This window comes from Dipteris shenzhenensis, chromosome 22 (assembly GCF_047967505.1).
Source record: "Dipteris shenzhenensis isolate YYH24624 ecotype China chromosome 22, Dip_SZ_1.0, whole genome shotgun sequence".
Lineage (NCBI taxonomy): Eukaryota > Viridiplantae > Streptophyta > Polypodiopsida > Gleicheniales > Dipteridaceae > Dipteris > Dipteris shenzhenensis.
The window spans coordinates 38,807,124-38,951,302 of NC_141617.1; the positions used below are offsets into that span (position 1 = coordinate 38,807,124).

The following is a 144,179-nucleotide window of genomic DNA, read 5'->3' on the forward strand; positions in this document are numbered from 1 at the left end:
AGAAGAGCTAGTGAACTCCAAAGGTTGAGGCTAAAAATGCCACCTCAAACATGTAATGGCCTCTGAGGAAAGGAGAGCCACTCTCCTCCATCAAAAAGATAATCCTCCTAGCAGAGGCTGCTGAGAAAGACCTATAATATGTCTATTCAAGTACTAGCCAAAATGTGAGAAGGGTGGATGTTGTTTCTTTCCTACTGCTTTTGTAGGAAGAGCTGGGTTTTCTTAGTATGCAGGGTTCCAAAACTTTTTGTCACCTACAGATATAGTGGGGTTGTCAGTTGTAGTATATGTGTAGCTTAGGACCTCGAGTCGTGTTCCACTGAGAGACATAGGCTTAAGTGTGGTAAGTAAACAAAGTGCATGCATGTGTAAAAGGAACGTGTATCATCATGATTGAGGTAATGAAGGCTTTCACCTTCATTGGGGGTTGCAGGGTTTAGGAGGAGTTTAAGGGTTAGAAGGAGGTTCTAGGGTTAGAAGGAGGTTCCAGGGTTCAGAAAGAGGTTCCAGGGTTAGAAGGAGGTTTCAGGGTTTAGAAGGAGTTCCAGGGTTTAGAAGGAGGTTCTAGGGTTTAGAAGGAGTTCAGGGTTAGAAGGAGGATCCAAGGTTCAGGGTAGAGTACATGGTGGAGAACTCGTCTCCCTCATAGATCATGGAGTTTAAAGGTTGAGGAACAAAGGGTTTAGGGGGAGCATAGGAGTGGGAGAGGAAGAAGGTGTAAGAGCATGGGGGAAAGAAGAGAGAGGAGGGAGGAGGAGGAGGGAGGAGGAGGAGAGAGGAGGAGGAGGAGGAGGAGGAGGAGGAGGAGGAGGAGGAGGAGGGAGGAGGAGAGGGAGAGGATGGGTTGCAAGGTTGGAGGTGAGGGGAGGAGGAGTTGCAAGGCTAGGGGGAGGTGAGGGGAGGAGAAGTTGCAAGGTTAGGATATGCTTTTGGACGTGGAGTGCAAGGAAGCATGGACACTTGAGACAAATGCTTGGAATACCAATGTAGATTCAACACAATGCCCCAAAGAGTGTGGGCTTCATTCCATTATGGGGTATTTATACAAGTTGGAGAGCTTCTCTCTATGCATGTAGGAATTGTAACACATTCTCTCTCTACATGTAGAAGCTGTATGTAGAAGTTGTAACACATTCTCTTTCTACATAAGTCCATGTTGGCACAGAGTCAACATTCTCCTGGATCCATTATATTACCCATCCTTGGGTTATGGCTTATTTTGATTTTAGAGTTGGGATGCCATGTGTGTAATCTAGTCGTTCCAGCTGTAATGCTTTTGCACCATACAATTTCTGGTTTGTAGTCAAGAAGATTATCTCCTCTTAAGGAGGGGTAGATAGCTGTGAATTTCAGAGGGGATCTCATTGCTGAGGTTGCGGACTCTGCCATCGAATCTTCTTGGGAAGAGGTTTGGCATTTCTTGCTATCTTGCATACATGTTGGATGCAATTGCACCCGTATCATTGAGCTTTCTACATAAGTCCATGTTGGCATAGAGTCAACATTCTCTCGGATCCATTATATTACCCGTCCTTGGGTTATGGCTTATTTTGATTTGAGAGTTGGGATGCCATGTGCGTAATCCAGTCGTTCCAGCTGTAATGCTTTTGCACCATACAATTTTTGGTTTGTAGTCAAGAAGCTTATCTCCTCTTAAGGAGGGGTAGATAGCTGTGAATTTCAGAGGGGATCTCGTTGCTGAGGTTGTGGACTCTGCCATCGAATCTTCTTGGGAAGAGGTTTGGCATTTCTTGCTATCTTGCATACATGTTGGATGCAATTGCACCCGTATCATTGAGCTTGTAGATAATTAGTATGCAAGTCTGATATTTTTGCATATAGGAGATGGCTGTGATGTTTGGCGGGGGTCTCGTTGCGGAGGCTGCAGTCTCTTTTGCCAATTCATCTTGAGTTTTGGCATAGCTTCTTGTCTTGCTTGTGAATTCATTGCATGCTTTGAGAGTATGGAATGAAAGTGTGTGATACTATTTTTGATGCAATCTATTATGTGCCTATGCAAAATCATGTGTGTGCATGTGATGTGTCTAACTATATGCTTATTTGTGGGATTTAATAGGGAAACTAAGACTCAAACATCCCTAATACGAAATTGATTAGGTCTTCCTAAATGTGCAAAAACGTGCATATGCCAGTGAGTGTGCGTGTAACAATCTAGTGCAAACTATATGTGCAAAAACGTGCATATGCGAGTGAGTGCTTGTGATACAATCTAATCCTAACTAAGGAAGACTTGGTTTCCCAAATCGTCGTTTTTGTCGGGGATGGCTTGTGTGTTGAAGTAGCAGTGCTTTAGTTGGCTCCCGGTTATTGTTGTGTTGAATTGGACTCCGTCCAAGGTTCTAGCAGCACAGCCTGAACTTCAGATGCTTTTTGTGGTCTTGGCATTACTGTGGGGACACTGCCACTTGTGTAATTCTTGAAGTACTCCAGCACTTCTTGAAGATCAGCCTTTGATGTGTTGAACTAGCCTGACATGTGCCATGTGTATGGGGTGGCATAGTATTATAATTTGTTTGGCTCTTAGAGACCCTTTTTTTTTTTTTTGGGTGGGGTGAATTCTCTTGATCGATCTTCATATGCACATGTGGCTTATACTTTCGAAACTTCTTACGTTGGGAACTGTGGCATAACTTTTCCACTGGTAAGATGTTTCCAAGTAAGGGTTCATTTGCTATGCATACTTCTTCCAGTGCCTCAGGTGACCATTCAAGAGGCGGTGATTCTGATTTTGAGGGAGCTGACTTTGCAAGGTATAATTTGATGACGTTCGAATTCATTGAAGTGCTCGGCCTTGGCTTTTTTGCGATTTTCTCCTTCAGCTTTCTTGCGGGATCTTTTGCTGTTATTCAACTTTGGAGGTTTAACTTTTGGGAGCTCAATTGCCATTAGGGCATGCAGAATGGCTAAGTCATTATCAAAGATTTGATCTTCAATTTTAGCATTCGCAGCCTCTATTTCAAGGTCCCAAGGAAAATCTGAGTCATCATTGGTATGGGTACCTTCTTCAGGTTCATTATCCCACTCGAGGTCAACCATAAAGAATGGCATCTCTAGATCAATTGGTTCTTCATGTTGGAGTGGAGGATCTACCTATAGCGCCTTAGCATCGATCTGTGAGAAGATGGGGTCTAATGAATGGCAGTTGTCGATGGTTGCCAATGTTTATATCCAGTTATTGACATTTCTTTGTGAGTCACCTGCTATGGCATGTTGTTGCAAGGGAGATGATTTGCTTGAGATTGGTTTAATAGCTCTTGTCCCCACATTCACCCTGGCTGCAGTGTTGTCAGTCTATTAGTTCCCCAGTCATGGAGGACTGATTCTTCCTGTAACCAAGGACGTCCCAGTAAGATTTGATAGGATTTTTTGGGGAGATCCAAGATTGTGAATTGAAGGGAAAAGCGAACTCCTGCGATCTTTGTGGACACGCCATTCGCTATCCCCAAGGGTTTAGCTCATGAATCATCGACAAGGCGTATGTTGAAATTAGCCTTTTGCATCGATGGAGACCCCATTCTTCGTAGAGCTCCTTTGATAGGACATTTACACCTGCTCCACCATCCACTATGGCTTGGACTTCATTATATTCCTTGTGGATCAAAGGCACAGTAATGTTGCATATGTCATCTCTCTCACCCATCCGCACAGGGATATCTTCAATGTCGTTCATAGGTGGAGAGGGATTTGCGAGTTCAATCCATCCTTTGAAACTCTCCCAGAGATTGGGACAATTCCATAAGAGGATTTCGATGCGAATTGACACAAGGCAACTCAGGATGCTAGAGAGTGTGGCTCCTTGAAGTTGACGTGGCGATACATTATGCTCTGGAGTCTGTTGTTGGAATAAAGGCTCGAGTACAGTATCAATATTTTGTGGGGCCAAGTCATGGATTGGGTCTTGAGCTTGTTTTTCAGCCTCAAATTGAGCTTGTTCATTTTGTACCCATTGTTGAAGTGCCTAAAAACGAGCCTTCTCCACCTCTGCATTTGGATATGGAGCTTCTTTTATTTGAGGCTCGGGAGTTGATGTGGATGAGCTCGGCTGCTCATTGCTTGGCAGAGGTGGAGGCACTTGTGCTTTCTTTTTAAGAAGCCTCTTTGGTTGGATTGGAATGTAAGGGTCCTTGGTGGTCTCTTTCTGTTGGCGTGTAATTACATTTACAGGTTGTGATTTTACACTTGCTGGTGGACCCAGGTCCACCCCAATGATGCCAATTGGGACGTCAAGCTTAACCTCTGTTTGTTCTGGGACCTTATTTTTCATGGGACAATCCATACAGGCATGTCTTATGCCACAATCTCTATAGAGTGGTTGGAAAGTAGCGGGGCTACCCCGATGAGGGCACTCTGCGATCCGGTGATTTTTGCCACAATCGTAGCACTTGGTTGGTGCTCGAAATGTGTTGGGTCATACTTGATTTGCATAAACTGGTATTAGACCCTCTGCACCTTCTACATAGTACATTGGGTACTCTACTTCATACTCAAATGGCGAGTCTACTTCCTCCGCTTGTAATTGATGTATTGGAACTGCCTGAGGAGCTAGATTTGGTGCTCTTGGGTATGGTCGTGGATTTGGATTCCTAAGTAGTTGTGGGACTTGTGTCCGAACGAGTATAGGATTTAGCTTTGGAGCTAGGGGCACTTGTGCAAGTGCTGGTTTCCTGTACACTGGTATGGGTGCCACTTGGTATTGTTGAGGTCGAGGCGGGTTGTTGCGCATGTTGAAGATGCAACTGTTCTCATCATGGCCACCGACGATGCAAATATGGCACCACAACCTTGGTGGTGGATTTGCTTGTGCAGTGATCCTGGCTCTTAGGACCAGATACTCATTTGCTATAGGATTGGCCATACAGTGTGGACACCAGACATTTTCTCGCTGTGGATATGTCTGAGTTGGCGGCTGAGACAAGTGAAGTTTTTGTTCCATGGCCTGCATCATGTCTTCTTTCAGCTGCATGGTCATGGCCTCTAGGCAATCTTCATTTGATGTTTCGGCTTCATTTGATGTTTCGGCAGTGTCCTTTGATTTATCCTTTATCGAGCGCTTATCTCGTGTATTAGATCTACCGTCATCATTGCTAGTGTCTGAGTCGGTCATGCCATCCTCGATGTCAATGGCTGCCACATGAGCAGCACTGAATGTTTCATAGTTGCTTATCTTTTTCATATCCTTTTGGATTTTCTTTCTTAGACCTGCTATGAACCATGCCGTGAGGTACTTTGCATCTGGGCGTGGGTCACATTTGGCAATTAATCTCTTCATCTTACCCAGGTACGTACGTACATCTTCTCGTCGGCCTTGTTCGAGCTTGTTAAGTTGGAGAGCGGGATCATCTTGTAGCCTCTCCGTTTGAAAGCGTCTTTTAAATTCCGTCTGAAGTAGGTCCCATGTGGTGCGCTCTTCCACTAGAAGGTCTAGGTACCATTCCGACGCTTCATCAATTAAGGCCCCCAAGCCACCTTGGTTTCATGGGATTGATCGCCACTTGCTCGGCATGCGACATCAAAATGCTGGAGGAAGCAGGTTGGATCTCCCCTATCATTATATTTGGGAAGTTCCAGTTTTCCCAAGGGGCGTCTGCCGTGATTGTTATTATTTTGTCGATTAAAGAAATTGTCAGCCTCTGCATCGAGGTTGATATCCCCATCATTGTCATGATGGCGTCTAGCCATGTTGGGTCGTGGAGGAGTTAAAGGGAGTGGTTAAATCTCAGGGGGGGAGTCGAGCTAGAGGATTGGCGGGGGCGGTTGTTGCAACGGAGTTATATGCAGATGTGGCGAGCGTTGGAGTCGAAGGCATTGGCCGGAACGTAGTTGCATGCAGATTGGGCGAGATTTGCCAAGGGTGTCCCTGAGATGACAGGGGGGATGGATAAGAAATGCAATATGAGTGGTTGTGATGAGGAATATATGTAAGAAAACAATACAACGTCTGTGCTCAACAGATAACAGGATCTCGTACACAAGAGAGAAAAGCAGATAGTATGGAGAATCAAAATTTTGATTAATGTAGAACTGATACAACAGATGGTGCTGCCTCCCAGCCGTGCGCTCCTGTAAGAGAAGCTTCGATGGCGTGCTGGAAACAGTAAAGGACGGAGGCTGGATGCTAAGGAATCAGGGTTGCTCTAGCCAGTGATGAAATGGGTTTCACGGGCTTGCTCTTATATAGCCACTAGTCGTAGTCAGTTAGACCCAATTGGGTGACCGACCCAGTCCGCCCAAAACGGTCGACTGGGGGTCGGTCCTGAAATATAGGCCACCGACCACACGATAGAATCGTGGCATAAAATAGAGCAACTCACCTATGGTGTCCGTTCGGTGGCCCAGAGCCAGATTGGTACATGGATTATTACTGAGTCCTCGGAGTATAAGTCATGAAACTGTATACATTTACATGAATGCCATTTGCTTGTGACTTTGGCTAAATCACATTCATGAAAATGCTCATTAATCATAACAACTAAGATCCTTCTAGCAAATAGAAGGGGTGGATTGACGAGTTATGAGGATACAATTTTCAAAGGTTGATTAGTTGTTAGAACCTCCTTTCCTTAATTTGTCTCAACACAAATCAAATATACTTTCTAAGAAGTACAACAAAATTAGTTGGGAATCCTTGGGGTTGTTTCATGAGTTTGTAACCAATTCAAATTAAATGAATTTGGAAGTTCATGGATATGATGGATTTAAACACTATGCAATATCAATATTGGGTTTGACGTTGACATTGAAAATATGACAGGGTGAATAACTAACGTTTCTTTACTAAGAGAGCTTATTGGATTATGAAATTCATAATGAATGAGCCACATGTTATAGCATGGAATTCTATGGACCTATGGTGGGGAATTCTTGTGTTTATATGTTGGTATAGTTATGACATGCTTATTGCTCATATTTGTTTTGGCTCATGGGGCCTAATTAACCTATGTCTGTGCATAGGGCAATTTATTCTAAGCATAGGTTAATCTTTTAAGCCTATGTCTAAGAGGCTTTTATTTTTGGTTTTGAAATTCATATTACATGTGAGGGGGGAGGGGAGAAGGCTACCCATCTCTTCCCCAAAGGTTCAAGAAACCATTATCTTTTATTTCCCAAAAGCGAGCCCTACAAAGTTTCAAGAAACCATTATCTTTTATTTCCCACAAGCGAGCCCTACAAATAAGCAATAGAATAGAGTACTATAGTATACCTATTGGGAACCATATTACTATAAATGGTCCATCTTCCCTCCTCAGATTATAAGCCCCTCTTCTCCCCCCCCTCCCCCCACGCCCCCCCATCTCACGCTCCCTCTTTAATGCCCCCATTATTAATGTCCCTTCCATTATTCCCTCTTCCCCTTAATTGGCATACATCCCCTCCTCCCTTAATCCCTTAGTTTAAACATGCACTTGCCCTCTTCTTTTCTCAACAACTAATAGTCTTCTAATTAACATGAATTTTGATTTTTCATTAGAAGGGGGGAATATCTTTACCACTTTCATAAATTTGAGCAATTTCAATTACATATGGTATGGCTTGTGTTCTAACTTGCATGATATATTATGTGTCCTCTCTAAATCACCCATTTTGAAGTTATTCTCATTTCAAGTTAAGGCTGGTTAACCTAGATTTCTCAATTTCAGCCGAAAAAAATACATTACAAACTGGTTTTTGTGAGAAGATCTCCCGAGAATGATGTGGGTCAAAGGTCATTCCCTACCATGTTTGAGAAAAGAGAGCCTTAACTCTTACTAGTTTGATTACTACCCAATAGGAAATCAGGCTGCAAGGGAAATTTTTTTGGGAGTAAACACGCTGAATTTTATTGCTCAAAGGAAAATATGTACACAAAAGGTAACTCGGGCAGATTGCCCATGGCTTGTGCTAGAGTGGCTCACAAAAAACCCCATGAGAAAGCAACACCCTACAAAACTGAAGCCTCTGGAATTGCTAGTTTGATTGCCCTTTTTCGGGGGGGGGGGGGGGATAAGTGCCAAGAGTGCCCCCATACAGGATGACCAAGATGGAGCGCTGAGGTGCCCATAGGGCTTAAACTCAGGCGAGGCATACGCCCCCCCCCAAGGATCAAACTCAAGTAGCCTCCATGGACATCCATATAGAGTCCTCACGCATGGTAATAGCTCAAAGTCTCAAGCTCAAGTATGAGCCTCGAGGCTATATGTTCCCTAAGTTGGAAAGGTCCCCGGTTCAGTGGAGGATGAATCTCCACCATTTGATCGAGCACCTTTCATAGAGGGAATTTAACCTCCTTATGAATAAGACAAAATCAGCGCACCATTTTGAATAAGACAAAATCAGCCCCCATTTCCACACAGACCAATAAAAACCTTCCAAGTGTCATTTTCCAGCCCCTGTTGTGGGCCCTTCACATGGGGGAAAGGGCCAGGCGAGGACTTTCCCGAGAGAAAAGTCCTAGGAAAATGGTGAGCGGCCGGAGGGGGAAAGGGCCGGGCGAGGACTTTTCTCCCGGGAAAGTCCCCGGAAAACGGCGAGGCACAGTTCTCCAAGGAGGAAAGTCCTCGGAAAATGGCGAGCGCCAGGCCGGGAAAGTCCTTCCCGGGCCCTTTCCTTAAACATCTCCAGGTCTTAAAGTTTGACAACACTGAGGAACAATTCTTTGCCAATCTCCAAAACTAGCAAAGGAAATGGGTACTAGCGTTCAGCTCACTCCTCTCAGTGGAGTTTACTCGGAGGCCCCCCTCTGCTACCTCTTGGACGTGGACGGATTCCGTTTCCTCCTTGACTGCGGATGGGACGATCGTTTCGATGTAGACGTCTTGCAACCCCTTGCCGGGTCTGTTACTCTCTAAGTCTCGCTTGACTTTTGTAAAAGATGATGCATTGTGCGTATCACCATCATGGATTAGGGATTTGAAACTTATGTTCAATCGTGGACCCACACTGCCATCATGGATTGAAAGTGTTATTTTCAATTGATTTTGGAGATTCTCCTTCAGTCCCTACCATGTCCATACCATGTTGCAATTGCTATTCAAAGAAACTCTTATGTACCTGTAGCGTTTTAATCGCCAAGGATAAAGAAACTCTTATGTAGCTCTAGAAACCGTGCTATGCTTGTAATACTTCTGGATGAACAATGTGAGAACTTTGTTTTGCTAACTTATTTTCACCGATTGCATTGCCTGTTTCCCACTTCTACATCTTGCTGCATGTCATTCTATATAAATGAGGGGGTCCTTGAGTTATTATATCTTCATGCTGTTATTTGCGTCTAGTTTTAAGTGCATGTGAACAACTTTACGGCACTCAAGCATTTGTAAGCAGGGAGATTATAGTGTCAGATTTTGCCGTATGTGCAAGCTCCTACAGGAGGAGAACCATGGGGGTTCATCTTAATGAGGGTTTTGAAGGTAGATGCACACGCTCTCACGGGGTGGTGTAGATCTGCCCTTACATGGTTTGACATGGGGACTGTTAAGAAGCTCTGGAAGGGCTGATATATGAGGCACAGAGGGGCTTGACATGCCAGCCTCTGTGGAGGACCAGATTCAGTCACATATCGTGGATGTTTTGAGCCAACAGAGGGCTGGAAGGAGCCGCCCATTGTATGGACTTATACAGGCTGCTATGGGGTCTGATCTGGGTTAAGAGTGACCCAACAGAATTCAGTCATCAGGGCTGACCTGTTCGGCTGTTGGATGCAGTGGTCCGCCCTTGTTTGGGTTGGCCAATTCATAGCCTGGCCGGCCAGTCTGTAATTTAGTGGCAAGGAGGATGGGAAGGTTAGTACTGGTGTGAAAGGTTAAGCCAAAGGACATCGTCATTGGCAAGAATGAGTACTTGTAGATATAGATGAGGTCGAGGAGTAGGAAGTTGAGGCATTTTCCTTGATGATCGACAAAATAGATTCAAAGACCTGAGTAGATCGAGTTCTTTTTGATGATTTGTTCTAGGTCATTGGGAAGGTTCCTAGGTGCATGTGTCACGATCTGTGACGTATTCCTTTCTCTATATCTTAGAGTTATGGATGGTTTGATGAATGGACACTTGTGGAAGGGTATGCCCTTTCGACGGGACACTTCCTATGAGGCACAACCCTTCACAAGAGACATTCTATTGAAGAGACACTCCCATTGTAATGTACCCTCTCATCAAGGGTCACACCCTTCACAAGGGGTACACACCTTTTCATTTCGCCATCACGAGTTGATGTGAATGGACACGACAAAAATCGTGTCTTTTGATGTGCTTGGGCTGTCCCAAAACCAAGGGACGCACCTTTTCCACCATTGGACATACCTTTTGATGAAGAGTTTTGACTCCTCACCCAAGGGACACACCCCATCATGGAAAAAAAAGGACATCTTTTCATGTGGGGACACCCCTTTTTAAAAACAGGGTCACACCCCTTCATAAAAAGGTACACCTATTCCAAGGGTCACACCCCTTAGAATAGGCACACCCTTTGGCACCGAGCGCCAACTTACAAAAGGGTACCTAGAGGACCTAAAAAGGGCAACCAGCCCTACATCCAAGGCCAAACCCTAGACTACCCAAGGCCAAACCCTAGACTACCCAAGGGTTCATTAAATCCACGTTTTAATTTTTTGGCAACTACCAACCAGCAAGGAAAAAGTGCGAAATTCAATCGCGATTTCACGTCAGCCTATTCCGCTCCAAAACAGCTGTACGTGATTTCCACCTTCTCCTTTTCAAGCAGGCTGCACTTTCGTTCAGGCTTCCATCTGGCATACGCTAGATCGTTCTGCAGCAGCCAGTTCTTGTTGGTTCATCGCCATGATTATCTGTGACCAGCAGCCCTTGCTGCCCTTTTGATCTCGAATCAAACTAGCCTGGCCCCTGCTGCTCATCACACCACTTTTAGCCTGTGAACAGCGGCTCTTTGCTGCCCTCTATTTCCGTCTAGCCAGGCCTGGTCCTGCTTCTATTACCCCACAGGTTTCAAGACAGGCCACTTTAATCAGGCCACGGATTTCAACGCAGGAGAAGTGCGCCAGATCTCACGCAATCTGAAAAACGCCTTTGCCAACGTCCATCTGGCTCGAAAGTCTCGCCAAGTACCTATTTCTTGTTCACACATCCACGTGGACTTGCAAGGACAGCAACATGGACCTCCGGACAGTGATCTACAAGCCTTTTCTACGCAACTAATTGGCAGATCTAATCTATGCTAGGTGGATTCTTTCCATTCTATTTCTAAGGATTCTCTTTCATATTGTTATTTGACGCTCATTATCAAATTACAGCAAATGAAAGCCTCCTCCTTAAAGCATGGAAACCCCTGGTAATTCCCGAGTCCCTTCAAGGACACCTCAGGCATCATCTACCACACAATATCACGTTCAGATTGTACAACCAGCCCATTTCAGAGCTTTTGCATCGTGGGTCTTCTGTGTCACATGCCCTTCCAGTGACTTGGACCACATCCTATACCTTCTGCGTGAGGCACCTCAATTACATTACTTCCTTAGCACAGCCCTTAGGCCATTGTTCTAAGTGATCAAATTTTAAACATGAGTGCTACAATTTTTGACTCTCATGAGGGATATGCTATTGACTCTTCCACCCATTGTTATGCTTCTAGAGATGTGAGAAAGTCTTATCGAGATAGATGTGGTTTCTTAGCTAAACATTCTGATAGAGGTTGGCAAAGAGAAGGCGTGTTTGTCCTGGGAAGATGAATTCTAGATGTGAAATTTCCTTGAACACGAGCGATGGGAGCTGAATTCTGATGAGTAGGATGCTGCGAATTGATTGACAAGGACTTGGTCAGGGTAGAAGACTTGCATGGGATGTCGCATTAGGTAGAAGAGCCAAGGTGTGGCACAATTGGCTGGCCATGTTTTTAGGGTTTTGCTTTTTTGGAAATTGCTTTGGGAGCTTTAATTGCCAAAAGCAGTAGCCTTTGCTTTAGTTTTGGATGGCTGAAGGAGAGAGAGCTTTTTTGGAAAGCTATGCTTTCCAAAACAGCAGAAGCTTTTATGGAAAGCTATGCTTTCCAAAACAGCAGAAGCTTTTATAAAAGAAAGCTATTTCGTTTTTAAGCTTTTGGAAGCTTTTTTGGAGCTAAAAGCTTCGGCCAGCAACTTTAAAACCCTCCGTTGTCTAGAGCCCTGCATAGCCTATCTTCATTGCGATTTAGCAGGAAGGGATTCCAGTACAAGTTCTGCAGCGCACAGGCTACTCCATCGCAGCACCACTCCGACTCTTCACGCTTCTCGCACCAGGCATCCTTCTCTCATATTTTGCCATCATTGCTAGCTCCTCTGGCTGAGATTCTCTTGCGATTTGCCATCTCTACCTGTCTCTTCTCAGGACAAGCTCTGTAGCTGTTTCTTCTTCCCAACTAGATCCTTCGTCCCCTGTGCTATCCGTCTCCTCCCCTTCCGTTCCTCTCAGCCATCATCTTCTAGTAGATGATTTCCCTTCCTTGCACACGTGGTGGGCAGAATTGAAGCAGCTTGCAGTTTTAATTTTCGCAAGTATTTGGCAACGGAGAGCCACCATAGCAACAAGACTCCTTTCTTGGATTACTGTTTTGTGGAATTGGAGGACGAAATTACCTTAAAAGTCATTCCACGAAGACCGGAAGCAGTCATTTAGGAGATGGAGAATTTGCAAGAGGAGATTTGGGAGTCTTTTAGATATTATATGACTCCACAGAATCAAAAGTATGTGATTGAAGGCTCACACTCTGATAAGTGTCGAGAATGTGTCTTAAAAGCATTGTGTCAACACCATGTTCTTTATAAGCATAAGAGATCTCGCACTTGATCTCTTGGCATTTCGGACTTTCTTTGTACGCACTCGATTTTGGGCTGAATTCAATATATTGTTTCTTATGCTTGCCATAAGGTTAACTCTTAAGATTTTTGACCCACTTACGTGTGGATGTGATTCTTAGTTTTTTGTTGTTTCTTGCTTATAGACTTGAGAACCTTTTGATTGCCAATTTGGGGGTGTCTTAGATGTCTATGGCTAATTGTTTAATGAGAATCCTTTCATAGGGATCTCAAATCGTAAGGATTTCGACAAGTCCAAAGTTTTGAGAAACATGCTTAGTTTCAAAGATTTGATGGGTATAGACAGATGCTTCGACTAGGATGCTAGTCAGTGAACTTTCTAAGTGCACAGAAGTTGTCTATTCCCGGGACAAAGAGTTGGTCCCTAGTCTCGAATTGTGTTATACTTTTCAAGGGCTTTTTTTAGTTTGTGGTTTTTGGTTGGCCTTTTGCATTTACTATTTATGATAGTCAAGATCCACAAACTAGTGTTGTAGCAATCATAGCACGTGGGTGTGTGGTGTAATATGGTGGTATGGGACGCCATGACCCATCATATGCTGCGGGTTATGCCAGAGTCTTTAGATTTATTTAGGACTCTGCGCCTACAAACACACGACTATCTCTCCCTTTTTTGGAAGATAGGGTACTCATATAGACAGTTATGAGATGCTAGCTTGAATCATAATAATGTCTGTTGAAATATTGGTTCTTGATACTCAAAGCTTCTTTGAGATTGACTGGTCAGATTCGTTTTGAGTTAGAACTCTAGACTACGCTTTTCGAGGTTGAAAAGCAGACATTTGGCTGTTTGGGTCTAGGAGCTCAGATTTGAGTTCACTTTCGATTCAAGGAAGTGTAGATTGGATTAGTTTTGGAAGTGCATATTTATTGAACTTTCCCAATTTGGAAATAAGATTTGATATTTCTCCATTTGGGAAGAGACTACTGTTGTGTCTATACTTCAGTAGAAGATTCTGGGTTTTTTTCCGAGTATATGGTTTCCCAATGGAAAGGATATCAGGATTAAAGCAAGCAAGTTAAATGACAGATATTTTGGGCACAACTCTTTAGGACAAGTGTTGCTTACCTTGGTAATGGTAGCATGTGCCTACCTTAGGTATTGGTAGCATTGTCAGAGTAAAGTTGCCAGTTGTTTCATTTGACAGAGATGTTGCTTTTTGACGAGGACTTCATGCTCATCTAATGTTTCTAAGCAGGTAGATCTCTTGGTAGGATTGTCCTTGAGCCTATTGGTTTCAACTGATAGTGAGCTGTTTCTAGCAAGTTGACTTCTTCTTCTAAGTTTTTATGAGCTCAGGATTGACTCTTTGAGGAAGGGGAGTATGTCATGTGCACGCTAGGGATAGGCAGACAGGTGACGTGTTAGAGTGCTATCCGTGGGAACATGGGTCAGCAAGATAGCTTTTTCGTTTTTCTTGGCGCTTGTGTGCTTCATTCTTCTTTGAGGTTATACAGGACCATAGTTACGCACATCGGCCAGTGAAGGAGCAGAGCTAGGAGCTACTAGTGCAGCTGTTCATGAGGCGGCTTGGGATGCCAAGGGTGAGGTTTGGCTTGCAGGCTGGCAGTCTCTCTAGCTTGGACTTAGTTGGGCTGTCGAGTCTTGATTTAGGAGTAGATGCTCACAGTAGTAGACATTTGACGATGGTGCGATCTCCTCCTAGGGAGAGGCCCTGAGGTGCGGTTCCTTGTAGTGGGTAGGAGAAGATTTGCATTTCGGTATCCCAGACACTGGTTCTGTGGGTGTTTGACCAGGGAGAGCTTATTGCAGAGCAGTGGTGTGGATGGGTAGGAGTGGATTTGCATTTTAGTATCCTAGACACTGGCCACGGAGGTGTTTGACCAATGGAGAGCTTGGGTTGTGTGGATTGGCTATGGATGTCAGACTCCAGGATTGACATCCTGAACGTTTACGCCCCCACCATCACGGCTGGCTTTTTGGCTTATCCTCACCTTCAAACAACTCCATTTGCAATTTTATGCAGGAATTTTGCCTTCATGGAGGACATCCTTACCTCCTGTATCACTTTTGTAATGGCAAGATTTTTTGGAATTGGACGAGGTCCGCTTGTAGGATGTTGTAGTCACCATGATTTGAATTTGCCTTGAGCTCTCAACATTTGAATTTGCCTTTGACTTCTTAACATTTGAATTTTCTTATTGGAGAAAATCAGGAGGTGTTCATCTCTCCTCTGCGTGCACGAGTGCGCTCTCTGTATTCTGCCTTGGTTCGCTCCACTACCTTTGTGCTTCAGTCGGGATACATTTTGATACAACCATGCAAGTTGCTTGAAGGATTGATTGCAGAAGCAAAGCATTGCGTGTTGGGGATGCTCGTGTCGATTTTGTGAATTCTAAGCATGATTCCTAAGTGGTGGCTGATTTCATCCTATGTCATTGCAACCTTAAATGTTCACTGGGGAAATCAATTTTACGATCATAGAAGGTGAAGTCCGAGAAGCGTTAGCCCAATGTGGTTTTTTAAAGCCTAGGTGATTGATAGATGTATCCGGATTTGGTGCGAGATTGCTCGTCCTTATGGATTCTGGACATGCTCTTCTTTTATCCATCATAGCTTGAGGTTTTTGACGTGCTACTTATCATCCACCATGGAGTTGTCATTGGTATGATTAGCTCAACCTAGAATGACTACACCTCTCTCAACTTTTGGCCCTTTGCACTTTTTGATTTTGCTTTTGAGCATCGCTTATGAAGTGTTAACGCCTCTTGTGCCTAATCCTATGTACTCTTCCAAGCAAATGTCACATCTCCACTTTTGATGTCCATCAACGTAACATAATCTCATGCCTTTGCAAGATTTTGACCTCGTTTCTCTGGAGCCATGATTGTTGTCAAGGTAGGAAGAGAATCACACACAATGGTTTAACGATTCTCTAGCATCCATGTTAGAATTTGATGGGGAGAAACAAAGAAAGAAAGAAAGAAAGTTTATTAAAGTCTTCGGAAGACCGATGGGTCTATGAGACTGTGAAAATCCTGATAGAACGAGCTGTGGTAGTGGAGCTACTAAACGAGCGTCCATACCAATGCAAAATGCAAAATGCAAAAAATGCAAAAATGCAGAATGGCAGTACTAAGTCCTAAGTACAACATAGTCATGTCGATGGTCGACTATATATCAATCTCAGCATCATCATCAATATCATCATCATCCCCAGCAATAGCAAGATATCAGGATGGATGAGGCAGTGGAGGCATGAAGTCGGCAATAGAGTGCTGTCGGCTACTCAGAGGTGCGGTCCTGGCACGTCTCCCGGTCGTAGCTCTGCGTCTAACCAGGGCTACTGTGACCCCCGTCGGTCGGGCTCCAACTCTAAACAAGGAGGGGATGTCTCCAAGTGTGATCTGTGTGTCGACCCTCTATCTGAGCTGTCGGGTCACGGGCTCCGGGTCACGGTCATGTCGAGGCCTCGTCTCGTTGGGGTCCATGTGATCTAGCTGAAAGAACTCCGTGATAGAGCTCTGAGAGGGATCAACCGAGGAAGAAGTCTGCTCTTGTCTCCGTGCTCGGAGTATCCTCTCGCAGTGTCTAAGTGCCTCATGAATGAAACCTGCCAAACACCGCTGGTCTGGGTAGGAGAGGAAATGGGCTAAAATCCCATAACTATCTCTGAAGAGGCAGTGGAAACGTCCTCGGATCTCATAGTACACAGGATACCTGAAGATGAAATGCTCCTTTGTCTCAACCTCCTGTATGTCACATAGTGTGCATATGCGCCGCTCCCTGGGTAGTCACTCTGCTCTGCTGCTCTCGATGCGAAGTCTGTGTGAAGAGACCCGAAACTGCCCAAGAGAGATCCTCATCAAGTGGGGTAGGTGAATCTGTGTGTATCCTGGTGGGTCAATGAAACCCTCCGCTGTGATATGTAAGAAGTGATCTCTATAGAAGCTAAGCTTCATTGGGAGTTCACTCGGTTCCAACCAGGTCCGAAAAGTGTGTAGCTGTAGTAGATCCTCACGGATAACCTGGTTGACCTCGTATGATAAGAGGGGAGAGAACGGAGCATCCATGCTATACTGGAAGGGAGGTAGTCTATCCATGTGGAGGTTCAGTCGCTCAAACCATCCCTCTGTACGTGCATACCAGCACCTCTGATCTCCTCCTGCTGCAAGTGCGATAGAAGAGGATAAAGCTATCCATGGTAGCCTGCTACGCCCCGAGGTATAATCCCCATATTCCCTAACTCGGTACAGATATGTGATGACTTGAAATGCATCATCTAGCTGTAAAGGGGGTGACCCAAACTCAATCTGAATGATCTGGTGAGGAACGGATGACTTACCACGAATCATCCGTGATAGCATGAGAACCTGTAGCCGCTCCACACGGGCCCAGTCTGTATCCGACAAGTCTGGACCCCAGCAAGGACTGCCGTACATCCCCGCTGGGCGAGTTAAGGAATCAAAAAGCAACCCCTTGGTGCGTGGATCCTGAAAGTGTGAGCGGAAGCACTGCCTTTCTAGCCTGGCCAATGAGGCATATCCTCTACTCAAGCGTGCCTGCATCGCGGGTCTCATAGTGAAGCTCGGTCCGGATCAAATAACCCCAAGATAAGTGTATGATGAAACTATCTCAACAGATGACCCGGCAAATGTGAACTGCTCCTGACGCATAATGGCTCGAGATGTATTGAAGATCATGACCTTGGTTTTACCCAGGTTGACCTTCAAATCATGAGACTCACAATAGGACTGTAGTGCGTCTAGGTGTCTCTGAAGCCCCTCTGCTGAGGAAGACAAGAGAGCCACGTCATCTGCATAAGCAAAATCTGGATCAGCGTGCCCGCAAGAGAGCCCTGTGTCTGCATCACTGTCTCAAGCTCGTCAATGTAGAGGCCAAACAAGGTAGGCGACAAAGGACACTCTTGTTTGACCCCGATGGTACTCATGATCTCGTCTGTCCACTCGGATCCTACCCGCCCAAATGATCTCCTGGTCATAACCCAAGTCTTGTAGGCGTCGTATGAGACGGGCTCTCGGGACCGTGTCAAATGCCTTGCGAAAATCCACAAAGCAACAATGAACCCTCTGCTTCCGTGACCTCGCCTCCTCGATGATACATGTGAGCGTCAGAATGTGGTCCATGGTTCCATGATCACGCCGGAATCCGGCGTGTCCTGCTGCTCTGATTCTTCGATACTTTGCAAGTCTGCTAACCTCAGAGTCAAGTACTGATGCATAAATCTTGGACATGACATGTCCAATCATAATGATCCTGTAGTTCTCCGGGCTCATGGGATCCCCTGCCTTGTGGATGGGTGAGATAGTGTTAATGGTCCAAGTGTGTGGAAATCCCAAACAAACCGCTTCATTAAAAAGCTTTGCTAAGATCGGGGCTAGGAGGTTAATCCCATATGCAATGAACTCAGTGCATAGTCCCTCATGATCCTTCGCTCGGCCATTATGAAGTTTCATTACAGCATCCTTTACCCCTCCTCTAGTCAAGAGGGTGCAGGATGTGGGACGAGGCATGTGTGAGAGGCTAGGGACTGGCTGATTTGGGATGTCATAAAGTGTGCGTGCATAATCAAACCAGATCTGGGTGTCAGTGAGTGGCGGAGGGGACCGTCTTGGAATCCTATACAGGCCACGACATAGTCTTCTATACAGAGACACATCAAAGTCCAGAGCGCCCTCTCCCAATAGTCAGTAGATATACATGAGAGTATGCCTACAGAGATGAGACGAGGGGTACAGGAGGAGTTCGAGGTTCAGGTGGAGTTGCAGTCCTTTTCAGATCCACACTTCGGGGGATCATTTCACTAGAGCAGAGAGATACACATTCCAGATTTCTTTGGATCCGGATACGACACATGGACAGCCAGGATCTGTTTGTCGCAGTTTGCTACTTCTCCCCGCAGACCTCCCACTTTGCCAAAGTATGAGGTGATGATGAGACATCCCCATTTGCTGCCCTTTATCAGTCCATCGTTGACTTTTCTAGCCGCGGAGAAGTCCTTCTAGTGGGGGACTTCAACGCGAGGACAAGGACCCATCAGGTACCACTTCTTGATTTCAGAGATGATTCCACTCTACTGGCAGATGTTGACCTTGAGGAGGCAGGTATGCTACGGGTTTCGGCTGACAGGCAAGGTCCACTGTCATCCTATGGGCAGGCCCTATTAGACCTAGGCACAATACATGATCTCATTATCTATAATGGTCTTGACAGATGGCCCGCTTCGGGTGGTTTCACATGCTTTCCACATGGGGGAGGCTCCAGTGTTGTTGATTACATCATGGGATCCCCTGTCTTCACATCTCGCATTACTGACTTCACTGTAGCACCTCTCCCCCCAGGGGCTGATCACACATACCTTTTCTTTCGCATCTCCACCTCCCTTTGCACAGCACCTCCCACCCCACTCAGTGCTTACTCCACCTATCACGATATACACTTTGATCGGGATCACTCACCTTCTTACTCTGGCCGTCTGTACATACTTATATTGACTTCATACCCCTTTTAGAGGATCATGCTGCCCTTGTCACCCGCTCACTACACGAGGCTGCCATTCACGCTTTTCCCCACACCACCCGCTCCACCCGCCCACCACCCCCTGGAACCGTACCCTGTAATAGTTGGTACGATGATGAGTGTAAGCCCTTACGCTGTCAACTCAGATTCGAAACCAAAACCAGTCTTCCGAGCGCACCAAAATACGCTACGTGAATACCGTAGACTGGTACGGAGAAAGAAATTAGACTTCGTTCGTCGAAACGAGGAGGAGCTACTGAACATTTTATTTAGTAACAACTCTAAGGACTTTTGGCGGAGATTTCTAGAAGTTCCCTGGTTCTGACCATAAGGTACCATTATAGTTCCAAATGGTGTAGGACAGGGTCTCGGATATCTGAGTCTCATAGGCCCTGCTTCCCTATGTAGGGGAGGGGACAGGTGTCCTACGGGGGCCTGTAAGAAGTCGTCCCTCTCGTACCACTGCCCACTTCCCCTCCTTTCGGGCTTGATCCCGTTGCTGCAGCAAAGAGCGCCTCTCCTCAACCTGTAGAGGTGTGAGGTCCTCATCCATAGAGATCGCTGGCTGATCTCGAAGGACTGACCTGCGTCGTAGAGCTGAAAGTTGTGCCTGAGTGTCATGAAATCGTATGATCAGGGGTTGCTCTCGATTGGGATCTCTCCCCACCCGCCATGCCCTCTCTATCCTGTGCTCAGCCACACCCAGGGTAGTGGTCACGAACGCAGTCGCATCTACCATCGGTGTAGCCTCAGTGCGTGGGATCCCGCGTACTCTGAGGTTGAGAGCCTTACTGGCTCTCTGCTGTTGCTCCATGAGGGTAGCCGAAACGGTGACCCTTGCGGGTTCTCGTTTGGCCACGTCAACCCATCTGGAAGTCTCCTCAATAGCAGATTGCATGCTCGCAATCTGTGCCTCGATCATCGGGTACTCCCTGGGCAGTGTGTATGGCTGTGACCTCCTGCCGGAGCTGCATGATATCCTGTCTGAGTCCCTGAATAAGACCCGCCTGCTCCCGAATGGCCCTAGCCTGCTCCTGTATGATGCGGCTCTGCTCCTGGTTGAAGCGGACCTGCTTCCGTGCGAAGCGAGCCACCTCCATCTCATGCTCACGAAAACTATGTATCTCCGTGAGTAGGGTCTCACAGGCCTCTGGTGTGTCAGTCCACCCATTTCCCTGCTGAAACTGTGGTGACTGTGGCATGAAAGAGTGGGACTGAGTCCGAAAACTGGATGGTGGCTGAGTGAGGAACGGAGATGACAGTGGAATGGATGAGGCAGTCCCAACGGGGTGTGGGAGGGTGGGTTGACTGAGAGGGAGAGGGGAGAGTGAAGTGTAATGCGGCACAGTGTATGACACCTCCGAAGTAGGTGTCATAAGCTGTGCGAGAGCTGTAACAAGAGAAGAGGGAAAGGGAACAACAACCGGCACCATGGGCATGAGTATGTCACTGATCGTAGATGTAGATGGAGCTGAGACTGAAACTAGAGCTGGGCCTGAAGTGGGGACTGAAGTCGAAGTAGAGATAGAGATAGAGGGAGCTGAGGTTGGAGCTGAAAACGAAACTGACACTGTAGCAGGAGTTGAGGTTGAGGTTGAGGTTGAGGTAGAGATAGATGCTGAAGAAGATGAGGCGGGTCCTACCTTTGCCTTGCTGTTTACCCCGAGTCCACTTCGGTTGTAACGTGTGTTCACATCCTCCAAATTCAGTTGTGTCGTTTGCTTTTTTTTGTTGTTGTTGTTATTTTCGTCTTTCTTGGCTTTGTCCCCCATTCTCTTGGGGTGCGGGTGCAGATCTTAGTGTTAATGTTCAGCCGGGAGCGAGAGCACCGGTTCCCCCCCCATAATGGGAGGCACGTTCAGTGCGAGGTGGTGGAGAGGTAGTGCGGAAGCCTGAAGTGGAGAGGCAGCCAAGAGGTGGAGAAGGAGGAGAGGCTAAGATGGCAAGGATTTATTAAAAAAAAAAAAAGGTGGTTGTGGTTCCCTTTTTTTTTTCCCCAAAAAAAAAAGGGAAAAAAAAAAGAAAAAGTGGCGAGGGGAGCAGAGAAGGGGGGGAGGGGGCGGTGGATGAGCGGAAAAGGAGGGAGGGAGGTGGGTGGTGGCTGAGTGAGGGGGTAGCGGGGAGCGAGGGGTGGCTGAGGGGAGCGGTGCGGGTAGCGAGAAGGGGGGCTGAGCGGGAGCGAGGGGCGGGGGGCTGAGCGGGCTGAGGGGAGCGAGGGGTGGCTGAGGGGAGCGAGGGGCTGAGCGGGAGCAAGGAGCGAGAAGGGGGGTGCGGGTAGCTGCAGCAGTGCCCAGGGAGGGCTGAGCGGGGGGGGGGGGTAGCGGAGGGTGGTGGAGGGCTGAGTGGGGGGATAGCAGAGGGTAGCGGGGGGGCTGAGCGAGGGTGGCGGAGGGGTAGTGGGGGGGGGGGGTTAGCGAGGGTAGCGGAGGGCTGAGCGGGGGGCTGAGCGAGGGGTAGCGGGGGGGCTGAGCGAGGGTAGCGGGGGGGGGGTGGTTTAGTAGAGGGTAGCGGAGGGCTGAGCGGGGGGGGTTAGCGAGGGTAGCGGAGGGCTGAGAAAGAGCGAGAGGAGAGGGCTGAGTCTAGGGAGCGGGGTAGAAGCGAAGGGGGAAGGGAGAGATTATTACAGGTCTTTGAAAGACCGAAGGGTCTATGAGACTGATAGAACTTGATACAACAAGCTAAAGGGATGGAGCCACTAAGCGAGCATCAACACCCATGACGAGAAGTTGAGGTTGTAACTTGTAACTGTAATTGTCTCAGCTTCACCTTTTGTTTTTTTTAGGGAGGGGGGATAAAATTGTCACATTGGCGGGAAGGCCACTACCTAACTAACCTTGCTCCACTGAGAGAACAAAACAATTCGATGGGGAGAACTTGATGTTGTAACTTGTAAGTATCATTGTTTCAGCTGTGCGGCGGGGAAATGAAAGGGTCACATTTCCATGGTCCACTAGCCAACTAACATGGCTCTGCGAAGAGAACAAAATAACAAGAAATTAATCATTCAAGCACTCTATTAGAATTATTGATAAATTCTAGGTAGTGACCAATGTAAAGTCAATAAGTGGGTTAGGGACACTTTTCCCTCATTTAGAGGTTTTTTCCCCTAACCATAGTTAGTTCACTAACTATGGTTAGTGAAGGATAAGGTTTGTCACTTAGACAAAACCTTATCCCCCCTTTGTATTGCTTTACTTCATTCTATTGCATATTTCGACGTTCTGCTTTCTGTCTCTTGCTTCCTGCTCTCTCTCCCATTTCTATCATTTGGTATTAGAGCAGCCCATCCTCCTGGCCCAGCTGTCCGTACATCTAGCGGCAGAGTCAAGGTGCAAGTACCTCTATTTTGGAAGCAGATAATCTTTATTAGGCACATTGCATTTTTTGGAACAAAAATTTGGAGCTTCTGTGCATTCTTGGACAAGTATTGTAGGCAGATTGCAGATTTGTCTAGAATTTGGGGCTTTTGGACTTGCATTGCAATTTTTGCAACATTTGGGGCTTTCAGTCAAATTGCCCTTTTCTGGTTGCAATTTCTGCTAAGAAATTGGGGCTTTTGCAATTGGATTGCAATTTTGCAGTGAAAAGTGCATTTTGAGCCATTGTTTGGCTGTGGATTCAAGCAGGTGCATTTTGAGATTGTGGGTGTGCTCACTTGCACACATTGGCAGTAGAATTTGGTTCTTTTGCAAATAAATTGCAAATTGGGGCTTTGAGACAATGTGCCCCTTTTTGAGTTGCAATTTCTTGCAAAAATTTGGGGCTTTTTGCTTTACACCGCAATTTCTTGCATCTTTGGGGCTTCCAAGCAATTTGCCCTCTTTTGGATGCAATTTCCCTGAAGAAATTGGGGCTTTTGGCATTCTGATGCAATTTGGCAGTGTACAAGCATTTTGGGACTGTTGCAGGCAATTTTGAGTGACATTGGAGAGCATTTGCAGGATAATTGAAGTGCATTTTGAGCCTTTGATAGGCTGTGACAGTATTTGTCACTGTGGACAGATTTTTCTTTGCAGATTTCACTTGTGCATTTTACATCCCAGGAAGGGATTTTACTTGGTCAGTTTGCTGTATTTTTTAAGATTATCTGGTGAAATGGCTCAGAACAACCCCAATGAGGTGTTCGAAGTTCTCACACAGGAGGATAAGTTGGATGGCACCAACTACTCCTTGTGGAGTTTCATGGTTCGCAATATCCTACAGCCACTAATGATGATGACCCATATGCTTTCTTGACTTGCAGTTATGATCCTTCAAAGGATGCATGCTCTCTTAGTGTCGATGAGACACTTCATACTTGGTATTTTGACAGTGGTGCTTCAAAGCACATCACTTCCAAGAAGAGTCTGTTTTGTATCTCTGCATCCTCCAACCACCAAAAAGAAGGTGACTTGTGCGAATAATTCTTCTTATTCAGTGTGTGAAGTGGGAGACATTATTCTCATATCCACTGATGGCACATATTTCAGAATTTCAGATGTTCTCTATGTGCTAGGGATAAAGAATAATTTGCTTTCAGTGTCCTCACTCAATAGAGGAGGATTTCAAGTTGTTTTTGATGATGACAAGTGTGCAGTGAGAGACAAAGAGAATGACTATGCTTTGATGTTGTGTGGCACGTTGTATCGGGGTCTTTTTCAGCTTAATCTATATGAAAAAAGATCCAATCTTGCATTATCAGTTAGCACTCCCACTGCTGCGATGCAGAATGCAAAGTTATGGCATGCCAGGTATGGGCACATCAGCTATGGCAGCTTAATGACACTTCAGAGGCATGATATGGTTGATGTATTGCCTCCTTTGGAGTCGCCTCCTCCTCATGCATGTGAAGGTTGCATCCTTGGTAAGATGCATAGACTTCCCTTCAAGAAGGATGGTGCAGTGAAAGCTACATGGAAATTACAGCTTATTCACAGTGATGTCTGCGGTCCCATGAGGACACCTGCTTTTGGGGGTTATCTCTATTTTGTTACATTCATAGATGACTTCACCAACTACACTTGGGTCTATGGTCTCAAGGCAAAATCAGAAGTGTTTATGCATTTCAAACACTTTGTGGCTATGGTTGAGAATGAGACAGGACTCAAGGTGCAGACACTTTGCATAGATCGAGGGGGGGAGTATATGTCTCATGAATTTGAGACATTTTTGAAGGAGAAAGGCATCATGCATCAGCTTACAGTGAGGCTTATACCTCAACAGAATGGCAAAGCTGAGCGAAAGAATCGAACTACCATGGAGATGGATCGATGCATGCTCACAAGTAAGAAGTTGCCTCACAGGTTTTGGCTTGAAGGCCTCATGTGTGCCAACTATATTTTGAATCGGGCTCCTACAAAGGCTTTGAAGACAATCACTCCCTATGAGGCATGGCATGGGAGAAAGCCTTTAGTGGACCATTTTAGAGTTTTTGGTTGTGTTGCATATGCCCACGTGCCTGTGGAGTTTAGACACAAGTTGTTAGATAAGGCACTCAAATGCATTTTTGTGGGATATAGTTCACAAAGCAAAGGCTGTCGTCTCTACAATCCTGCTACACGCAAGATTTTTGTTAGTAGAGATGTTATATTCTCTAAAAATTCAGCACATACACATGCTGAATCTTAGATTCCAACTTCTTCAGATGATGTGTTTGAGGGGATGCTTCCTATAGCATTTGGTTTTCCTGCTGAAACTCAGAATTTACAGCAACCTCCTCCAGATCCACATGTCCGAATTCAGCCACCGGCTGATTTAGTACCACCTCAGGGTGTGGATGAAGCTGTCAGGCAAAAGATTCAAGAGATACACGCAGCCAAAACAGTCCCGAATTGGTTGCTTCAGACTCTTAGGGAGAGTAGGCTTGAGGCTCCATTGGGGGGCTCTTTTAGTTGAGACAGCTTATGCAGGGACTCTTCTTGATGAAGAGGAGGGTGACTCTTTTGAAGAAGCAAAGGATAATGTGCATTGGATGCAAGCCATGCACAATGAGCTGCAGTCCATAGAGAAAAATCAGACTTGGGCTGTTGTGGATTTGCCACCAGGTAAGCATGCCATCGGTACAAAATTGGTTTTCAAGGTCAAACGGAACCCCGATGGGTCCATTGACAGGTACAAAGCAAAGCTGGTTGCCAAAGGATATGCTCAGCAAAAGGGCATTGATTATGAGGAGACATTTGCTCCTACATCGAGAATGACAACCATAAGAACTGTTATTGGCATGGTTGCACATTTGGATTGGAATGTCCATCAGTTGGACATAAAAACAACATTTTTAAATGGAGACTTGTTGGAAGAGGTGTATGTGAAACCACCTCTAGGCTTTGCGGTATCAGATGATGCACGTAAGGTATGCAAGCTGAATAAAGCTTTATATGGGCTGAAACAGGTTCCCCGTGCTTGGTATGCAAAGATAGATGCCTTTCTGTCCAGCAAGGGTTTCAGCAATAGTCTAATGAAAGCACCCTCTACATCAAGAAGGATGAGGGGGAAATCTTGTTCATCATTCTTTATGTAGATGACCTACTGCTCACAGGGCCAAATGGTGATAAAATTGCAAATTTCAAGGCTGAATTGAGAGCCACTTTTGACATGTCAGATTTGGGCATGTTACATTATTATATGGGGATCCAATTCATTCAAGAGAGACGTGGTATCATTATGTCTCAATCCAAGTATGTTAAAAAACTCTTGGACCAGGGAGGCATACGATGCATGATGCAGGAGAATTTGTAGATGCCACACTCTACAGTAAGGCGGTTGGATGCCTCATATATCTGTGCAATACACGGCTTGATCTTCAGTTTGCAGTATCTCAGGTGAGCTGGTATATGCACAGCCCAAAGACAACACATTAGCAGGCTGTAAAACACATCCTCGGTTACTTGCAAGGCACAAAGTCTTATGGCTTGATGTTTCCCAGGGGGGGTGACTTGCAGATGCATGCTTACAGTGATTCAGATTGGGCTGGAGACTATGACACTAGGCAGTCCACAAGTGGTAATTGTTTCTTTTTGGGCAAAGCTTGCATTTCTTGGCTGAGCAAGAAGCAATCTACTGTGGCTACTTCCTCATGTGAAGCTGAGTATAGGGCAGCTTTCACAGCGACAGTTGAATGTATTTGGCTGTGTCGTTTGCTTGCTGATCTTCATCTTTCAATGGAGGGTCCTTCTTCGATTCTCACTGATAGTCAGGTCAGCCCATTTTGTGCATAGATGTCATTTGGGAATCATAGGTCTGGACGGGCTCCTTCCTAGTTGGACATGTGGTAGGAGGAATGTGTGCCACGTGCTCAGGCGTCCCCACTCCCAAGAATACGCTGAGCTCACACTTATATAGGCATAGGGTGTCCTAAGTGTCTCCCTAAGACTTCCCCAATTGTACCAAGGATACATCATGTCCTAACTGTCCTAGACTCACATATCATTTTGACTTTCTCATAGTCAATATGGACAGCATCAACTGAAATGATGTTTCGAAGATTTTAAGTTTCTGTTTCAAAAAATCACATTTGTTCTCTTTTGCAAAGAGCTGCTCTTTTCGAAGTATGGACAACACTATCCGTAGATGGTGTCCGTAAATCAAGATGTCATCGACAAATGCCACAACAAACTTTCAGTTTTTAATCCAGTTTGGGAAATTCCTCTGCTTAGGGTCAAGGCTCCCTGATTGCTAGATCCTGTATTCTAACATGGTATGGTACATGCTTAGATTATCTAACATGGTATCAGAGCTAGGAAGGTGAAGAAGCCTTGGTTATCAAGCTCGTATAAAGCCAAAGTTGCACGAAATGTTTCCATGCAGGAGACGTGGTAGTTTTGAAACGTTTTTGAAACGCCGTTTAAATTAATAGGAAACAGCAGGGGTAGGCTGAGTAAAGTATATTTTGCTCAAAAAAACATGCACCATATAAGCTAGACGTGTGTGCAAGGTGAGCGTGCAAGGTCACCAAGCAATCAAAGATCTCTTGTCAATACCTGCCCTGTTGGCTTTTCTTCTGGCGTATTTGTAGATTAGGTGTTTCCAAAACTTTTCCAAGTTTCGGAAACGCCCCAATTTGGAAACGTTAGGAAACGGGGTTTCCTAACTTTTTTGGACGTTTCCTGCAACTAAGTATAAAGTAGGCATTAGTATTTGACTTTGACAACCAAAAGGGTAATGCGACTTCTAATTAGTCAGGTGTGACAAGAGTCTTAGTGTGCTTTGTGGTGGAATAGAAGGCTCATTGTCCCACCTGAGAGAAAAGGGACATGATACTTGCATAGGATTGAGGAGCTATGCCATGTGGGCACAAGATACTCAATCCACCATGACAGATCTAGGTGAGGAGATATGCCATGTGTTGTAATGTGGTCAGCACGTAAAGCATCTATATGAGCTTACATGGCTGTCTTGGGGCAGTGCCAGACACCTTAGTGTAGAGCTTCATATCTACTTCCAAAATACTGCCTCGCTCTTTCACAGCTGGGTGCTCCCTGGTGGAGTGGAAGTGGCTTTGCATTGAATGATTCCTCAACGGCTAGTGTCCCCATTTCTAAAAGGAGGGCTGGCTACCTACACGTCCCTACGGATTCACAGAACTCTACTATTTGGCCAACCAGCAGGCTGCTGGCCAACCCGTGGCTGGGCCGATAAATGTCCCAGGGCCCACATCTGGGCTTCCTATGATGCCCTCTACTGGCCTGTGTCCACAGCCTACGTGGCCCCTGCCTCTGCAGACTTTGCTAGCCTTTTATGCAAGCTTTGATGCCCATATGGCAGCCCAAAATGCGTACCATATGCTCCTCCATGAGAATAAGCTTTGTTTTAAATTTTGCTTTGCATTGGTAAAAGAGAACTGCGGGGACACCTACAAGGGACTAGGATTAGTCCAAGAACTAGGAATACATGCATTTGGCTAACCTTTAATGGGTTAAAGTGTTGGTGTTTGTTTAATTAATGTGTAGGGGTCAAAGATCTAATGGATTGAGTGTTGTTGGTTCTATCTGAAAGCTTCTTCTTGCCAGATGGTACTGTTCATCGAAGAATCCTAACAGGGAAGCAGTCTCGGTTGATTCTGGAGATTTGGATGAGCCAGCTCTCAACGCAACGCAGTTCAGCTTGTAGTGCGTCTGTTGGAAGGGTAGCTCATTCAACTGTGTTCATGCGATATGATTGGAAGCAATCGCAGGCTGCCAAATCCCATGATTCGTACCAGTAATTAAATCACAACTCAAAAATAAGAAAGAAGCCATACATTGCTCTCAACACCTGAAACATGATCTCCTCAAGATCACCTCATACAACTGCAGTTCTAAAATGTATCAAGAGCTTTTAAAAGGCCCATCAGGTCCTTCTGAAATCGATTCTTCCACTGACTGTTCCTGGTAAACTTGTGAACGCCCAGAGCAAAAGGGCTCCACCAAAACAAGCCGCAAACAAATCCCATCAAGAGAGCAACTCCAGCAAATCAATGTCTCTCTCACAGGCACAAAGAGAGAAGACCAAAACCAGGAATTGTCACCTTCAAACTGAAAAATCGAACAACAAATGAAAGCAACCCATCAAGGTTTCACAGGATCTCAAAGAACCTCTCGAAACTCAGACTTTTGATGAGAAAAGACATTGGGCGAACCCAACAAGAACTCAATGTTCAATTGCCGCTCTATTATGTCCTTTGTTGCTGTTAAGTCTCCACTTCCAAGCATGACATAGGGATCGGGGAGGACTGCCCTTCATTTACTCTCACTTGATAACAACTGCAACCTCCAAAAATGAAGCTCTCAAACCATCTGGCTGTTCAAAGTTTCCATTAGTATTCCAGTTATTTCTGCTCCCCATTCAATTAAAGGGGGGAATGTTGGGAAGAACCCTTTGCAGTTGTATTCTAGTTATTTTTTTATCCCCCCATTCAGTTCAGGGGGGGAATGTTGGAAAGAACCCTCATGGGGAGACCTTTCCCCAATTAAGGCTTGAGAGAGGGGAGCAAACCAATACATGGTGTTCTCACGTGGACATTGTGACTAATCCAATGCATGAGGGTGGTCGTGAACTGATGCATGGCTGCAACATGGAGGTCTATTCCAACCTGGACGACCGATTGTGTGAAGATGGCTTCGGTGATGAAGGAGCTTGTGGCAGTTTGACACTTCTATTTCTACAGGCTCAGTGAATTGAGCTTCCTCTCTTTGTCCTAACTCTCACGGGAGTTGATGTCATCATGTCAATGAGAGTCATCGTCATAGATTAGTCATTCTTCTCCTGTCAATATAGTGAGTTAAGCAGCCGGCCTGCTCATAGGATCTTTAGAGAGTCCTTTGAGTCTGATTTTTTGTATGCCAACAAACCGGGTACGGGTGCGGCAAGTCCTTAAGTCTTCCATTGCATAATATAAGGTCTTACATTTCAATACTCTGTCGCAATTTCTCTTTATGGGCAAAGTATTCAAGAGAGTTGTGAAGGTATAGATAGATTTCTTTCGCATTTTATGTGAGGGGCAGACTGTGTGTGAGACAGATACGAATCCTTCCTCTCAAATCTAACATGCTAAGTCTCAATCTAACACTTGGTATTAAATGAACATGTTATACATCATTAAATTTCAGGTTCTTGGATTACTTTCAATGAGGATACCCTTTGAGATGTGTATTGGTGTTGTAGGACACCAAGGCCAAGTGCTAAGATTTTTGACATGATAATACAGATATGGATTAAGTATAACCTAAAGTAATGCACTTCTAGCAATTAATATGGGCAGTGTGAACCTTTCCCATGTCCTTTAATGCCTAGTATTTTTATATCCTTGTTTCGATTTAAGAATGGTACCAGTCTAGAGTGTTTTATCCTATTTTGTCTCACATGCCTTACAAATGCTAGTTTTATAGTGGTTTATAAAACACTTAAGACAGTGGTTTTTATTGGCTGAAGAAAAAGACACATTTTGAAGTTTTACTTTGTAGCTAATGACAAATGGTATCTATCGTCACTCATTGAGTAGTCTTCGAATCTTCCTCTTGAGCGAGCTTGAAGGGAGCAACACATTTTATGTGTGACGATGTCCTTCTAATGTGGGTTTCTTTGTTTCTGTATTCAGTGTTGCATCAACAGTGGATGCGGTACTGCTTTCTCACCCCGATACTCTCCACCTTGGAGCTTTGCCATATGCTGTCAAAAAGCTTGGTCTGACAGCAACTGTGTATTGCACACTTCCGGTGAACAAAATGGGTCAAATGTACATGTATGACCATTACCTATCAAGAAGGGTATGCAAGAATGTCATCTCAAATAAATCATTATATGATCTCTGTTGACTTGGTTTGGGGGGATATTTTCTGGATGTCAACAAAAACAGCAGCACCTAGCTGATTGGATGGAAATTGCTCACTGCTTTTATCTGTCAGTGGCGAAGATTCTGTGTTTAGGTTTTATCAGTTTGTTTGCTTTTGGCCATCAAACCTATCCATGATGACTTCCCATTTGAACTAACTTTGTTTATAAGCTATTGGGTTTGTGCAGGCAGTATCAAATTTTGATGTGTTTAGTTTAGATGATATAGATGTTGCATTTCAGAGCTCAGTACCAATGACCTACTCTCAGCAGCTTCCTTTAGCAGGTTAGAGCTTTGTTTACCCTTGCTTGTATAAAATTTTCAAAGTTGCTGCCACATTTTTGGAAGAAGTGACTCATGTATTTTGTACTTGTGACTCAGGTAAAGGGGAAGGGATCATCATTACTCCTTATGCAGCAGGGCATTTACTAGGGGGGACCATATGGAAGATCACAAAAGACAGCGAGGACATTATTTATGCCGTTGATTTTAATCATCGCAAAGAAAGGCAAGTGAATGTGCATTAGATCAAGGCTATCTTGGAGTTTTTCTCTTTTTCCTCCCCGCTACATAGGTTTTGCATATAATTTTTTTAAATTGTGTGCTTCATTTTTTCGTGCCTTCTAGACATCTGAACGGTACAGTATTGGAGTCATTTGTTCGACCGGCAGTACTTATCACAGATGCCTATAATGCTCTTAATAATCAACCATTGCGGCGCCAACGTGATCAAGAGTTTGTTGGTAAGTTGTTTTGTCCATCTTGTTGCAAAGAATTGATATTTTTGCACATTCAAGGTAATTCTGGAAATTCTTTATGCTTTTGTCCTCCCAAGGTAAGAAACAATTTAGCTCATTATACGACAGAAGGAAGATTTTGGCTTAAGTGGATCTCTTAGCTTCCAAGCAAGATAATGTTTTTAATCCTTGTCTTAAGTGGATCTTCGTTTTCACACTGTATAGCTGGTCCTTAAGAACCAACACATTTGGGAATGTTGAAGGTTTCTTCTGAATTCTCTTCTGGTGCTGTTGTTGATTGGACACTCACAATGTGCGCTGATCTTTCAAGGACGAGCAATAGTTGACGTGGCATCTCCGTCCTTTGTTTCCCTTTCTTCAAGTGTTGCATCTTTGTCTGAAGGATTTTTCCTATTTGCATGCAATTACCTTTGAGGACCTTTTTTCCATAACTGGTACTTTGTCCAGTTAGGTGCCACGGCTCATTGACAGAAGCTAGGCTTGAGGCAGACATCTTTTCATATCTTTCAGACTAGCATTGTCAGGCTGCTGTACAGCTCGCCATTCCTGTGGTAGAGGAAAGGTTCTACTGAACTTTAGAGGCTTCTGATTAAGGTGGTTGTGGTTCATGAACCTGTTGCAATGCTTTTCAGCCTGAGAAGTCTTGTTGCTGAGGCTCTAAACAAAGAAATTCTTTTTGCTATATCCAGGTTTTTTTTTCCCAGGGTGTCCTCCCAAGGCTACCAAACTTTCATCTTTTCATAGGTTACATCCCGTGGTGGATTTGCATGTATAGGGAAAGTGATGTGATACTTAAGGTAGGCATAAGGTGGCACCAAATTCGCAACACAACGTTGGAAGGAGACACGATCTTTCTTGATTGCAAAGTTGGCATTGCTAATTACTAAGATCCTACTTAGCCTGTGCCAGATCAGCCTTTAAAAACCAAAAGATACTAATGCATGCTCTTTCAGTGAGCTAGCCAATAAAACAATAAGCTCTTAAGTTTAGAAAAATGAGAAAATCTGTTAATACTATTGCATGTGCTTTCTTCTTCTAGCATTTTGAAGCCCAGCTGCCAATTAGTGCTTCATTCAGCTTCATTTTCAGATGAGCACATGCTTACTTCTTCACTTTCTGAAGCAATTATTTAATTGACCCCTCAAAAGATGGGAGTTTCACCTGTGCTTCCAAGTTCCTAACGTAAATGGAAAGGTATGGTTCCTCTCATAGAGGACAATCAACATCACATTCTTCTATTTTAACCTGTCCATGCCAGTTCATTCCTAATTTGATTCTGAAATACATTTAGTGTCTCCATGTCTCAAGCAACACAACTTGGTTCTTCAAAGCAAGAATGTGTTTTGCTGCCAATAGTCCTTCAAGACCTTCCAATTGGCATCGGATATCAATTGCCTCCATATTGCCACATGTGCTACAATAGCTGTGCATTTTCCTCCTTGACTTGATAGCCTTTTAGAAATCTTTCATTTGGTATGAACATGTACTGTATCCTTTTGGGATTGATGTTTCACCTTATGCCACATCATGTTGTGATGCATCCTAGATCTAGGTCTCTTAGGTTCACCTCATTTTAAAAGGCTGTATCCTTTCTATTTGCTCATTCTAGCATTTTGCAGGTTTTCGGGTCAGTTGCGAATTCCTCCCAACTCTTGTGCTCACAGTTCTATGTCTTAGATCTTAATACGGCAATGTTTCAGTTCTGGTGTCCTTGATAACTTTTAAGCTTTTCAATTTTGACTCCTCGCTTGCAATGCCTCATGAAATCTTTTTGACTTTTCTTACAAAGAGAGAACAATGAAAAGGATGGATGGGCTCGTTTTGCATGCCTCAAAATCTGTTGTTCCATCCTGCCTGTAATAGATAGAAACTTATGATTCTAGGGGTGAGAGTCACACTTGTGCATTGCTAGCAACCGAGGCCACCTGAACTCTACTATGCAAGCTATGAGATGGACACAGATTTGAAACATTTTTAGAAGTGATCCCTTTTATACACACTTTGCATGCGTATAGAGTGATAATCTACAGCATGTGGGAGGACCTAGCTTCAAGATACTCTTTGCATATGTGCATGCAAATACCTGTAAGAAACCAAAAGCATTGATGAAACAGAGTTTTTAAATCGGATGTGCAATTGGAAATAATTGAGCTGTCCATGCTTTCATGATGGGCTTGAAGTCTCTTTGAACTCTTGATACCGTCTCTCTCAACTCCTTGTACACAATGCTCATAAGAGGGATGCTGATATGTTGTCCATTCTTACTTAGTCTGTTGGATTTTGAAACTCTTGGAATCCATTATGCTGGATTTTGAAACTCTTGAAATCCATTACTTGAGTAGTGTTTATAGGAACAGTACAGATTTTCAATTGGCTTTGTGTCCTTTTCCCTTCACCACTCTGCCTAGAATGGAAGTTCTAGATATTTTAGTTTTGTTGGAGGCGAGTGTCTATTCCATTAGTTCCAATAGTCGGTGGAAGAGATCTTCCCTTGCTTTGGTAGAGTCTTGCATACTTATGCAACCATTCAAGGAGGATAAAGATTGCTGTACCTAGAATTTGCATGTGCTTGGGATTCTCTGCTTAAAATAATGCGCTTAGCTGCTGTGGCACCTGCTATATTACTCTCCCTGAAAGGTCCCAAGGATGTTTTTACATGAGGCTTACTTTCTTCAAACTTTGCCTCTGTGATATTCTCACTGAAAGCTCCAAGCATATCACATTGATTACAATCTTGAATCCATCCTTCCATGACTTGGTGAGAGTGATATTCAGACAGGAAGTAGAGGAGAAAGCTGCAGTCTGGAGGAAAAGAGCTGAGAGCAAGGAAGCAATAGGTAGGAAGACACCTTTGGAGTGCCGACAGAAACTTAGTACGAAGACTTTGTATAAATGGATGCTCAAGTATGTGTAGGTGTGTGGATTTGTATGTGTGAGAGCATAAGTTTATACTATGAGCGGATGCATGAGAGTTAAACTGGCTCATGATTTGAAGGAGGGGACTGAGGAGACTCGGGGATTGGAGGAAGTGACTTCCTATTAGGTTGGAGGGTAGTAGTGTTAGAAATCGACCAACAGAGGGTATGCACAATGGAAGACTGATAGAATAGCCCAAGAGAGCTCACACAGTGTGTGGGGTGTGGAACCACAAACTGTTAAACTTATGTGCATCAAATAGATGTGCAGACTCATCAATAGACAATGATCCAGCCAGATATAGAAGCGAGTCCCACCAGAGCGTGGTCCTTTGATCTTACCACCACATACTTCTACTATCTGCCGGATATCTCTAGACTTGAGCCCGCGTGCTCCACCTCGAGTGTATGTAGACTCTCTGTCCAGATCTCAGCACCTTACTGCCCTGGTAGACAGCCTAGGTCTCAACCAATGTAGAGATAAGTTTGGAGCACTCCTGATCCTCCTTGACCTCCCTTAGGTCTGCTGCTGCTCCTTACTGCTCCTGGAAGGCACACTTCTGGATGATTATGAGGGCACAAGGCCCTCCCTTTAATAGGCCCAGAAGGCTGGCCAACCAACTGACCCTGCAGGCCCAAAATGGCCAACCTGCTGGTTGGTCAACCTGCACGCTTTGGCCCATTAAATGCGCCCCTTGTTAGAAATGACCCACAGAGGGTGCGCATAGCGGGAGATTGATAGAATGCCCAGGAGCTCACATAGTGGAATCACAAACTTCTTAAACTTACGTGCATAGAATAGATGTGCAAACTCATCAATAGACAATGAACCAGCCAGATAGAGGAACCACCAAAATAATATTTTTCCGTCCAAAAGCTATGGACACAATACAAAAGAGATAGATTCAGAGTCCCACCAATGGTGTGGTCCTCTGATCTTACCACAAGGTACTTCCTCCTATTTGCCAGCTATCTCTAGACTCCAGCTCACGTGCTCCAGCTAGAGCGTCTGTAGACTTTCTGTCCAGAATGATCTTCTCAACCTTGCTGCCCTGTGTGTCAGCCTAGGTAGGCATCGCTCCCAGCTCAGTCTGCAGCTCTTCCTTCTCTTCTGGTCCTCTAGGAATAGGCTCCAAGAGTAGGTCTCCTGCTGCTCCTGACTGCTTGTCTTTTGCTGCTCCAGAAGATATGAAATGTGGACACAAGGCCTGCCTTTTATAGGCCCAAGGGCCTGCCCAAAACACCGACCAGCAGTATCATTCTGGCCGACCCAAACAGGCCGACCAGTCTGGTGGAAAACCGCCCTTAAAGGGCTTTCATTACAAGGGCCCTTGGCCCACAACACTAGTGCTTTGGCCCTCCCTTCAAGGCAAGGGCCCAGCCCTATATAAAGGCAGGTCCCTGCCTACTAGCAGCCTCCTTTGCTGCTCCACCATGCCTCTATGTGGCCGACCTGGTATGCTGGTCTGCCCCGCCCTTCTGCGTCATCTGCCCTGCCAGACAGCCCACCACGCAGGTGCCTCCAGTCTCTGCCCTTGCTGCCACGTGTGCGCCTCTTTTGCAGGCCCATGACCTGCCCTTTTCCGGCGCCTTTTGGTCTGCCATGATGCTCCTCTGTCAGCCTGCTGTGTGCTGCCCACATGGCAGCCTGTTTGCTGCCCATGTGTCAGCCCTTTTGCTGTCCTGACCTTGTGAGGTGCTGCCCATGTGGCCGCCCCCTCTCTGTGTTCTTCCCTCTGGGCATGTCCTGCCCTAGGTCTCCTTCCCCCACGCTCTCCTCATATGGGGGCTTATAGATGGGGAGGTGACCTTTCCAACACCCCTTGGCCCACAAAACTAGGGCTGATGCCCACCTATCTATGCAGGGTCCAGCCCCCCTCTGCCCTGCCATTTTCTAGGCATGGTAGGCTGGCTGCTACCAGTGCTATACCTGGCTGACCAGGCTGCTGGTAACTCCCACCAAGTTGCGCCACATACAGGGCCTGCTCCAGGTTGTTTTCCTGCCCACTCCCACTGCCACGTGGCTCACCATACAAGCGCCTACCTCCTGGGATATCTTCGCCATGCTGCTGCTCAAGATGCGCCTCTTGCCAGGCCAGATTCGGGGGTCGTTGCCCTCGTCATCTTTCCTTCTCAAGGTCGCCATCTCTCTTCTCTCTTTGATTCTTGCCCACATGGTAGCCATGATGCTGCCCATGTGGCCATCTCTCAGATAGCAGGTTCACCCCCCCATGCTCTCCTCATATGGGGGCTTATAGATGGGGAGGTGACCTTTCCAACACCCCCTCTCATCGACACATCTAGGCCCAATGCCAACACGTCAATGATGTTGCTCCAGTAGCTCCCATGATGAAACCCTCTAGCACAATTTGGTGTCGATTCCGGTTCCTGGCTTTTCAACCAGTGGCTCCTACTCCTGCTCCTCCAGGTCCGGTCCTGCACAACTGGTACACAGGTCCATCCATGGTAGCACCCATTGGCACCACCACCTTCAGTCACGTTCCCGCCTTCAAACTCGAGCAATCCAAACGCCACGATCTTTCAGTTGCCCCCCTCATAATGAGTGAACACCCTGGAGCACCATGCTTTGAGGGTCTGTTTCAACCCGTCCTTCCTTTGGCAAGGTCCGCAACAAAGGAAATATCTCGAGAAATGAAATCCCAAGAAAATCTACAGATAACGTGGACCACGAACTCTCAGTCAGCTCTCAAGCAGATACTCTTCTGGCTTCAGTACACCTTGTCCACCACCTTCCAGTAATTTGTGTTCGATATTTGAAGAAGCACTCACACTTCCCCTTTTGCCTTCGAAGAAGGCCCATTCCTTCCAATCGGGCATTACCGGAGACATATGAAGAGCAGATTCTCTCCACAGCATGATATAAAGGCCTAAATTAAGAACATCAAGTACATACCAGATCGTTGTACTGCTTGTGCTTGCTCTGAAAGCAAACCATGCAACTCATCGAGGCACATACCAAAAACCTGTGCAATCCTGTACTATCCTCTTCTGAATCTGAACATGAAACCCTAGGGCACTCCATGGAATCCCCCCTTCGTGTCAGTATCAATAGCCACACACCTAGAAGATTTCAAGCACTCCATGTTGTCCTTCACCTTCACAAAGGTTTTTGACTCCTCATTGGCCCATATCTCAATGTCGTACATCTTGACTGTGGTTTCTAGGTTGGCATATCTTACCTCAGAACACACAGAGATGTCACCAAGAATAGTTCTTCGATTACCACATTAGCTTTGGCTTTTGTGTCACCCTCTGAATATGAGTCGGACGACTCCTTTTTTTAAAAAATCCGCCTTCTTCTTTTTGCAAAGAGATTTCTATTGCAATAAAGACCTTCGGGGGGGCCAGCCCTTATTTCTGGCCCCTAGTGCTGTGCTCTATCTTTCTCTATCTAATGCAATTTGATTCCCAGCCTCATCATTGAGTTTCCTGCTCGCTGTTTGGAGTTTCCAGATTCCAAACGAGTCCCTTCTACAAGTGCAATTCACTCCATAGTGCTGCGAATTGGTTTCCCTTGCCAATCAGAGGCTGCATTTGTTCTTGGTGGGAGCTGTGTTAAGACTTTGTTTAAGGTTTCACCTATGGGAGAGGGTCTTAGCATTAGAGTCCTTGTCAGATTTATACTTTCTGTACCTCCATTCACACTAGTTCACTATGTTGAATACGAGACGAATTGCAGTGGTTATACCTGTTTTAATAATGTTTCTTACAGATAAATTGTTCTTCGAGTGTTGAAGGCTGTCTTTGAACAGTTTGGAAACACATTTTGTGTGCCTATGATAAGCAGTTAATGCTGTCTGTGATAGTTTTGCTTTTGGAAGCTTTTGAGAGTAGTTTCAGTCAGTAAAGGTCTCTATTGAAAAAGAGTTGTTTATGAAGCATGTGAAACAAGGTGTGTACAACAGTTGTGGGTGGTTGAAAAACCTTCTGGTGCATGTCAGTTTGAATGATCTTTATTTGCTTGCTGCAAATACTGCTTTTCTAAGCAATGAATAGGAATTATTGAGGATTTGACGTCCTGGATAATTTGTAGATGCTATCATGAAAGTGTTGCGGGCAGATGGGAATGTTCTCCTTCCTGTTGAGACAGCAGGACGAGTTCTTGAGCTTGTTTTATATTTAGAGCAGGTAAATATCCAACCTTCATAGGTAATTGCCCATATATATAGTACTGGCCAGGTTTGAAATGTGATCAGGTTAATTCAGGGCAGTGGTTAAGCTTATCTTGACAAGTTTTAATACTGAATGATGCTTTTGGCTGTGCAGTACTGGTCCTTGCAGCGCTTCACTTATCCAATTGTGGTCCTGACTTATGTTTCGATTAGTACCATAGAGTTCGCCAAAAGCTTATTGGAGTGGATGAGTGATGCAATAGCCAAATCATTTGAACATAATCGAGATAATGCTTTCCAGTTAAAGTACGTCTTGTTTTTTTCTACATCATCTCCCTTGGTTGTTGGATTTACAAAAAGAAAATGGTTGAATGTATGGTTACTGTAATTAGTGTTTGATATTACATGCCTTTAAATTAAAGGAAAACTTTACATAATCAACATCCATATATACTGTGTTAGGATCAAGTGAGAAGGTTTTTTGTTGCTGTCCAGAACTATTCATGAGTTTCTCTCTTATCACGGTCGACTGTCCTTGTCCACCTCTGGAGTGAGGTGGTTCTTGGTTACATACCATGGTCTTTTTAGCTCTCTCTTCACATGCACAGAACATACTTGCAAGTGGGTGCCTATGTAGGATGTGTGTGCGCGCGCGCGCGCACACACACACACACATCCACACACACTTTCTTGTGTGAAAGAACATTAAGAAGAATGTACATTCATAGCTGTCCCAAAGTGAGACAGGTACTACTCATAAACTAGAAGATGATGATGAAAAAAGATACATTCGCACACACACACACGCACACACACACACACACGCACGCAGTTTTTAATATGGCCATTTTCCGAATGTTGTGATATGCAGATCTTTTCACTTATGCTCAACACGGAAAGAGCTGGATGCTCTGCCCGAAGGTCCAAAGGTGAATGCTCACTTGCTGCTTTTATGGCCCACTCTCCTTGGTTTTGAATGCTGTATTCTAGCTTTACTGTTTGTGGATAAAGAATAAAAACAATGTGCAGATTTGTGGAATAGAGTTCATTCATTTGCAATGTTCCAGCACAGGGGCTCGTAATGTTCTAACTCTTAACTCGTTTAACTATGCTTCAGTATGTATGAAATAAGCAGAACTGTACCAAGATCATGTAAATGCAGAATTACAGTGTGTAAGTTGGCGTTGAATTTTTGAAGAGAAGATTGCAAATGTATATATGCTCTCACTTGATCTGTCTATACATAATGTAATCGCAGAATTACAGTGTGTAAATTGGCGTTGAATTTTTGAAGAGAAGATTGCAAATGTATATATGCTCTCGCTTGATCTGTCTATACATACGGGCATCAAAGCTCAGCCATCCTACTTGCTGCAGGGAACACACCTATCTTTTAATGCCCAGTCTACTTCACTGACCGATGCAACCCCTTGATAAATAGTTTTTCAATTAGAACTGACTGTAAATGGCTAAGACATGTAGCGAGAAGAGGGCATAGGAAACCGAAGCTCATCTGAAGTAGCAGTAACAGTACCAGAAATTGCAGAAGCCTTTACTCAGATTGAGCTTGACTGTGAGCCCATAAATTGTATCCCTAGATTGTTTGGTACTCTCTAAATTTGAAATCATCTTCGGATATCTGGCAATCTGGTTTGAAGGTGGCTACTGTCTCAGACATTTACTCCTCTCCTTTGCAAAGGCACTCTTAAAGCATAGATCTTGTGAAAGATAATTTTTTTGATCCCTTGTTTCAGACAATATTACTAGGAATTCTATCTTGGTCACTCTTAAGATCTGTATTTCTGAATCCTCTGTAGCCTCTGATAAGCTCTTTTGACTGTGTCAGGCTGTTTAGCTGTTGCTTTTCTACATGCTTGTGCGCTCTGTAATGCCACGGGTTCTTGCTTTGTTTCCCAGCACTTGGAGCTCCTTTTTTGATAGAATTCTATGATGTTCTTGTTTTGGGGATTCTTTAATGGTATCCTTGTCTTTTTACGAGGCCTTGGAGTTGAAAAGGCTGAATTTTCTTTGGGCCTTCTTTTAATACTAAACTAGCAACTTGAGGGACCATGGTAATTGGCCCCTTTCTTTGCACTGTATAACATGTTGATTAGGAGCTAGTAAGTGGCAAAAATAGGATTCAATGGTTAAGCCCCGCCTTCGTATGGCACCTGTGTATAGAGCCATTATAAGTTCTACTGCATGTGGTGATTATTTTTGATCTGCCTTTTGGCTATGTGTTTCTTGATCCAGTTTGTTGAGAACTGCTGGATTGAGACAGAACTAGGATTTTGTGGTAGCAAATTTCTGTGTTACATTTTGGAGGTGAACTTACTATTATATGAAAACTGCTCAGTTTGTTTGGAGATAAATACCCTGGCCATCTTATTGGCAGCACGTTTCATCTTGTGACATTACTATCCATTTTGAGTCTGCTGATATTGTGATATTTCTTTCTGTAATCAGCTGCGTGTTTCCTGTGTCTTTGGATGCAGAGAATGTGGGATACTTTTTGTTTAGTCTTCTTTTTTAGTGCTGGCCTTCATAAATACATCCCCTGTCACCTCTCTAGCCGTACCAAATCTCAGGTGGAAGAACTTTCTATAAATTCATGCTCATTTATGGATTATAAAACATGCAATAGGGACGGTGCATGACCAAAATCTGTCATTCTCGGCAGCTAAAAAATTGTCAGTTTTGGTAGGAGGCTTGGTGTTCGACAAATTAGCTTGGAAAGCCATGCTGGCCATGTGAGGAATTTACATGGCTACTTCTACATGCAATGGAGAAATGGAGAGGAGATTGCACATGGCTGAAGAGCAAAGCGGAAACGAATTGCACACATTTGAAAATACGAAGAAAGTGAGGAGATTAAATTGTACGGTGCTCATTTTTTTATTGACACATAAGAGAGAGGACCCTAAATATCTCACGTCATATTCCAAATCAGATGCCTCGACCTAGATCTGTGGGACCCTGAACATTGGTAACACAAGTATTGGTCCTGTCAACCAAAGTTACCTAGTGTTTGACAACCAAATGTAATGAGAATGATTACAACCAATGTGGGCAATATCCCAACATTCCACCTCTTAATGCAAAATGGTTTGATGACATTCAGACTCGAAGTGAGTGAGATACTTCATACTCCAGCCTTATACTTCATACTCGAGCTTAGACCATTTAATTCTTAGAGGCATGATATGCATGATCAATCCTCGTTGTTGTGGATACCAAGGAGGTATCTACAAAGAAAGAGCGAACTCTTTCGGTAGCGGTTTGGTGAAGATATCCACTGGGTTATCCTTTGTAGAACAATAGTTGATTTTAATCTGTCCATTGACCTAGATCTGTGGGACCCTGAACATTGGTAACACAAGTATTGGTCCCTGCAACCAAAGTGGCCTAGTGTTTGACAGCCAAATATAATGAAAATGATTACAACCAATGCGGGCAATATCCCAACATCTCTTTATGCAAAATGGTTTGATGACATTCAGACTCGAAGTGAGTGAGATACTTCATATTCAGCCTTATAGTACTTCATACTCGAGGCTTAGAGCCATGATGCATGATCAATCCTCGTTGTTGTGGATATCAAGGAGGTATCTACAAAGAAAGAAGGAACTATTTCGGTTGTGGTTTGGTGAAGATATCCACTGGGTTATCCTTTGTAGAACAATAGTTCATTTGAATCTGTCCATCCTCCACTCTCTCTTTGATGAAGTGATACTTGATATCAATGTGTTTTGTTCTAGCATGTCTTGCCCAAAGCAAGGCAAGATTGATTATCCCAAGTAATGGGAACTGAAGCTTGCTCTATCATGCCAAGATCACTAACCAACCTTTGAAGCCAAATTGTTTCACACATATGCAATGGGATAAACAGAGTTGTACCATTCTCTCTTCTACATTATGTGCTTGGAAGCATCGCTATTCAGATTATAAATACGATCTACCTTAGATACCAATAGATGGAGTGTGTATCTCTAGATCAATAGTTCATCAATGCTGACATTGTTATTGAGCTTGGTCTCTCGGATCTCCTTACTGTCTTTCATCAGTTGACTTCTTCTTGCACTTGTTGCTGCAGTAGAAGTGATGATCTTCTTGTTGGAGGCCTTTAAGGTCCAACTTTTTGGCCATCCTTCCTTTCGTAGCATTTGGCTTTTCTTACTCCACCTACCACGATATACGCTTTGATCGGGATCACTCACCTTCTTACTCTGGCCGTCTGTACATACTTCTCGCTATTGACTTCATACCCCTTTTAGAGGATCGTGCTGCCCTTGTCACCCACTCACTACACGAGGCTGCCATTCACGCTTTTCCCCACACCACCCGCTCCACCCGCCCACCACCCCCTGGAACCGTACCCTGTAATAGTTGGTATGATGATGAGTGTAAGGCCTTACGCCGTCAACTCAGATTCGAAACCAAAAACAGTCTTCCGAGCGCACCAGATACGCTACGTGAATACCGTAGACTAGTACGGAGGAAGAAACTAGACTTCGTTCGTCGAAACGAGGAGGAGCTACTGAACATTTTGTTTAGTAACAACTCTAAGGACTTCTGGCGGAGATTTCTAGAAGGACGGTCCCCTCCGTCACTCACTGACACCCAGATCTGGTTTGATTATGCACGCACACTTTATGACATCCCAAATCAGCCAGTCCCTAGCCTCTCACACATGCCTCGTCCCACATCCTGCACCCTCTTGACTAGAGGAGGGGTAAAGGATGCTGTAATGAAACTTCATAATGGCCGAGCGAAGGATCATGAGGGACTATGCACTGAGTTCATTGCATATGGGATTAACCTCCTAGTCCCGATCTTAGCAAAGCTTTTTAATGAAGCGGTTTGTTTGGGATTTCCACACACTTGGACCATTACCACTATCTCACCCATCCACAAGGCAGGGGATCCCATGAGCCTGGAGAACTACAGGACCATTATGATTGGACATGTCATGTCCAAGATTTATGCATCAGTACTTGACTCCAAGGTTAGCAGACTTGCAGAGTGTCGAGGACTCAGAGCAGCAGGACAGGCCGGATTCCGGCGTGATCATGGAACCATGGACCACATTCTGACGCTCAGATGTATCATCGAGGAGGCGAGGTCACGGAAGCAGAGGGTTCATTGTTGCTTTGTGGATTTTCGCAAGGCATTTGACACGGTCCCGAGAGCCCGTCTCATACGACGCCTACAAGACTTGGGTTATGACCAGGAGATCATTTGGGCTGTCATGGCACTTTACGAGAGAGTTTCTGGCAGAGTTCGGGTAGGATCCAGGTGGACAGACAAGATCATGAGCACCATCAGGGTCAAACAAGAGTGTCCTTTGTCGCCTACCTTGTTTGGCCTCTACATTGACGAGCTTGAGATAGTGATGCAGACACAGGGCTCGCTTGCGGGCACGTTGATTGAGATTTTGCTCTATGCAGATGACATGGCTCTCTTGTCTTCCTCAGCAGAGGGGCTTCAGAGACACCTAGATGCACTGTAGTCCTTTTGTGAGTCTCATGATTTGAAGATCAACATGGGTAAAACCAAGGTCATGATCTTCAATACATCTCGAACCCTTATGCGTCAGGAGCAGTTCACATTTGCAGGGTCATCTGTTGAGATAGTTTCATCATACACTGTTGAGATAGCCATTATGCGTCAGGAGCAGTTCACATTTGCGAGATCTGGGTGGACAGACGAGATCATGAGTACCGTCGGGGTCAAACAATGTTGTCCTTTGTCGCCTACCTTGTTTGGCCTCTACATTGACGAGCTTGAGATAGTGATGCAGACACAGGGGGGTGGAGATTGCTCTCTTGCAGGCACGCTGATCCAGATTTTGCTCTATGCAGTTGACGTGGCTCTCGTCTTTCTTAGCAGAGGGGCTTCAGAGACACCTAGACGCACTACAGTCCTTTTGTGAGTCTCATGATTTGAAGGTCAACCTGGGTGAAACCAAGGTCATGATCTTCAATACATCTCGAGCCAAGCAGTTCACATTTGCGGGGTCATCTGTTGAGATAGTTTCATCATACACTTATCTTGGGGTTATCTTCTCCGGACCTAGCTTCACTATGAGACCGGCGATGCAGGCACGCTTGAGTAGAGGGTATGCCTCATTGGCCAGGCTAGAGAGGCAGTGCTTCCGCTCACACTTTCAGGATCCACGCACCAAGGGGTTGCTTTTTGACTCCTTGGCTCGCCCAGCGGGGATGTACGGCAGCCCTTGTTGGGGGCCAGACTTGTCGGATACAGAAGGGCCCGTGTGGAGCGGCTACAGGTTCTCATGCTATCACGGATGATTCGTGGTAAGTCATCCGTTCCTCACCAGATCATTCAGGTTGAGTTTGGGTCACCCCCTTTACAGCTAGATGCTGCATTTCAGGTCATCACGTATCTGTACCGAGTTAGGGAATATGGGGATTATACCTCGGGGTGTAGCAGGCTACCATGGATAGCTCTATCCTCTTCTATGGCACTTGCAGCAGGAGGAGATCAGAGGTGCTGGTATGCACGTTCAGAGAGATGGTTTGAGCGACTGGGGCTCCACATGGATAGACTACCTCTCTTCCAATATAGCATGGATGCTCCGTTCTCTCCCCTCTTATCACACGAGGTCAACCAGGTTATCCGTGATAATCTACTACAGCTACACACTTTTCGGATCTTGTTGGAACTGAGTGAACTCCCAGTGAAGCTTAGCTTCTAAAGAGATCACTTCTTACATATCACCGCGGAGGGTTTTATTGACCCACCAGGATACACACAGATTCACCTACCCCACTCGATGAGGATCTCTCTTGGGCAGTTCCGGGTCTCTTCACATAGACTTCACATCGAGAGCGGCAAAGCAGAGCGACTACTCAGGGAGCGGCGCATATGCACACTATGTGACATACAGGAGGTTGAGACAGAGGAGCATTTCATCTTCAGGTGTCCTCTGTACTATGAGATCCGAGGACGTTTCCATTGCCTCTTCAAAGATAGTTATGGGATTTTAGCCCATTTCCTCTCCTACCCAGACCAGCGGTGTTTGGCAGGTTTCATTCATGAGGCACTTAGACATTGCGAGAGGATACTCCGAGCACGGAGACATGAGCAAACTTCTTCCTCGGTTGATCCCTCTCAGAGCTCTATCACGGAGTTCTTTCAGCTAGATCACATGGATCCCAACGAGACGAGGCCTCGACATGACCGTGACCCGACAACTCTGACAGAGGGTGGACACACAGATCACATTTGGAGACATCCCCTCCTTGTTTGGAGTTGGAGCCCGACCGACGGGGGTCACATTGGCCCTGGTTAGACGCAGAGCTACGACCAGGAGATGTGCCAGGACCGCACCTTTGAGTGGCCGATAGCACTCAAAGGTAGAGCCCAACCGACGGGGGTCACATTGGCCCTGGTTAGACGCAGAGCTACGACCAGGAGATGTGCCAGGACCGCACCTTTGAGTGGCCGATGATGATGTTGAGATTGATATAAAGTCGACCATCGACATGACTATGTTGTACTTAGGACTTAGTACTGCCATTCTGCATTTTTTGCATTTTTTTCATTTTGCATTTTGCATTGGTATGGACGCTCGTTTAGTAGCTCCACTACCACAGCTCGTTGTATCAGGATTTTCACAGTCTCATAGACCCATCGGTCTTCCGAAGACTTTAATAAACTTTCTTTCTTTCTTTCTTTCTTTCTTTGCTTGGGCATTTACTCTTTGCATGGTACTCTGTTTTGCTGAAGTGGAAGCATATTCACCTTCTTGGTGGAGGACTCAAAAAATACACCCTAATTCTTTGAGTAGCATCTGGTTTCCCTTGCCTTGCTCTTTGCTTGGGCATTGATCACCTTGTCATTCTCGTACATCTTCATCTACAGTTCTTCTTCCAGGATCATGCCTCCAAGTTCCTCAGACTTGATTTTGTCCCTCATCTATTCAGTATTAAGTGCGTGACAAATCCTTGGTAATTGCAGGGAATCTTGCTAAATACAAGCTTTGCCAAAGATTTATTGTCAATGTGTTCCCCTATGGATGCTTATCGATCTGATTTTACCTTGATTTTTGTGTAAAGCTCCCCGCTTCATGGATATCTTATGAGAGAACATCTACTTTTGGACCTGGCCACATATCCTCTGGAAGCCAAACAACCTCTGCCCACTCCTCATCACTCACATACATCACTAAAGTCCAACAATTACCATGGACCACTGACAGCAAAATTTCAACATTGAATCCCTCAAATGACAGACCACAAATCCCCGGCCCAAACTACAGTGATATAATCAGATCCCTCTTGACTGTAACAGTAAAAAGTATTTAAGGCCAGGACCCAATGGGATCAGATTCCAGAATAGTGTGTGTAGCTTATAGATGGAGCTATATCCCAGCAACTAGAGCATGTATCACAACTCCAGGACTCTAACAGACTCATGCAATCAAACTGAGGCAAGACTCTGACATACACAATATCACATCTTCAATATGCAACACATAAGGACTTTTATGTATCCCATGACAAGGTTACTTTCGAGCAGTCCCGGTTTGGTCCTCAAGTTGCCAACTGCCTTCATTGATAAATCATGGAACTCCAGCCCTTTCAAAAACAACTGCTGGGAAAAGCCCACACTAGAAGCACCATCAACTACCAAGTATTTCATACAGGCCTCTCCTATGAAACCATACTGCAATCGGCTGTCTTCTAGATGTGCATATCCTGTATGCAGTTGACTCACTGGAATTCCTCTCAGTCTACATACAACCAACCATGGTTTATTCTTGCAGTCTACTCGCAATCTATTCACTGCCCTGTATATTCACAAAGGACCCACAGCTGGTTTGCGTGCGACTATCAAATCTTCACGTCCATCCTCTTGCACAACCCAAAGCGAGACATATACAAACAACTCCGTTCTTGTTCCTTCAAACGCAGCCACAACAATCATGCATTTTTACCAAGAGCCAGCCAAACACCTCGGCTTGCTACAACCATCATCCAACGATCTCCCCTTCAGGAAAATCTTAGGGCCGCCCTCAAAGTCGCCAACTCATGTACCCCCCACAATTCCGCCACTCGTCTCCTTCACGTGAAGATCATTGCTTCATGGCTTCTCTCCTTTCACGGAGCACCCAGAGCCCACAACCTCATGTTGCCCACAGTCCTCCAGCCTTCAATTATGGTAACTCCTTGCAACCTCTCTTGCTTCAGCTCACGCTGTCTTCGTCCAAGGTACTCCAGCCTCTACACATGATTATTGTTCCTGTGCTCTCGCTTAGCACCCTTTGTCATCACCCCCGGCCTAGAAGCTCCTTAGACAGGCCACAGCTTCACGGAGCACCGAGCGCTCATCTACTTCACACCCGCAAATTACCCGACATCTCCACTATTCAGGAGCCTCCGTCCAATCAGAAGCGACGCCCAACCACGCCTCTCTGTTGCTCACATAGCACCCAAGTCGCCAATGGCCATGGTAGTCCAGCCTCCTATAGAAGAAATACAACCACCTAGATCAACAAGCTCAGTAGAGGACAGCCAGCACCGCAGTAGTCCAGCCTATGGAGCACCCAGGGCATATCACTTCCAAACCTGCATAGTCGGGATTTTTTCAAGTAGCTCTCGTATCTGCAGACCTGTATAGGAGCGATGCCTCAGCCAATCTCTAAAAGACTTCTGTAAGCGCCAACTATAACCACAGAGTTCATCATCACGGAGCACCTGGAATCCATCTGTGCCAAGCATGCAGTCGAAAATTCACACCTGTCAGTCACGAAGCTCATACTCACCACTGTAGCTTTCCTTGCTCACAAAACTCTCTTGGTTCACACGACAAACCGAAACGTCAACTTTAGAAACCCGTCACCCGTATTGGCTTTCACGCGATGGTCGTTCAACCTCCTGCTCACACACAACCTCCCCTCCACTATGAGCCTCTCCCCTCCATCTGGTCGTTCCCCTCAACTCTTCAAGAAGCCTTCACGTCCATTGCAACGTAGGATCCTTCTAGAAAACTCCCATCAGCTCCAAGCCGCCATCTTCACGTAGCTCAAGCTTGCAATCTAGAAGCTCCCCTTCATCCTCACGTAGCCACAATTACATGCATACTTTCTTGATTCCAGCCACGTCGTCTTATTTAGCCACCTTATGCTTGCCTTTTAACCACTCTCCAAGCTTTCCCACAAAACTTAGACCAAGGCTTTTAATGCATCACACTTAGACTTTGTGCACACTAATGCATGCCACAAGCACTTAGCATCTAATTGCCCACCGACTAACCACATATAATGAATTAATCCCAACACGCTGGATACAAGGCATCCATGACAAAAAATGCCCATGCTTTCATGCACATATGGCTCGGGACAACCATGAAAACATTTGTCATCCCACACAATAACACAGTGGATACCATGCTCTGGGATGTCTGGTGCACCCACACTGCCATCATCATTTCCCAGGAGTCCTTGCAAAAGCATTTACAATCTCAAAAAACATTTACATCAGTATAGAGTTTTTTTATGAGAGTGTCCATAACTCAAAACTACCACCCACTAGCTATGTGCCTACCCACCAGCATGCAACAAGTGGAAAAGTTATTTACAATTTTATCCACATATCTCTAGCAAAACCTTTCTTTTGCTGTGACATTCATGTCCAGCAGTGAGTTGAAAAGAGATGTAATATCCAGATTCTCTTCTTCTTCACTCTGCATTGACTTTCACCGCTTTAGCCACAGCTCATTATCTTCACGATCTTCCACTTTCAGTGCTACCATCAACCGTGCAATGTACTACTTCAAACGGATACCGTTACTCTCTTCTTAGGTCTTTTGCCATCTAAATCAGTCAGTTGATAAGTACTATTTTTAAATTTCATCTCCACTCTGTATGGACCTTCCCACTTGTCTGAAAAGCAGTATGAATGTACTATCTAGTTTGCTATTGTATCTGAGGACCAAGTCTCCATCTTCGATTTTCTTTTTTTTAATTTTTGCATTCTCCAACTCTTGCCTTCGCTTTTGCACCCTGGCATAATGCTCAAAAGCCAAACCCTTGTCTAACTGCATCACCTGCAGTGCCAATAATCTCTCCCTGTAACTATCTACAGGGTCATATCCTTCTTTAACCAAGAATTTTAACGCTAGTATTTCCACATCTAGTGGCAGTATTGCTTTTTTCCATACACCAAATAAAATGTAGAAAATTGAGTATTGTGCTTTATTGCTACCTTGTATGGCCACAAAACACGATTCATCTCCAAATCCCAGTTTTTGATGTGACTTCCTGTCATCTTAGTCATCATTATTTGAAATCTCCATTGAAATTTTCATTCAAGCCATTACACTGAGGGTAATATGGGGTGCTGTACTTATTATTAATATTCAGCTTACTGCACAAATGATCTGTCACTTCTCCTGTGAATCTAGGACCATTATCTGATAGTAACTCCAGGGGAATCCCGAATCTGCAGCATATGTGCTCATAAACAAAATCAGCAACCCCTTTGCTGTCCACTCTCTTTACTGCCTTCACCTCCGCACATTTTGATAAGTACTCCACTGCAGTAAGCATATATCACTTCCCTCTGGTAGTTCTGGTAGAGGACCGACTTCATCTATCCCCCATCTCTAAAAAATATCATAAACCAGCATTATATTTCTCGGCTCCATTTAAGAATTCTTCTTCCCATGCTCTGGCATTCATGGCATGATCTACACTAGTGCTGCACATCCTTTTGTATTGAAGGCCACACATAACCCTATAGAAGTATCTTCTGCAGTGTAATCTTAAAAGCATAGTGTCCTCCACAAGGTCCTTCATGACTGGATGATAGTATATAATATATCTCCTCCCTCCACGGCACTCTCCTCAAAACCTGATCAACTCCTCTCATGTAAAGCTCATCATCAATCGTCATATACTATTTGCACTTCCGTATGAAGTGATCCTTCTGACTCTTCTTAAGCTCCTGAGGCAAATGTCCTGTAAGTAAGAAATCCACTACCTGAGCCAAGTATTCTCTGTTTTTTGTATAGTGGATTTTCAAGCTTTGCTATCACTGGATCTTGATCACTCATTTACTGAGCCAATTCATGTGCCATTTGATTATCCTCCCTTCGCACATGCTGGATATTCCATGCTGTAAACTGATGCAGCAGCCTTCTAACTTTGGCTAGATATCCTCTCAACTTCGGGTTTCTTGCTTTTCAACTTCCCAGGACTTGCTTCACCACTAATAGAGAATCTCCCTTAATCATTAACTTCTGAATTTTCAGCTTTAGAACCACCTGTAACCCTTCATATAATGCTACATACTCTTCCTCATTATTGCTTCCAGCTTCCAGATGTACTCCCTCCTTCTGAATCAACTTGCCCTCTGAATCACTAATCAAATAGCCTCCTTTAGCCTAATGTAAACTCTTCTTGTATGAGCCATTAAAATGCAAGATAGATGCTCTTGGAATGATAGCATGTTCCTCTTTATCTGTTCTCTTCTCTACTTCTTTCACCAAAATGGGACCTTCTTTGTATGTTAACAGATTCGCCAGTGCTGCTCTGGAAGTGCTTTTCACCAAAAATGAGAAATTATACTCTTGTAGCTCAACCAACCACTACATCATACCTCGAGAAAGTGTTGAATTATTAACTAGCTGAGGCAATAAAATGTAGCAAGTCAAAACAACAAATGGCTTCGAGATAAGATATGCCCTGAACTTTCTGCAAACATACACTAAACTTGACAGAATCAGCTTTGCCTCTGTATATCTTCTCGTCTTTTGTCTTAACTCTACTAGCATAATACACAGGTCTCATATAACGGGAGTCGTCCCCTTTTTGCAATAAGATGGCTCCCACAGCATCTGGTCCAAAAGAAGGGTTTACATAAAAGGTCTGAGAGAAATTTGTGGTCTGTCATTTGAGGGATTCAATGTGGAAATTTTGCTTTCAGTGGTCCATGGGAATTATTGGACTTTAGTGATATATGTGATGAGGAGTGGGCAGAGGTTGTTTGGCTTCCGGAGGATATGTGGCCAGAGGATGTTGAGTGTGACGAGGATTTTGAACGAATGTCTTTTACTTTGCAAATGTGATTGAGGGAAAATCTCTTGGAAATGGTAGGAAGAAAAATCTAGTTCTGTGTGATTTTCAAATTTATGTACTTGTGCATCGCTCAAAATGCTGATAAACACGTGAGAAAAAAAGCAAAAAATAGACCAATTGTAGTGACAAAAAAATAGACTAGTTATTTTGTAAATATTTTGGTTTGATATTTTCATCGATAACATGGGAAAAAGAGTAAAAAATATACCAACTCTAGCAGTAGAAATATCAATAATTTTGAGGTTAAAACCTCAAGAAAACTCTTTTACACAATTAAGTTACCTTGTTTAAGAAACAAAAGGATACCAAAGCATCAGAAGTTGAGAAGGATACACAGAGAGCTCTTGCTTGTGTTGAAGGAGGAGTTAAATAAGTTGCTCAAAGCTGGGCTGATTTATTCGGTGGAGCATTCAGATTGGGGCAGTCCCAGTGGTAATCGTTCCCAAGCACACAGGAGGATGGAGAGTATGCATTGATTACAAACCTCTTAATGCGGTAACAAAAAGCAATCATTATCCTCTTCCCTTTATTGATGATATATTGGATAGAGTGGTAGGGTATGAAAAGTACAGTGTGTGTGATGGATATTCTCGGTACTGCCAGATCTCAATTGCCGAGGAAGATCAAATCAAAACTACATTTATCACACCCTGGGGTTGCTTTTGTTATAGAGTAACACCATTTGGATTGAAGAATGCACTGGCATGGTATCATGAGAATACTGATGAACTATTAGCCCGTTTCATTAATAAATTTGTGAGAGCATTTCTGGATGATATATGTGTGTATAGTTCCAAGAGAGAGCATGCATGGAGGCTGGATCAAGTGTTCCACATAATGGATGATGTAGGAGGACAATTTAATCCACGGAAGTGTCATTTGGGATGCTCCAGAGTGAAGTTATTGGGACATATAGTGTCTCAAAATGGCATTGAACCTGATCCAGAGAAGGTGAAAGAACTTATCTTACTACCAGTCTTCTCTACATCTAAACAGTTGCAAACTTTTGTGCAAAAAGTGAAGTATATGACAAGGTTCATACATTTGGTCTCTCAGCTGTTGTACCCTTTGCAGCAAGCTATGAAAGAAGAGCCTTTGCAATGGAGTGAGGATTGTGAAGCAGTGTTCAATAGAGTGAAGGAAGTGTTGGGAGAGATTGCATCTGTGAAAGCTCTAGATTTCTCTTAGACCTTTTATCTAAACCCTTCTTTTGGGAAGTTGGCAAGCAAGAAACCCGAAGTTGAGAGGATATCTAGCCAAAGTTAGATGACTGCTGCATCAGTTTACAGCATGGAATATCCGGCATGTGCGAAGAAAGGATAATCAAATGGCACATGAATTGGCTCAGGAAATGAGTGATCAAGATCCAGTGATAGCAAAGTTTGAAAATCCACTGTACAGAGGGAGAGAATACTTGGCTCAGGTAGTGAATTTCTTACTTATAGGACATTTGCCTCAGGAGCTTAAGAAGAGTAAGAAGGATCACTTCATACAAAAGTGCAGATAGTATATGACGATTGATGATGAGCTTTACATGAGAGGAGCTGATCAGGTTTTGAGGAGAGTGCCGTGGAGGGAGGAGGTATATTATATACTGTCATCTAGTCACGAAGGAGCTTGTGGAGGACACTATGCTTTTAAGATTACACTGCAGAAGATACTTCTGTAGGGTTATGTGTGGCCTTTAATACAGAAGGATGTGCAGCACTGGTGTAGATCATGCCATGAATGCCAGAGGATGGAAGGGGGTACATGAGTTGGCGACTTTGAGGGCGGCCCTAAGATTTTGTTGAAGGGGAGATCCTTGGATGATGGCTATAGCAAGCCGAGGCGTTTGGCTGGCTCTTGGCAACAATGCATGATTGTTGTGGCTGCGTTTGAAGGAACTAGAACCGAGTTGTTTGTATATGTCTCGCTTTGGGTTGTGCAAGAGGATGGACGTGAAGATTTGATAGTTGCACGCAAACCAGCTGTGTGTCTCTTGTGAATATACAGGGGAGTGAATAGATTGCGAGTAGACTGCAAGAATAAACCATGGTTGGTCGTGTGTAGACTGAGAGGAATTCCAGTGAGTCAACTGCATACAGCACATGCACATCTAGAAGACAGCTGACTGCAGTACGGTTTCATAGGAGAGGCCTGTATGAAATACTTGGTAGTTGATGGTGCTTCTAGTGTGGGCTTTTCCCAGCAGTTGTTTTCGAAAGGGCTGAGTTCCACGATTTATCAGTGAAGTCAGTTGGCAACTTGAGGACCAAACCGGGACTGTTCAAAAGTAACCTTGTCATGGGATACATAAAAGTTGTTGCATATTTGAGATGTCATATTGTGTATGTCAGAGTCTTGCCTCAGTTTGATTGCATGAGTCTGTTAGAGTCCTGGAGTTGTGATACATGCTCTGGTTGCTGGGATATAGCTCCATCTATAAGCTACACACACTATTCTGATCCCATTGGGTCCTGGCCTTAAATACTTTTAACTGTTACAGTCAGAGGGATATGATTATATCGCTGGGGTGTGGGCCGGGGATTTGTGGTCTGTTTTTTGAGGGATTCAATGTTGAAATTTTGCTGTCAGTGGTCCATGGTAATTATTGGACTTTAGTGATGTATGTGAATGATGAGGAGTGGGCAGAGGTTGTTTGGCTTCCGGAGGATATGTGGCCAGAGGATGTGTTGAGTGTAGATGTATGTAGGGACGGGGATTTTGAATGAACGTCTTTTACTTTGCCCTTGTGTTGTCCAGTTGCTTTTATTGTGGATGAGGGTAGCTGTAAAGGCGGGGTAGGCCCTATCTTTTTTGTTCATCCAACGGGAGCTGAAAAAGAAGGTTTGGGCGCACAGATTTGCAGTTCTGGATGGTTTTTGACGTACGGATTTGCCTGGGGGACTGCCCACAGCAGTTTTGGACAGTGTGTGGCAGTTAGGATTCCGTACGGGAGGCTTGGCGTCCATTTTGCAGCTCCGTGGGCTGCTGGTACGATGAACAGCCAGCACTAGAAAGGCTTGTGGGCTGATTGCTCCATTGTTTGAGGGCCTGGCTGCTCACAGGGCCAAGTACACAGGCCACAAACTGCTTCTTGAAGGGGCTGGTCTCGTTGTATTGTCTCTTTCTCCTCCTTTTCCTCAGTCATTGCTGTTGTATGAGCAGGCTAAGCTGAATTACAGACAGGGCAATGCATAATAGGGGCTCGATTGCTCAAGCTCGTGCATGAGATCATTTGGATATTCCTTGATTGACCAGGGTAAGTTGGTTTTCTCCTCTTTATCCTTGCTCAGTTGGCAGGGTGGCTCATTGTGGATGCGCGCAGTTCTACTCCATGCTTCTAAGGATTGTGGGCAGGCTACCTATGCTTTCACCTAGTGCTTGGGTATTCCAGTGAGTGAGTTGACACTTGTCACAGTTTTGGGAGCTGTGGGACCCCGTTTGGGCTGCTAGTAACAGCTCCCAAGTTTTATGCAGGTCTTTGCACTGGAATGGATGCCTATTGTCATCGGGGTGTGAGAGAAGAGCCCGACAGGGCTAATGTTGGGATACTGATGCCTACTGAGAGTAGGAAAAGTACTAAATGCAATTGGGATTGAACTCATTGTGTAATCTTTTTGCTGGATTCTCCTATTAATAAAGAAATACCGAAAGGGGCACCAAGGGTTTGGGGCCAATCTGTGTCCTTGTAATTGAGCAGGAGCACTCTAGCTCCCCCAATCTGTGTTTGAGCTATTTGCTGAGTATTTTAGTGTGGAAGCTTTGGCTGGTTAGTTGTCTTTACCGCCCTCTTGTTGGCCGAGAGGGAGGTTTCACTTTGTCTTGCTATAAAACCTTTTGTAATCTTAGGAGAGCAAGCTATGTTGTAAATTTGAACTTTTCTACGCTTAGGAGAGCACTCTATGTTATGAATTGAAGGAGATCACTTGAAAATTAGTAGGTATTGTGTGAATTGAAATTATGGAGCTTCCGTCATGTCTTTTTGAATGTCCTCGCTGGTGATTGATAGTAGCATTGCTATGAAATTAATGTTATTATTTCTGAAATTGATATCAATAGGTGGTATTTTCATCAATGGCAAGTTTGGAAGCAGGCTTTGCAAGGGAACTTTTTGTGGAATGGGCAAATGAGGCAAAAAACTTGGTTTTGTTTACAGAAAGAGGACAGGTATTCAAAATTATTTTGAAGGAAATTGTTTTGATAGAAATAGAAATGAGATATTTGTCAAGGTTGATGATTGAATTGGATAGTTCTCCTTTATGATGTTTGTCAACTTTTGCTCAGTTCTATGAATCACACTCTGTGTTCAAGATGTATTGATTTAACTTTGCAAATGTCAATTTCTACCATACATTATGCTTTAGCTCCATGGAAGCCCATGTCAAACAAGCATTGTGATGGAGGAGGTCTAAAATCTTTTTGTTTCTCCATTTCATGACAAGAAGGTCTGCATGGCACATGATGCTAGCACGGGCATTTTTCCGTTTACTTAATGGGCTAAAAGAATGGTAGTAGTGTGAAGGATGATGAATGATGATGCATGATTAGGTCTGGTTTGTGCCTTTTGAGGCATTTTGGGACGCAATTTATTTATCTTGGTGTTCCCTCTCTTCTACGAAGCGTGCAAAACGTTGCACTTCCAGACAAAACATTATTAATTCTTGTCTTCTATTTTTTTTGTTTGGAAAAGTTGAGAATTTTTTGTTTTAGATTTGGAATTTTTTTCTTGGGAGGTTGGTTTTTTGTTTCTTGTTTGTGCGTATGTGTGTGCAATGTGTACTATAGTTATGTATGCGCACTATTTTTGTTTGTGTGTTTTTGGTTGTTTAATCATGTGTATGTGTGCGCACTATGCCCTAAAGTTTGTGTGTATATGTGGATGTGTGTGCCACAATGCACATACTATAGTCTACACCCACTGTTGGGCACTGATGACGTCAGTGGGGATGTCATAGTAGCTAGTCCCTGCTATGCGTGATGGAGTTTATGGTTTTCAATCTTATGAGTGAGGTATATGCTTCTGCCATATTAGCGGACATGCAAATTTCACGTTGTGAGTTTTCGTCCAAGTTGCGGCCTGTTGGTATTGCGATAATTCTTTCTATCTTAAATGGTGTGTTGCCCTATGAGCTAGATTTAGATTTAGATGCTCGTTTGGGAGAGACTAAAATGAAATCGTTTAGACTTCACAAGCAGTTGTAGCTTGAATGAAGAGATTTGGACTACCTTTTGATTAGCCTTCTCCTCTAGTGCTAGCCTTCGTCATGGCTGAGTTTGCACTTCACCTCCGGAGTGCCGACAGAAACTCAGTACAAAGACTTTGTATAAATGGATGCTCAAGTATGTGTGGGTGTGTGGATTTGTATGTGTGAGAGCATACTTTTATACTATAGTCTACACCCACTAGTCTACACCCACTGTTGGGCGCTCATGACGTCAGTGGGGATGTCATAGTAGCTAGTCCCTGCTATACGTGATGGAGTTTATGGTTTTCAATCTTATGAGTGACTATCGTGAGATTGAAACTGCACTATGTTGTGTTTTTAGAGGATGAGTTTGGGAATGTTCCTGGATTCATCTAGGTATATACATGTAATTAAAAAAAAAGAAACACATACCCATACAAAAAAATAGTGCATACTAAGACTATAGTCCACAATGTGTGCAATGTGGAGTGTAATTTATGTGTGCATGCGTGTGGTTGGGTGCATGCGAGGAGAGAGAGAGAGAGAGAAAGAAAGAAAGAAAGTTTATTAAAGTCTTCAGGAGACCGTGAAGGTCTATGAGACTAAAGATAACTGATACAATGAGCATAACGGTGGCGGTCTCAAAACGGGCCAGCCAACCGTTTCTACAAAAAAGAGGTTATGAAGGATGGTGTGTCTAGTCCTGATACAAAAAATATGTGTCTACCTCCAGATGATACAAAAAAGAAGGGGGGGGGCACCAAAAATGGGGCAGAGGGGGGAGATACAATATATATGTGTAGGTGGTGATCGTCAGAGACCAATCATAGAGGGACCGTCAAATGGGAGGCCGGAAAAAACCTTGCGATAGATTATTGGCCTTTGACGTCACGCGGCCTAGTCGAGCTCGATCATCGGGGGCGGCGGGTGGCCCTGTGTATGAGGGCAACGGTAACCCCGATGGGGCGGGCAGAGAGCAGAGACGAGATGTCATGGACCCCGATGTGTGAGTCTGTCCGCTGGCGCAGCTGTCGTGGCTCTAGCTCTCGCTCACGTCCGCGTCGTTGGCTAGACTGAGGAGAGGTATCCTGTGACTGGAAGAAATCAGTGATGGGCCGCTGGGTGTCCTCACGCTGTGTGTGCTGCGCGTGTCGTCGTGCTCGGAGAGAGGTATCTCGGTGGCGAGTCATCTCATGTAAGAAAGCGGCTAGGCATCGCTGATCCGGGAACTGCAGCATGTGTGGGAGGGGGCCGAATTCGTCGCGGAAGAGGCAGTGGTACCGGCCTCGAATGGCATAATAGATAGGACATCTGAAAGCAAAGTGCTCCTCCGACTCGATCTCTTGCAAGTCGTAAAGTGGGCAAAGGCGGCCCTCTCGTGGGATACCCTCTGCGCGTCCGCTCTCGATCTGCAATCGGTGTGACGAAACCCTAAACTGACCTAGGGAGATCCGGAGCGCATGTGGTAGATGAAGCTGTGTGTAACCCGGAGGTGTGATGAAGCCCTCCTGTGAGATCTGGGGGCAATGTCGGCGGTAGAAGTCGAGCTTCACAGGAAGCTCGGAGTGAAGAAACCATGTCCGCCAGGGGTGGAGCTGGAGTAGATCCGCTCGAATGAGTCGGTTGACGTCCTGGTTAGTGGGGGAGAGGGGAGATGGTGGAGCGTCGAGGCTGTACTGAAAAGGAGGCAATCGGTCTAAGTCGAGGCCCAATCGGGTGAACCAACTGGAAAGACGACTATACCAGCATCGCTGGTCCCCATCAACAGATAAGGCCATAGAGGAGGATAGGGCTAGCCAAGGTAGGCGGAGGCGACCGTCGGCGGAGGAGCTGAAATCCCTGACTCTATGGAGATAAGTGATAGCCTGGAAAGCCGCATCAAGCTGTAGGGGTGAGGCGCCGAACTCTGCTAGAATGATCTGGTGTGGTACTGATGGTTTGCTGCGGATCATCCGAGCAAACATCAGTATCTGTAGGCGCTCGACTCGAGCCCACTCTGTGTCGGAAAGGTCGGCTCCCCACCACGGGCTACCGTACATGCCTGCTGGGCGGACCAAAGAATAAAAAAGGAGAGACTTGGTCTGCGGGTCCTGGAAGTGGGAGTGGTAGCACTGTCGCTCCTGCCTGGCAAGAGCGGCGTAGCCCCGGCTGATCCTGGCCTGCATTGCCGGGCGCATCGTGAAGATCGGGCCTGAGAAGACAACGCCCAAGTATGTGTAAGAGTCAACTATCTCAACAGGGTCGCCAGCGAAGAGGAACTGCTCTCGGTGCATAGCGGGTCTGGAAGTGTTGAAGATCATCACCTTGGTTTTCCCAAGGTTGACAGTTATGGGATTTTAGCCTATTTCCTCTCCTACCCAGACCAGCGGTGTTTGGCAGGTTTCATTCATGAGGCACTTAGACACCGCGAGAGGATACTCCGAGCACGGAGACAGGAGCAGACTTCTTTCTCGGTTGATCCCTCTCAGAGCTCTATCACGGAGTTCTTTCAGCTAGATCACATGGATCCCAATGGGTCGAGGCCTCAACATGACCGTTACCCGGAGCCCGTGACCCGACAGCTCAGACAGAGGGTCGACACACAGGTCACACTTGAAGACATCCCCTCCTTGTTTAGAGTCGGGGAGCCCGACCGACGGAGGTCACAGTAGCCCTGGTTAGACGCAGAGCTACGACCAGGAGATGTGCCAGGACCGCACCTCTGAGTGGCCGACAACACTCTATTGCCGACTTCATGCCTCCATTGCCTCGTCCATCCTGATATCTTGCTGTTGCTGGGGATGATGATGCTGAGATTGATATATAGTCGACCATCGACATGACTATGTTGTACTTAGGACTTGGTATTGCCATTCTGCATTTTTGCATTTTGCATTGGTATGGACGCTCGTTTAGTAGCTCCACTACCACAGCTCGTTGTATTAGGATTTTCACAATGGGTCTTCCGAAGACTTTAATAAACTTTCTTTCTTTCTTTCTTTCTTTCTTGCAGCCCACCTTGCAAGTAGACACCTGAGCTTAACGTGGTTCCTGTAGGCATCGTACCAGGTAATTCCCTTGTCCCTTTTCACAGAGGAATCTCATGGTCAAGTGCAAGCAAGGGAGCACTTAGATTCTACCAGTACTGAATTTCCTAATATACTCAAAAAAACTTCTGTATGACAGAAGAAAGAACAAAGCGCACAATGAGGGAGGGGAGTTCCTGTTTGAAAGTCTTCTTGCATCATGACGTGAGCAGCTACTGCTATTGATTTCCATGAGTTCCTCCTTAATTACATCTAGTTACCCCCATGTTCTCCACTATCTTCCCATATTAGAACCATCACAAATATCCAGCTCAGCTAGCTGTCACATGAACATCCTTGGATCTTCCTAGAGCAGACATGTCACGGGCTAGACCACCGGTCTCAACATCATGATGCTCAGCCATAACCCTCCATGGAGATTAGGACCCTCGGCACCCTAGGCATTCCAGCTTCGAGCTAAGCTACTAGTTATGTCAAGTAATGAGCAAAAACTTGCCATATTTCCTCTGTGGAATTCTGTCTTCAGCGTTTGCAATGGAGTTGTTGTCAATCACCTTGAGTATTTTTTTAGAAAGATGCTTTAATTCTTTTTTTTCCTATGTTTTTTACCTTGGATGTACGTACTTGTATTAAAGACCCCTAAGGATCATTTTGAGAGATCTCAGCACATCTTTATTTCATTCTCCTCCCATATTTTTGCAGCGTTTTGCATTGAGTATCTGTTAAAATAAGTTGACTAGATGAGAAGCTAAGCCTGGAACCTCGGTGCTTATCTATATGAAGTACAGTAGGCAAGTTGAGAATGTGATCCTCCAATTTTGCAACTCAAGTATTCTTTTTGGATTACATCATTGTTGTTTTTCCCACTCATTTGATGCTAGCTTGGTTGTATTATGACTTGAACAGTTTGGGACTTTAGCACGTTTGCTACAATCTGAACCTGCGCCAAAAGTTGTAAAAGTGACAATGAGCAGAAAAGCTCCTCTCACGGGTGATGAGTTGAAGGCCTATGAGGAGGAACAAACTCGTTTGAACAAGGAAGCAGCTCAGAATGCCATGAAGGCACGAGAAGAGGAGAGCAGGGCATCGACACTAGCTGGGACAAATGGGGCCTCAACAGATCTAACCATAACTGAAGCAATTGGCATGCAGCCCCCAGTAGAAGGTTGAGTAAATAAATTCGTACATAATGCGTTTCACGTGTGCAGCTGTGCAAGTATTTGATTTAATAAGTTACGAAGGAAACGATGGAAGGCATGCTTGGTATACGTAAAGACAATCTCCAATTACTGTCTGAACATGCCTCTTAGATGATCAAAATTCTAAGACTGTGATGATCAAACATTAGATTGAGTGATTCGTCTCAAGATGAGGCAAGATTATGCGTGAGGGTGGATACTTCATCAAGTTCCAAGACTTTATGAGTTCCTAACTGTAGTTAGAATTTTGTGTGGGCCTTACAATCAAATGGTGGTTTAAGCAAAGCTATTGTGAATGTGTTGCAGGGACAGTTTCCTCTGGTCGCAGCCTGGTGCATCGTAGTGTGTTGACAGATGGCTTTACTTCATGTCCTACAAGTGTTGCACCTATGTTCCCTTTTGATGAGAATACTCATGAGTGGGATGAATATGGAGAGGTGGTATATCCAGATGAATTTGTGTTGAAGGAGGATGAGATGATGGATATGTCCATCACGCATGTAAGTATAAATGTATTGCAAAGACCGCAATCGTCATGTTTTTGTAGCGTCATTATTTCTTTGGGTGATGCTTCTGTCCATGACTTCCAAAACTTCTGTTGCAAGTGAACTTCTATGACATCCCCACCCAAAGGGTACATCTGTAGGAAGGTATTTGCCTCTTTTGAAACCTGTGCCATGGCCTCCTTCTACCATGATTGTGATATCTCTTGATTGCTTTTTTGTCCTTTGGATCTAGCTCCCAAGCCTGACATGGGAGCCTCTTGGCTGGCATGACCTTCACCTCGTGGATAGATCTGATTGCTCTCTTCTGAAGTAGCTCCAAAGGTAGACTCACAAGTACTTCCTCAAATTCCACCACCATATTTTTGATGATCTGCATGTGCTCTCCAAATATGTGCCATTCGTGATTGGAAGGATCTCCAGCCTTTGTATTAATGTTTTCAAGAATTTCGTTACACCCATGAAAGAGGACTGTTAGTTTTGGTCAGCGTGGTCTTTTCTTGTCTCTATTACTGTAATCCAAGTATTGCATGGGGACTTGTCTCCGAGGGGAAGCGACCTATCCCCATCACAGACCCGGGTATGGGGCACACAAACGCGACATTGCTCCATGATGTCCCGGCCCATGCACCACTTGGTATGTCCTCCCTGCATCAGCCCACCACATCCACCTTCTTCACCGCATTGAATGAGCGGGCTGCTTTGCGTCGACTCTATAACCGGAGAGCTTAGGACCACAAGGGGTTACGGACTGAGCACTTAGCACATGGACATGTGGTCTTGGTCCGGATCTTAGTGCAAATGTTCAACCATGCTATATGTCATGGCTTCCCTCTTGCTTGGAGTACCACCACTATGCCATTACTTAAAGCAGGGGACCTTATGGATACTGGGCAGTGGGAACTACCAGACTCTCATGATTGGTCAAATATTGGCCAAGATTTGTGGGTTAGTACTAGAGAGAGAGACCAGTACCCACAGAGACACAGAGAGAGCGGGCTTTGAGACAGGTAAGGTTTTTGAGACAACACTCCAGTCCCATGATCTCGTATGATTAGGAGACTTCAGGCGATGCAGATTCCCAGAGTCATGATTTGGTGGGTGATAAGTCTGTACGAGTTAGTTAGTGGGAGAGTATGTGTCCCAGGAGGTGAGATTGGATTTAGAGCACGATTGGAGTGAAGCAAGGATGCCCCCTCTTAGTGACACTCCTTAGGCTCTACATTGATGAGATCATGGTCGCCAAGGAGGTGAGGGATCATTGCTTTTTGTTGATTTGATGATACATGTACTAGTGGATGATATAGTCCTCATCCTCTTCAACAGTAGGTGAGATCGACTATTAGAAATGACACCTACAGTGGAAGACTGATAGATGGCCTAGGAATTTACACAGAAGTGTTTGACTAACTTCTTTTACTTTGTGTATTCAACATATATGGGTGCAAGCCACTGTTGGGCACTGATGACGTCAGTGGGGATGTCATAGTAGCTAGTCCCTACTATGTGTGATGGAGTTTATGGTTTCAACCTTATGAGTGACTATCATGAGATTGAGATTGCACTATGCTGTGTTTTTAGAGGATGAGTTTGAGCATGCTTTTGGATTCATCTAGATATATGCGTCTGCCGTATTAACATATATGCAAATTTCACTTGTGAAATTTTTGTCCATGTTGCAGCCTGCTGGTATTGCGTTTAATTTTTTCTATCTTAGCATTTTTTGCTTGGATGCTTGTTTGGGAGAGACTAAGTTGAAATTGTATAGTCTTCACAAGCAATCGTAGCTTGAATGAAGAGAATGCGGACTACTTTTTGATTAACCTTCTCCTTTAGTGCTAGCCTTTGTCATGGCTGAGTTTTCCCTTCATGTCGGAAGAAGTGCACATAGGAAGCAAGAAGATGGAAGCTCAAGCTCAAAGAGTACTTGCTATAATGAAAATGATGTACAACTGAATGGAGGCTCAAGAGAGAGCCAACAAAACAAAACCCTAGGGCTAAATGCCCTACCTAGACTAAGTGTCCTAACTGTCCTAGTTGGTACATGTACTAAGTGTACTAACTGACTGCAACTAGGCCTACAAGGCACATACGAAGGAATGAGTGGCACCTATGGATAGCCCATAGAATGGCCTACAAAACTTCCTCCATGGTATGGGCTGAAGTATCTTGGACATGGCTCAGGATACCTGAATATCTAGTGTCATGGTTGCATATGTTCATCTTGTAGGGATATAGCAACCTATGACTGTACAGATTACAACAGATCAAGTCACAAAAGGTACTAAGTTTCAAGCTTGCTGAAAGGCTTCAAACTTAGGTCAAGGTAGAGCCTTCGTAAAAAGATCTACCAAGTTGTCTTCAGTGGGAACATAAGACAACTGAATTTCACCTGCTGATAATCTCTTTGTGACATAGTGATAGTGAACCTCAATATGCTTTGTGCGAGCATGGAAAACGGGATTCCGTGCAATAGCCAAAGCACTTTGACTAACTCTGAAGATGATGGTAGGAGCGGTCTGACATGCATAAAGATCTGCAAGTAACTTCTGGAGCCAAACACACTCCATTGTAGCTGTAAAAGTTGTTATGTACTCAGTTCACAGCTAGAAGTGTTAGAAAAGAGAGAGTGTGAGAGCAAGAGAGCTGAACGTAGTGGTTGCAATAGAAGAAGTGAGTAATACAAGAAGTGGGATGGGTTTTGTCTAAGTGACAAAACCTTATCCTTCACTAACCGTAGTTAGTGAACTAACTGTGGTCAGGGGGAAAAACCTCTAAATGAGGGAAAAGTGCCCTTAACCTAGTTATTACATTACATTGGTCACTGCTGAATTATAATAATAATTCTAACACCCCTCTGCAGTGCCAATGTCATGAACAAATCACCAAAAGGAGATAAGTTCAGGGCACTGCGAAATGCCTCAAACTTTTCACGTGGAAGTGCTTTGGTGAAGATGTCTGCAACATTGTCATGTGTTGACACATAGATCATACTCATCTCTCCTGCATGCAACTTCTCTCTGACATAGTGATAGTGAACCTCAATGTGCTTCGTGCAAGCATGAAACACAGGATTCTTTGCCACTGCTATAGCACTCTGACTATCAGTGAGAATCGGAGAAGGACCCTCCAATGAAAGATGAAGATCAGCAAATAAATGACGCAGCCAAACACATTTAACTGTCGCTGTGAAAGCTGCCCTGTACTCAGCTTCACATGAGGAGGTAGCCACTGTAGACTATTTCTTGCTCAACCAAGAAATGCAAGCATGTCTTAGAAAGAAACAATTCCCACTGGTGGACTGCCTAGTATCATAGTCTCCAGCCCAATCTGAGTCAGTGTAAGCATGCATCTGCAAGTCGCCCCCCCTGGGAAACATCAAGCCAAAAGACTTTGTACCTTGCAAGTAACGGAAGATGCATTTTACAGCCTGCCAATGCATAATCTTTGGGCTGTGCATATACCTGCTCACCTGAGAAACTGAAAACTGAATATCAGGTCGTGTATTGCAGAGATAAATGAGGCATCCAACAGCGTGACTATAGAGTGTGACATCAATTGATTCACCCGCATCATGCATTGTAAGCTTCAGCCCCGGCTCCATGGGAGTGGACATAGGCTTGCAATCATGCATGTTGAATCTGTCCAAGAGCTTTTGAACATACTTGGACTGAGACATAACAATGCCACGTTTCTCTTGAATAAACTGGATCCCCAAAAAGAAATGTAACAAGCCCAAGTCTGACATATCAAATGTAGCTTTCAATTGGGCCTTGAAATCTGCAATTACTTCCTCATTTGATCCGGTCAGCAGCATGTCATCTACATAAAGAATGATGACCAGAATATCCCCCCCATCCTTCTTGATGTAGAGGGTGCTCTCAGTTGGACTATTGTGCAGTCCCTTGTTGGTCAGAAAGGCATCAATTTTGGCATACCATGCACGTGGGGCTTGTTTCAGCCCATACAAAGCTTTATTCAGCTTGCATACTTGAAGTGCATTATCTGAAATTTCAAAGCCCGGAGGTTGTTTGACATAAACCTCTTCCAACAAATCTCCATTAAGGAAAGCTGTTTTAATGTCCAACTGATGAACATTCCATTCAAAATTTGCAGCCATGGCTATAACTGACCTGATGGTTGTCATCCTGGATGTAGGAGCAAAAGTCTCCTCATAATCTATGCCCTTTTTCTGAGCATATCCTTTTGCAACCAGCCTTGCCTTGTACCATTCAATGGACCCATCTGGCTTTCTTTTGACTTTGAAAACCCACCATGTACCTATGGCATTCTTACCTGGTGGCAAATCCACAACATCCCAAGTCTGATTTTCATGAATGGACTGCAACTCATCGTGCATGGCATTCATCCAATGCACATTATCTTTTGCTTCTTCAAATGTCTCAGGCTCCTCCTCATCAAGAAGAGTACTTGCATAAGTTGATTCAACTGAATGAGCTCCCTCCATCTGCCTTACTGCACTGCGAGTTTTGCCAGGCAATGGAGCTTCAAGTCTACTCTCCCTGAGAGTCTGAAGCAACCAATGCGGGGCTGTTTTGGCTGCGTGTATCTCTTGAATTTCTTGCCTGACAACTTCATCCACACCCTGAGGTTGTACCAATTCAGCTGGGGGCTGAATGTGTACTTGTGGAGCTGGCAGAGGTTGCTGTAAATTCTGATTTTGAGCGGGGGAACCAAATGCTATAGGAAGCATCCCCTCAAACACATCATCTAAAGAGGCTGGAATCTGAAATTCAGCATTTGTATGTGCAGAATTTTCAGAGAATATGACATCTCTACTGGCAAAAATCTTGCGTGTAGCAGGATTGTAGAGACGTTAGCCTTTGCTTTGTGAACTATATCCCACAAAAATGCATTTTAGTGCCTTATCTGACAACTTGTGTCTGAACTCCACAGGCACGTGGGCATATGCAACACAATTAAAAACTCTGAAGTGGTCCACTGAAGGCTTTCTCCCATGCCATGCCTCATAGGGAGTGATTGTCTTCAAAGCCTTTGTAGGAGCCCGATTTAAAATATAGTTTGCACCCATGAGGCCTTCCAGCCAAAACCTGTGCGGCAACTTCTTACTTGTGAGCATGCATCTATCCATTTCCATGGCGGTTTGATTCTTCCGTTCAGCTTTGCCATTCTGTTGAGGTGTAAGCCTCACTGTAAGCTGATGCATAATGCCTTTTTCTTTCAGAAATGTCTCAAATTCATGAGACATGTATTTTCCCCCTCGATCTGTGCGAAGTGTCTGCACCTTGAGTCCTGTCTCATTTTCAACCATAGCCACAAAGTGTTTGAAATGCATAAACACTTTTGATTTTGCCTTGAGACCATAGACCCAAGTGTAGTTGGTAAAGTCATCTATGAATGTAACAAAATAGAGATAACCCCCAAAAGCAGGTGTCCTCATGGGACCGTAGACATCACTGTGAATAAGCTGCAATTTTCTTGTAGCTTTCACTGCACCATCCTTCTTGAAGGGAAGCCTATGCATTTTGCCAGGAATGCAACCTTCACATGCATGAGGAGGAGGCGACTCCAAAGGAGGAGGCGACTCAAAGCATATTCATTTTCTTTGTCTCTGACTGCACACTTGTCATCATCAAAAACAACCTGAAATCCTCCTCTATTGAGTGAGGACACTGAAAGCAAATTCTTCTTTATACCTGGCACATAGAGTACATCTGAAATTCTGAAATCTGTGCCATCAGTGGATGTGAGAAGAATATCTCCCACTCCACACACTGAATGAGAATAATTATTTGCACAAGTGACCTTCTTCTTGGTGGGTGAAGAATGCAGAGTTACAAACAGATTTTTCTTGGAAGTGATGTGCTTTGAAGCACCACTATCAAAATACCAAGTATGTAGTGTCTCATCAACACTGAAAGAGCATTCATCCTTTGAAGGATCATAACTGCAAGTCAAAAAAGCATATGGGTCATCATCATTAGTGGCTGTAGTATCTGAACTACCCACTAAAAAATCTGAAGTGCAAGTCAAAAAGGCATAGTGCTCTTCAACCAAGTTGGCTGCAACATCTCCTCCATCATGGCAATGTGGACCTGATGCATCTGATACAACCATACCAGAATCCCTTTTCTTTTCTTTGGCTATGCGCTTCTTGCACTCTCCAATATAATGACGTGGCTTCTTGCAAAATGATAGATGCCCTTCTTTTTCTGTTTGTTTGTATCACCCTGTGCCTTATAAGAAGGCTGTCCAGAATCAGCTTTATGCTGATGTGTGGGCTGATGGGCATGTGGCTTATGCTGCCCTTTATCCTTGGAGAGCATAGCATGCTTGAACTTGGAGAGCATAGCATGCTTGCCAGCCCGGGTTGCCATATTTCTGCGTGTTTGTTCCTCCTGCAACAGAAGCCCTACCAACTCGTGAAAGGAGAGAGGATTGCTGCCCCCCCTCAATGACAAATTCAGCGAGGTGTGGAAACCGAGATAGGACTCAGGAAGAGAGTTCAGAGTGGTGGAGATCATCTCTAAATCCGGAATGACTTCATCAATGTTCAGCAATTGCTCTCTGAGATCCTGAAGCTTCGTGAGGTGAGAATTCATGGAATCTCCCTTCTCCATATGTGTATGGGAAAGTTCTCGCTTCAGAAAGGAAACCCTGGCATCGTTCCTTGCTGCAAACATACTCTCAAGTATTACCCAAGCTGCCATAGATGTCTTGCATGACCGAATATGAGGTATAATGAACCTCTTGACAGAAAGAGAAATTACTGAAAGAGCTTGTGCATCTCTAGAGTCCCATCTTTTTTGCTCTGCTGTGGGAGCTCCTGGAGCGGCTGTTCCAATCACCTGTGCTGTATTTGTACCTCTACCCTTGCCTCCAGCTGTAGGAGTGACAGGTATAGGCGTTGTATCTGGTCTTTCTTCATCTCCATTGACATAATCCCAAAGATTTCTGCCAACCAAGATGTTGCGAACCATGAAACTCCACAAGGAGTAGTTGGTGCCATCCAACTTATCTTCTTGTGTGAGAACCCCGAAGAGCTCATTTGAGTTGTTCTGTGCCATTTTTGCCAGATTAACTCAGAAATACAGCAAACTGAACAAGCTTCCTGGGATGTAAGATGCACAAGTAAAATCTGCAAAGAAAAATATGCCCACAGTGACAAATACTGTCACAGCCTGTCAAAGGCTCAAAATGCACCACACTGCTCTGCTCAATGCCCAAAAATCTGCAAATAGAATCTGCAAAAAAAAGGCAAAAGTCTGCAATTTGACTTGTACTGAGTCCAAAACTGTTTGCAAACTTCCAAAATGCCCTTTTACCTATAAAATTGCAACCCAAATGCAAAAGCCCCAATTTCTTGTGGGAAATTGCATACAAAAGAGGGCAAATGGTCTGAAAGCCCCAAATGTTGCACAAATTGCACTCAGCCTGCAAAAGCCCCAAATTTCACTGCAAAATTGCAGTGTGATTGCAAAAGCCCTAAATTTTGGACAACTTGCAATTTCTGCCCACAAATACAGAATGCCTCAACTTCTGTGTAAGATCTAAGCCAAACAATGGCTATCTGTAGATAATGCTTGCCTAAAAACAACTGCTCGAGTACCTGCAAGAATATAACTTGCACAAAAGTGCGGATGCCAACCAAAAATACAAGGGTCTACAAAATGTACAGAAATGCGTACGTGTACGGATTTGCAGAAACCTGTACGGACGGTAGCTGTACGGAGTACGGACAACCAGCGCAGTCAGGTGGTGACACGTAGTACGGAATGCCTGTGTACGGATGTCTGTGTACGGGCGCTTCTGTACGGATGTACAACACATTGACGAGCTAATCGATGGTATGGACGACGTACAAGATGTATGGTTCGCACATGCGAAATGCAGGCAGTATGGGTGACCGTACTGTTGTACGGCAGTTGTGCAACGAAGGTACGGTGGTACGCAATATACGGAATGGCGGCGCAGGTACGGCGGTGCAGGAGCTGTATGGGTGTACGACGAGTGTATGGGGCTGTACGAAACTGTCTGTACAACTTGTATGGACAGTAGCGCAGGAGTAGCGTACGGACGAGGAGCTGCAGCGCAGAAGTCGTACGTTGTACGGTGATTGTATGGTGCAGGATAGTACGGCTATATGGACGGGATCTGCGAGCAGGGAGCTTGGAGCTGGGAGAGCAGGGTAGGGAACTAGGAGTAGGGTCTTGCTGCTCTGATACCAAATGTTAGAAAAGAGAGAGTGTGAGAGCAAGAGAGCTGAACGTAGTGCTTGCAATAGAAGAAGTGAGTAATACAAGAAGTGGGATGGGTTTTGTCTACGTGACAAAACCTTATCCTTCACTAACCGTAGTTAGTGAACTAACTATGGTCAGGGGGAAAAACCTCTAAATGAGGGAAAAGTGCCCCTAACCTACTTATTACATTACATTGTTCACTGCTGAATTATAATAATAATTCTAACAAGAAGTAGCAACTGTAGTCTGCTTCTGGAGGCCCAAATGCTGAGTGCCTTTGAGATACCTGAAGACACGCTTCAGGGCTTGCCAATGGTGCGTAGAGAGGCTGTGGATATATTTGCTCAACTGTGAGACAACATATTGAAGATCAGGTCTAGTATGGCATAAATAAATCAAACAACCAACTGCTTGCTGCTGTTGATAGAGAAAGAAAGAAAGAAAAAAAGTCTATTAACGTCCACGGGAGACCAAGAGGTTTATGGCACAACATGAAAACCATCTAGTACATCAGCTTAGGGAGGGCACAGGGCAGCTCCCATGGAGTGCAAAGGCAGCTCCACTTTATTTAAAGTACGTACTGGATAACCTAGATAAAACATACACATATATAGCTGGCCCATAGATCAGTTTAAGACTGAGAGTCCTTTGTTTTTTATTTGAACTCTTTAATAAGTGCTACTGCTTCATGGTATACTGCCCATTTCCCATCTTTCGTGGCAGCCTTGACCTTTGCTAATTCCATTGCCTTGTTCTTGAGTTGAGCTTGTGCAAGCTCCTCAGCTATTCATACTTTGGTACCCTTCAGCTTCTAAGATTGTCGGAGGAGCTTGATCCGCAAATATTTTTACTTCAAAGTAAGGATGGCATGATCTTTAGATTGTCCAATAGAAGCTGGTTTGGAGAGTGACATCACATGCACGGCTGCCATCCTCAAAGAGAAGTGAAAACCAGGCTCTAATGGTGTGGATACTGGCTTGGAATCCTCAAACTGAAAACGCTGCAAAAGCTGTCCGATATACTTGGATTGTGACATAAAAATGCCCCCCTCACTGTTAGCAAATTGGATGCCTAGATAGTAATGCAAAAGACCAAGATCAGACATAGCAAATGTCTTCTGCAATTCAAACTTAAAGGCTGCAATTTGCTCAGCATGTGTCCCAGTCACATGCATGTCATCCACATAGAGTACTAAAATCAGCAAATCCGTCCCCCTCTTGCGGATGTAAAGGGTAGCTTCAATAGGGCTGCTCTGAAAGCTAAGTGTGAGCAAATGAGCATGTACCAAGCCTGAGGTGTCCGCTTCAATCCATAGAGGGCTTTCTTTAAGCGGCATACCTTACTTTCAGAACCTTCAACCTCAAAGCCAGGAGGTTGGGAAACATAGACCTCTTCCTGCAAATGCCCATGAAGGAAAGCTGTCTTGATATCAAGCTGATGTACCTCCCAATGAAAGTGGGCAGCAAAGGCAATAACAATGCGAATAGTAGTGATTCTGGAAGTAGGGGCAAAAGTCTCCTCAAAATCAATGCCTTGCTACTGAGCATAGCCCTTAGCAACAAGACGGGCTTTGTAACGGTCCATTGAACCATCAGCTTTCCGTTTAATCTTATAAACCCACTTAGTTCCAATGGCATTGCACACAACTCCCGAGTGTTATTCTGATAAATAGAATCCAATTCACCTTGCATAGTTTTCAACCAACAATCATGATGGCATAGCTCTTCATTGCATACTGTAGCAACCACCAATGCACAAGCAACCAAAGTAGCAAGCTCTTTGCGGACAGTTGCTCTAGTACAGGCTGGCAGAGGAGTATCCTGTTTGCTGTCTTTTATGTGTCAAGGAGCCAATGGGGAACCTTCTTGGGCTCTTGTTTGCTGACTTTTATGTGTCAAGGAGCCAATGGGGAACCTTTTTGGGCTCCTGTATTTCAGCTTGCTCTTGGTCAAGAGCCTTGTGCAATGTCCTAATCAAGCTGAGGCATATCAGGTTGTAAATGGGGCTGAATATCATGCTGCACATGTGGCTGCAAATGACCAACAGATGTAGGAGCAGCAGCCTCAGATGTGGCATCATCATGAGCATCTGACGGAAACAAAGGCATCAAGCTGTCACAGAGATCTGGGGCATCAACAATGGGTTGTCTTTGACAGTCCAGCAAAGGCATAGAGGAAGATTCATCAAACACAACATCTCTATTGACAAAACACTTGCCCGTGTGGGGCTGGTAGAGCTCATAGCCCTTGCTCTTTGAGCTATACCCAATAAAAATGCATTTGACAGCTTTATCATCCAACTTGGTGCGTGTCTGAGAAGGCACATGGGCATATGCGAAGCATCCAAAAGTCCTCAGGTGAGAAATCCTGGGCTTATGACCAAGCCTCATAAGATGTGATGGTCTTCAAGTCCTTTGTGGGACATCTGTTCAAAATGTAATTAGCACACATAACGGCTTCCAACCATAACTTGTTAGGCAATTGCTTGCCTTTCAACATACACATGGCCATCTGCATCATTGATCTATTCTTTCTCTCAGCCATGGGATTCTGTTGAGGAGTGTAAGTCACCGTGCACTGATGATGAATGCCACGTGAGGTTTAAAAAAACAACAAACTCCTTTGACATATATTCACCCCCCCTATCTGTATTAAGGTGAGCAATTTTCAGCCCACTCTCATTCTTAGCCAAGGCAATAAAATGCCTGAAGCATGCAAAAACTTTATATTTGGATTTCAAAGCGAAAATCCAAGTATACCTGGTGAAGTCATCAATGAATGTGACAAAATAATAGAATCCCCCAAGAGCTCTCAACATTGTGTCAAAAGCTTTGTGAAAATTCACAAAGCAGCAATAAACCCTCTGTCTTCGTGACCTGGCCTCCTCTATGACACCTCGGAGTGTGAGTATGTGATCTCTTTGGAAGGCCGCCGGCTAACATGTGTGTCGAGAGTTGATGCATAGATCTTGGACATGACATGTCCAATCATAATGGTCTTGTAGTTTTCCGGCCTATGGGATCCCCTACCTTGTGAATGGGATTGAAAGTGTTAAGGGTCTAGGGGTGAGGGAAACCGGTGCGAACCCTTCGTTAAAAAGCTTTGCTAAGATCGGGGCCAAAGTGTCTATTCCATATGCAATGAACTCAATATGCAGGCGCTCATGATCTTTCACTCGGCCATTGTAAAGCTTTAGGGCTGTGTATTTGACCCCACTGGCAGTAAAAAGTGTGCAAGATGTAGGGCGTTGTGAGTGCGAGAGATTGGGTGTTGGCTGGCTAGTTACATCATATAGGTGCATGCATACGAGTGGTTTCCATAAGAGTTGATGGGGCTTGTAGCACTGTCGCTCTACTCGTGCCAGAGCTCCCTAGTGTCTTGTAAACCATGACGTAGGTGCATGGACCATCTTGAACACTAGTCCGGTGAAAGCTGTCCCTAGCTAAGTGTAGGTCTGTATGCTCTCCATTGGCTCGTAGAGAGAGAGAGAGAGAGAGAGAGAGAGAGAGAGAGAGAGAGAGAGAGATTAACGTCTGCAAGAGGCCTCGCGGGCCTATGAGACAAAGTGTGAATCCAAGAAGTACCTCATACAAGCCACTGAGGGCTGAAGCAAAGGGTTCACTAAGACCCTTGCTGAGAACTTAAAAGTGAAAACTGAAAGCAAAAGCTAAAATGCTAACATGCTCAGCTAGTGAACAAAATACTAGAGTAGCAAAGAAGCGTGTCAGGCGCTCAGGGCTAGCATTCCTAGTACATGCTCAGGCTCCATATATCCAGGTAACCTGGTGGCACTTTGATGAGATGTTAGAAGCTCTCGTATCTGTGTCTGTCGAGCTGTCTTGCGACGTCGGGAAGGGCGTGGTCTCCTCGATCTGTGGATCCGGTGGGCTATGCGTGTCGTCTCTGGCGGTTGCCTCTGAGAAGGGATGAGATAGGCCGGACCTCGATCGTGCGTACTCTGGGCTCTCTCTGTGTCGCACGTGGAGTGTGTCCCTCGTCTGGCCGTGTCGTGGTGGACACTCCTACTACTGATCCACGATGCTCTCATCTCATCAAGCTCCTCTCCCTCAGCTATATTGGTAGGTGACTCAGATGCGTAGAAGTTTGTAACAAAAGTCTGTGATTTGTTGATGGTGACCTATGGCATCAGTCCATGCTGCTCTCTGGCCTATTGCATCAGTGTGTCTCTCTGTCGGCGCATCTCAAGTAGGTAGAGCCCAACACAGACCTGATCGTGAAAATGTATCAGCCGTGTGAGTGGGCTAAAGCCATGTCCCTCCTGAAAGAGTTAGTGATATCGTCCTCGGATCTCATAGTAGACTGGGCAAACACATAGAAAATGCTCCTTCATCTTGATCTCCCCCATCTAGCATAGTGTGCAGGTTCTCTGCTCGCTGGGTATGCCTACAGAGCTCTCCCTCAATCTGCAGTAGCTGATGTGATGAGACTCGTAATTGACCAATGGCGATTCTCAATGCATGTGAAACTCTCTTGTCCTCAGGATACTGAGGTCTGATGACAAGACCGTGCTTTGAGATCCTCAAGAAGTGATCATGGTAGAACGGGATCTTGGTGGAGAGCTCCTCCCCCCCCAAGCCGTAGATGTATGGAGCTGGAGGAGGTCCAACCGTATGATACGGTTGATCTCATCTCGTGGGATCATCTCGGGTGGTGCATCCAGACTGTACTGAAAGGGAAAAAGTCTGTCCATCTGAATGCCGTGACTACCAAACCATGTGGATATCCGTGCGTACCATGCCATATCAACAGCACTCTCTGAGGACTCTAATGCTAACCTCGGTAGTCTCCACTACGGTAAGGACCAAACTCTGTGGAGGAACGTCATTGTCTGAAAGATGGCATCAACCTAGAAAGGGGTCATGGCGAACTCTGCCTGTATAATCTGATAAGGGATTGAGGGTTTACTCTGAATCATCCTGGATCCCATGGTCACCTGTAGTCTCTCAAATCTCTTCCATTCCGTCGCTGAAATATCACCCCCCCAAAAAGGTGTTGCGTACATGGCAGTCGGTCTCACCAATGTGTCAAAGAGCCAGCCCTTTGTCGGGGGGTCCTGGAAGTGTGCCTGGAAGCATAACCTCTCTAGTCTAGCCAGAGCACCCCGTCCTCGTGTGAGTCGTGCCGTACCCGAATGGATCATCGTGAAACGTGGTCCATTGAACACTATCCCCAAATATGTCCATTGGTATAAATGGATGCTCAAGTTTGTGTGGGTGTGTGGATTTGTATGTGTGAGAGCATATTTTTATACTATGGTCTAACCCCACTGTTGGGTGCTGATGACGTCAGTGGGGATGTCATAGTAGCTAGTCCCTGCTATGTGTGATGGAGTTTATGGTGTTCAACCTTATGAATGACTATCATGAGATTGAAACTGCACTATGTTGTGTTTTTAGAGGATGAGTTTGGGAATGTTCCTGGATTCATCTAGGTATATAGTCTCATATGGGCTGTGCCCGCTAGTGGTGACCTCTCGCGCATAGGATGATGTGTATGGGGAAAAGTAACATACTGCAATGACGGTCGGTTGTGTGTTTGGTAACTGGACCTGAATCCACATGTGTCGTGCATGCTCCTCCCTTCGTATCATAGAGAGGAGTGGCCTCAGATGTGATTTGAAGAGAACAGCCACACCTCTAGATTCTCGTACCCGACTATCCCTCCTCAGTTCCCTCGTGTGGGCAGACTCCCATGTGTATCCTGTCATTGTGGGTAGCCCTCTCTCTGGGCTGTCATGTGTCTCGGTGTAGAAGATCACATCTCTGTTATGGTATGTCTCCAAGAGTCCCCCTGGGTCGGGACCATAGGGTGCCATTACAATTCCACACTGCCATCCTCAATTTGTTTTGCATACTTGTCCCATCGTTCAGACACCGTCATGTGCTGTCCCCTTCTCCTGCTGCATCTCGTACTTCTTTTTCTGCGCTCTCTCGAATGATCAGCTACCATCTCTGTGAACTGCCCATTTCCCTTCTTGTCTTGCAGCCATCACCCGTACCATTCCTTCCCTTCTATGCTCCTGCTGTAGGAGTGTGAGATCTTCATCTAGAAAGATCTTGGTCCCCTTCAGTGCTGCCCGTGTACTCATAAGGGTGGATCTATCTGTGGTTGTTCGCAGCTTTACAACCAAAGGCCTCGTTGTGGTGCATCTGTTTTACCGTTCACTCCCATCTTGTCAAAGAGGATTTTGGCATCTGACATGGGGCTATCACCTACTGTTAGGCCTCTGACCAGGGCATTCAAACTCTTGCTGTCCCATCGTTTTTCTTCCTCAATTATTTGAGAAATGAGCTCGCTTTTCTTTGGGTTGTGTCTTTCTTTAGGACATCTTTCCATGCAAGCATATCTGCTTTCCCCTTCGGATTTGTTGTGTGAACTCGGCATGTTTCCCTTGTACTGGTGTTTGCAAAGCTGCCGTTTCCTTTTTGAGTTGTTCATTCTCTGATTTCAGCATATCAATGATCTTGCACCCTTCCTCTAACGTCCCCTTTGCATTTTTGAGCTGCTGCATTTGCTCTTTAATGGTGTTCAGCTCCTCGTTAAAAGGTGGCTGAAACTCTACTTCTTCCCAATGTGCACTTGCCTTCAGTTTGTCATCCTCACTTTGGAGGGCAGCAACATGGGCTCCCAATGTCTCAATTTTTGAGGTCAAATTACTGTTTTTTTCATCTAGAGCACGAGTCATGTCCTGCATCATTTTACCTTTCTCACACTTCTCTAGTCTCTTAGCTTCTTGCGTAGGCCTTCAATTTCTATGTCTTGCATCTGACATATTTCCTTGAGTGTTGATATGTAAGACTTAGTGCTCGGGTCTTCTATTTTCTCCGCCTTCGTCTAGATGAGGCTATACTTCTGGTCCTTATAATCCCTTGTTTTCTGGTTGGGTGAACTCTCCTTTGTCCCCATAGTGGCAGCCTTTCTTGACCTGATAGTCTTCTAGCAGGTATAGGTTTGGTGTAGATTGCGAGGGATGAGGAGGCTGGCTACCAAGCTCAGCCTTGGTGTTTTGCAGCCCAAGGCTGCTTCACAAGCAGCAAACAATTGCAATGGACCTCGGGACCCCTTATGTCGCAGTTGAACAGCCCGTGGGACGGCTATGGAGCCTCGGGGCTCACACAAGAGTACCGTGCCTCCTGCGATAGAGGCTTGTGTGTTGGTGGAGGGCTCCCGTGATGCCCCGTGGCACTTTGGGTGCTTGTAGCTCCTGTGCTAGCAGCCAGCAAGCGGCCAGCACGTAGCAAGCAGCAAGCAGCAAAGCAGAGGCGCAGCAATGGCGGGGAGAGCAGATCGGAGCAGAGGCACATCAATGGCGGAGAGAGCAGACGGGAGCAAGCAGCAGCGCGGGGAAGGAGCAGCACGGCAGTATGGGGGGGTGAGCAGCAACAACGCGAGGAGGGAGGGAGCAGCAACAGAGGAGGCGTGAGCGTGCAGGTTGGTTGGGCGGGCAGGCTGGAGCTAGGCAGAGCTAGCGTGGCAGGGAGCTGGAGCCTGGAGCGTGGCGTGGAGCTGGAGCATGGTGGGGAGCTGGAGCGTGGCATGGCGAAGTAGCATGGCGAGGTGAGGTGTGGTGAGTAGTAGTAGTAGCAAGGCGAGGAGGAGCAGCAGCAAGGCGGGGAGGGAGCAGCATGGTACCAAGGCGGAGAGAGAGAGAGAGAGAGGGAGAGAGGGGTGTGTTAACATTCGTGGGAGGCCTCGTGGGCCTATTGGACAATCTGCACAAAAAGAAGACTCATACAAGCCTCAATGGGCTGGAGAAAAGGGCGCACCAGGGCCCTTGATGAGTACCAATCTATGGTGATCTATTGAGCCCAAGAGCTCAAGTTGGGACTCATAAACTGAAGCCCGGCATAGTGGTGGCTCTCCGGTGAGCTGTGAAGATATCTCAGATCTGTGTCTATCGAGCTGTCTCACGGTGTGGCAGGGGACGTGGTCTCCTCGATCTTTGAACCCGCTGAAGAGTGACCCCTCGTCTCTGTCGGTCTCCCCTAAGGAAAGCTGTGATATGTCAGACCTCAATAGAATGTGCTCTGTGTGCTCTTTGTCTCGTTCATGGTCTTTGTGTACCTCTCTCGATGGCACCGTGATTTTGTTGAGGTAGACCATGTTTCCACATCCTGTTTTGAGACAGTGATTTGTAATACAAAACAAGAAAATTTTCACAAACAAAGTGTGTGTGTGTGTGTGAGAGAGAGAGAGAGAGAGAGAGAGAGAGAGAGAGAGAGGGGTGGGGGGGTTGTACTTGACCAATGTTTGTGCTTCTCTTTGGATCTCTATAGTTCGTTTCTAGTCTACAGTGTGTCAGTGTTACCACATCATTTATTGGAATCTGTAGTATCAAGAGATTTGTGAACATCACTTGATGTCATAAGCAAGTGCTATACGGCCTGACTAGCGAGAGAGGTTCCAAACCTGAGAATTTTGTAGTTTTTATTACTTTGAAAACCTGGCTTTGCCAACACCAGGGTGAAATTGCTAAGAATTACCTGCATTGGTTTTGCAAACACAAGATCTTACTTCATATTTATAGCAATTTGTTGAGGCAGAAAAGGCAAAGCGAGCCAGCGAAGGGTAAGATGGGGTAAGGGTCTCAGGGTATGAGGTAATCATATAGCTGGCAGGTTTGCTTTTCATGATTTTTATATAGGGATTCTTGGTTCTTGCAAAGTGAAGGGAAATTTAAAGGGAGGGAAGGTGCTGTTATTGTACTCCTAGGAAATCTACTGTAAGTTCTGTTACTTTTTCCAGACACGTATCGTAGGGAGTAGAAAGACGAGTATAACAGTGGGTGGAACGTTGCCTACAACTTCATGTTGTTCCTCAATGGAATTTTTTGAACATGTCTCAATAGAAGCATATACAAAGCTCGAGCTACAAGATTTTATGGCTAAGATTGTTCACGACCTAATCGCTACCATTGGGAAACAACATGATGTCAATGAAGAACCTAAGGGAGAGTCCACTCAATTACCCAAAGAAAAACAAGAGACAATTCAATCTCCTAAAGCATCATAGCCTCAAGCAGAGTTGCAACTTGCAAAGGAAGAAGAGAATGATTCTATAGCAAAAGCATTACAGTCTCCACCTGAATTAGAGACTCAATGCATTCTTCCTACACAAGAAGTAGAGACTCAATGTGCATTTACATCATCACATCGGTGCAGAAAAATTGTGGCATTATTGTTTAAATTCCAATTTTTAGACAATGAATCTTTCGTCGTATGAACTGTGTTAAGTTTGCAGTGTTGTTTTTTGTTGTCCTTGATTCACAGGTCTCTGGAACTAGGGATGGTGAACCAAGAACAGAATCTGAAGCAGAGGATATGCTGCTTGATGACAAGCCCTCGAAAATTGTTACTGATGATATTCTTGTAAGCATGACAACATACTGTAGTTTCTCTGTTGGAAAACATGCTAGTTTAATTACTGTATGAGTGTTACTCCTCTCGACAAATGTACATGAAATATAATCATGCTATGAATGATTTTAGGTGTTACATGGTTATTGCAAGTTTTAACCCAGGCTTTGGATCTTCATGATTGCACTGTGTGAGTCATGTGAATGGTTCAATTGGTTTAAGGTTCTTTAAAGATACAGGCTATATCGTCTAGCTCTAAAAATATACTAAGGATTAGCTTACTGCTGCTATATGGACATGAAAAAACAAGAGAAAAGAAAGAGGCAGTTGTTGATATAAGTGCACCTGAAAATATCAACATGGAACAGGTTTTTTATCGTTGGGAGGGTGTTAAAAGAAATTGAAGTGCAGGAGGGTCAGAATGAGGTAGTTTTTGATATAAGGGTTTCTGAAATTATCAACACCGTACAGGTTGTAGGGTGAGACTTTGACTTGTGGAGGGTGCTAAAATGAATTAAACTGCATGAGGGTGGGAGAGACTTTGGAACTTTGTTGTGTCTCTATGGAAGGAGAGAAGTAGCTCTATAGAGAAAAGGAAAGAAAGTCACAAAACCACAAGAACTGACAGCACTGTCTAAGGTATTTGCTGCATTAGAGTAATCTTTGTCATATGATGCAGGGTCGTAAGAGACATGCATGCTGCAGTAGATTAATCTTGCAGGGTCGTAAAAGACCGCAAATTGGTGTGGATAGAGTGGTCCAAGGTGCAAGTATGGTACTATGCTAACTTGTGTGACTCCGATCGTGCTCATGATCTCCTCTATCCAACTTGTCGAAGTTGTGACTCTACTTGATAGCCGCTCATAGAGTGTTGGGGCTGCCTAGATAATGTCCTGACGGTACCCAAGATCAAGTACGCAACTAAAAAGTTGGGCTCGTGGTACAATATCGAAGGCTTTGTAGAAATCCACAAAGCAACAATAAACCTTTGCTTTAGTGCTTGTCCCATAGCACTGTGTGCCGCACAAGGAAGGTATAGGAGACAATTTTAGAGAGAGAGAGAGAGAGAGAGAGAGAGTATATTAATGTCCACTGGAGACCGACAGGTCTATGGGACAGCAAAAAAACCATCTAGTACATCTGCTTTAGGGGGGGCACATGGCAGCTCCCAGGGAGTGCAAAAGCAACCCCAATTATTTATAGTAACTACATAATAGTCTGAAAGAGTAATCAGCCATACATCAGTTTAAGACTAAGAGTCTTTTGGTTTGGATTTAAACTCTTTGATTAGTGCTATGCCTTCACCGTAAACTGCCCATTTTCCTTTTTCCCCTTCATTACAGCTATCCCTTCCCATAGAATTTTGCCCTCAAAATTTCACAGCATGGCTGTCCAAAAAGTGCAGCAAACAGCAACATCCATCCTTCCTAGCATGACTTTAGCTAATTCCATTGCCTTATTCTTCAATTGAGCTCATGGAAGTTTGTCAGCTATCCATATGTTGGTCCCTTTCAACTTGTAAGATTGTCGAAGAAGCTTGATCTGTAAATCTGGCGACTTAAGTGTAAGGATAGCATGTCCTCTGGAGTGCCGGATATTAGTTGCTCCGTCATCATCATCATTATTATCATCAACCTTCCATTCAATATTAGGCATGGCTGCTTGGACATGTGCTAAAGCTCACTGAAAGAGTCATCATCTTTGAACCATCCTTCAGGGAGCCCCCCTACTCTAATCTTCGATGCATTATCATGTTTGGCTTCGTGTTCTTTGATCTCTTCTTGGATATCATTCTTGTTTGCCTTTGTGTCAAATTCCTCAATCACTTCTTTCTTGATTGATTGTACTTCAGTACGAACCACATCTTTGACTGTAGAGACTAGTTGAGGAGTAGGAGGAGAACTCTTACATGAGTTCACAACCTCAGCAATTACTGCCTGCTTGCCTAGTCCCTTTAGAACTTGAAGTCGGCGGGCTTTTACTTCTGCCAGCTCAAGCCTTAACTCTCTTACTGCTTGCTGCAAATAATAAATCTGTTCATGTTGCCTAATGATGCATCGTTTGGACCCTTCTTGTTGGTAATTGTGTGCATACGGACTCCGGAGAGGGTATCATGGCTGCAATTGTAGAGTACCGAGTCTTGATAGTTGAGGCTGATGGAGTTGAGGGGGATTTGGCGGAGAGGGTAGGCCATCCATATTGGCTATTTCTGTAGACCCCCCTAGTTGAACCTAACCCTTGGGTTGGGCTGGGGGTTTAGCCCAACTCGGGGTTAGAGAACCTAGGAGCTTGCTACGAGGTGAGAAGAGAACAAGTGATCAATGAGGGACTTTCGGAGATATGAAGTGAAGGAGCTGCTGTTGATGGCGGTGCCGCTGGTGGCGGCTCTGTTGTCTGCAGGAGGCCTCGCGAGCCTATGAAACAAAGTGCAAAACCAAAAGGTAACTCATACAAGCCACTAAGGGCTGAAGCAAAGGGCTCACTAAGGCCTTTGCTGAAAGCTAAAGTGCTAAGCCAGTGAACAAAATAGTAGAGTAGCAAAATAACAAAATATCAGAAGAGTATCAGGTGCTGAGAGCCAACGCTCCTAGTCCATGTCTAGGTTCCATATATCCAAGCAACCTGGTGGCACTCTAATGAGATGTGAGGAGCTCTCGTATCTGTGTCTGTTGAGCAGTCTCTCGATGCGGTGGAGGGCGTGGTCTCCTCGATCTCTGGATCCGGTGGGCTATGTCAAGGGTGACGCCTCATCTCTGGCGGTCACCTATGAGGAGGGCTGAAATAGACCGAACCTCGAATCGTGTGTGCTATGGTCCCTCCCCCCTCCCCGTGTCGCACGTGAAGTGAGTGTCTCTCGTTTGGCAATATCGTTTTTGCGGAGACTCCCACTTCTAATCCATGATGCTCTCATCTCATGAAGCTCCTCTCCCTCAGGCTCATTGGTAGTTGACTCAGATGCATAGAATCTATAACAAGTGTTTGTGGTCTGTCGATCTCGCGGTGACCTGTGGCATCAATCCCTACTGCTCTTTGGTTTGTCGCATTAGTATATCTCTCTATCATCGCATCTCAATCAGATAGAGCCCAACACAAACCTGATTGGGAAAATGGATCAGTTGTGTAAGTGGCAAAAGCCATGCCCCTCTTGAAAGAGGCAATGATATCGCCCCGCCCTCATAGTAGACTGGGTAGATACATAGAAAGTGCTCCTCTATCTCGATTTCCTCCATTCAGCATAGTGTGCAGATCCTCTGCTCTCTGGGTATGGCTGCAGCTCCCCGTGCCTTGATCCTCAGCTGATGTGATGATACTCCCAACTGACTGATGGCGATCCTCAATGCATGTGAGACTCTCCTATCCTCCAGGTACTGAGGTCGGATGACAAGACCGTGCTCCGAGACCCTCACGAAGTGGTCATGGTAGAACTGGATCTTGGTGGGGAACTCCTCTCCCCCCAAGCCCTAGATGTATGGAGCTGGAGGAGGTTCAACCGTATGATACGGTTGATCTCATCTTGTGTGATCATCTCGGGTGATGCATCCATGTTGTACTGAAAGGGGAGAAGTCTGTCCATTTGAATGCTATGACTACCAAACCATGTGGATACCCATGCATACCATGCTGTATCAATACGGCGCTTTGCTAGTCGCCTGGAAGACTCCAATGCTAGCCTCTGTAATCTCCATTGGGATAAGGCCGAGAATCTGTGAAGCAAACAAAACCATTGAAAAAGGGATGGAGGCTAGAATGCCCCTGCTCAACAAACATAGACAAGTGCACCCGATTGGCCCCAAACACCGTGGCGCCCCTTTCGGTATTTCTTTATATTTCACAGTGAAATGATTACAAGTTGCATCTGGGAGACCTTCCCTGCAGCTGAGCATGTAGTCCCAATTCACTGAGCCTTCGCAAGACTTTCAAGCATAGAACACCATCACATAAGTGCACATAAGTGCACTTAACCCATAGGCTCAACCCAAAGGCGTTCTCTTTTTCGAGTGCAATTCCATTGGCTGTCCAGATGCAATCACACTTTACCCCAGCTGCACTCTCTTTGAGTGGTTTCCAGAGGGCATTCACAAAGCTTTTCAAAGCTCCAAAATAAAATCAGCAAAGTACCCAACCAAAAAATGACTCATGTAGCACTGCCTGGGCACCTGTGAACCAAGAAAGAGGCAGTACACGAGGCCAACCAATAGCTTATGGCAAAAAGAAATTGCAGCAGCAAAATCACAACTCACCAAGCCCTGAAAACTCGAACCAAGTCCTCAATCACTAAGAGGACATAGTAGCCAATGCCCAATTGCATTCTCAGCCAAAGAGGAGTGGAAAGGCATGAAGAAAGAGCATTGACAAGAGCCGACCAGCAAGAATTCCACTGAAAAATGCGAAAAGAAGCACTTTTGTTGCAAAGAAGTGGGAGTTCTCGGACTCAAAAGAAGCGTGCTTCAGAGAGGAATGCATTGAGAAGGTTTTGGAGAAGTTTCATCGCCGGAAAGTCCTCCAAAATTGAGAAAAACCAGTCAACCAGCGCGTGGGACCACTCGAAATTCAACAGAAAGCTGTAGCTTTGCAAGAGGAGAGGCCCAGGAGGCTGTAGAAGCAAAAAGGTCCAGAAAAAGCCACTTTTGCAAATTCGACCAGCAAAAGAAGTGCTCAGCTCTGCCCATTCTACCAAACACACGGAGGGAAAAGTGTATCACTGCGAAGGGGAGGCAGAGGGGAAGCCATCGGGCCAAATGGAAGTTGAGGAATCCAAATGGGTGAGGAGTTATGAAGAAAAACGGAATTCAGCTGAAGGAGGTTGAAAAACTAGTCCAAAATCTCAACAAAGGGAGAAGATGAGAGAAAACCACACATGTGAAGTTTAGAAGGCCCAAGAAGGTCCAGGAATGGCAAAGGAGCATGTAAAAGGCACTAGAGCCACCTGGAACTCTAGGGGGGCCAGTGAAGGTACATGGCCCTCTAGGGGGTCCATTAAAAATGCCACATCATCATTTCTCAACAACCACTCTTTTAATTCCTTGGAATGCCTTTGGGCCTAGGGATTAATTACGCTTATGTACTAGGCACCATACCGCGTTTAATTACACATTATTAAGCCCATGCTTGGACTTTTAAAACCAAAGTTGTCACGGTCTTGTAGTACATTAAAGTACTTAGAATTTCACGCCTTTGTGATAGGTCATGTTGAACTCTGCCTGTATAATCTGATGGGGGATCGAGGGCTTGCTTCGAATCATCCTAGACTCTATAATTACCTATAGCCTCTCAAATCTCTTCCACTGTGTCGCTGAAATATCACTCCCCCAGAATTGGCAGTCAGTCTCACAAGCATGTCAAAAAGCCACCCTTCGTCGGAGGGTCCTGGAATTGTGCCTCGAGGAACCGCCTCTCTAGTCGGGCCAGAGCACCCTGTCCTCGTGTGAGTTGTGCCGTACTTGCATTGATCATCGTGAAACCTGGTCCGGTGAACACTACCCCCAAATATGTGTAAGACTGTAGTATCTCCACTGGCTCGTCTTAGTATGTGAAGCTATGGTGACGGGACACTGCTCGTGAGGTGTTGAAGATCGTAGCCTTGGTTTTCCCAAGGTTAACTATCAAGTCTCTGTCTCTGCAGAACATCTCTAGAACCTCTAGATGTTTTTGCAATCCCTCTGTTGAGGATGATATGTGAACCATCTCCACCTAGGCGGTCTACAAAGTAAGTAATCTCATCGATATAGAGTCCGAAGAGAGTCGTTGAGAGGTTCCAGCCTTGTTTCACTCCGATAGTGCTCTCAACCCAGTCTGATAGACCTCTTGGGGCACATACCCTTCCTCTGACGGAGTCATATAGACTCATGACCCCCCAGATCATGATCTCTGGGAGCTGCAACTCCTGTAACCTCATGATCAGGCGAGAACGTGGGGCAATATCAAATGCCTTACGATGGCTCAACTTAGCCTCGTCAATGATAGCTCTCACGGTTAAAATGTGGTCCAGGGTGGACTGTTGTCTCCGAAAACCTGCCTGCCCAACAGCTGGCTGCCCCTTACCCTTTGTGTGGCTGCTGATCTCCCTCTCTAGTACCGACCCATATATCTTAGCCAGAGTGTGGCTAATCGGCTAATCATAAGAGTGCGGTAGTTCCCAGTGTCCATGAAATCACGTGCCTTGTGTATCGGTACTGTGGTGGTGGTGCTCCAAGTAGGGGGGAAGCCATGGCATTTGGCATGGTTGAACAATTGTGCTAGGACCAGAGTCAAGACCTCCTGCCCATGTGCAAAGTGCTCAGTGCATAGTCTCTCATGATTTGGTGATCTCCGGTTATGAAGCCAGAGAAGAGCAGCTCGTATATTCTGTGCAGTAAACAAGTGACACATAGTGGCTCTAGGCATAGAGGACATATCAAGTGGTGTCTGGCCCAGGACATCATAGAGAGAGTCTGCATATGCATGCTAGAGTGCTAGATCTGTGATGGGGATGGGCGACTTTCCCTTCGACAAGAGCCCCCATCACGTGGTAGGATCTCCTCTGCGAAAGGATGAGATCACCTCATCCATCTTGTGTATGAAGAAGCCCGCTTCTTACACTGTGTCACTTGGCATGAGATCCGTTGTGCCTTCGGTGAAGTCAAATGTCCCAACGCTCGCTCATGTGTGAGATGGGCTCTCATCTCTCTATCTCTCTGCATGTACGAGGTCCATGCCCTCTCCAAGTAAGATTGGAAGCTCAAAAGCTGGGTGGCTCACGTACACCGGGTCAAGAGCACGGTCAAAATGTATCTGAACGTGAGTGGGTGGCGGGGGGGCTCTGCTCATGCCTGGCATGGTGGTCGATATGTAGAAGGCAAGGTATGAGTGGTCAGTCTCGAGTGGAGGAGGAGGAATAAAATCGCATATCCGTGGTGCAAATGCTAGTGGATCCAATAGGTAGTCGAGTGTACTTCTTCCCCGCCATATGGGAAACAAGTGAGCCCACCAGATGATGGCCATCTTCGGAGCCCGCTATATATGATCAAGTCATGGATAGCCCCCAACTCGAGTAGATGCCTCCCATATGTTGTCACTGGTGCATCTGTATCTGCCGACTGCCTCACGATCCCTAGCTCTGCTACATCCATCTCCGGTGGTGACTTCTCGTGCATAAGATGATGTGTTTGGGAGAAAGTAACACACTGCAATGAAAATTGGGCGTGTATCTGGTAGCTGAACTCGCACCCACATATGTCATGCGTGCTCCTCTCTCCGGATCATAGATATGAGTGGTCTTAGATTTCCTAGATATATGTCGTCAATGCCAGCAGCCCTCTTTCCGGGCTTTCATGGGTCTCAGTGTAGAAGATCATGTCTCTGCCGGTGTGTGTTTCCAAGAAACCCCCCGGGGTCGGACCAAAGGGTACCCATTGCAATTCTACACTGCTATTCTCAGCCCCCCTTGTGCCCTCATCTCCTGGGTCTGACACTGCCATGTGCTGTCCATCTCCCCCTCTTCTCTTTCTTCCCTTTCCTCCCGTTCTGCTACTCTCTGTGATAATCACTTTCCCATCTGTGTAGACAGCCCATTTACCTGCATCCCTTGCTGACATAACACACACCATTCCCTCTCTCTGATGCTCCTGCTGTAGCAATGTGAGGTCATCGTCCAAGTATATTCTTGTCCCTTTTAAGGTTGCCCTGATACTCATGAGGGTAGACCTGTCCATTGCTGTCCGGAATTTCATTATAAGGGGTCTTGCTGGGGCCTTGGCTTTGCCAACTCTCCATGCTATCTCACGTGTGAGGTTGACCCCCATCTTGGTGAACAAGGTTTTGGCATCTAACATAGGGGCATCTCCAACTTTTAAGGTTCTAACCAAGACATTCAAAACATTGCTGCTCCTCTTTTCTTCCTCTAGAGCCTCAGAGATAATTTCTTCTTGGGGGCAGCCGCACCTTTCTTAACCACATTCTTCCTTTCTAACATATCTGCTTCCTCTTCGGTGATTTGCTTTGTAAATTCAGCATGCTTTCCTTGTATGGTTGTCTGCAAGGCTGCCATCTCCTTCTTGAGCTTCTCATTCTTGAATTTCAGTTCTTCCATTGCCTTGTGTGCCCCTTCTCGTGTTCCTTGCGTGTCTCTTAGTTGCTGTAATTCTGTCCCCATGGCTTGCATTTTGTCCTTAAGGCTGGTCTTTTCAGTCTCCCATGCTTCCTTCTCCTCCTCCCACTCATCCTTCTTGTTTCTCTCCTTTCTCCATTCATCATGCATACACCCTCCTTGCTTCTTGATTTCATTGAGTTATCAACATATGCTTTCTTTGTCATCAATGTCACGTTGGTGGTCTCGAGGCTATCTACTTTCTCAATCAAGGCCATACAGATTTTTCTAAGGTGAGTCAAGACCTTAGAGGTATTTTTAGGTGGTGACCCTGCCATGTAAGCTGTCATTGCACTTTCAAGATCTTTTATGTAGCTTCGTGTCGTCATTATAACAGTGTATGAAGCTGCTCACTGTTTATTGCATGCTCCACAAATGAAAGGCAAGGAAGTTGCTTCCCTGGGGACCTCCAAGTGTGTTGGTAATCCTTTGCTATCCTTTCTTTGACTTTGTACTGTCACATCCGCTAGTGGAGCATTCCTCTCTTCGTTTTCTTGGTGTTAATGCTGACGTTCTTGGTTTTCTCGCTGTCCTTGCGGGTTTGGAGCTGGTGGGAGCTGCAAATTCGAATTTGGTGGAAGCTGCAAAAACTTTATTGGCCCAAGAGCTAGGCGGGGATGTGATGGGGGTCTCCCGGGACACGTGAAGGCAGGCCTCAAGGGTTTGCAGGGGCTAGAGACAGCCCCATGTGAATTGTAGGCGCAACTTTATGCGCCAGTGGGGGAGGCAAGGGCTAGAGGAGCCCCCGTGAGCTGCAGGCACAGCCCTAGGCGTAGCTCTATGTGACAGGAGGGGCGGCAATGGCAGGCAGCTTCTTCGCGACAACAATTGCCATGGCGGAAAGAAGAGGGCGCAGGTGAGGCCAATGGGCTCGCTACAACAGCCCTGGACGCCCCCCGCAACACAGCTAGGTAGGTTGAGGATGGAGGGGGCTGGTGGGGGAGGAAAGAGAGATAGAGAGTTTATTAAAAGTCTTCAAAAGAATGAAGGGTATATGAGACTGAAAGAAGCCTGATACAACAAGCCGCAAGGGTGGAGCCTCTGATCGGGCATCATCGCCCATGATAAATTACAATCACAAGAAACGTTTCATATGTTTTGTCGTTTTGACATGTTTTGTTTCACTTTTCGGACGAAATGGATAGGTCTCGAATCAATACTTAATATATACAAGGATAGGGGTAACTAAGATATGTTATATTTACGTTTAGAGTGAACAAAGAGTTGTAAAAGTTAGGACACCTAAAAAGGAAATTCAAAGTACAAACAATTCTTCAAATGTATTTAAATTCAAACTTTCAATCTCCTTTTTCAAGCTCGGATAGATTTTGAAATGATACTAAATATATACAAGGACAGGGGAAAATAAGATAGAGAAATCAAGTCTAAAAAGGAAATTCAAAACACAAACACATTCTTCAAATTTATTTAAATTCAAGCTTCGTTCCCTTTCTCAAGTTTCAACTTTAGACCATTTAATATTTATGGAGTCAAAACTTAAAAGCATATGGATTGTAGAAAAAACAAGGTGAAACTGGGGCGAAAATGTGCATGTGATTTGGGCTCGATAGAGGTTTCGTTGAGAGCATTTCATCCTGTTTGAAAACGTTTCGTCTGTTCGTCTGTTCGTCATTTTGAGGTTTTGACGGGACGAAACGGATTTTCATGTGTCTATGCGATGAATATAACATAATCATATCATATCAAATCTAATACATGAGAGAAATTAGGAGCCCGTGGTCAGGGTGGAAGCTCAAGGGGAGCCCAACAATGAATGAGGTTGCACTGACATGAAACTTGTAATATAGTGCTGACGATGGTGTGTGTTGTGACCTACTGTGGTCTCTTAGTGGCGGCTCTACGTTTGACAAGGGCCATTGTAACCCTTGTTGGTCGTGCCCCTAACATGATCCGCGCATCAACTTGTTGTTGGGTCTATCGTGTTACGGGCTTTGGATCTTGGCCCGCCGTCAGCCACCCGGATGTGCTAGTCTTTGGTCGTCGATGTTGGTCTGTGTGATTTGGCTAAACTTTGTGATCATGTTCGAGTGACAAAGTGCACACAAAAGTAGACTCATACAAGCCTTGGTGGGCTAGAGCAAAGGGCACGCTAGGGCCCTTGTTGAGTTCTAATCTATGCTAGCAAAATCATAATCAATCAATCAAGTACAACCTGAATCAAGTCCATCTCGGAGCTGGGACTTAGAAACCGAATCCCGGCACAAGCAATGGCTCCCTCGTGAGCTGTGAAAATATATTATATCTGTGTTTGTTGAGCTGACTCGCGTTGTGGCGGGAGATGCGGTCTTCTCGATCTCTAAACTCTCTGGGCTATGTCTAGAGTGACCCCTCGTCTCCTATCCTTGAGATATTGGGGCCTGATGATGAATCCTTCCTCCGATACTCCAGAATGTGCAATGGATCTTGGTGGGAAGCTCCTGGTCCCCTCCCCAAGTCTGAGATGTATGGAGTTAGAGGAGATTTAAACGTATGATACGGTTGATCTCATCCAGTGGGATCGACTCTTAGGAGGTGCGTCCATGCTGTATTGAAAGGGGGAAAGTCTGTGCATTTGGAATCTGGATACCGTGGCTGGCAAGCCATGTGGATATACGTGCATACCATGTGTTTGCCCTGCGCTCTGCTAGTCGTCTGGATGACTCCAAGGCCAGCCTCGGAAGTCTCCAGGGAGGTAAGTCCCAAACTCTGTGTATGAATGAGAGAGAGAGAGAGAGAGAGAGAGATGATTATATTAAAGTCCGCATGACACCCTTCATGATTTATGGATTGGTGATCACTATCAACTGATAGTGACCCCTTACATCTTGTGAGAGAAAATATTGCAAACTTATCATATAGTATTACTATTTCGATCATTTGGGTCGCTGCACCGAGTGATGGGAGGCCAGCCGGTTTCTCTGACAGCTACCCTAGTAGCCATCTTGCAAGGACATCATTTCACTTTGTGCGCCGTTTGGGAGTGCGGTACTCTAGATTTGAGAGCAACCGCCGAAAGGCGGAAGCGCTTTTGCCAGGCTTGGCCTACATGAATCTTCTACATCCTTTTCGCCGCGAGGGGTGTTCGCTGGATGTATAGACCACCATCTTGGTTGCTAGCTCATGTTTTGAAATGTCTCTAAGCACTGTGCCGTGAGATTCGAAAATAGGTGGGATTCCCTATAGCTGGCAATCTTTTTCTTTGTGTACTTTCATCGACAGATCCTTTTGGAAGCTGTTTGTATGGTGTTTTCTGGCATTACCTTTTCTCTAGAACAAAAGAAGAAGAAGAAGGGTGACGAGAAGAGGAGGAAGTCCAATCAAGAATTAGAAGAGTCGAACTGGTACCAAATGTGGTAGTAACGGAGGAGCTTTTCTTGGTAACAACTTCGAGTGTTGCTGAGGTAAGATTTGTAGACCTCAGTGTACCAGTATGTATGTTTGAAATTGAAAGATGGTCTGGAGAGGAACCAACAACATTTGTGGAGATGAAGGATAGCATAGAGTGGTCAGAATGCTCTAAGCGCAAAGCTGGCACGAGGGAAGTCTCTTTCAAAGTAAGTCAGAGTCAGATGCACAGAAGTTATGAGTGCCTGCATGAGGTACATGGCTTGTTTTCAGAGCAAGCAAACAAATGGGTGGATCTATTGATATGCATATTCATAGTGTATTCATTTAGACCTTAGTAGCATGTTGTGGGCAGAAACTTTGCTGTATGTTTCTCAGGTAATGAGAGATTGAAGGGTGAAAGCCTTCCTGGAAGGTAGAGAGGGAAGAATTGGGGCGTCTTTGAAGCTCAATTGTAGGTTGCTTGAAGATGGACTTGATGAGCGTGTTGAAGCCTTGGTGGTGGAGATGGAGACATCTATAGGTGAAAGGAGTATGCTGTCACCGGAAGATCAATTACTTGAGAGCTCATTCGGAGCTCATGGTCCAGGTTTTCAGAGATACAATTGGGCTAGAGACTGGGCTAGAGACTGTGTGGATCGCGGGTCTCATTGATCAACTGGGTTACTTGGCTGTGGATAGTGCCATAGTGAAGGTAGGTTGAAACAGACCTCGGGAGCGTGGTACTAGGAAGACTCTAGGCTGTCCTTCGATAATGAGGGGAACAACTGGATGATGGTTGTACCAAGATTGATCAAAATCACTAGCGGGTTGGTGACTGAAGATGGTGGTGCCACAAAACCTGTGGTACTACCAGGATTTTACTTTTGTACTAGGGTGGTTTGCTTGCAACGGACTGTACCTGGAGGAGCAGGAGATGCGGGTTGAAAGACCTAAGAACGAGGACGACTCTGACATGTTCTAGAGGGCTTCTCCATGGATCCAATGCATCATCTACATCGATGTGTGGGATTGGCTTATGGTGTGTCGGTGAGAGAAGGTGTTGGAGTTTGGTAGGTCACCTCCCCCCTTGTGAGCCCCCAGATGAGGAGAGCATGGGGGAGGTGTGCCAATAGGAACTTATAGAGGCTGCAGGGGCAAAACTGAGAAAGAATGTAGGGCTACCACATGGGCAGCATTCTACCTGCCACATGGGCAACAAGGAATAATATCCAGACCCGAGGTGTCTTGCTGCTTTCCTCCACGAGGCACTTCGACATAGAGAGCATCTATTTAGGGTGCGGAGACAGGCTTCCCACACACAATCCGATCCCTCACAGAGCAGGATTACTGAGTTTTTCTAGTCAAACTGCATGGACCACACAAAACCCTGGCGGGAAATGCAACAGAGACCCAGAGTGCGAGACATGCCATACTCGACGGCAGATAACCACGCAGATTACACTTGGCGACCTCCCCTCCCTGTTCAGACCTAGAGCACGGCGTGCAAGAGTTATAGTAGCTTTGGTAAGGAGCATACCTTTAGGACTTAGCACTCAGCTTGGGTGATGATTCTCGCTTAGTAGCTCCATCCTTCTGCTTGTTTTGCATCAGGTTTTTATTAGTCTCATAGACCCATCGGTCTTTTGTAGACTTTAATAAACTTTCTTTCTTTCTTTCTATCTTCAGCACTGTTTTTTGTCTGCACATCTCTCTCTCTCTCTCTACACTAGTACACACCATAGAAAGAATTTGGATTTGATTTTAACACTGTATGATTTCTAGGCAATATCACTTTGTTTATCTTTCGCTGTGGGTGCATCAACTGTAGGAAGCAATCTCCACCTCTCTTTTCTAATAGACATGTCATGGCTTGTCTAGTGTTTGAGGTGCATGACCTGAGTGCTATACCCTTGAGAAGCTTTATGGGTATAAGCCAACCTTGGCATAATTGAAGGTGTTTGGCTATGTATGTTATGTGCATGTGCCAAATGAGGTAAGAAAGAAAATGGAGCTCAAGGTTGTAATATGTGTTTTTTTGGGATATCCATATGAAAGAAAGGGGTATAAATGCTATGACCCCACTACAAGACAAGTATATGAAAGTTGGGATGTAAGGTTTAGTGAGCATGAACCTTGGTATCAGCCCAAGGCGATTATGGTTGAAGATGAATACATGCCTAAGGTTGAGAAACCAAAATCATAGCTAGCCGTCCCTTCAAGTATGGATATGATAGGACCATTTTAACAAGATGAAAATGTTGATAGTGTGAATCCTTGGAGTGGTAGAATTAATGGGGAGTATGTATGTGGATCCTATCTAAAATCTTAATATCTCTAGAACATATTAGAGATTTGTCACGGGCTCGCTTGATTCCTCTCTGTATGTCGTACTCGGTGGTGACGTGATGCTGCATAATCCTGAAACATATGCATCCATCAACTCAACTATTCAAAACAGATACATTTAGTTCCCCTTCCCACCGCAGATGGTTTATTCATATCCATCAGTATTCAGATAGGAGTATAGTAACTAAATATTTCAATGTTTCAAAGCACAGATTTAGTTTCTCATTGTTGATTGGCAGGCTTGGCATGCCTACTTTTCTTTATGTGTCTAGTATACCCTTTATAGATGCAAGAAAGTGAGGAATTTCAGTTTTTTAATTTCATTGGCCTTTATGACGTTATACAGGAGGTACCATTGCCTTTTCACCGGGGGAATTACTGACATGAGTTGAGTAATTGGCTCCCAGGTCAGTGGTATGTTGCACTCTTTGTCACGAGGTCACTCGACTCACGTCCAGGCCCATGAGACATACAACGCCACATGGCCCCAGACAACAGGAGCTCACAAACTCCTTCACACGAAAAGAAGTGACTGGGAGACGCAACTGTGACCCTGACTTTCAGACACGTCAAGTGCAAGAGGTTTTTTGTGAGGTCATTGATAATTTTAGGAAATGATTTCCTACTTTGACTTATAAGGACATTAATGTGGAATTAAGTGGCATCTAGGTAACTCTAGCTAGTTTGTACTTGAGTGATGGATTCACCTAGGTGCAGTGGGTATTAGCTACAGTAATTAACCTTTGCGGCCAAGGGCGTGGTAACTAGCATCTATAGGGAGGTCTAAGATGATTTATCAAAGCTTGGTAGGGGATGCAGCTATATAAAGTGGTTTGCTCATTATTTGGCTACTGATCATTGTGCTTTCTGTGTCGCAACATGGAGCATGATATGCTTTGCTGTGTCATACTGATATGGGACGTCACAGTTCCAATTGTGAGCTAAGGCTTGGGAGTGGAACCTTAGACCTTCATCTCGGGGGTGATCTAGTGTATTCAGGGTCTATGGATGGGAGATGAGCCTGGTGCCCTTAGCTATAATCTGTCACCAATCTTGTGTTTCATGTAGTGACTCGTGAGTTGTTCAATTCAAGGTGTTTACCAAGGTTGGAACTTCATAGGCCTATTGTGTATGCAGCCATTAGTTGTTGCAGTTTTTATTGCATGCAGTGCATCTTTAGGAGAGTGTCGGCATTTGGTATTCTTTAACGATTCATGTGGGTGTGCATTTGTGGTCTACTTGTGGGAGTGAGAGGACAGCACAGGGGGTTTTTATTGTGAGTTGTTCAATTCAAGGTGTTTACCAAGGTTGGAACTTCATAGGTCTATTGTGTATGCAGCCATTAGTTGTTGCAGTTTTTATTGCATGCAGTGCATCTTTAGGAGAGTGTCGGCATTTGGTATTCTTTAACGATTCATTTGGGTGTGCATTTGTGGTCTACTTGTGGGAGTGAGAGGACAGCACAGGGGGAGTGGGGGGGGGAAAGGCAATCGGTAGGAAGACAAAATGGTGGACGGGAGAACAAGGCAAGGAGGGAGGAACAGCTAAAGAGAAAGGGAGGAGCAGAGAATTACAACAAGTGTTGTAGGACCAAGCAGGTACAGAGGGTGGAGAGGGGTGATAGGGGGGGAACGAGGAGGTGGTAGCTGGGCACGGGGTTTTGGAGAGCATGACTAGGGGCGGAAGCAAGGAAGGGGCAGCGCAGATGGACTGCGGGTAGGATGAAGGGTTGTCAACAGAGCAAGGCCCATAGGAAATAAGAAAAGGGAGCACAAATTATGGTTGGTTCAAAGTAGGTTGCTGTATAAGTTCAGCATATACAAGGAGATACACAACATGTTCAGGGTTCAAGGTAGCAAAACAACATAGCCTTGGCCACTGAATTAAATAAAAAAAGGTACATCGTTCAGGACGTTGTCTGGATAAACATCAATGCAATCCACTCCATTTCTATAGGTTTGTGGATAAACATCAATGCAATCGACTCCATTTCAATAGGGCCAAATGTTTGAATAGCCCTCATTAGGCAGTTCAAATCTAAACCAAAAGACTCTCAGTCTTAAAATGATGTATGGCCGATTATTTATGTTTCTTTTAGGATATAATCTAGGTATTCTAAATAATTGGAGTTGCTTTCTGCTCTCCTTGGGAGCTTCTATGTGCCCTCCCTAAGCTGATGTACTAGATGGTTTTTCTATTGTCCATAGACCTTTGGTCTCCCGTGGACGTTAATAGACTTTCTTTCTTTCTTTCTCTCTTTCTTTCTTCTTTAAAGAATCTGAAAACTATTGGTACTTGAGGATTTCCCCTGCAATGGAGAGATGATCATAAACTTTAACGTAAAGACAAAAACTTTACTCTTGTTAATATCTTTTCTACAGCGATTGCTAGTCATTAGACTAGGATGTGACATGATAAAAGATTTATCACAATGGGAGTTATTAAGGATGTGTCGATTGCTGGTTGTTTCTGAATCAGTACAATTTTGTGATTCATTATGCAGGTTCAAGTTCGATGTTCTTTGCAATATATGGATTTCGAAGGGCGGTCAGATGGACGCTCCATTAAAACTATATTGGCTCATGTGGTCCCTTTGAAGCTTGTAAGTTTATGTGTGTAGTGTTTGTATTGGGATTATAAAAATTAGCTAGGAATTGCCTAGCTAATCATGTTTTGAGTTAGTCTGAACTATTGTATTGAGAATATATATCTCTATATTGTGTGTTTAAGTTTTTGGTGACACTTGTTTGTATACTTATGTTTTGGCCTAGAACTGATAGTTTGATTTTTGGCCACATAAATCTAGTAGGTTCTTAGTTCCATTTGATGCATAAAATAGAGTCTGATCTATACATTTCTGTGCCTTGAATTTGTATTTTGAAGATTTATGCATGTGTCTGTCTATGTACAATACGTATATATAGATCTCTCTCTCTCTATATATATATGTGTGTGTGTGTGTGTGTGTGTGTGTGTGTACGCGTGTGTGCGTGTTTAGAGAAGATCTCTCTCTCTCTCTCTCTCTCTCTATATATATATATATATATATATATATATATACGTCTGTGTGTGTGTGTGCATGGGTCAGATCTTGGGCGCTCTGGACCATATGGAAAGATAGGAATCAACGAGTCTTTCATGAGCCCACCTCTTCCATGTCTTTGTACTTTCGCATGTCACTCAAGCAATCACTCTATGATTGCTTGTCTGTTAAGCAGATAGACTATGCTGTCTACTTGTCTTATACTGAGATTTTCTGATTTTGTATTGGCTGATCTCTGCTTGGAGACGGTCTTTTCGTAATATAAAGGTACATGGATTTCACGAAAAAGAAGTGCGTATTTGGAGAAGATCTCAATATAGGACAAGTATAAATCTTGATCTATAGACCCTGTTTGTAGGCAGTCATAAAAAGATTGCTGCAAACAGTGTCTGAAGAAATGGTCAGCTGAGAAAATTGTATTTCAGCACATTCTGCTTTGGGATGCTAACTCTGTAATATAAAGGCAAAATTCTCACAAAAAACACAAAGGTGTGTGTGTGCGTGTTTGGAGATTCAAAGTTCCTCTTCGCCAGCAGGTTTTTTTATGGTGGGTGATGCTGGTAGTAACTGGCATAGGTGTTTGTGGAGAAATTGTTCAGTCTTAATAGGATTCCGGCTGAGATTGTTAATGATCGTTATCCTAGGTTCATGAGTCATTTCTGGCAATAAGTGTTTAAGAAGTTGGACACTGAACTCAGCATGAGTTCATTTTGATCATTTGGAGTGAGAATTGTCGAAGGAGAGGTATCTTCCCTTGCGGGATGGAGCGCTTGGGCCAGCTTCATCTTCGGGCTACTGTAGCCTAGAAACCTCGACCGGAGCTTCAGCTCCAGTGATTTCATACCTTTGAAGAGCCAACTTATGCCAAGCATTGCCCTAGTGTGGATAGTCCTTAATGGATAGTGGATAGTCCTTTCAATGAATTGAGTAGGACTATGTTGCCTCTGTCCTAGAGCCTCTAATAAAGGCCCATCCGATTCTTTGGTAAATCTGATGCTCTCTAATAATTGGTTTCCCTATCCAATTAGCATTCATTACCAAATGCTTCAAGAGCAAGTTGTGCTCACCCCCTCTCGGTTTACCTGGGAAAACCCTCCCCGTTGCCCTTCTCGGTTGTGTATTCAGAAATACCCTTATTGAGATGGAGATTCCCTTGGTCTCATTCTGTGAGGATAAAGTCCTGAATCTCGATTCCGCTGGGCTTTCTTTCCCACAGCGTGTGTGTGTATGTGTTTCGGAAGGTCTAGGTCTTTTGGGTGTGTGTAGCTGTTTTCTTCATATTAGGGTTTCCCTTTTTCGCTTTCTCGTTGCTGGAAGACAAGAGTCGTTCAAGCAATCGCCTTTGCGTGTGGGATTTTCCGCCTATTCTTTGCTTCATTCCTTTCGCTATACGTACTCCTTCTTGTAGCTTTTGTAGGGCTGCTTTCTGTCTCCTTTACTCACTTCCCTTTCCCCTTTTGTTCTTGCACATAACCTTTGTGAGTGGCCTGCAATTCTCAGCGCACTTTTCCATACTCGGTTGTTGTCCTTATTTGTTGTCCATATCCAGTTAGGCTTGCAAGCTTTGCCTCTCTTTACAGCCTGCATATCCTCTCCCCTTTGTGCTTTTTTGGAGGCTATCTACTTCTTACAAATGGAGACACTTCAATACCATTGAGGGGATCTTAAGTGCCGTCAGATGCTTACTTCAGATGCTCTAGAGAATCGCCTCAATCCTGATCTTCGATCTTTTGCAGATACATTACATTAGGGCTTTTCTGAAATTAACAATGCTTGGGTTTAGCAGTCAGATCTAGTGTCTCAAATCTGGGCCATGTTCTCTACGCACAAAAAAGCAATGACTTGAAGAGGAATACCTGTTCTTGAAAAGCCCCCATCCACTGTGAACAAACCAGGGGCCTGTCATTTGTATCCATCCAATCATGGGTAAGGTTGTATCTATCTGAAGTATCCTCCCTACAGCTCCTCAGAGGTGACTGTCCAATTGCTGTTGACGGTCTTTTGGAAGCCTTTTGAAGGCTTTCTAAGAACCTATAGGGCCTCGCTCCCACCTTGACCACTGCATATAGTGAGACAAACCAAGCTACATACCATGCTCATTAAGTGTATTGTCATTCCACATGATAGGCTGTCTGTCAATCTCTTCGAGAGAGGTATTTCTGAAGATGGCCCAAGCTTTTAGAATAGCGACCATAAGTGGGGAGGAAGGAGATTTGAGACGGGCTGAAGTGAAGATTCATCTGGTGTTTGCCCATCCAGTCTCCACTTAAGGAGGGGCTGCAGGTCTTAATACCAAGCCGTGGCCAGCAAAATTTGGTTAACAAGCACCACCTTGGATGCAAGGCCCAGCCTGGCTGAGCTCCAAAAAAGGAGTTTCCTCCTAATGCTCTCCAATACCGGAGCAAATTGCTGCGAAGAAGAGATGCCCATACCAACCTGGCATCCTAGGCACCTGACTGACACACCCCTCTGAGTCCAAATGAAGCCCAAATCAGCCCCCTAGTCCAGAGTGTCATCGTCATTAATCCAAAAGCCATTGGACTTGTTCCAATTAATGTGAGCACCTGCTGCAATACAAAACAAATCCAAGGCTGTCTTGAAAGAAGTGAGAGTCTGAGAGAGGTCTCCAAGAATCGTAGTGTCATCTGCTAGCTCACAATCCATTAGGTCCTCCTCTTGTTTGAGCGGTGTCTGAGCCCAAGAATGTCAGCTCAAGATCTAAGAAAAACGCTCATAGCCTCAGTCACAAATAGGAAAAGAAAAGGGGCAAGAGGGCATCCTGAGGAGTGATAAGGAAATCTGAAATCTCTCTCTCCTAACCCCTCCGATAAGCACCTGGTTGTGGACCGATAAGCACCTGGCTGTGGGCTAATCTGTACAAGGACGAATCTGATCCATGCATTTGAAATCCAAAATGATGCAGGGTGCCCTCTAAGAAATCCCAATCTACCCTGTCATAGGCTTTTTTAAAGTCCCAGAGTAGAATGGATAGCTTTTGTCCGCTTTGCGTGGCCAATGCAAAAGCTTCCCAAAAAGAGAATATATTATAAAAAATGCTTCTAACATGAACAAATCTTGTTTGCATATCATGAATAAGATCTGGAAGTATGGGATGCAACCGCAAGCTGATTGCTTTTGCCAAGATTTTGTAGCAACTGCCTAATAGAGTGATAGGTCTCCATTGTGACACTAAATTTCTGCACCTCCCTTTTGGGATTAAATGTATGAGATCCTTTGTAAGTGAGTCGGGTACCTCACCAGAGTCCAAACACCCTGTAGGGCTGAGGTGATGTGATCCCCAATCATATCTCAAAAGGTTAGGAAAAAAGAGTGTAAGCCCATTTGAACTTGGGCACTTCCCCTTATGAAGGTGGCCTCGCTACCTGGATCTGCTAAGAGAAAAGAGGCATAAAAATCTGTAGCTATGCGCATGACGACATTTGGATCTGACTGCAATACTCTGTCTGAGTCAATGAGCTGAGAAACACCCTCTCTACTATGCTTGGAGCCATGAGTAGAGAAGAAATGCTTATTGGACTCTACCTCCCATCTAGATCGAGAAGGACTCTTGTTCATGAAAGGCGTACTCTGCTCTCTGATCCAACAAAATCTGCTGATGAGCCCTTGCTGTAGCAATGCACTCGTGAATCCAAGCATCTTGGGGTCTCTTCCGATGTTCCCTCTACAAGGTTGCCAACTGTTGGTGAACACCAATCTCACGTCTCTTGGTACCATAGTTACTAGGGAACGTGCACGCCAACCCCCTAGGGAACGGAAAAGCCAAAATCCTAGGGGACGAGAACGGGAAGGGAACGCCACATCACCATACTCATTAAAAAGTGCACTATCCACACAATTGCTTTTGGATGAAATTTGGAGTCAGAATGTCAAGACACAAACAAAATCTTGATTATAGATGAATTGGGACTCCAAATTTGGAGTGAGAAAGGACATAAACAAAATCCTAATGATAGACAAGACTTAAGTTGGGGAATGGCATAGGGAACGTTCCCTAGACGTTCCATAGGTGTTCTCCAGCGTTCCGTAGCCATTATAGAAGTCTGACGTTCCATAGGCGTTCCATAACCATTTCTGAAGGGAACGCCATTTCAGCGTTCCACAGCTACGTAACGGGGTTCCCTGGCAACTATGCCTGGTACTAGCAACCAGATGGTAAAAGTCACTAATATCGGAGAGGGTTGCTGCCGTAGGTGAAGGGGAGGGCACTCCTCCCTGCACGTGAGAAACCCAGATCCGTAAAGCTGCCTCTGTGAGGTCCTGCTCTGCATAAAGGCATCAAGAATCCTAATACCGGCACATCGTCCTCTCAACTGCGGCTCAGAAACCATCAACACCACTGGAAAGTGATATGAAGTGGAAACCCCAGGGGTGTGCATACTGATCCTTCTCTATCCAAGGCCTAATCATCAACATAAAACTGGTCAATCCGTGCATGGATAGGCATTTGCGGCCTCCTGTTCGAGCAAGAAAAGAGGAGTGACTATGACTGACTGTGAAAGGCATCATCCAACCAACCATCTCTACCATTGAAACTGAAAAGGAAGGCATCCCAAGCTGCCCTCTCTACAGAATGGATGCCACCCTCTCTGCTCCCTTTTTTATCTGAGAGTAACTCCACCATGCTAAAGTCCCCTCCAATGACCCAAGAATCTGCAATGGGGGCCCAGAAGAGCAACTCCTTCCAGAACAGGATACGATCCCCTCCATCATTGGGGACGTAGAAGTTGAGGAATCCAACCTTATGTCCCCCAATCGGATGAAGTTTTCTGGATTAGCTCTCTGTGGCGGCAATGAGGGACGCCACCAAGGCCCTGTATGTTCCAACTAATAATCCTCACTAATGGGAGGATATAGCATGGAACATCTTACCCGCCGACCTAGTGGCAGAAACAAATCCCTCAATGGGGGAAGACCTGCTCGACGAGCGAGGGAGGGAACCAAGTGGGGAAATTCCACGGGGGGAAGTACACGTCCACCTGAGGAAGAAGACACCTTGTCAACAGAAACCCCAACCATTGTCTCACCGAAAGTAGAAGGCACAAAGTCCTCCTCTGAGAAGTCCATGAAATTTGGCAGGGGCTCGAAAAAGTTCCTGTGAATCAAACCTGACATCGAGGTGCGAAGAACCCATATCGAGGGAAGCGGATCAACAATGTACACAACCCCCTACCAGAGAATAATCATGTGCTTGGTCAAGGAGAGGGGATACCACTGAGTTAGGGGGAGAACCTGCAACGTGGGCTGCAATGGATTGTGTGAGGTGCAACATCAGTGGGAATAACCAGAAGATGAATATCCAAAGCTCTTGTGGAGATGGGGTCCCGAATGGCGGCCTCTCGACCTAGAGGAGATGGAGGCCGTACACGAACCGGAACCCATCGGGGTGCTGTAGGTGCCACTGGAGTGGGTGGAGGCGGTATCGAAGGAGCACTTTGAAGTAAGGGAGTTGTACCACCACCTTGTCGTGGTCGAGGAGGAGCTGCTGAAACTATACCACCTCCTGTCGAAGCCGAGGGAGAGTTGTAACAGAAGGCTTTTTGGGCCTCTTCTTTTTTTTAGGGCAATCCTTGACGAAATGCCCAAAGGTCCCGCAGATCCTACATTGGTCATGTCTGCTTGCGATCTCCACTCTCTGTTGAAAGAAAGAACCACCTGGACGCTGAAGCATGATATGATCATCCGATAAATTAGGGTCCATAGAGAGGACACAAACTCTAGGAACCCTGTCAAACCTGATCACCTCTGTAGCTGTCAAGGGCAAACTAGGGAGGGGGGGATTTCAAACCAAAGTGCTCCCCAATCACAGTTGGGAGTAGGCGATGGTAAACCTAGGGGAGGAGACCAAGAAATCTAACGAAAAGTGAAAACCCCTGCTTGTCCTCAACAGGGTCAAAGCCCAGCGTGAAAGACTCAAAGAAAATCTTTCTATGTCCTAGGTGCAAGTACCCGGCTTTGAGTACAGCGCGCGTAGCCTCCAGTGAATAAAAAACCACTTGTAAGAAACCTCGTCCTACCGTAAGCACCCAGTCCTTGGCTTGGGACCTGGAAGGGTGAAACCCATGCGATAAAATTGGTAGAGCTTTCAAGCTCTACATCCTTCTTGAGTAGCTGCAACTCGTCTTTTGAAAATCTAACTGTTTTTGCGGCCGGTGGAAGCGGATTAGGACTGGTTGAGTGAAAATCCATCGCCAATCGAGGTGAGAAGGCCAATTCAAACACATTTGAAACAATCCATGTGTCACTTTTGCTGCGGTCAAGAGGAGAGAAAGAGGCAAGAAAAAAAGGAGGGGTAGAAGAGGCGAGGAAGAGGTGGGCTGAGGAGGCAAGATGTAGTGAAAGGAGGCGGGGAGGGCGCTGAGGAGACGAGGCAAGAAACGGGGGGCTGAGGGTGTGGAGTAGGGAGGCGGGGAGGGGATGAGGTAGGAAGGTGGGGAGGGAGTGGGACAAGGATGCGGGGAGGGGACGGGGTAGGGAGGTGGGGAGGGGGCGAGGTAGGGGAGGGGATAGGATAGGGAGGCGGGGAGGGGGCTTAGGAAGAGCGGGCTAGGGAGGCGGGGAGGAGAGGAGAGGGCATGGCAGGGTTGGATGAGGGGAGGAGGGAGGGGGGGACTGAGGGGAGGGAGGTGCTGAGGGAAGGCAAGGGACGAGAAGGAGGGGGGTTGAGGAGGGCAACAGGGGGTGCACGGGGAGGTGCAGCAGCTCCCAAGAAAGTCCAATGTCTTTTTGGTAGATCTGGATTGGGCATGTAATCAATTTTCTTCGGAGATGCAGATTTTGATTAAAGAGTATGAAAGTGTTATTTCGGTGATTTACGGTCTAAAGGGGCTGATGCAAAGCTTCAGATTCAACATTATTACTGTGATGCAACAACACAGATTGCCTTCCAGTGAGCAAGCTGATTTTCATGCTGCTCTTATTTGCTTGGCTCAAAATGATTAAAGGAAGTGGCAGCTCCGCTCCCGCCAAGAAACCATGCAGGATACATGCTGTTCATCTAAATCTTTTTTTAAAAGCCTCCATACTTCCCCCTTCTGAATGCGTCAATTTTATGGGCAAAAACCTATGAGCAGGTTTATCCGAGCGTGTTTTTCAAGAGATTTAAAAAATTGTATTTCTTTAGGAAACATGGTTTTTACACTTTTATTTTCACTAGAAGTAGATCCCTTTATCATAAAAATATACAGACTAGTCACTCATTCTTTTTTACACAACATAAATTTTCTTATTTATAGACATCCCTTTGTACCCCTGTTATTACCTTAAAAAGGTGTTGAAAAAATAATTTCTTTAAGAAACATCCCTCATAATCACTCTCAATGTAATAATACTTTACATATATAATTACTTATTAACACATTTATATCATATGGCAATATCTTTCTAGTGTTTTTATAGCATAAATAACAATATATTTATGGACATGTTTCTAAAGAAGTTTAAATTACTATAAATAAGTATTAACTTGGGCTTATATATGACTCTCATAAAATTTAATACTATAAATGAAAGGATTTTCAAAATATAACCCCATAGATGTGCTCTAATGGGGTGTTTTGATCAATTTGAGTGGTTGAATGACTATATTTGGACATTGGATGTGAAAGTTATGAACTGCCTTGGAAGACCCACTTCAAAGGGGTTTCGCTGGCGAAACTACCTGGATGGCTTGCTTCAATGAGTTTTCTTTGAAGAAACCCTTTCATGAAGATAGGTTGAGAGAGGTTTTTCAATGTCACTTCCTATTAAGTAAAAGTTGTAAGAAGGGAAGTTTCATAGAGAAGTCTACTCTACTGGTTTGTTTCTTCAAAAGCCATCCCATTATGTTCTCACCATTTCTAAAGATTCACGTAAAGATTTGTGTATAAAATAGGCATTGCTATAATACTTTGCATATTTCTAAGTGAAACTATGTTTTCTTTTGATGCATTTTGGCCATATTTTTGCATAGTTGGAAGCTTTTTTTTGTTTTCGCTCTGATGCTCGGAAGATTTCGCTCGGAAAATGCTCGTCCCCCTTCTCACGGAATGCATTCCCTGCATCGTGTTTTGCGTCCAGATGGTTCTTGGACGACAAATAATCAGTAGCTTGATGAGGTGGTTTAGCATTATTTTGCGGATCGATTCGCAGCCCCTCTGCTCTCTTCATCTGCTGAGCTTTCTGCTCGAAATGTTTTTCTCTGACATGTCCATCCAGTCCTCTCTTCTGAGGAGGCAGATTCATTAGAATTGCCATTCACAGATGCTGAACTTAAAGGGGCATTGTCTACATTGGGACGTTCTAAATCCCTAGGTTGGGATGGCCTTACTGTGGAATTCTTTGCTGAATTTTGGACAAACTGAGTGCTCTTCTTTTACGCATGATCAATGATGCTTGGCTTTCTGGTACTTTACCCTCTTCTTGGAAGAAAGGTATGTTGCGTTTGGTTCCCAAGAAGCCTCTATGTCAGCATCTATCGGATTGGAGGCTGATCATCTTAATGCCTGTGATTTACAAGATCAGATGGTGTTACGTATCTCTCAGATCTTATACAGAGGCTTGCAGCTGCACAATATGGATTTTTGCCTCACAGGCAAATCATGGATAATATCGCTAATACTTAATGCGAATATGCCAAATACACGCATTAGGATGTTTTGATCATGCAGATAGATATTGAAAACGCATTTGATACGGTCAAATGATTTCATGACAGCATGCAGTGTTTGGGTTTCAGATATAAGATGCAAAGGGTGGTTTATTGGCTTTATGACGGTGGCACAACATCCTGCCTTTTTGATGCTCTCTTCTCTTCATGGTCAGTAGGACACTCTGTTTGTCAGGGCTGTCCACTCAGTGCTTTTTGCCATTGCTATGCATGCCCTCTTGATGCATATGGATGATTTGGTCTGTCACCAATATTTACATGGCATTGATATTCCTGAAGCTGCTCCTTTTGTCAGTCAGGCCTATGCCGATGATTCCTTATTTTTTCTCAGAAACTCTGCCTCAGATATTCGCCATCTTATGCAAGCTCTTCACTCATTTGGCCTTGCAGCTGGATTGAAAATGAACTTTGCCAAATCCAAACTCCTTCCTCTCCATGCAAGTGATTGGCACCGCATTTTATGGCCTGGATTGATTTTGCCTGCTGATCAGATTGTCCGTCAATTAGGCTATCCCATTGGTTGGCATATTTCTCTGCCACAGGAAAGGCTATGTGTTTTGCAAAAAATATTTCATAAGATAGATTATTGGAAGCTCTCCACATGGCCATTGCATGTTCGCCTTCAAATAGTGCAATCCATTATAATGGACTATGTGCAATTTCATTTTCCATTGATTCCTTAGTCTTTTACAGACATTGAGAAATTCATATCGAGGGAAATGGAAGACCTTTGCTGCACTAAAACGGATTGTAAGGCGGTTCGCCTACTGACATATAGCTATGTTTGCTCACTCAAGATGCGTGGGGGTTTATATTCACACTCGTGATAGCTTGCAAGGCTACACTTTTGCTTACTTTTTTGGAGCAACATCAGCCATGGACACTTTGTTCTATTATATATTGGCTTCTCTTCGTTTTGATGCATTTGGATAGTGGATTCCAGCTCCATCAGATGTTGTCTTTGGACATCTACATGGCACTATTCTTGGTTGTCCATTTTCTACTTGCCTGCTTCGAGACTGGCAGTTTCTACTGGAACACTTGCATCGGTTAGGCCATCCCCTGAATCATGGAAATACCCTCCGTCTAAAGAGTATTCATTGGAGCCGGGTCTTTGATTTTCCATTGCCTCATCTTTAGCCTAGGAAAGCCTACTTTCTATATCGACTGGGTATCTCCACAGTGGATGATGTGGTAGATGACATGGGCCTTACTCTTTCTTTTCCATAGGTTAGAACACGTTTCTCTTTGGGTATGCATCACAAACCTATATGGCGTATTCTCACTACCATGTTGCTTCCTTTCGAGCCAGTGCCCCGTTTGTTTATTGATCTTTCTCTTCTGGATTGGAGATTTGATCAAGGCATTCCATGTTATTCTAATTTCTCCTTTGCGGATCTCAATGCCAAGAAAGCTTATCATCTTCTTCTACGGCAACCATGGGTTCATGAGCGTGGTCTTTCTATGTGGCATCTTGATAAACCTCTTGCTTGATGGAAGGTTTGTCTTGGTTGTATTTGGAACAGTAAGCTTTCGCTTCTTTCTTATGGCGGTCTTTGGTTGGTGCTTTGCCAGTAGGTTCTTTCTTGGCTGCCTGGCACATTACTTCTTCAAAATGTCCATCTTGTTTGCATCCGTGGGAGACATACTCTGGACTTGCCCAGCTGCCCATGACTTTCTTCCTAGATTGGGGACTTATCTTCGTGCCCGTTTTCCTCATATTGCTTTTGGCAGGTTTTGGTTGTTTCGGAGATATACCACCACCCCCAACTACATTTAGTTTTACAATTGGTGTCGTTTTTTTTTTTTTTTTGGGGCAAAAAGAGACTTCTATTAAGTATTAAAGAAAAAACGTTAGAGCAAGCTCCATACGGGATACATCATGCAATGCACGAAAAGCTCAAGAGCCAAAAAGAAAGGATTGAGGCTGATAGTGCCATCTCAATCCGGTAGAAACCTCCGAGAAAAAGGGAGAACCTCTCCAAACTCGAAGAAATATAGTCCTTCTAGAAGAGGCTGTCCGTGAAGGGCTCTGCATGCTAGCCCATATGGCTATCAAAGTGTGAACCGTGTCAGACCAAATACCCGTGAACACCTGTAATGGGTGTATCTGGGTGCCATCCAAGGCCTCAGTACATCTGGCTCTCCAAATGTGCCAAGAGGAAATGCAAGCCAAAATCTCCCAAGAGGTGTCCACTGAAACATGAGAAGCTCTGAAGGGAGTAAGTGGTACATCCTGTAGAGAGCAGGTCTCTATCACCTGCCGGCGGACCGAGAGTGCCCAAGAAGAAGGCTCACCCTCATAAAACACATGGGGCCCGGTAAGAGATAACCATGCGACCGAGCCCCAAGTCATGAAGAAAGGGAAAGTGTGAAAGATGCTGAGTATCTGAGCAACCCCTTTCCAAACAGTCCTCGCCTGACTGCAGTCCCAAAGGCAATGTCGCACTGACTCCTCTGCAGAATGGCATCGAGGACAAGTGGGATCAGCCCCAAATCGTGATCTCCACAGGTTCACTGCAATCCCTCCATGAATAGAAAGCCAAAAGAAAAGAGTGATCTTTCTATTTCTGAGGGATTTCCAGAGCCTCCTCCAGAAATTTCTACGCAAGTCTGCGGCGATGAAGAAGCTTTCCGAATGGGGGGTTTTGGAGGGAATCCAACCCCTACTGTTTAGCTGAAACCTCCTGGCATTACCAACCGTGAAACGAAAGAAGGGAATCTCCCTCTCTCGGTGCCCATGATCTATCCATTCCCACTCTCCTCGGTCCCACTGCAAGCACCTTATAGGTGCACCTCCATATAACCACAACCTCCAGGATCCCAAGGCCAAGAGCAGAGGGTCGGGGTCTAAGTACCACCGCAAGCCCACTCCAAGGTCCACAAAAACAGCAATCCTGACAGGCTGAAAGGCAACCTCAAGAAGAATGCCATCCTTGGATGTAGAAAGTAAACCTCCATCCCCAACATCAAAGACCAGTGCGTCTTCCCCGAGACCTCGGAGAGCGATCACCTGTAAAGGAACCGATGTTCTCGAAAAAGCCCCCATCCAAGTGGTGGAAGTAATAGGCAGCTCAGCTGTCCATTCCACCGGGATGGCTGCATCTATCTGCTGAATCCTGCTTGCTACCCCTCTGAGGTGACTCACGGACTGCAGTCTCTGATCCACAGGTAGCCTGATAAAAGATTTCCAAGTGCCTACTATGTAGGCGGGGCCTCTCTCCCATTTAGACCACTGCATGTAATGGTAAGTGCCCAGTGGTCTTGCATGCTCGTCAAGAATACTATCATTCCAAATGATTGGCTGCCTATCAATCTCTTGAAAAAAACAAAAGATGGAAAAGTAGGATCACCAAAGACTCTATGATTTTTGTCCATCCATAGAGTCCACAGTGCCCAGTAGCGCACCCAAACAAAAAATAAATCAAAATCCTATCTAGCTGGATGAAAACCAAATAACCAGAAGAGCGTGCCAAAAGTAACAGTAGGAAATCTCGCTCGAAGCGCGTGTCGAATGAGAGCGAGGAAATCACAAGTGTGTGGACAGTGCCAAAAGATGTGAAGCACAGATTCAGCAGAATGTAGACCTTCGAAGAGTGTTCGTGAAGCTCCCCCAAGCTTTCAGGATGGCAGTCATGAGAGGAGAGGCAGGAGATCTAAGAGGGGCTTGTGAAAATCCATCGAGGGCTGTCCACCCAATCATCTCCCAAGGTTGGTGTGCAAGCCTGAATGCGTCCAAAAAAGAAATCCTTCCAAGGTTCTTGCCCAGGCATGAGTCCCCTCACCACCACCTTACAAAGCAAAGCCCTACACTGCAAGTCCGGGTCAATGACATTAAGGCCCCCTTCACATGTAGGGAGAATAATAGTCTCCCAGGCCACCCTTGCTGCAACATCTACTGTGCCATCAAGTCCACTCCATAAAAAATTCCTGACTGGTTTGATGAGCTGAGTGATGCAATCCCTAGACCGGCACCAGCAAGAACACACGAACCAGGAGGTGGCCAAGAGAACCTGGTTCACTACCACAACTCTAGATGCAAGGTCGAGTTTGGCAGAGCTCCAAAATAGGAGCTTTTTTCTTATACTTTCTAGTACTGGGGCAAACTGCTGTGCTGGAGAGATGTCCAATCCTACCTGGCATCCCAAATACCTGATAGGAACACCCCTCTGAATCCAGGAAAAACCAATGTCAACTCCCCAGCCTGGAGTGTCCTCATCACTGATCCAAAAGCCAAAGGATTTATGCCAGTTAATGTGTGCCCGTGCAGCTGAGCAAAAAATATCCAAGGCTGTCCGGAAAGAATCAAGTGACTGCAAGGAGGCCTGAATAAAAATAGCAGTGTCATCAGCCAACTCACAGTCAAAAAGCTCCTGCTCCTGTCTCAAGGGCAGTCTCAGCCCAAAAAGCTCAGCCTGAGATCTAAGGAAGATACTCATAGCTTCTGCCACAAAAAGAAAGAGGAAGGGGGCTAAAGGGCATCCCTGATGAACTGATCTGGAAATCTGAAACCTGTCACCCCTTATCCCTCCAATCAAAACCTGGCTGTGGACTGATCTGTAAAGGGAGGCCCTCTGATCCAAGCATCTGAAAACCGTAGAAGAGTGCCCTCAAGAAAACCCCAATCTACTCTGTCATAGGCTTTCTCGAAGTCCAAGAGTAAAACTGCTAGCCTCTGTCCACTCTGCATAGCCCACTCTGTGGCTTCCCAAAAGGAAAAGATATTATCAAAAATGCTCCTGCCATGCACAAAGCCTGTCTGAGTATCATGGATGAGATCTGGAAGAAGGGGCTGTAGTCGGATGCTGATCGCCTTGGCAAGGATTTTGTAAAGAGTGCCCAAAAGAGTGATGGGTCTCCAATGGGATACAAAATTCCTGTTGCCACCTTTCGGGATAAGGTGAATGAGTCCCTCGGTCAGTGAGTCAGGCATCTCGCCCGAGTCCCAAATGCCTTGCAGGGCTGAAGTAATATGATCACCTATCATATCCCAAAAGGCTATAAAAAAAGAGGGAGTAAGACCATCGGAACCAGGGCACTTGCCCTTATGAAGGGCAGAAAGAGCAGTCTTGAATTCTGTCTTGAATTCTGTGTTGGTAAAGCGTGCATCAAGTGAGCATAACATCTCTGGGGTGACCAACACAGGTAAACTCTGCCAAACTTCATCTCTAGCCACCTCTCTGGCCTGTGAGTTCGGATCTGCAGAAAGAAGGGAGGTATAAAAATCTGTCGCTAAATGCATGACGGTCTCCGGATGGGACCGCAAAATGCCGTCAGAGTCAATAAGCTGCCTGACACTATCTCTACTATGTCTGGGGCCAAGTGTAGAGAAAAAGTGTTTATTGACTCTCCCTCCCATTTGTATCCAAAAGGACTCCCGTGCATGGAAGGCATACTCTGCTCTCTGATCAAGCAAGGTCTGCAAGTGAGCCCTTGCCGCAGCAAGGCGCTCCTGTATCCAAGCATCTGAAGGTCATTTCTGCTCCTCCCTCTGAAGGGCTGCCAACTGCCGGCGGATACGGATCTCTCGCCTGAGTACCTCACCTCGCTGAGCACTAGCAACTGAGTGATAGAAGTCGCTGATACTGTCAAGTGCTGTGGCCACATGTGAAGGACCGGCCACCCCCCCTGCATATGAGAAACCCAGATCTCCAACACTGCCTCTGTGAGAGTCTCATCCGTGTATAAGGCGTCTGGGATCCTGATACTGTGAGACCGTCCTCTCAGATGAGGCTTTGAAATGGACAAAATTACCGGAAAATGGTCTGAAGTGGAAACACCGGGTGCAATGCAAACTGTCCCCCCTCTATCAAGAGCCCAGTCACCCACATAGAATCTGTCAATCCGAGCATGGATAGGCATCTGCACCCTACGGTTCGACCATGAAAACAAAAGTGACTGAGACTGAACAAGAAATGCATCATCTGACCAAACATCTCTGCCACTGAACCTGAACAAGAAGGCATCCCAGGCTGCTCTCTCAAGGGAGTGGATACCACGTTCTCTGCCCCCTTTCTTATCCGAAGGTGCCTCAACCATGTTGAAGTCACCTCCAATAATCCATGAATCCGCAATGTCAGCCCACGAGAGCAACTCTTTCCAAAACAAAACACGGTCCCCTCTATTGTTCGGAGCATAAAGGTTGGTGTCGTTATTGGGCTCTATGGTCATTATATCATGCCCGTACTTCTCAGCTCTATGGACACTCTGTTGTGGATATTTATGATTTCTTCCGATCCTCCCTGCTTTGCTCTCTGCAGGGCGCACATCGCTTGAGAGATCTTTCGGCGGCCCAGCTAGAAGTGTTTTTTGAATGTTTTTAGTTCTTTTGTACTAGCTGTTTCTTTACTGGAGCAGCTTTTACTGCTTTTAGTTGTCAGTACTTTGTTATGAGTAGTAGCTGTCCCACTCTGGGATAGTTATGAATGTAAATGTTTTCTTAATGCAAAATTTCTTTTACAAAAAAGAATGTGTGTGTGTGTGTGTGTGTGTGTGTGTGTGTGTATTTAAAACAAGTATATGTATGCATGTATTTATGTATATGTACATATAAAACTGGTTGGGCAAGCTTTCTGGCTTTTAGGACCCATCCACAGAGACCAGAATTTGATATCTTCTTCACTTGGGTTCGATATTGGGGACTCTAGACTCTATGGAAAGAGAAAAATATAGAGTTTTTGGAGATTCCACCTTTTCCAAGATTCAATAGTTCCGGATGTCCCTTAGGCAATCTTTCTATGATTGTCTATGTGTTTGACAGATGGATTCCACTATTCACTTGTCCTATATTGAGTTGTAATTACAAGCTCCCTCTTCGGGAGTTGCCTCTTCTGATATAAATTTACATGGATCTCACAAAAATAAAAGAAACTGTGTGTGGGTGTCTGTGTATGTATGTATGTACATACATGCATACATACATTCATATGTATGTACGTACGTATGCACATACATATATACATATGTATGTATGGTTGTTTGGCACACGTGTTGCTATGCCAGATTATGATCACTTCTTCTCCTAGTGTCGCTATTGGGCTCTCTGGTCATCGTATTGTGCTCGTACCATTTGGCTGTATGTACTATGAGCACTCTTTTGTGGATGTCTTTCCCTATTTTCGAGCTTCTTTGTTTCGGTCTCTTCAAGATGCTCTTTCCTATGGAGACCTTCCTCGGGCCTAGTTGGAAGTCTTTTATTACTGTTTCTAGTTTTGAGTAGTAGCTGAGCTGTCCAGCTTTGGACAGCTATGAATGTACATATTTCTAAATGAAATCTCTCTTAAAAAAAAAAAAAGTGTATTCACCCAAAAAAGCGCACGCGCGTGTGTGTAGAGAGAGAGAGAGACGCACACACACACACATACACACACATGCATGCACACACATATAGGTAAATAGATATGGATACATGCCTACCTGTCTGTATGCATGTTGTCGAGGCTGTGTGGATGCTCTAAATCTACGTCAACAAGGAGATCTATGCTCTTCCTAGTGGCAGCCAATCTGCTGCCCAAACGGCAGTCTTACTATATGTCCTTCCCCTTGTGTCCTCATACGGGGGGCATCACAATTGGGGAGGTGACCCTAATGTTCCAAGACGTCCATTGTGAGTTAAGGAACTTGCTATGGTTTTTTCCTTGTGCTCCAGCTTTGGACTCAATTCTGTAAAGTGCCAGTTATTTATACAGTCTTTTCCCCTTTATGGTGTGTTTTCAACTGTTGATTTTCATGTGTGCCTTTTGGTGAAACCTCGAAAAAACTTGTGGTATATGATAATCTCTTTCTTGCTTGTTAAATCTTAATCCTTTGGTTTGGTTCAATAGAAAGGGCCCAATACTAATAATGCCAATCCTATGTTGCATGTATAGTGAATCTTTTTCTGTTGTTTCTATATCACCGGCAAAAATCTGTTTTGTTTAGAGCTTGATTCTTTGCATTTTTTCGTATCAAAGGGGAGTTCAAAATTGAAAGATTTTAATTGGCCTATATGTAGCTCATTTGCAAGTGTTCTCCTCTTTTGCACTTTTTGCCAGAGTTCTAGCTTCAGAATTGACATGGTTATCTATGGAAAATACTTGAAATAAGGTTTTATGATGCAGGTCTTGGTACATGGATCTGCAGAAGCCACAGAGCATTTGAAACAACACAGCCTGAAGCATGTTTGCCCCCATGTCTATGCTCCGAAGATAGGAGAAACAGTGGATGTGACTTCTGATTTGTCAGCGTACAAGGTTTTGACATACAATTAGTTCACAAATCTTGTCCTTGAGCAGCACTGTTGATTTTATTTTCATTTAAGTCTATTCTAGTTGCGCTTCTTACATTTACTGTGCATGGATGCATTTCAGGCCAGACTCACAGAAAGGCTCATGAGTAATGTCCTTTTCAGAAAAGTAATATATTCGTTTCCCTTTCTTCGTATCTCATTTCATAAGTATCCCTGAGGTCAAAAACTGGCTTTAGAAAGTTGCCTTGAACATAGAAACCTTGAACTAAATAGACGATTACATCTCTTAGGTTAAAGATTTTGGATTCTGATGCTTTTCCCAACATGATTTTGACTGTCACGCAGCTAGGTGATTATGAGCTCACATGGGTGGATGGAGAAGTTGGGAGTCGTGAAGATGATGTGCTTCCTCTCTTACCTCACTCAGGGATCCCTCCACCACATAAAGCTGTTTTTGTGGGAGACCTCAAACTTGCAGACTTCAAGCAACTCCTAGCTGTCAAAGCTGTACAGGTAGTGCAGTGGTTACGTCACTGCATTCTTAGTTATATATATACCCTCGCATCTACTTGTTATGTATCTCCCACTTTCTCTTGCAGTCTTCAAGCAACTCCTAGCTGCCAAGGGTGTACAGGTAGTGCAGTGGTTACGTCACTGCATTCTTAGTTATATATACAATACACTCGCAGCTACTTGCTATATATCTCCCACCACTTTCTCTTGCAGTCACTTTTTCAACTCTACGGGAATGCCACTGAATGCTCTTCGTGGTTTGCAGGCAGAATTTGCCGGTGGCGCTCTTAGATGTGATGGGAACATTGCTGTACGCAAAGTAGGAGGAGAAGCTGTGCAAAAGGTAATCATAGAGCTTGATTGGGTGTTGTATGTAAAGATGTTGTAATGGGTCCTTTTGTGTAATTGTTAAAGGGATGTCTCTGAAAAAGTACATTTTATCATGCAATTTTGTTGATGGCTTGCAGGGTGGAAGTCAGCAAGTTGTTTTTGAAGGTCCTTTATCTGAGGACTACTACAGGATACGGGATCACTTGTACTCTCAGTTTTACATGCTCTGAATTCAAGCAGCAGCTGATCCCAGTGATTTTCTATAGCGATGTACCACCCGATAGCTCCCCAATTGGCTTTTCTGAAGCCTATGAAAGGTGATATGCACATGTTTTTGGATCTACGCATTGTTTCCTTTGCACTGTTACCAAGTTTTTTGAATAAAACTGGGAATTGTTGCTAGCGATGTTACTCTATGTAAGCTTCTTATATTGTAATGTATTCTATGTGTAGGTTTATGAAGAGATCTTTCTACAGAATTGGAAAAAGTCAATGGAAGAGATTGTACACCCTCATAAAACGTTATTGCAGTTAAAACTACACAGGTCTGAGGATTATAGCCATCCAAAGGCCCCTGGATGGACGGCCTGAATGAGCAGTGGGGATCTCTGAACGTCATTTAATTGCAATGCAATCTTTGAGGTCTAAGGTCTTCAAACTAAGATCATGGCCTGGGCTGTGAATGTGTGTTGAGTGGGTTCTCTGAATTTTCAAAGTCTTCTCAAAACCCTCAAGGCTTGCGATGCATTGAGACATGATGCTATACTGGGTTTATTCTATTCTGTCTCTGGATTCGTGATTTCATGAATTAATCTCACATCTTACACTACAATGGCATTTTACGTCGTAGTTTTCTTTTCTTTAACTACAATTATCTTTCGGGTGAATCCTTATCCTAAATATCATTCTTTCTATGTTTCTTTTTTTCTTAAGATTCATAAAAGATACGTCTATTATTATCTATTTTAAACTATACCACATGAAACCCAGTATAATGCAGGTTTTAAAATTCGTTAAAAACAACGGAAACTAAAACCACCTCCAAAATATTATTGTGTGGTGGAAATTAGTAATATTTCTCCATGGAGCACACTCAACTTTCCTCTAATTTAAAATCATGCTTGAGACATAGGTAAGGCTTTTGATAAGTAGGAAAATAAAATCTTGTGCGGCACGCATCCATGCTTGTGTAAAGTTGATGGATTCCGTAGAGGTGTAATAGGAAGGCACGGCATTTGAACCACAAGTTGGAAGCTATGATCATTCTAGAGAAACCTTTAATCTAGTTATTGGTGAGGAATCTTCAAAATACTCACTATGAGTGCTTTAGTTTGTAAAAGAAGATAGCCGTGTTGGTTGGGCTTGTTTGTACAAGCATACGTTAACATAGTCAAGAAAATTACTTGCATCTTTGGGAAAGGAGACAAAGGCAACCTCAACCATTGCTGCTTTACTCACCACATGTGAGTCCACATCTTACAAAATTTGTAATTCTTTCGAACTAATTAGGGAAGGGGATGAGGTTTGAAAAGAAGTGTGAGATACCAATATTAATTGGAGTGCTGAACAATCATGGAAATTCAATGGTATTATTGCTATTGTGCATTTAGCTAGGCTAGTCTAGGGTTCAAATCCTCGTTGATGCTTTGGCATCCTTACATTCAGAGATTGATATCCTTAGGAGGCTCTACATAAATGGTGGTTGAGGTGTTCACAGCTATCTTGGAATTGATGACCTCAATGGTGGATGTGACTTATGATATTGATGGGGCATTTAATGACCCTTAGGCTTTGTTGCACTATCAAGACCCACGTTACAAGGGTGCTTGGTATTACATTGAATGGCAAGGAAGTAAGAAGATGACATCAATACTAAAAAAATGAATGGCAAGGAAGTAAGAAGATGACATCAGTGTACCTTGTGAATTCATAAATAAATCAAAGATATTTCAGGTGTGACATGACCTGTGAATGTAAAACGTACCCTTTTTTTAGATTTTGTGACTAGTGTTTTTTTGTCTATTGAATTGTGATTACTTTTGGGAAACTAATTGTGATTACTTTTTTTGTGTATTGAATTGTGATTACTTTAGAAAATATATTTTCAAGCCTTGTAGTATCTAATCATGGTAGTAATTTTAAATTTTTGGTTCTTAAATTTGTATTAAATCACAATTGAGAAAGTAATTGTGATCACTTTTTGTGTGTTTGAATTGTGATTACTTTTGAAAAAGTATGTCACACCAAAAGCTAGAAAATATATTTTCAAGCCTTGTAGTATCTAATCATGGTAGTAATTTTGAATTTCTGGTTCTTAAATTTGTGATGGACAAGTTAATACATGTTAATGATCGATTTTTCACAATCGTCTCTAGAGGGATGTTATTCTCTAAAATAGTTATTACCAAAACATGAACAAACTATATACATAGTCTCTTTTGACTTGTCTAGATACCGATACCAACAAATTTTTGAATGGGTCTAGACTATATATAAAGGGCTTAGGGCTTAGGTCTAGCCTTTATTGCATTAGTTAATTACACGAGACTTTCCTCATTCTTCATCTCATACCACATTTCATGAACACATCTGATGGTCACCTCTTGTGTAGCATACTACAATTTTGTGGTAGTCATTCCTCGTGTGAGCATAGAGGAGTTGTATGAGATTTCCCATCGCAAGATCAACATGATCGGGACAATGCAAAAGAACAATGATAGTTTTTCATTGATGTCATAGAGTTTATGGATGTCTACATCCTTGTCCGGCTAGACATTGATAAAGGGCAATGAGTATCTTGCAATATAGTCTTACAATGTCCAAGGAAGCATGCCCATTTAGACATAGGTTGCATAGAATCTGCAACGTTTTAGGTCCCAAGCACTATATAAAAATATGAAAAAAGAAGGAGAAGGGTCTTTGAATAGGGCCCACAAAAACATGCTTTTGTGTCTATTGCGGGAGGTAGTCGATAGAGCGAGCGTAAAAAAGAGAGCGATAATTTTTTAAAGTCTTAGGAAAATCAAGCAAGCAAAGAAAGAATCTAAGTGTCCCATAAAATAATTGCTTGACGTAGAAAGTATTCAAAAAGCTGGTTCTGTGTCACAGTTCTAAAATTGAGTAGTCCACAGTTAATGACTATTTCAATGTCACCCCATTTCGATTTGGCAATTGCCCCAGGGATCACTCATAAACATGTGCACTTTAGTGCACTGAGGGGTTCCTCTAGGTTGAGGAATTTATAAAATAGAAACTTAACGTAATTTATATATGCAGATTTATGAAGGTGTGTCACAATTTTAAGATTGAAAATGTAGACATGTACAGGTGTTAAACCAATTACATGAGAATGTAAAAATTTAAGAATAGGGATAACTTTTAATACATGCTTGCCTGCACGTGCTTTATGAGTTTATGAAGATGAACCCCAGAGTGTAATAAAAATATAGAGGATGTTAAAATTTGGCTTTTTTTTTTGCCAAAAAAGAAAGCATCTTCTTGCTTCCTATTATGGGAAACCTTGCTTTAAATTTGATGCAACAAATTAAACAAAACTCACAAAAATTCATATTCTCATGCACAATTTTTTTAGATGGTGCAAAAAGGCATGATATTCATCTAAATCATGCCTTGTCATTTCATTTGATATGTAATATTATTCCATTTTTATTTGCCAATCAACAGATGCAAGGATGTTAAAAACTCATCTTTTGGGGCCAAAACAACCAACTTTTGAGAACTTGCAAAAATATAGGGATGTGAAAATGTCATCTTTTGGGCCAAAAGAGGGCCCAAAAGGTAACATTTTCACATCCCCGTATCTTTTGATTTATAAATGCAAATAGGGTCATGTTACATATCAAATCAAATGGTAAGGTGTGATTTAGATGATTATTAGGCCGTTTTGCACCATGTAATAAAATTTCATGTACCAAAATATGAATTTGTGGTCAATTTTTTTTTTCATTGGTTGGATTATTGGGATGTAAGAGTGAATCATTGGGGAGGGATGTTTTTGCAGTAAAAAAGAAACATGGGTTTTATTCTAAGAGTCAATAGAGTTCAAAAAGCTAAGCATTTACATATACATAGAATCTAGACTAATCCATTCAAGGAGTCCTTGGAAACACCCCACTTGTGTGGAAGTTTGCATTGATGATCTCAATTACTATGGTAGGAAGAGAGAACTTGATTGTAGCAGGGTTTGTCTTTGATACTAACGATGACTTGGCAATGAGTCTCTTATGGGTGATGTGAAATTAGTGTTAGTGGCTTTAAAGTTATATGCATATCTAACCTTTTAGCATTGAGGAAACATTTGGACTTTTGAATAAGTTATATTTTTTTGCTACTCGCATAAATTATTGTTTTGTATCGCTCGCTTTTTTTGGCTCGCTCGATTTTTGGTAATCCTCCTATTGCGGTGGCATAATTGCATAGTCATTTTACCGATGGGAGATCCCTCTACATCGAAGATTCATACGACAGGAGTCGCCTTTGCTTGCAACAGAGCACGCGCAAGACGTTGAAGGAAAGATCAATCTAGATTTTAAAGAAACTTATCTCTTGAATGGTACAACAAGATGCTAGACAAAGGATAACCCACAATAGAGTAGACAAATCAACCAGGTTAGAGAGGGTCATTTCTCAAGAGCAAGAACGACCATTTGCCATGGGAGAATCAGGAAAAGTCTTAGAAGAACACACAGAGGAGCACGAAGAGGAGTATGGATTTCAAATTATTGATGAGCACACAGAGGAGCACAAAAAGGAGTATGAATTTCAAATCATTGAGCAAGGAGAACATCCAATCCCATCCCTAGAAGAGCAAGAATAGGACATGATAAAAGAGGTTTTGTTATACAAACTCTTTCATATGTTATTATTGAAAATAAAGAATATATTTTTTTGATTCACATTCAATACATCACCAAGTTCTAAGAAGATGAAATATTGTCCACTAATAAGTTGGGATAGCAATTTCAATTTGGGCTTTCCAAATAAAGGGCATAATCAATACATGGACTTGTACTTGCTATTTCATTAGCGGTTCCAATCATTATAAGATGGTAAGAAATGTTTGACTCAAGTTGAGCATTGGTATCAAGGTAGTGTTTCAATAGGTCTAAGCAAACTTAGAGATGGAGAGGCAAGCTCAAGAATCTAGATCACAACTAACTACTAGGGATTCTTTTTCCTCTATAGGACCATCTACCAGCACTGATGATAGAAAAAGCTCCATTAACCTTTACAAAAATGATTTAATGAAAAAGATGTAGAGAAGATCGTAAGTTAAATTTAATTTGCTAACTCTTTGATTTAATTTTCTTAAATTAATTGATTTTAGTAAAGAATAATTATCTACTTATTGCATTTGTCAAGCTGCCATCCAACTCGATAATTTTTGGGATGCGAGCTTTGGGTCGAGGACAAAGCATAGGAATGGATTCCTCCCTTGCAAACTACATGGGGATGTTCTAGAGTCACACATTACCTTTGCTTCCATCTATACATGAATGCATTTAGGCAAGATGTAGCTATTTTGACTTTTGGGGAAAAGCTCGTAGGAAGGATTTGGGTAGCTATTGCTATGGGTGTGTGTGTGTGTCCTCATCGTTCATGCAAATCGCAAATTGTATTTGGTCTATGACACGTTCTCCTTGATGGTGGAGGAAACAGTTGAGGAAAATTTGGGATTGCAAAATTTCGCTTCGTGTGTGTGTGTGTGTTTTTCACCAAAAAAAAAAGTGTGTGTGTGTGTGTGTGTGTCCTCATCATTCATGCAAATCGGATTTGGTCTATGACATGTTCTCCTTGATGGTGGAGGAAACAGTTGAGGCAAATTTGGGATTGCAAAATTCCGCTTCATAATTAGGCTTTCTTTTCGAGAGTTCTCCTTGGGGTTATTCCGTTTGGACAGCTATTGGCTCGCTGTCACATTGCTCTGCTCATGGCCATCCTTATAAGAATCTATTCCTCATTTGTTTTGGCATTGCCTTGGATTCTCATGATTTCCTATTTATGCTTCAACAATGATTTACGGCTCGTTTTCCTACACCTAATTTTGGCAAGCTATTCTAGATCTTCGGTGTTCACCTACAAGATAGGGATTTTGATCTTTTCTTTCATTTTTAAGCACTATGGACTTTATGGTAGGACCGTTATCATAGAGTCTTTTGGGATGTTAGGATTGTGTCTTGGAGCTAGATGGGCCCAAGAGGATGGTAAAACAATGAGAAGGGAGAGTGGTATAAAGAGATTAGGGTTGGCCCTCCCTTCAAAAGGTGACTTGTATAAAAGGCCAAATGGTTGACTTTGGTCTTCATTGTTGTTTGCACAAGTTTGAATACAAGGTCCCTTTTCTCCTTTAAGAGAGTGTTTTGGGTGTTCTTTTGTTTCCATTGTAGTGCCTTTGTGGTTGTCACTCTATCCCCATTACACTTGTCTTCCTTCGATATCTACCCATTGCACAAGTCTTTAAGCTTAACTTGGAGCTTGTTAGTGGAGGTGTAGGAGAAAAGAGAGGGACGAAGTGAAGGTTTGGACGGAAAAGTAGAAAAACTATTATTTTTGTTGGAAAGTCATTATGGAGCATTTGAAGCTTGTTTTTCATGCTTTTTAGTGTTTTGAGTTGGTAGGAAGATAGTTTGAAAGATTGCTAAGGTGTGTGTGAGGTCCAAACACCTCAAAAAATAACAAAAATGAGGATTCTTGCCAAATCTTAAAGAAGTTTTGTGTCTTAGAACTCACCCTTGTTGAAATTTTGCATTTTGGCTTTCAAAAGTTGTTTTCCTTTCAAGTTTTTTTCATTGAGTAGCTAGATTAGGTAGTTTAGCATCCCCCCATCACAAAAAAAACATGAATAGAAACTTTGAAATCTTCACAAATCATCAAAAACTAGTCGGGGAATCTACGCGTTCCTACCCCACGGGTCGACATGATAGCATTATCCTACCGGTCAAACTTGCGTTGACTTGGTACCCGTATCCTACCGATCAAACTTGCATTGATCGATGCCATAACCGTATCCCACCGGTCAAACTTGCGTTGACCCAGTGCCATAGCGTTATCCTGTTGACTTGCTATCCCACCAATCGTTCTATCCCATCAACTTGACACATGTCAGTACCCAACCCGCCATCCAAATTAATTACTATTAGTTAGCTATCCCACCGGTCAAACTTGCATTGACCCGTGCCATAAGGCTATCTCGCCGATCGTTGCCATAGCTCTATCCCGTTGAGTGTCGCTTTAACTCCCATCCCACCAACTTGCTATCCCACTAGTCAAACTTGCGTTGACCCAGTGCCATAAGCCTATCCCACCGGTCGTCGCCATAGACCTATCCTATCGGTCATGGCCAGAGCCCCATCCCATTGATTGTTGCCATAGCCATATCCCCCCGACCTGCTACCTTGTCGATTGTGGCCAAAGCCCCATCCCGTCGATCATTGCCATAGCCGTATCCCACCGACCTATGGTACCGCCGGTCGTTACCATAACTTTATCCCACTGGTTGTAGGGATAGCTCTGGGAAGCCACAAGGGGCTGCTGCCCCTAGACCCCACATCGAGGCAGACTCAACGTAGAATTGAGGCCTCAACCATGCCAATGAACACATGATCTTAAGGCCAAGAAGAGTCCTAGAAGATCACCTTGAGTCTAAAGACAGTGCCTCAAATACCATCTTGTCAACCTCCATACCTACCTTGGCATCCTCAAAGTCAGTAAGCTCAAAAGTCGGTCCTCACTCATTGCAAGAACCACCACCAGCTGAATTATCCAACTCGGGAGAGTCCATGAGTTAGGATAGAGACATGGGTGAACCCTCCAATGTTAGAGCCTCAGTAGCTCTGGACTACATCCCCATTGATCTGCACTCTCCTACCCCATCTATAGCGGCAACTACATTAAGGGAATCCTTTTCCAATATCATGGGAAGGTTTAGATTGATAGACTCAGTAGAGTGGCTAAACCCATTTGTCGGATAGACTAGGGCAATGCCAGAGGCTCAAACGCTAGCCCAACCACTAATGTCAAAAGCCATACTTAGGGAGCCAAGTCCCACAATACCTAATGGCAATCAACCTCCGTCATACCAATTCTTTGATGATAGGCAATCCTATGGGGAGGGATTTGGATCCACATTCTCATCACAAGGGTTCCAAATGCTAGAGCAAAGAGGGCAAAGGAGTAACCTTGAGGGTCAACAGAGCAGGTAAGATCCTCCACCTCAGAATCCCCTATGATGCCTCCTTGGCAGCAAAGCATGGGAGATATTCCCTACCCAAGAAGTGCTCCATATAGGCCTATGCCTGCAGGGAACATACCACTCCCTAGAGGACCTCCACTCCAACTTGTTAAGCCCAACTTGACCCAAGTCACAATGCCAATGCCTAATGGCCTGGATCCTCCCATCCCAACCTTGTATCATCAAATCCATGGAACCCTTCATAAGGACCATCAATGTACGAGACAGTGCCCACCATACCACAACCTCCTCATGTATCACAAACGGTCCTTATAGACGAAGCTATGAGAATCCTAGTGCAAGCACTAGGAAGGGGGGCCATCGCTCCTCTACCAATGTTTCTAGGATGGGATAACAACCCCTCAAGAAGCAAGCCTATCACAATCTCCAAGCTAATCACCAAGTTTGTAGGAGAAGGAGACCCAGTCTCCCATGTTGAGAGATTTGAACAAATCTGTGACACCTTTGGTGATATCGAGGATGTAAACAAGGTCAATGCTCTTAGCTTGAGTCTTGACGGTGGCAAGGCTAGACAATGGTTTAGAGCCTTAAACCCTGAGGAGAAAATAAATTGGGACACATTGCGTAGATCTTTCATTCTGGGGTTTGCCCCCATTGGTCCCAAGTGGAGCCTGCTTAACCAACTTTATGAGGTGAAGCAAAAGGACACTGAGTCCTTAAGAAACTATATCACCAAGATTAAACATCTGAACTCGCGATGTGAACCCCATGAGAGGATGAGTGATGTGCAACTTCTGCCACGCTTTCTCATAGCGCTATGGGATGCTAAGTTGCATGATCATTTGTTTGCTATGAATCTCACATCATTCGAACTATGCAGCAAGACGGAGATACGCCTAGGGGATAACATGAGAGAGATGCCCCAAAAGGACAAATCCTTACCTTCCTCTGATATGTCCCAAATAGCATAGGCTTCAACCTCAAAAGCAACTAGGGATGCAAGCATTATGCTCAATGTGTTCAACATGGAAGAGTTGGCCACAGATCTATTAAACAAGTTGAGCCAACAATGGAATATAGAAGCACCAAAAGATGCTCCTAGCAACCCCCATCTCTTTTCACAAAGAGATAACATATGGTGTGGGGTATGCAGTGGAAATCATTCCACTAAGGAATGCCCTCATCTTAGAGCCAGGACAACACTCTACTGTGCCCATTGTGTTCGTTTGGAAAATCATAACACATCCCAATGTCATTATCCTAGGGTGATTCCTCAACCCATGTATCAACAAAGGCTGCATCTACCATTGCCTGCACTGCCCAATCCACCCAATCAGGCACAATTAGCAATACAGGGAGCCACATCAACTAATCAAGGGAAATTTAGGGCTCAAAATACTCCATTACCCCTGCCAATACTGGGACCTCAGCCACCACCACCACCACCACGAATTACTCCCTTGGATCAAGTATTGGTGGAAGAGCTACCTAGTGATTGGGGAGACCCCAGACCTACCTACAATGGACAAAACTATCCCCAAAATGGTGACAATCCAAATCAATTTAGCATTATAAGTCACTACATTATATAAGGTGACCAACACATTTTGGTCTACTAGACGACACTGATTCCTCAAAAAATGGGAGATAGGAACAACTTGACCAAGGCCCAACCCATTCAATGCCATATGTGTCAAGGGCCACACCCAGCAAATGAGTGTCCATATAAGGGGCAATTTAAGCAGCCAATCACATGTGCACCAATGTCTAATACACCATCGCCATTATGTCCCAAGTGTGGTGTGGATCATCTGTTTAAGGATTGCTCGATGCCATCTAAGTCCACAAGCCTTAACTTGTTAAGCATTGATAGAGGCCAAGTGTCATCAGTACCCTTGAATGTAATCACAAGGTTGCAAGCTAAAGACCTTAATAAAGAGCTTCACAAACAAGCCAAAAGGGTTAAAGCTAGTACGTCACAGCCTAGAGATGCAATTGAATCAGCATGAGTAAGCACCAAGGGTACAATGAAGATTGGGAAGGGAAAAAACAAGGTCATCATCCAAGATGGGTTAGATGAAGATACAGCCTCCCTGCCAACATCATCTTCCTCTGATGATACTCTCTCAAATGGTACCGGCAATAACCACTCGCATGAGGCAAATGAGGCACTGATAATAGCTTCAACCCATGGCCAAGCCACAACACCTAAGGGTCACAGTGAATATTCCAACCCATGGGTGGGGAAACAAGGTCTCCCTGAGGCACATAAATTGGTACACAAGTGCCAAGAGGAATTTCAGTAGTAGAGTCTCAAGGCAAGCAAGAGTACTGATACAATTTATCCTAGGCATGAGATAAATGATCGATCCTCAAAAGCCTGGCAAATACCTGAAAGGGTAGAGGGAGAAGGTGTATCATGCCCTTCAACAGAGGGATCCACCCTAATGCAACGGATGTTTGGCAAATACCTGAAAGGGTAGAGGGAGAAGGTGTATCATGCCCTTCAACAGAGGGATCCACCCTAATGCAACGGATGTTTGAAGAAGACCCTACCTTGCAACAACTAAAGGAGGATGACAACATGTCCTTTTATGGCTTAGAAGAGTCTAAATCGATAGGCACGGAGTCTATGACTGGTCCTCGAGACATCGCAGGACTAGCCTCATTCCTGTCCATTGAGATCAAGATGCCCATTGTGACACTATTACGGGGTAATCGTACTTTATGGAGAGACCTCTCAGATTGGATGAATGGGCACATAGTGACACCCCAACCCACAAATCCTGATAGTGTTGAATCTCCCAATCATGATCAAGACCTTCCAAGGGTGCTAGTTAACAAATTGGGCCAATATTTTGAGAGTGATGAATCGAATGCAGTGATACCCATCTCCTTCTGTGATAAGAAAGCTATGGCAATCTTAGATGGAGGAGCAGGTGTTAGCATCATCACAAAACAATGCTGGGAAAAGTGAGGAAGCCCCAACCAAGAGAGTACTCCCTTGGTAGTTAAATTAGCTGATGGAGGCACGACTCATCCCATAGGAGTACTCAAGGACATTAAAATCAAAACATGTGGTCTCACATATTGGGAGTGCCTTGTTGTAATGGATTTCCAAAACAACCCTAGGTATGAGGCTATTCTAGGGAGACCTTTCTTGGGTATGGCAGGATTGATCCATGATTGCGTGCTCCAACAACATTTATCTAAGGAAAGATCAATAAGTCATGAGGGTTGATCTCCGAACATGAAAGGATCACACTATGTCTGCAAATCTATTTGTAGCAGCTGAATCGGATACCACCGATAGGCTTGTGCTAGTAAAGCTACTTAAAAAATATGAGAAAGAGGATAGTGAGAAGAGTCTCGATGAACCGTGGTGTGCTCCTTTGCTAGATCTAGAAGACTCAATTGATTGGATGCATACACTAGCAGCAATAGATCTACCAACTATTGATGGCACTCAGATGATGTACCTTGATGATGAACAACTTAGCTCCATTACACCTTTTTACACCATAAGAGCGGTACTACCAAGTAAAATTGAATTAGGAATTGACAATGCCCTTGATTCTAACGAGATAGATATGACTCCATCTCAACTTTGGGTAGAGCTGACATCAGTAGGTGCAACATGCCGAATATAGGCCAGGGTAGATGGGTGAGTAGGCTACAACCTCATCTCTTGGGAGACATTAAAGCATCTTGGCTAGGTATGCCTTCAAGTATGTGATTCTGAAATTCAATCCATAGAGGGTACCTCTATTAAGGTTATTGGTTCTTTAATGTTAAATGTTTCCTTGGACAATTACATTCTGCCTTGCAAGTTTTTTGTAGCTCCTACAAGTACCTTAACGGAAGCCACATTCTTGGTAAAAGCTAGATCTAAGACACTTATAAAGGGTTATTTGGTGATGAATCATCCCATCAAGATTTACTAATCGCTAGCCAAGGATCAACATTAGCAACTATTTCCACCTCCCTACCTCGACAAGGATGCCACCAAGGAAGAAGACGAAGATAAAAGGCAACCAAGCAAATATGGGTCCGAAAGGATCTACTGAAGGCCCAAGGATAGCTTGAGGGTGAATCATATTTTTGGATTCCAAAGAGACCTCAACAAATGAAGCCACCCCATCCTATAAACATCAAGACTCACCATCGCCAAGCCACCCCCTCATGTAAACAACAAACCTCAACATCAAAGAAGAAGAAGATGCCATCCAACAAAGAAGGTACATTACCGATGTGTTCCCACAAGACTACTCGAAGCCCAGGGATATTACCTTGGAAACTCTTATATATGGGTGCCCAAGCCTTGCCAGAGTAATCAATAGCCCATTCATCTTGTCCTAAGCCTGAATGTACACCATCTCCATCACAAAAGCAGGAACAAAGCCCCAATTTATCAATACAAAAGCATCAACAAGTGTAGATGCACCCATAGTAGTCACACAAGAACCTACTCTCCAAAGATGCCAAGAACAATAAGAACCTACTTGCAAGGACAAGGGAAAAACATCAATGCAGGAGGATCATACGCAAAGGAGTTCATCTACCTCCTCTCGAGTAGTTACACAAGAACCTGTCTCAAAAAGGGAGCCAGTAACACAAGAACCTGCTCAATCGCAAGTCTGTCAAAAGGGATGTCAATTTATTGCATCATCTTCAAGGCAGTTGGTAGCAACACAAGAACCTATCCAGTAATACAAGAACTTGCCAAGACAAAAGCTGAATCCACATTGGGAGCCTCACAAGAACCTTCCTTATTGAGAAATTGGGCATCTATCATCACGCAAGCTACACAACAATCAGCCATACAAGTAATGCCCATCACAACAGAAGTCCCACAAGAATCTTCCAATGTGAACAACAAATTATCTTCATCCCTAACAACTTTCTCAGCTAAAACTTGGGCTCAACAAAAGCAAAAGATCTATGAGACATTGTGATCCTACTCACACTTGATACAGAGAACATATATCACTTTATTATGATGAGTGATGTAGTGGCTTAGAAGTGGTACATGTGGGAGATTGCAATGTTCAATTGTGCAACACTGACAACAAGAAACATGCCAACAGTAGATCCATAAGAACCTACTACTAAAATGGAGTAGCTCCACAAGAACCTACTATTGTAATCAAGGATCTCAAAGAACTTCAAGCAACGCTGCTACCAACGAGATGACAACTGCACGCTTAGAAACTCTCCTTCAAAGTGATTATTAGATTTCCTTTAGGGGTCTACAAAATCATGTTCTTGCTAGGTCTAGGTGTGTCCATAAAGAGCAATAAAGTTATAACATGTGGAAGTCCTAGGTGAAAATAGGACTAACTGAAAATAGGAGGTTAGTCCTCTTCAGGTTCTCAGCATGGCACACTCAGCAAATCACAAGTACACCAGCCTAATGGCTCCTTGGTTGGGAAGATAAGCTGCAAACACTATGGTAAGCTGATGCACCAATCAGCATCGTATTATCAGGCTCCTCTCAATTTGATAACTCATTTAAATAAAGCTCTAGATGGTGCAACAACCTTATTGGGAACAAATACTTCCAAGGAAAGACCTTGATGAAACATAATCCAAAAAATGGATTTTGAAGGCACTTCAATGTACATAAGCAATACAAAATGTCATGCACAACTCTAGACGTTCAAACATGGCATGAAAAAGACATAGTATGATGAGAATCCATTAGAAGTCCCACTTAAATCAAATATGGGATATAAGAGGAGCATGAGAATGCACTTTACTTACTCTACTAACACTAACACCTCTAGGATCTTACTAACACTTTCTTTGTAATAACTTACCTTTAGAATTTCTGTTTATTTTTCTTATTCCTTCTTTGATTGGTCACAAGTACTCAACTCAACTCACATAAACCTTGAGGTGCTAGTTCCAAAAGAATCACTCATCCATACTTCCCAAAAGCATTCCATAACAAGGAGCCACTACATCCCTCTGCTACAATGGACTAAACGAAGATTCAACCCAGTGCACACGAATGACTACTTTGTATGATCTTCATTGACAATGCTCGGACAACCATGAATGCTAAATGATCCAGAGGACTGGATCAAGATCAGGAAGGGGGGCATGTTAACATAATGGTTAACAATACACCACCGCTGGTTAAGTGATGTGATTTCATGGACAATGGCAAGTTCATAGAGCCAGGATTGTGTCTTGGAGCTAAATGGGCCTTAGAGGATGGTAAAAGAATGAGAACAGAGAGTGGTATAAAGAGATTAGGGTTGGCCCTCCCATCAAAAGGTGACTTGTATAAAAGGCCAAATGGTTGACTTTGGTCTTATTGTTGTTTGCACTCATTTGGACATTGTCATATTGCATACTCATTTGGACGTGGCAAGGTTCAACGTTTTTCAGATGAACACATATGGATTATTTCTTGAGTACTTGTTTGGACATGGCACAAATGGATTATTTATTAAGTACTCGTTTGTACATGGCACATATGGATTACTATTGAGTACTTGTTTGGATGTGATCACCGTTCCCGGATGTCCATTTTCTTGGTTACTTCTGGATGTTCTTTGTAATCTCGGATGCTCGTCTTCCTGGTTATTTGGTACTTCTGGATGCAAAGAGGTTGTTATTTCATTCCCGCTATGATTATGTAAGCTGTGTCTAATGCACACCAGCTTGCCTCTTGTCATATGTGCATGGCTTATGCTCGTATTTTTGGTTGTTCGGTACTTTTGGCTGCCCAGTTGTTCGGTACTTCTGGGATGCCCAATTTTTTGATACTTCTGGATGTCGAGATGCTCTTTGTGTTTATAGATTATTGGTTCTTGACTTGCAGGATCATTATGGACCTTCCTATTATGTTGCTATGGCTTTCTTACACTATGCAAGCGACATTTTAGCCATGGCTTTGTGGACATCCGGACATTCGGATGTCCGGATGCTCGTGTTTTTGGATTATTGGTTCTTGATTTGCAAGAACTTTATGGTTCTTCCTATTCTGTTGCTACGGATTTCTTACACTACCCAAGAGACATTTCAGCCCTGGCTTTGTGGAATTCTTAAATCGCCCCTCCATACTCATCTTTAGAGTGACTGAAGCAATTTCCTCATACATTCATCCTTAGTACAATAGAAAAGGACACTTGAGTATTTGTTGTGTTCATATACACTGCATGAAATCGGTCATTTTAGGTGGATGAATTGTGCAAAACATGAAGGCATGATTATAAAGATTTGAGGAGGATTGACTAGATTGAGAACTTGGAGACAACAAGCTCTACTATTTAGATGAAGAGCTCAAACATCGAATTTGAAGATCTCAAGCCCTGATTATGCATCATTACTATGTTAAACAAGTTGAGATTTCGAGGTAGATTTTTCTATTTTTCACACATACTTTGCACTGTATTATGCACCAAACATAGCGCCTATACTTTGTAGTGTACTATGGACAAGTGCTTGTCTTATGCCTTTGCACTATCCACATGCAATTTGCATTGTATCATCCAACATTACATTGTATCATTTAAACTGGCTCGGGTTTTTCCCTTGTACTCCCCAAGGGTTTTTTTCATCTGAAGCTAGAGGGGGGCTAGAGGGCCTAGTTTAAGTGGGGGTGTTAGAGCTATATATATCTTGTCCTAACTCAGCCTAGTCCTCAACTATATATATGCCTATGATCTATGAATAGAATCACTTCCTTGGGAGCAACTCTTGTGTTCGTGTCTCTCTTCTTTCTCTTCTTGTGTCCATCTCTCTCCTCTCTCTTCCTCTCAATACTCACGTGCTATGTTACATATTGCTTAGTGAACTCATAAAATCACTTTCAAAGCACTTAACCCAATGATAGGGACAAGTGCAGACACTAGAGACCAAGGTGCAAATGCTAATCTCCTAGGACATATGGGATGCATGCATCATAGAGATATAGTCTTTCCACATGAAATGGAAGTTATCAACACTCCATGCCAAATTTGGCCTCCAAATCCAACTTCATCATGCACATGATAGGATAACGTAGTTAGAGGAGTTCATCATCACCATACCACCTGAGGATGTTGTTCCTACACCACCCTCACTCATTCATCCTCATCCAAAAAAGAGAAAACATATTGTGAGCCTCACCATATCTCTCTTTCTTCTTCACTTTGCCCTATGATGATCCAAAATATTAGGGGGAGTTGGATACAATGGATCAAGACATGAGGAAACTAGGGCAATAGATGACTCTAGTAATGATGGTTTCCAGGATGTTAACAATGATGAGGATGACAAAGAGTGACAAGTCTAGTTTGTCCATGGGGTTGTATAGCTTTGCCATTTAATTTGTCTTTCTATCACAATACTTGTACAACACTTTCCATTTTAGTATTAATGACAATAGGTTCTCCACACTATTAGTTTTAATGACATTAGGTTCATTTTTAGCGCTCTCACTATTTTGTGGCTCACACACCATTGCAAAATTCACATGGGATTGCAAATATGTTTGTGTTAAGGAACTTGTACATGGTTGTATTTCTCCTTGTGAGCTTGGATTTTATGTCTCATTGAGAGTTTACTTGCAGAGTCATGTATGACTTGGAGATTTAATGTAACTTTAGGGAACTATAATTTTCTTATTATGTACACATTGAAGCCACATGATCAAATTTGTGATTGTTCAACTAATGACATTAGGGTTGTGCACATTACTTTTAGTAGTTTCACTATCTTTTGGTTCATTCCCCATGCATGATTTGTCGAGGATGACAAATAATTTGTGCGGGGGCATAGGAGGCTTTCTCCTTGTAAACTTGGATTTTGATGTTTCATTGAGATTTACATTTGGACTCATGTATGACTTAGAGATTTTTTGAAATTTTAGGGGGCCTACAATTTTCATATGCACACATTGAAGCCATTTGCTCACATATAAGGTTGTTCATCTATTAGCTCATCACTCTCTAGGTGTGCAAGACTAAGAACATGATGGTCATGAACTCTCTCTCTCTCTCTCTCTCTCTCTCTCTCTCTCTCTCTCATGTCTCTTTGTCTCTTGCACTCTCCAAAAATACCAACAAAGTGGACTACATTAATCGATACCCAAGGCTCCGAGGACTAAACGTCCAATCAATTGAGTAGACACAGTAGTAGAAATAGCAACCATCATGGATGTTTTTATTGAAGCTATGCTTATATATTAATATAAAATCTTGGCAAAAGTTTATTAAGCTCATTTTTGAGTTTTACAATATTGATAGGATGTAGTATACCTTTATATATTTTCTTTTGAATTTTGAAGTAAAAAATGTCAATCCTGGTGAAACTTCAAATTTTTTTACATAAAAGTTTCAAATTCTGGCGAATCTTTCAAACATTTATTTTTATTAGGGCATACAAACTTTCAACACCAATATAAAGTTTAGCTTAACGAAATTAAATTGAAAAAATCATCCAAGGCCACCATAGTAGCAAACAACCACTATAGCATGAATAGAAAGCACAACCTAAGGACCAGAGACAGCAGTCGGATCAACAAAGTGGACTATCAAAAGTAGACAAGGGCAAGAATCCCATGGTGGAAGGGCATGACAGAGGAAGTGATACACCATCCCAATACTCCAAATTTGAGAGATGAATGCCATACATTGAGCCCTTATTGATGATCCTTTGCATTAACATTGTGTCTTCCGTTGAAGATCATGTCAAGTTATATTTCCATCAATATCTATAAGAAATAAGGTAGGCCATCAATGCATTATGCCACGTCCAAGAGAACTTTAAGCCTCTAAGTAGGGAAAAATACTATGCACGACATGCTAATGAGGGGATGGAAATCCTCCAAGAAACAAGTCGCCCTACAAATGAAAGGGAAAGAAGGTAGCTAGAGCAAGAGAGGGAAATAGAAGAACAAGCATAGGCAACTTGCTACGCTGAGTCCGAAGTGTAAAGTTAAGGTGCTACAAGAAGAGATTGAAAAGATGAAGCATGTGGGCAAGAGAGAAAAGGAGAGGGTAGAAGTTGTGATGACAAATCTAGTCCAAGCCAAAAGAAGAAAATGTTGACAGACGGATTGTGTCTGAATTTGGGTTATTAAATTGAACATATAGTTTACATACTCAACACACACAATGGTGAGGAGGATAGAAATAACCTAGCTATGGCTATACAAAATGTGCACTCTTCAGTTGCTACCAAAAAGATGAATATGATACAATATTTATTGAACCTTAATGTGGGTTTTACCCTAAGTCCATAAAGACTACACACATATGAGTTAGGAACCCTTATAGCATTCTTAATATTCCTATTCATCTATCCATGTATATAAGATTTACATCTACCGATGCATATAACATCTACCCATGTATATAACATTTACATATATGTCCAATCATATTTACACGGATGATGACAAACCCTATGACTAATTCTTTGATAGTCCTGGATCATCTCCCTATACATAGATATTGACAAGTTTGAACTCTTAACTTCTCACGAAGCAATGATTTTGTGAACAAATCTACTACCCAATCCTCTAAGAAACAATGAAATGTCAAAACAATTCCTTTGCCACTTGATGTCATACAAAGTGGTAATGGATGTCAATGTGCTTTGACCTCACATGATCCTTTTCTTCTTTGCCCAAGTAATGGGACTTTGGTTCACAAGAGATCATGATAGAACCATATTTGACTCAGGTACACTCAAGAAAATTGCTTCATATGCACAATGTGCAGAGAGAAATATACTCAACCTCTTGTATATATTGCTCATTTCAAACTATTTGTGAAGATTGACTTTGGCCTTCTTTTATCATTGCATGCTATGATGTCATCCACATCGAGTTCAATGATTATAAGAGCATCTACATTTCTATGAACACATAACTCTCATGCTCCACTATTGCATATTAAAATAATGCTAGGTTTGACTTGAATTTTCAAACTAAGGTGAAATTAGTACCTGATACAAAATAATTTTATGAGGTAATTTGAAGACATCTCAGGGGGGTCACTTAGAAGTATGTAAGCATAGCACGTGAGTTCAACAGAAGGACTTTTTTAAATCCCCTTTTTACACATTTTTCACATACAGAAGGGCATCATATAAAGGAGGTGTTCACAAATTGAATAGGAAAGGGTGTGTTTTGCTCATGATAAATTTACAGATAAGGGGTTTTACAAATGGGCCTTGAACGGATGTGATATATAGGGTTTATACATATTTTTCCCCTTGAGGAAGACATCCTAATATCAAAAAAGGTATTGCTTTTATTTGTAGAAAAAGATAGTGATTTTATGTCTTGGATCTTTAATTAAAGAAACAAATAATTGTAAAGTACATCATAATTTAGAGACCATGAATTTTGAAAGATGCAATTTTGATGCAAATTTATTATAGAGTAATATTTATGATTTTATGTAGATCTCAATTATTCTTTGCTTGGGAATAATTATTTTCATAAAATTCATGACCTACTATATAAGTTGGGAAAATCATGATAATGAATATAGAATGTTAGCAACTACATAAAAAAACAATATATAAATAATTTGAGAGGAAGATTCTTGAGATGGGAAGCCCTAAATGTCACACTCAATGGCATTTGTTGAATTTATAGCCCACTTTCGTCTCTTTCCCTCATATGAATCAAATTATATAGAATAAGGCGTGAGGTAGCTATGTATATTATTTGATTTTAGCTTTTTGAAAGTGTATGTTTCGATTCAAATATGTTAAAATCAAGCTTCCACATGTGGCAACTTGATGAGATACTTTACACACTTTATAAATGAAACCATTCATCAACTAGATCTATTAATTATGAGTTTCAAACCTCAAGGCGTCAAATCATGTCACACTTTTTAAATAGGAAGCCGCCTACTTAAGCAATGACTGAAATGTGAAAGATGATTAAACAAGATGATATGAAAGTATAAAGATATGATTTGATAAAAAATCTTATTTTATCAATTAGAATTTTTAAATATATACATTAAAGAAAAACAAAAGCTTACTCACTTCATATATTAATGAATAAACATTCCAATCCTATATTTTACATTATTAAAAATGAAGTAAAAAAATTATAAGTGATAAAGAAATTCAATAACCTTGATTGTAATGACAAATGAAAGAAAGGAAGGAAAAGTCATATTAATCAAATGTAGATAAAGTCAATATATCTAATACAGGCAACAGAGTTGTAAACCTCTAAAAGATGCTTATCATTAGCAAGCTTCCCAATACTCTCTTCATCTTGTTGTGCTTTAGTTGCGGGAATGTTTTGTTGCCTCTTTTAGCTCCACCAAATCAGATTCTTCATCCTTGTAGGAAGGCTAGGGCTCTCTGGAAGCTAGGTACGCTTTATTAATCTTTGAGCTAAACTTTGCTCTCAACCCTTGGTCAGCATTAGGCCCCGAGGGGAGCACTAAGAAATATGTAAGATAGCACATGCGATCAACGGAAGGGGTTTTATATTTTTATGGAGTTACAAAAAATATACATACATAGGGGTTTTTAAATTTCTGGAGGCAGTTTGCAAGGACACTTCTTCAAGAAGCAGTGGAAGAGATAGGATATTCTAGACATATACCCCAATGATCAGATTAGTAAATATGGTGGAGTCAAGATTTTGAGCTTGCCAACAGACCTCCAAGATGTGTTGAAGAAGATCATCCACTTATTTCCTAATACGAGAGGAACCTGTAAGTTCTAGCAGGTTCAAGCAGCAGTAGAGCAACTGAAAGGACATGATGTATCTTTCTCAAGGGCGATCTCCAAGAGTGTATTAACCAACCTGAAGAATTGCATGGATGGAAAATACCAATTGTCATCTCAGCCTTCTGGTGTTGCAATGCACTGATGGCATCTACCCTCAAAGGGATTTTTTAGCAATGCAAGAAGCAGATGTCTCAAAAGGTGACTTTTCTACAAGAGAAAGCCACCGATGCAGCAAAGGCAGTGCAACTTGAGAAAAGTCTCAGGGAAGGTGCAGAAGACAAGGTAGAGGAGGCACAAGCAAGGGCCTTGCAGGCACAACAGCAAGCTGAGGCCGCTATAAAATTGATCAACATGGAAAGGCATAGACGAGAAGAAGCAGAGAAGTGCATGAAAAAGCTCCAAGATAGGCTCGAAGAAGTGAGAAATGATGGGGACATGGCAGACGAGGAGCTAGAAAAGATGCGAAAGGACCTTAAAGATCAGAGAGACGAAAAGGAGGGTCTTTACAAACGGCTTTGCAATATGCAAAACACATTGAACATTGAAAAAGACCAGATGATGGAGGAGCGAAAAAGGGAGAATGCAGAAACTAGAAAGGTGATGTAGGAACTGCGAGAGAGCTTCAAGGCTAGGAAGGATGGGGCATAGATTAGCTGGGGTGGAGAAGACAATGAGGCAGCTCCCTAGGCCAAGAAGGATGCAGAGAGCAGCCACGATGGAGCAAGTCCCAGCCACCATGGTGGAGCAAGTTCCAATCACCACGGTGGAGCAAGTTCAAGCCACCATGGTGGAGCAATTTGCAGCAGCGACATGGTGAGGGTTGTTTTTCCAAAACACTGTTGGAAGTCCAAAGAGCAAGCTACAAGACCCTGCAAGAAGATCAAGATAGATGTTTGCACGCCATTGTTTTGTCATTGTAGGTTGGCATTTTCTTTTGGGCTAGATTTGCTCATATGGATGCATAGTATATGCACATCATTCAGATGCATTTTGCTGGCATTTGATACTTTGAGCTTTGAATTTTTGGGTGATATTACCCTCCAATGTGGTAGACATATTTGGGTAGGTGCATTTGATGTGATTAATTCTTGCAGGCACTAGCATTTGGGATTTTGCTTTATTTGCATCATGGCATCCTCTTCCACTTCTAAAAAATGAGCTTTATGGAAAGAACAGATATGGGATGTTCTTATTTGAAAGAAGTAGATTAGACCCTTGGAAGGGGTTTGCACCTAAGCTTGCATCTATGTCTAAGGATGATTAAAATGAGTTGGATGCATTAGCAAAGTCTACTATTAGACTTCATCTTGCAAGGTCAATTTATTTCATAGTAGTAAATGAGCAGACTATGGAAGATTTGTGGAAGAAATAATGTGCCACTTATGAGACAAAAACTACCTCTAATAAAGTTTACCTCATGAAGAGGTTGGGTAAGCTGCAAATGAAGGAAGGGGTCTCCATTTCTTCTCACTGAAATGAATTAAATATTATTTTCAGCCAGCTTTCGGCTCAAAAGATGAATTTTGATATGAAGACTAAGGCAATATTCCTCTTATGTTCATTGACATCCTCGTGGGATACCTTTCGTATAGTTGTCAGTGACTCTGCACCTAATTGAGTACAGAAGTTTGAAGATGTGGGTAGATTGTTGGCCGAGAAAATTAGATAGAAGTCCATGGATGGTAACAAGTAGGCTACAGCCTTAAATGTGCAAAGGGAAAGATCACAGTTTAGGGAGAAGTCCCAAGAAAGAGGGAAGTCTCATAGCAAATCGAGGGCATGGAACATTGAGTGTTACCATCGTGGCAAGAAGGGCCACATGAAAAAGGATTGCTACAAGCTAAAAACATATCAAAAGGATAAGAAAAAGATGCAAATTGGGGTGCAAATAAGAAGGAAGAGAGTCCCAGGGAGGAAAAAGAAAAATGAAGATCCAAGTGATCAATGCAGTCATTGATAATAGTGATAATGACATTCTCTTCATGTCTAGTCTACTTGCAAACTTGCTTACCACTTTAGATGATGCATATTCCTAGGATTGGATTTTGGATTTTGGTGCTTCATTCCATGTTGCTCCCCATAGGAAATGGTTCTCTACTTATGACAATGGTAAGACAGGTTCTGTGCCTCTTGGAAATAACAATGCATGTGACATAGTAGGAGTAGGTGACATAAAGTTTTCTTTTGTAGATGGGTCTGCATTTGTTTTAAAAAATGTGAGACATGTTCCTAAGCTGACCAAGAGTCTTATTTCGGTGTGTAAACTAGATGATGCTAATTTTCAGACCACCTTTGGATTTCAGAGTTAGAAAATTTAGGAAGGGCTCTATGGTTTTGGCAAGAGGTATCAAGTGTGGGACATTGTATCCCTTACATGTATCAGGGGTGTTTGATCATGTTGTTGCAATAACCGAGTAGCCAAGTATTTCTTTGTGGAATTTCTAGTTGGGGCACATGAGCTAGAATGGGATGTGCATGGTTAGACCTAAGTACTTTTAAGAAAATGTGGTCCCTACTGAACTCCTTCCTATAATAATATGAATTATTGAGAAGTTATATCTCTCATATACATCTTGAAATCCCAATTTATCTCTTATATACCTTTCAAAATTATAATTTAAATCCCATCATTTTATAGATCAAAGTTTTTTGAACATTTTTTCTTTTACATCTCCTTAATCCAAGTTAAGGGGCAAGAGTTATGACCCCTTCTTTGTAGGCGCTCCAAGGGTATTACGCCAACATAATAGGGTTGGGGCAAGCTCTTCAAACCATTTTTATATGGTAGAATCCTCTGGGATGGTCTATTAAAAATGTGTTATATCTTTATCTTATCTTAGCCTGAGGAGCTATAAAGAGGAGATTTGCTCAAAATTTCATGATCTATCCAATGGTGAAAGAAAAAAAAGGAATTTGAAAGTCATTAAATAAGTCACCATTTGAATATTATATATGGAAATTATATAAAACTATATTTATATCTATCTCTACTGATCAATATTTCATATGTACTTACATATTCGTTGAAAGAATTTGGAATTTTGTGCTCCCTAAAAATGACTTGAGACTATATATTTTGATCCTTCTCACCTTTTGGTTGCTTGTCACTCTCGGGGATTTTCGCTTGTAAAATGGAAACCCCCAACTAGAATGGAATGAAACTCTTATGTTATTTGGGTTATGTACTGCATTTGAGTTTTTTTTATTTTGAAATTTGTGAGCATTGTCTCTATGGTAAGCAGATTAAATTAGCCCATAAAAGAAGGGGAAAGAAAGAGCTTGAAAAGCTTGATTTGGTGCATTCAAACACATGTGGTCCCATGCCTACACAGTCATTAGGCGGGGATGAATACTATGTGGCATTCATTGATGATGCAACTAGGAAAGTGTGGGCTTATATGATAGCTCGAAAGAGAGATCCATTCACCATACCTTTTATTGATGAAATTTTGGATAAGCTATAGGACATGAGATGTACTCTTTTATGGATGGCTATAGTGGGTATAATCAAATTACAATGCCTCTAGAGGATTGATCAAAAACTTCTTTTGTTATGGAGTGGGGTGTCTATGTAGCCAAAGCGATGATGTATGGATTGAGAGATGCCCCATCAACCTTTCAGAAGTTTATGGTGGAAACATTTGAGATTACCTCATTGAGCTCATTGCAATTTACTTAGAAAATTTTTGTGTATATTCCTCGAATATTGATCACCAGGGATGCCTAGAGAAGGTTTTTTTGAGATGCAAACAAGCATGTATCTCTTTGAATCCAACTAAGAGTTTATTTTGTGTCCATTCTACTCGGCCATGTTATTTCTAAGGGTGGTATCCAAATCGAGCCAATAAAATTTGAGCAATATAGGAGATGCCTAAGCCTTAGAATTTGACTATCAATTTCTACCAAAGATTCATCAAGGACTTTGCAAGGATTGTGGTGCTGTTGTATAAATTGACAAAAGATGATGTTAATTTTGAATGGAATGTCGAGTTGATTGTGGTTTTTATTAATTTGAAAAACCGAGAGATGGCTACTCCGACTCTCAGACAGCCAAAATGGGATGTCATCTTTCATGTGCATGTGGATTCTTCTGGCTATGATTCAAGTATTATTCTAGCTCAGTTGGATGGTTGATTAGACTATCCAATATATTATGCTAGCCAATTGCTAACACCTAAAGAGTCAAATTACAACACCACCGAGTGAAAAGATTTGGGATGATTTTCACTATGGAAAAACTAAGGCATTATTCACTCGGTAACCACTTTGTGTTTTATGTAGACCATCAAGCTTTGCTTTACATTATTAACAAGATTGTCAGTCAAGGATAGCTTATTTGTTGGATACTGTAGGAGTTCAACTTCAAAATTATTCATTAACCAGGCACGACCCATGTGAGAGCTAAGTGTTTGTCTAGGTTACCAGCACCCAAGCAAAACACATGGAGTCGCTATGGAATTGCCAGGTGCTAAATTGTTTGCAATTGGTTATTGTGAGAATGAATATGCCAAGTTGGTGGATTACCTATCTAAAATCACATTCCTTGAAACTATGCCTCAGGATAAATGCAGGCAATTAGATCTAAAGGCTTGGAGATACATTCTCATTGTTGGACAGCTCTATCGACAGTGTGCAGATGAGATTCTATGCCATTGGGTGTTACCAAATGAATGAGATATTGCATTGCATGAGGCTCACTTAGGACTGTCAAGAGGACATTTCCAAGGAGAGTTAACTACCAAAAAATTGTTACAAGAAGGATTATGGTGGAAAACATTATTCAAGGATGTTCAAACTAGGTGTATGCAATGTGATGTGTGTTAGTGCATTGAATGGTTATTGGCTAGTTAGCCTATGCCATTGCAAACCACTAGGCCATGAGAAGCCTTTCAATTTTGTTGGCCCTTTTAAACCAGCCAGGTTCACTCAAAATAAGTATATCCTCGTTGCTACTAACTATGCTACTAAATGGGCAGAATCTGAGGCACTCTAAGACAGCTTTTGGCTTGGAGGACAGCTAAGTTTGTTTTTGAAAATTTCATACATAGGTATGGATGCCCTCTGTAGCAACTACTCAAAAAGGAATTCAAAATTGTGCATATGGTTCCCACTAGTTACTATGCTTGTAGTAATGGAGAAGCTGAGTCAACTAATAAGACATTGAAACTCATTCTCACAAAGACCATACAATCTGCTAAGGGTGAATGAGACACCAAGCTCCACTCTATTTTGTAGGCTTATAGGGTAACTATAAATCTTACACTGTTTTGTATGGCCTTCGGCCTATATGCAAGCGTTCCCTTAGAATTTGTTATCTTGAGTCTTTGAGTTGCTGTTGAGCATCAATTAGGTGAAGCAAAAGCAATCAAGGGGTGATTACATTAGCTAGGCCACCTAGATGACTTACACCTCCAAGTTTCTTGGTCATAGATGGTGGCATAGCAGTGAAGAAAATACTAGCATGATCATCATATTGTGCCTAAGCACTTAAACCAAACCTTCCCCCATACCATGCATATGCACCCTTGAATTCTTTTTCTTCTCACCATAATTATTTTTCTAACCCTTAAATTCTTTTTTTTCTCACCATAATTATTTTTTGTCGCCTTTCTAACCCTCCTATGGCTCCATTGCAAGATTCTCCTACAATGTGGTGCTTGGTAGTTGATAGTGTAACAACAAAGCTATTTTGTAATCTAAATTCTTTAATTACTTTCACTCAGTAACTCAAATCTATTTTCTCACATCTCTCATTGTTCCATTTCAATGTCACCAACAAGAAGTAGAAGTGTTCCCTGAGTTACAAGCACATGTGACAAAATGTGTTCTTGGCAAGTTGCGGTGGAGCAAGCAATCAATCAAAGGGTGCAAGCTTAATGGTGCATGAGGGCTACATCTAGGGATTATGAACTACCTTCTCCCTATAGCTTATTGGATAAACATTATTCAAATCTTTTCAAATATGTGAAAGTAATCTTGATTGGATTTCAAGGAACTTGAGCATGGATGGATAGAACATTGAGGCAATCAAAGGTAGAGGGACTATACATCTATACAAAAAATCAATTGAGCCAAGAAGAACAAGTATTGTGTAAACAAAGAAAGGCAACCACTTGAACTAGGCTTCAACAAGATTGAGCCCCAAATAGTGGTTCCCAACAAATAAAAGAGAAAAAATATGATTTGGAAAAATATATTAGGCATCCTTGATTTGTTGGGAACCAAAATTTGGGGGATGAAGAGACATTCCCCCAAAAACATTTTGAAAAAAAGTGGCCAGATGGCCCCACATGCGTGACTTTGGGCCAGCAGGCGGGGACCCTGTCTAGCCCAAAGTTGCACCTGCTCACACTTAGGGCTATCTGGCCATTTTTTTTCAAATTGTTTTTGGGGGAATGTCTCTCCATGCCCCAAATACTAGTCTCCAATAGTGTTTGTAGGTGCAATTGATTGGGAAAAAAAAACCTTGTTTGGAGGCCCATATCTACTAAATGGTGTAAGATATGAAAATAATTCATAGTATAACTTTTAACACTCTTTTGATTCCCTACAACTTTTATCATCATCTCTTTCTGCCCAAACTCGCCATCTAAGGATAATTTGCATTTAGAATTGGGCACGCAAATCCAAGCCAAGAAAACACTTTAGAGTGCCTTTTTTACATCTTCAAGCCATTATTTGCCCATCTGAATGGTTGAACCATGTAAATCACAAAGTATCAAAGTTGTAGCTTGGTGTAAAATATACAACTCGCTCCTATAGACTTTTCCCAAATTCAATCATCTTCTCAAACATATTTGCCTTTCCAAAGTGCTCACTCTCAATATGTTGATGAAATTGTGAAAACAAATCATGGAAGCAAAAATATAGTGCAATGACCTATGGCCTCACAATGGGTACTCACAAAAAGTACACATTTTATACTCCATAAGGTTGATCTACAAATTCTATTCATGGTTTATATATGTCCCATCCGCATCCCTTTCACTTTTGCATGCATATGCCTATTATACTCCAAGATTGATCTATTACATACATTCAATCATATTTATTTCTTATGTATTATGTCCTTCTCTAGTTATTGTTTTAGTGTTTACACTAAAACCAATAAGAACAAATGTCACTCTTAAACTTTAAGAGACAATTTGTCATTAGAGATAATTGTTACCTTATACAAGAACCATCAATATTATACATATGTATGCCCCTAATAATCTCATTGCACCTCAATTCAATAGCATGGATATGCATGGACATGTTCTATGCTTATAGTACAATTGATCTACAGGTGTTGCTTCTTTTAGATGCTTAAATACTTTTACTTTTGGATGCCAAACATTAGGATATGATATGGATATCATTCATTGGTTCTGTAAGAAAATAATACAACGTCTGTGCTCGACAGATAACAGGATCTCGCATGCAAGAGAGAAAACAAGATAGTATGGAGAATAAAAAATTTGATTACTATAGAACTGATACAATAGATGGTGCTACCTCCCAACCATGTGCTCCTGTGAAAGAAGCTTCGATGGCATGCTGGAAACAGTAGAAAACAGAGGCTGGATGCTAAGGAATCAGGGTTGCTGTAGCTAGTGATGAAATGGGCTTCACGGGCTTGCTCTTATATAGCCACTAGTCGTAGTCGGTTAGGCTCAATTGGGTGACTGACCCAGTCTACCTAAAATGGTCGACTGGGGGTCGGTCCCGAAATAGGCCACCGACCATATGATAGAACCGGTGCACAAAATAGAGCAACTGACCTATGGTTGCCATTCGGCCCAAAGCCATTCGAGATCATCTGAGGCTCCAAATGGGCCTCGCAACCCGAGAGTGGGCTGCCCCGGGAAATGCTCCATCTACCCTTAGTGCAGTCAATCAAAGGATGCCTTCCTGCTTGCATGTAGCCTAGTTGGCAGTGTGCCAACTTTATCTGAAGCCATCCAGCCATCAGGCCACACATGGCCCCCATCTGGTGTCCAAACCAGGACCTACCAGATAACCGAGCTACTCAAATGCCTTCTCCTCATATGGGGGGCTTATGAGTAGAGTTAGTTGGTTCCTGCATAGTAACATGAGAGTGGAACATTAATATCTAACACCCCCCCTCAATGTCCACCCGCAAGTGAACTTACTTTTTCGGCCCAATGCCAAGTCGATGAAGATGCCTCTCCAGCAAGTCTCTTCCAAGAGCCTTCATGAAGATGTCATTCTCTGTAGTTGGACAGTACACCAAGTTGACCTCTCCATCCATGATGAGCTTGTGTACAAAGTGATATTGAATCTCAATGTGTTTTGTGCTCGTTTTGTGCGAGCGTGGAACATCGGGTTCTTTGCAATCGCCATGCAACTCTGATTGTCACATGATAACTACGTAGGCTTGTTTTGCACTGCACCCATGTCCCCCGAAATCCTCCTCAACCACACTGCCTCACAAGAAGCAAAGCATGCAGATCTGTACTCAGCCTCGGTAGAAGAAAGAGCAACTATGGGTTGCTTCTTGCTAACCCATGACACAACTCTAGATCCAAGTGAGAAACAGTACCCTGTCACTGATCTCCTGCTGTCCACGTCTCTTGCCCAATCCGAGACATAGAATCCGGTCAAGATGTTACCCTTGGTATAGGTGATGCCATAATCAAGTGTGCCTTTGATGTATTTCAGCACCCGCATCCCTGCCCTCCAATGGTTCTCCCGGGGCTTATTGGAAAACCTGCTTAGTACACCAGTCGCAAAACTGATGTCTGGCCGTGTGTTGCACAGGTAAATCAAGATTCCCACAAGCCTTCTATACTTCGCTTCATCCACCAATGGTGATGAATCCTCGTTTGAGAGCTTCACGTCAACCTCCATAAGGGTACCAACTGTCTTGCACTCAGCCATGCCAAATGCCTTTAGTATCTCTCCAGCATACTTCAGTTGTGAAATGAAGATTTGTTTTGGCTCCTGCCAAACTTCAACCCCCCAACAGAAATGCATCAGTCCGAGGTCTGTCATTTCAAACTCTCTTCTTAGCAAATGCTTTGTCTGCGAGATCTTCTCTTCATGGTTCCCTGTTATGACAAGGTCGTCCACATAAAGGACCACGATCATACACCTACCTCCTTTTTTGAAGATATACAAATTTGTATTAGATGGGCTCCTCCTGAACCTGTTTTGTAGAAAGTAGGCATTAATTCACTGGTACCATGCTCGTGGGGCCTGTTTCAGCCTGTAAAGTGCCTTCTTTATTTGTAGACTTTACCTTCTGAACTGAGGATCTCAAAACCTGGTGGTTGTTCCACATATACCTCCTCCTTGAGATCTCCATTCAGAAAGGCGGATTTCACATCCATCTGAAACACGGGCCAACTTCCCTGCGTAGCTAAAGCCAAAACACTATGAATCATGGTTAGTCGAGCTGTGGGAGCAAAAGTATCTTGATAATCAAAACCATGTACTTGTGCAAATCCTTTTGCCACGAGCTGAGCCTTGTACTTATCCAACGTGCCGTCGGACTTGTACACCCACTTGGTTCCGATTACCTTGCATTTTTGGTGGTCGATCCACAAGGTCCCAAGTGTTGTTCTTCATTATGGAGCCATACTCTGACTGCATAGTCTCCATCCACCTACCATCACCCTGTGCCTCTTCAAGACACTTGGGCTCTTCAGCACGCATCACCGCTATCA

The 144,179-nt window shown here is 43.8% G+C and overlaps 1 protein-coding gene across 1 annotated transcript; it reads left to right on the top strand.

The window, feature by feature from the left end:
• Window positions 1-8,530: 8,530 nt before the first annotated feature.
• Window positions 8,531-114,467, top strand: CPSF100 (cleavage and polyadenylation specificity factor 100). The gene is made up of 19 exons (XM_087393598.1): window positions 8,531-8,830; window positions 30,374-30,542; window positions 30,796-30,892; window positions 30,989-31,115; window positions 31,235-31,350; window positions 38,335-38,429; window positions 38,568-38,719; window positions 39,285-39,342; window positions 55,563-55,670; window positions 60,622-60,880; window positions 61,221-61,414; window positions 78,929-79,027; window positions 95,317-95,415; window positions 112,621-112,752; window positions 112,870-112,914; window positions 113,094-113,261; window positions 113,527-113,604; window positions 113,729-113,908; window positions 114,045-114,467. The coding sequence occupies exons 1-18, from the start codon at window positions 8,682-8,684 to the stop codon at window positions 113,819-113,821; spliced, it is 2,238 nt and encodes a 745-aa protein (XP_087249724.1). The 5' UTR covers window positions 8,531-8,681; the 3' UTR covers window positions 113,822-113,908; window positions 114,045-114,467.
• The last annotated feature ends 29,712 nt before the right edge of the window (window positions 114,468-144,179 follow it).

What these genes read in the sequence shown, in the direction of transcription:
- CPSF100 (XM_087393598.1), top strand. Translation starts at nt 8,682, where the DNA reads ATGGGTACTAGCGTTCAGCTCACTCCTCTCAGTGGAGTTTACTCGGAG. An exon ending in GTCTTGCAACCCCTTGCCGG is followed by an intron (nt 8,831 to 30,373) that starts GTCTGTTACTCT and finishes TTCTGTATTCAG; the next exon opens with TGTTGCATCAACAGTGGATG. An exon ending in ACCATTACCTATCAAGAAGG is followed by an intron (nt 30,543 to 30,795) that starts GTATGCAAGAAT and finishes GGGTTTGTGCAG; the next exon opens with GCAGTATCAAATTTTGATGT.